The sequence below is a fragment of the Peromyscus maniculatus genome, chromosome 6 (assembly GCF_049852395.1).
Source record: "Peromyscus maniculatus bairdii isolate BWxNUB_F1_BW_parent chromosome 6, HU_Pman_BW_mat_3.1, whole genome shotgun sequence".
NCBI classification, from domain to species: Eukaryota; Metazoa; Chordata; class Mammalia; order Rodentia; family Cricetidae; genus Peromyscus; species Peromyscus maniculatus.
In genome coordinates, this window is record NC_134857.1 from 20,601,703 (window position 1) to 20,745,881 (window position 144,179).

The 144,179-nt window shown below is 38.8% G+C and overlaps 3 protein-coding genes and 1 pseudogene across 21 annotated transcripts; 3 read left to right on the forward strand and 1 right to left on the reverse strand.

Moving 5' to 3' along the window:
- Positions 1–4,088: 4,088 nt before the first annotated feature.
- Hps3 (HPS3 biogenesis of lysosomal organelles complex 2 subunit 1) lies at positions 4,089–53,290 on the forward strand. 12 transcript variants are annotated; one of them, XR_013052020.1, is made up of 17 exons: positions 4,090–4,350; positions 9,995–10,486; positions 11,351–11,522; positions 11,621–11,706; positions 15,983–16,172; positions 20,306–20,387; positions 31,796–31,950; positions 32,835–32,943; positions 34,588–34,769; positions 35,985–36,162; positions 36,975–37,208; positions 38,547–38,732; positions 39,068–39,256; positions 40,808–40,915; positions 47,364–47,570; positions 48,132–48,438; positions 52,346–53,290. XR_013052020.1 is itself a non-coding variant. In XM_006993818.4 (17 exons), the coding sequence occupies exons 1-17, from the start codon at positions 4,134–4,136 to the stop codon at positions 52,471–52,473; spliced, it is 3,006 nt and encodes a 1,001-aa protein (XP_006993880.1). In that variant the 5' UTR covers positions 4,090–4,133; the 3' UTR covers positions 52,474–53,290. The 12 variants fall into 12 exon arrangements, 6 of the variants coding, with proteins under 6 accessions (XP_042134919.2, XP_006993880.1, XP_042134917.1 ...); XR_001576227.3 differs by having other exon boundaries at positions 48,344–48,438; XM_006993818.4 differs by having other exon boundaries at positions 48,348–48,438.
- Positions 23,983–92,387, reverse strand: Cp (ceruloplasmin). Of its 7 annotated transcripts, none has more exons than XR_006073077.2 (21): positions 92,090–92,387; positions 85,398–85,645; positions 83,421–83,630; positions 82,525–82,698; positions 80,343–80,597; positions 79,369–79,540; positions 75,945–76,084; positions 74,750–74,902; positions 72,541–72,758; positions 70,298–70,448; positions 68,441–68,653; positions 67,065–67,272; positions 66,055–66,194; positions 64,554–64,682; positions 61,930–62,036; positions 60,315–60,531; positions 59,632–59,771; positions 58,330–58,504; positions 44,175–44,285; positions 34,643–34,699; positions 23,983–24,379 (listed from the first exon to the last, which is right to left on the reverse strand). XR_006073077.2 is itself a non-coding variant. In XM_042278980.2 (20 exons), the coding sequence occupies exons 1-19, from the start codon at positions 92,233–92,235 to the stop codon at positions 44,176–44,178; spliced, it is 3,306 nt and encodes a 1,101-aa protein (XP_042134914.1). In that variant the 5' UTR covers positions 92,236–92,387; the 3' UTR covers positions 23,983–24,379; position 44,175. The 7 variants fall into 7 exon arrangements, 5 of the variants coding, with proteins under 5 accessions (XP_042134914.1, XP_076430111.1, XP_076430112.1 ...); XR_013052019.1 differs by having other exon boundaries at positions 34,643–38,768; XM_042278980.2 differs by lacking the exon at positions 34,643–34,699.
- LOC143273824 (uncharacterized) lies at positions 52,827–82,350 on the forward strand. The gene is made up of 4 exons (XM_076574001.1): positions 52,827–52,965; positions 71,022–71,241; positions 73,419–73,535; positions 73,697–82,350. Exons 2-4 carry the CDS (start codon positions 71,100–71,102, stop codon positions 73,978–73,980), a joined length of 543 nt encoding a protein of 180 aa, XP_076430116.1. The 5' UTR covers positions 52,827–52,965; positions 71,022–71,099; the 3' UTR covers positions 73,981–82,350.
- A 6,682-nt stretch (positions 92,388–99,069) lies between the features above and the next one.
- Positions 99,070–103,336, forward strand: LOC102914801 (large ribosomal subunit protein eL21 pseudogene; annotated as a pseudogene). Its single transcript, XR_013052025.1, has 3 exons — positions 99,070–99,160; positions 99,925–99,964; positions 102,330–103,336. The product of XR_013052025.1 is annotated as a large ribosomal subunit protein eL21 pseudogene (transcript).
- Positions 103,337–144,179: the final 40,843 nt, after the last annotated feature.

Sequence of the window (144,179 nt, forward strand, 5' to 3'; positions counted from 1 at the left end):
TCTGTTAATCTGAGTATACCTTTATAATCTTAGGAATTTATCATCATAAAAAAACCCATCCTCATCCAAAATATTTTGAAGACCTCAGTCTAAAAAGAAGATACAGTGATAAGCAGAGAGTGTAAAGAAGAGACAGAGTGAGTAGCTCCTATGGGGAGGCAAGGAAGCTTTAGGAAGGAGTTGAAAACATGTGGGGAGATGAAAAGGATGGAAAGGGTAGGAGAGAGAAGGATAAGGTCCTGGTGAAAAGATTTTTCAATCCAGGACATTCCCAAACAGACTGAGAGACCCATCAGAGAGTAATGTCCCACAATCATGGAGGAGAGGTGTCCCTTTCCATATGATGGGGGCCAGTAGGGTGAAAGGAGCATCCTAGCATATTGGTATGGCTTTTATAGTAACAGACAAAGCAGACAGCTCTGGGGTGACCCTTACCCAGTAGAAGAAGAGAGAACAAGCGTAGGGAGAGACAGCCCTTTCTTGTAACAGGCACCCAGGAGGGTTTAGCAGACTCCAGAAGCCAGAGAGATTCAGATGCCCCAAATCAGTGACGAAACATAGTAGGTGGAGGGGAGAAGTGGCTGATGGCATGTACGCTAGATTTTATACTCAAATATCAAGGGTGGCAGAAGCCAGTAGAGACAAATGCGCCATACACAACATAGAAGAGTCAGATCAGACGCTGGGTCCCTTAGAAAGAGGTCCATTTATGTACCATCCCAGATTTCAGTGCCAGATACACAATTGCTCCAATGTATGTTTAAAAGAATATCTATATTGTAGATAAAAGTCAAGAGAAGGGAGAGAAAGTCATACACTGAACACAACCAGCAGAATAGACTTGGCCAAGGGGTTGGAGAGGAGGAAGACGAGAGAGAGAGAAAGAGAGAGAGAGAGAGAGAGAGAGAGAGAGAGAGAGAGAGAGAGAGAGAGAGAGACAGAGACAGAGAGACAGAGACAGAGAGACAGAGACAGAGCATAAAAAGTGCTTAGCAGAAATGTCAGGGTTATATTGGAATCAGAAGCTGGAGGAAGGGAAGACCATGAGCTGGAGAAGTTTAGTGTGTGATGTGGGGTGAAAAGAGCTAGGATGCCAGCATGAACTCTGTAACAGGTATTTACAATGCTGAGGGAACCTGGAGGCCAGCATGTGCTTTGGTATATTAATAGGTACCACAGTTAGCCATTTGTCCAAATTTTGTTTGTTTTTATTTTGGGACCATATAGCCTCTAAATCCATCAGGACAATAAAACTAGAAGAGTGCCCTTCCTGCGTCAATTAGCAGAGAAAAACCAAGAAAGTGGGAGAAGAGAGTATAGAAAGGAAAAGAGAGGAGATTTTTGAAGCAGTAGTTACACACCATCAATTTCCATATCCATGAATACAGGAGACTGAAAACCTCAGTGTGGGGACTTGAATTTTCCCAGGCACCTTGGGCCCTTCTCATATCCCTGTTGGTATTGTTCAGAGTTGTGGAAACTGTTTATCACTTTGAGAAATTCTTCAGGAAGATGCTTATGCTATCAACTTAGTGTTTCATTTTTGTTTTTAGGGTCTTGCTCAGTAGCTCAAGTTGGCCTTGGGTTGGTGATTCAGCTTCCTGAATGCTGGGATTATATAGATGGAATGTACCACCACACCTGCCTTTGGTACTTTTCCAGAAAGTTCTTTGAGGATAGGTAGTAATTAAAAAAATTTCTTTATTTATAATGTCATTTTGTGCCATACTTTCTCAATACATTGTGCAGCTTAGCTGTCCTGGAGTTCAGCTCACAGGGAGGAATGGAAACAGGAGATCCAAGATCCAGAGCCTGCTCTTCCCACAGAACCTGCCTTCCCTGAATAGCTTGTCTACAGAGCCTGCTCTCCATAGGTGGATGAGGAAACATGTCCCTGATTTTGGAGCTCCATCTTTACAGTAATCTACAGAAGGGCTAACACCAATGTCAGCCTGGGATACTATTTATACCTGTATAATTCACCTAAGCTTCTCCAGCAAATGCAATGTTAAGAAGTCCGAAAGCGAGGTCTCTTCAACCAGAATGTCACTCTTAGAAATCTCTATTATAGGCTAAATTGTGTCTATTGAAAATTCCCATTGAAGTCCTAAACCCTAGTACCTCAGAATGTTGCAGACAACACTTTATGGGGTTATCGAGTTTAATAGAGGTCTTATGTGAAGGCCTTAGCAGAGATAGCATCTTTATAAGAGGAAGGAGAGACACCAAGAATGAAGTTTATAGAGGCAAGATTGTGAAGACAGAAGATGGCCATCCGCAAGTCAAGTAAAGAGGCTTCAGAAGACACCAGGCGCCTGACACCTTGATCTCAGACTTCTAGCCTCCAGAACTGAGAAAAAAATTAAGAAGTCTGTTGCTAAAACCAACCAGTGTGCTGTATTTGTCATGATAGCACTGAAGAACAAATGGCCTCTCCCACTAGGAAATGATGGCAAGCCACCCTGGTCCCCACTTTTGTAACAGGAGACAAGTGAGTGGCTTCTATTCACAGATCCTCACAAACATGAAATCTAGACACACACACACACACACACACACACACACACACACACACACACACACACACTCCACCTTATCTTCGTGCAATAATTACTTTTATCAATTTTACTGGACTTAGAATCACCTGGTGACCTACTTCTGACTGTGTCTGTGGGTGTATTTCCAGGAGGAAGTGGGAGAAGGAAGACACAACTTGAATGTGGGTAGTGCCATTCAGTGTTGTGAGGTCCTTGACTGAGGGGAAAAAAAAATAAGGAGAAAGCTATTCTCCTCTCTCTGCTTTCTGATCAGATCGGATGGTACCAGTTTACTCCATGTTGGACGCTATCTCCCAAACACAAACCTAAAACAAATATTTTCTCTCTTAAGCTGATGTTGACAGCAGTGAACAAAGTGGTTATCAAAGATAAAATATCTCTTCCTAAAGGCCCTTGGGTGAGCCAGTTTCAGGGACTATATATCAAGGGAGAAGAGGCTCTCTGGAGAAGATGGTGCAATTCTACGATAGAATGAATCTCATATAAGTCAAATTGCATTAAAATAATATCCAGGCCATTCTTGAAGAGGAAAATTAATTAAAAGGACAGATACTTGTAAAAGGGGAAAAAAGTATTTATGGGTGTCGAATCTAGAACATGAATTGCAGTCTGCTTGATTCCCTCTACCACTTCTGCAGGCCAGATTTCTATGCTTTTCTCTGATAAACTTGTTGTTTCCCAAAGTGTTCCTAGCAGTAGGTGAGGAAGGCTATCACATAATTCATCTTCATCTGGAAGGTATGGGAAATGGAAACAGGTTTAACTTCAGTCCAATTGCTCCCATTTTATAAATTCTTAGAACAAAGGACTTATATGATGGTGATCGACATGGGAATTGAAGTTTGCTCTTTTCAGTTTTGTCCCAGTGTCAAAGAACATTCCTCAACCAATACATACGTGCATACATACACATTTCCTAGAATTGTTAAAAATATTATAATACCTGTTGTATTAAATTTCCAAAAGTAGAAGAATTCAGATGGCAAGTTTCTCTTTTAAAGGGTGTATTTAGGAACACTGCACTGATCATTAGGGGGATTTCCCTCCTTCCTTTCTATTATCTGTGGCTTAGAGGGATCTTTTGCCAAATGCCTACAAAATGTTCACAGATTCTTTCATGTAATACATTATCTTTTTGCTAAGCATCTTCAAGGATTTGCCTTTTCAAAAAAAAAAAAAAAAACCATTGTACAATCCACAGTATTTCAAAACAACTCTGGCATGTTTAATCCAAGTTGAGCGGTATATATCCACCTCAGGTTTTGCAGCTCCATCCTTCAGAAGCTCAAAGGCTACGGGAAGACAAGAGAGACGCCCTGAAGTCAATCCAGGCACAAACCAGCACATGATCGAGTCAAACACATTCACGGGTCAAGAATTACCCTTCTGTCCAGAAGCAGTAAAGTGAAGTCCCAAGGAAAAGATCCGAGGTCCCAGCACCCACCCAGTGCAGAGCCTGTCACTCCACCCGCAAGGTCTCTTTAAGAAGCCGAGCTCAGGGCGGGGGCACAGCGCTCACGTGACCCGGAGCAGCTTGCTAGTTTGCGGAAGCCGCTCTTCAGTCCAGTTGTCGGGATGGTGCAGCTGTACAACCTGCACCCGTTCGGGTCGCAGCAGGTGGTCCCCTGCCAGCGGGAGCCAGAGCAGTTCTGCTGCGGCGGGCAGGACGCGTTGTTCGTGGCTTCGGGCTGCAAAGTGGAGGCTTTCGCCGTCCAGGGAGCAGATCTGTGCCAGCCACGTTGTGCCTTCTCCACGCTGGGCAGAGTCCTGCGCATGGCCTACAGTGAAGCCGGTGAGGAGAGGCTTTGGGGCGGGGTTTTGTGTGGGGAAGGGGCGGGTGCTTCTACATACATGCTGCTGACAATCTGTCGGTTCCGGCAATTAAGCGCTGAAGGCGCTTTGTGCAGTTGTCATAGCAACCACAGATTTTGAGGAGCGCCTTGTTGGAGTGCTTGCCTAGCTTTCCTGAAGCCTTCGGTCTGATCTTCTGCATCGCGTTGTTCAACTAGTAATCTCAGCACCTGGGAGGTGGAGGCTGGAGGATCAGAAATTTAAGGTCAACCTCTGTTATTTAGTGAGTTCCGGAGTAGCCTAGGCTACCGGTAATCTTGTCTCGAAGCAAAGCAACACAAACACCCCACACAGGCATGGGTGGGCCTTCAGTGGGAACAGAACGCTGACTTCCACGTCTTGAATTAAAGGCTTGAGGCTGGGTTCCACTTATGCCAGACCCATAAAACAAACAAACAAACAAAAAACCAAACAAACAAAAATGTAAGAAGAAATCTCAAACCTCGCACAAAAGAAAGAGGGAGAGAGAATGATAGCCTGAAGTTCACGGACCTCAGAAGTTATTCCAAATCATAGCCAGCCCTTTAAGTCACTTCTGTGTGGTTTAAAATTCTTACATTCTGGTCTGATTTTTAAAAATTCTTAAATACGTTGTGTCTGTGCATGTGTGTAAGACAAAGACATAGGCTGTATAAAATGTCCCTCTTTCAAAGGGACATTTATTCCAAAATTTGAGGCAGCAGGCATTATAGAAGGCAGTTTTCTTGCCTGTCATTGGTGTTGATTCCTGGGATCCTTGCATGGCTACTACTTGTGTCTAAGAATCATTTAGAAAGCATTAAAAAAAAAAAAAAAAAGCCCCCATTCCTGGGCCACACATTCGGAAACACTGTTAAGTTTCCTTGGAGTGAGGCTGACATTGCAGTATATTAAATGCTTGTCTGGGTTGGATACTAATGACTTGAGCCACAATGACTGCAGGAGGCTAACACTAAACTGTGATAACCTCGTTAATGAAACCTTGAAGAACAAACATGCTTTTATAATCAAACTGGGTGCCTTAAAAAACTTGAGGAGTCATGTGGTATGGCATTAGCATCATGAACCATATAGCTCAAAGGTAGCTTTCAGTCCACAGTTGAACTTCAACGTCTGAGTGTAACTTCTTTTAATTCATGCGTGACCAAACATTAATACACTGACTCCTGGCTTTGCCTATGTCCAGAAAACCTGTCTTTGACTTTTCCTTTGGGCTCTTTTTCGTATTCTCAGTTTGTGGACCTGGGGATTTGTGTTCTCAGTGCCCAGTATCCTCTGCTGTAGCAAATCTCCCCCTTGTAAAAAAGCCAGGATAACTTGTGTATTTATATTTACTATAAATGTTTTCTAGGTCTTCTACCAAGCAGAAAGCATTTTCTTTTATTTACTGTCATATCCAACGGAAACACCGATTCTCAAACTCCAAAAGACAGTCCATATATCCAGAAATTAGCTCATCCAGTACTTTTGGGGAGGAGGGGGAGATTTCTGGTAGTTAGATAAAAGCCAGAATTCCTCAGGAACTTGTGAAGCTGGTTCCAAGCGAGTCATTATCCTTACCTCCAGCAGAAGGGATCTATGGTTCTCCAGTTAACCTGTGGTACCTATCAGCATACCAAGGTCCAGGCTAGCCTCCTTACCTGTTACATATTTCAAAGTTTATGCTAGTATTTTAGGTCCTTACCTTCTTCTCTACCCTAAACTCCTTCCAGCTTGTGGGCTTCCCTTGCCACAGCTACTTATTCCACTTATAACCTGGCTGTTCTCTGCTCTTGCTGGTCTCACTATGCTCCCTCTGTTTGCTACCCACTGCTGTTCTCTCTCTTGCAGATAGCCCTGGCCATGTCCAGTCAGCTGTGCATGTTGAGTGTGCTTCTTTCTCTTTCTGCTCTGGACTCTGCCAGATCTTCTGGCTGTTCTTTCTCTTACTCAATAAAACCTTCCCCTTAACCATACTATTACTGAGTGGTCATGTCATGTTGGCAGTTTTCCTTCAGCTCCTGCCTGCCTTGCCAGTATACATAAGGTGTTAAAACCCTCACATACACTTACTAATCAGTCAAATGTTGTTCTCCTTTTGTAAAATGTGGACACTATGTAAGTCAGCCTTGGGGTCCCTGTGTGCAAATTTCTGACATAAACAACTTGAAAGAATATAGATTTATGTTGTTTATAGTTTGAGAGGACTCAGTTCACCATGTTATGGAGGGCTTATGTCCTGGTGACCAGAAAGTAAAGCAGTAACAGGAAGGGACTAGGGCAAGATAGAGTTCTCAGATGTCCCCTCTCCAACAGCGATCTTCCTCCCAGATGTCTCCGTCTTCTAGCCAGACTCCCTTCTATAGTTCTACTCCCAGCACACTAAAGTTTTCAGGATCTAAATTTACCAGTGGACTGATGCATTGATTAGGTCAGAGCTCATGATCTAGTTATTTTTGGAAATGTTCTCACAAGAAACAATCAGAGGTGTGCTCTAAGGTGTTTCTTGGTTCAATCAAATTGAAATGATGAACTATTACAAGAACATTAAGGAGAAAGTAGGTAACAATATAGAAGGTAGGTTTTGAGCTTTTAACATCATCAGGGATAATGGAAATTGAATTTAGGCTGCATATGTGATGTGAAAAGGAGGGATAACCAACAGACAGAGAGAGACCCAGTGGCCAGTGCAGTGTTGAAGGCCCTGTTGCTGGACATGTGTTTATGAGGGTGGTGGGGCAGGAAAGTGAAGACCACACAGCTCTCCTTGTATATAATAAACCAGCACAAGTCATTCTTGAGCACTTTAGCACAAGTATACTGAACCAGTGACCGTTGTCCACCCGTCCCATCTGCCCCCATCTCTATGCCTATATTTAATGATGCACCAGGCACATACTTTCTTTTTAAAGTTAGGTCCTCTCTTAAAAGGTTATACGGAACCCTATAGAATTTTATTTCCTTTCCAACAGTTTGAAGAATGAGCATAAGACTTTGGACTAGTTAGATCCATCATTTGTTGACTGTTGCCTTAGGCAAGTTGCTGTTAATAACACTCTGAGCCCCAGAGTGCTGAACTATAAAATTGGAAGGAAGATATTTTCCTGAAGGGCTCTTATAAGGATTTACAGAGAACTTTAAAAGTGGGCTCATGAGGCTTGCTAAGTAGGCATGCTTAGCAAGTGCTATTACAGCATTTACAGAACAAGTCATCAATCTGAAATCATGCAATACAATGTGGATATTACCTATAACTTGCAGACACATCATTTCATGTGTGGACATTATATATATATATATATATATATATATATATACCCACACCCACATACATACATACATATACACATACATACATACACACATATACATACATATATACATACACACATATGTATATATATAAGTTAAAAACTTTTATTGTAACTAAAGAGATTTTCTTATTTTAAAATGTCAACTTAAAAATGCTACCAAAAGAATATGGCAACAAAAGAATAGTAGATGAATCGGACATCACCAAAATTAAAGATTTTTGTGCATATATTCTACCAATAGATGGAAGGGGCTATTCAAAGAATTTGAAAAAATATTTATAAATCATGTATTTGATAAAGGAATGGTATCTAAAATATATAATAAATTGATTTGGTGGTAGAAAAACATTAATTAATTTTTTTAATGAACAAGTGGAACTGGAACTGGGGTATACAACCAAGTGCCAGAGCACTTGCCTAGCACACGCGAGGTGCTGGGTTTGATCCCTGGCAGTACATACATAGCAAAGGACTTGAATTCTCTGAAGAAGACATGCAAATGTCCAAAAGCACACAAAAAGAGGCTCCATATCACTAATCCTCAGGGAAATGCAAATTAAACTCACAGTGATATACTCAAAACCCATAGTACAGTTCTTATTTTAAGATTATCATAAAGTAGCTAGATGTGATGGAATAAATATAAGCACTCAAGAGGCCAAGGCAGGAGGATCTTGGCAAGTTTGAGAACATCCTGGGCTATGTCATGAGTTTAAGGTGAGACAGGGATATGTAACATGCATGACTCCTGAGATGGTAGGAAACAGGCATGTATAAATAGTTTTGCTGGCAGTCTGAATTTCTGTTATCTAATTATGGTGGTAACTTTCCAGTTTCTAATAAAGTTTAAAATATTCTTGATCTGTAGCCCAACATAAATTTCCAACATAAAACAAATTATATAGGTATAGGTTTATTTGTTACAAAATAAAGTATAATAGGTAATCCCCCTACATCAATAGGAGAATTATTAAATAGCTATGGCACATGTGTATATAGGATATTTTATAGATATTAACATATCTGTATGCTCTGTTGGGATGGTGGATGGTGGATAGCCATGTATCAGCTTGGAGGAAAAGATTTATTCATTGTTCAAATAATTGCAAGTGGTTTCTATTGCATGTTTATGCTGTGTAGTTACTTGGATTTTTTTCCCCCAAGAAAGTTGCTAACCTGTATACTTGAGGTTGTTAATTCATAAGACAGGTATTGTTATAACAAAATGTGATTATTAAGTTAAACATGAATTTAAAAGTTACAGATTGTTAAATATCGAGTTAGTGTGATATAAAAAGAAGACAAAAAGCCTTTCTGCGACCCAGGTTTATATGAGAGAAAGTGTTTGGAAGGTCAACACCAGACTGTGTGAACATTAGTCCTTAAGGATGAGACTGAAGGAGGAGGTCATTATGCTTTCTTTTTGTGCTTAACCATTTTGGTTTCTACAACAAATGTTACTTTTATAGTTAAAACAATTCAATATAATCACTAGTTAAAAGAATATTAACTTGAATTTATATTTTATTTGGTATCTCTAGTTTTATCCTACTTTTCAGAGTTGTGACTTATGTAGCAAGAGAAGGAAATGTCAAATGTAAATTCTGTTAAACTCAGAGTCCCTTAGTTCTTACCTGAATTTTGTAAGTTACGTGTGGGGGCCCGTTTTCGGGTTCCTCGTGGCTTTACCCAGCAGGTCCGCATAGAGGATGATCAGGACCACGGGCCTGAGTTCAGGTGTCTGAGATGGCCTGCACTTGGCTGTGCTGGGGGAGGAGGTCTTTTGCTCCACCCCTTGGCGTCTCTATAAAAACCCTGGGCCAGAGACAGTCGGGGCCCGTTGGAATAGGTTCCAGGCCCTCTCGAGGCTATCCTTTATTTTCTATCTGTTTATCTCCCCAAGATTCTCTGCTATAAATCCTTCTATCTAATATTTCCTGCTGATTGCACTCAAGAAAACTCTGGGTAACTGTGGGGGTGGTGGGTAAACGCCCCACAGTTACACTAATGTTGCTGCTGCTTAGTTAGTAGACCTTTCAACTGTGATAAGAGTTAACAGAGGAAAATGGAAAGTTTTTTTTGTTATATGAATAGTAAAGGAGTTGTTGTAAGACACTGAGATGGGAAGAGACTGTATTTCAGAACTTCTGTGACTGATGTGACAACACACACCTCTGTCACTTAGATGGCAGCTTTGTTCCTTTGAGTCAGTTATGCATCTGAGTCATGTTATACATTCCATTTTCAGGCAGCAAAGTAAGTGGTTGGATTTCTAATTTCAAATTCTAAATGCATTTTTGTTTCCTTTTCTAGGAGACTATCTGGTAGCAATTGAAGAGAAAAACAAAACTATATTCTTGCGTGCTTACATGAACTGGAGGAGTAAGAGGAGTGAAAATTCCCGTGTGTGCATTCGAATGGTTGGGCACAATGTGGAGGCACCCTTCTGTGAAAGCTTTAAAGACCAAATGTCTATCATTGAAATGCCATTGTCTGAGGCTCCTTTATGCATTTCATGTTGTCCTGTGAAAGGAGATCTACTTGTTGGCTGCACAAATCAGTTAGTCCTATTTACTTTGAAGTACTGGATCATTAATGAAGAATTCTCAGTGTTGGACTTTGAACGTTCATTAATTATACACATAGATAATATCACTCCTGTTGAAATTTCTTTTTGTGTTGGGTATGTCGCTGTCATGTCTGATTTAGAAGTCTTAATCCTAAAACTGGAGTCAGATCCTTCAAAGGGAGAGGGAGTTAAACACCACCCACAAAAAACCAACAACCAGTTGAAACAGATGGAAGGTAAATGATGAATTTGCCTTTCTAAAGAACCCTAGTATCTATGGTTTGCCACTATTCTTATAGGTTTAGGTGTTCCTGTCACATTGGTTTGGGTTTATAACTATCCATAGCTTATTCTGTTTCTACATATATTTGTCAGTATGTGAGTAATGGAGCAACTGCCATTAGATGAGGGGTTTCTAAAGAGAAAGCAGTTGGTGTTCTTTTGTTGAGATAGGATTTCAATATGTCCCTGGCTGACCTGGAACTCACTTGGCTCAGGCTTGCCTCAAACTTGTGGTCTTCCTGTCACAGGCTCCTGAGTGTAGTCATTATAGTTGTGAGTCCCTATGCCTGGCCTACATGACTTTCTAATTTTTATTGTCATTAAATTTGATGTTTAATGACATTGGATAACATTGTCCTGGTTGCCTTTTTTTGTTCCCCAACTTGCCACAGGCTAGAGTTTTTAAAGAGTGAACTTTAATGGAAATAATGTCTCCATAAGGCTGACCTGGGGGGGGGGCATTTTCTTAATTATTGATGTGAGAGGGCCCAGCCCATTGTGGGTGGTGCCACCCCTGAGCAGGCGGTCCTGGGGTGTATAAGAAAGCAGGCTGAGCAAACCATGGGGAACAAGCCAGTAAACAGCATTCCTCCATGGTCTCTGAATCAACTGCTACCCAGAGTTCCTCGCCCTGACTCCTGCAGTGATGGAGTGAGATCTGAGAGTTGTAAACTGAAATAAAACCCTTTTCTGACCAAGTTGCTTTTGGTTATGATGTTTTATCACAGCAGAAACATAAGTCACAAGCCATGCCTAATGTTCATTCAGGCGGATGGTAGTACTTATAGTTGCTAAACTCTAAAATGTTATTTTTTAAGATATCAGTAATGACACTTCACGGCTTGAATCAGAGGATTTTGTTATCTGCCTAAAACCCATGGAGCTTTTTGGTGAGAAGTGTGAACAGTCGGGAATATCTGTTAAACTGGAGTCCACAGGATTAGCTGATGAAAAAGTAAAATATTTAAGTGTTCAGCACCTGCTATATAGGTATGAGAGCACTTTTTATTCACCAGGATTTAATATTTATGTGCCTGCTTAAAGTGTATGGAAATTAGATTTGTCCTCTTTCTCTTCTTAAACTACAGACGTTTTGCTCCTGATATTTCATTCTGTGTCTTGTCTGATAACATCAAGTTACATTCCCTTCAGCTGCTACCAATTCACCAAACAGGTAAGTATGGCTGAGCTGCCTTGCAGAGAGGTGACAAGGCCCTGGACTGGAGGGGAGACCCGTATGTAGACAGACATTAGATTTGGTTCTCCTACTCAGTCTTCTGAGGAAAGGAAAGTCATATTGGCTAGGAGAAGTGAAGCCACTAGGAGAATGTGACCAGAAAAAAACTTAATTCTTTTGTTGTTATTGTTTTTGAAGTAGTCTGTAGGCCCAATAAAAGAAATTTGTGAGCACTGTTGGAGCTGAGTAAGTGACAAAGTTTTTTAGGATGAACCTGTAATCAAGGTGGGAAAACTTGGTTTGAGCTGAAATTCATTTGAGTACTACTTTTCAACAGTGCTGCACATTACATTTTCCTGGATACTTAAAAATACTGTTAAGGAAGATTTAGCTCAGTTGGTCAGGTACTTTTCTAACATGAATAAAGTCTGGGTTTGATTCCTAGCACTGAATAAACAGGATGTGGTGATGTACACATGTAATCTCATCACTTGGGAGGTAAAGGCAGGTAGGGTCAGAAGTTCAAGGTCATCGCCTAACGAGTTCTAGGCCAGTATTGGCTACATGAGGCCCTCTATTGAAAAAATGCTAGTGATTCTGATTCAGACTTATTGGACTGTTTTGGACTCTGGCACCCGCATCTGGCACCAGAAATCTAATGAGCACCAAGATTGAGACCGGTAGGCTCTGCACTCACTCATGGCCTGTTCAGCATCTTCAGATGGTTTCTGGGAAGATGTAAATGTTGTTGTAATCCAATGTCTTAATAACGTTATTTTTTTTAAGTAAACATTCAGTAGCTACTGTTGTTGATAATTGTTGAGTACAGAACAAAAGTAGGCAGCATGCTTGCACCTATGAACTTAATTATCTGATGGTAAAAGCAGATACTCATTAAATACTGACAAAATTGTGGTGTGGACAGCATGGCAACCATTGCTGCTTGACAAACTTCCAGCATTTCGACATTGCAGACCACAATTATCCAGCACCTTTTTACTTTCATTTTTAATGATTCTCACTATGTGTTATGAGAGTTCCCTTTTCCTTTGGGAAATTTTGCATGGACTTTGAAGGATGAAAATGCATAAAATGGCAGGTCCTTTAAACAAAATAATTCTTTTGGAAAAATCCCTGTCATCGAGGAACCAGGAATCCCATTATGCCCTCCAAATTACACCAAAAACATTTACTAGATACACCTGATACACCAAGCATGAAACACCTACAATCCAAATTCAGAGCGTGAGGTCATTAAGGGCAAGAGTTCAATTTATAAGGTATAATGGGAAAAGAGTAAGATATCAGGACCTTCCTTTTTTGGAGCTATGGGGGTAACAGACCCATATAGTAAGACTAAGACACAAAGGGACACGATTAGAGAACAGCTCAGTGGTTATGCCCTTGAAGAATGAGAATTGCTCTTAAATTGTACTGGAGTGTCTGGTCCCCAGAGGAAGTCCTTTTCCCAAAATCAGGCATTTGGATAAGGGTCTCCATTCCCTCTAGGCCTTGAGGCAAATTCCTGCTTGCTAATAGCAGTCATTCTCCTTATCTCTGGCAGGAGGAACTTGTAGCCCTTCCTTGATGTAAGAAGGTTCCTAGTAGAGTTACTGAACATATGAGAACAATAGATATTTAGATACTCACTGAATTTTCTGTCACTGAATCATTGAGTCTGCTTTCAATCTTGCCTGTGACTAAACTGTTTAGTACAAAAAGTGTATGTATTCCTTTTCTAATAAATGCTTCTGGCAGCCATCCTGATTTACCCTCAGATCATGTCTCCTCTCCTCCCTTTCTCTGCTAACTCTACTAATCTTCTTTGGGACCTGAACCTCCTACCCCTCTGAAGCAGGTCACAGGCAAAATTAGACACTGAAATAGTGCTCTATAGGAAAAAAAAACCCTGGTAGCAAAAGCCTGTAGCAAAAGACCCTTACTTTCTCTGGGGTCTAGGAAGGCTGCTTCCTGAGAATGGATGACTCTTGGATTTAAATGGGTTCAGCAAAGGGAGGAGAAGAGAGTGTTCTAAATAGAGGAAGCCCCAAAGCTGAGCAGAGAATCTGTATTTGAGGAACTGAAAGAACCTAGTGGAGTAAAGGAAAGGGGGATGTGATACAAGACTGGAGACCAGACAGGGACAGTTGCCAGTCAGAGGGGCAGCTCTTTTCATTCAATGAACTTCCCATAACAGTTGGAATAAAAAGTCTCAATCGTTCCATAGCCAATGTGACCTAACTCTGGGTTCATTTTGTCTCAGCTTGACTTGCTTACTGTTTTCTATCCACAGTAGCCTTTCTGCATCCCTCAGATATGCCAACTAGTCTTTTCTGTAAAAGCTATTACTTCTTCTACGTAGACCTAGAATGTGCTTTCTTCAGATCCCTCGTGAGTGGTTTATTCATATCGTTTAGTGCACAGCTCAGATTTCACCTTATCACAGAGGACTTCCCTGGTTCTTTCAGTTTGACTTACTTTTATTTTTATTTATGTGGGTATGTGTGTATCTGAATTTGGATTTTTGCATGTGAACATGGTTCTGGCAGAGGCCAACAAAGATGTTACAGGTGGTTATGAGCCATCCAACTTCGTTGCTGGGAGCTGAACTCAGGCCCTCTGTTAGAGCATCAGTTAACTGCTGAGCTGTCACACAGGCTCTTGGCTCTTTCCATTCAATAATCTCTCTTCACTTTAGGATTTACTTGTTTTTTCCCTGTCCCAATTCCCATCACTAGAATGCAAGGCTCTGTGAAAGAAGTCACCTTGTTTTGTGTATTGCTATCTCCCTAGAACCTTGAACAGCAATACTGCAGCAGGCCATAGGAAGTATTTATTGAATAGACAAATGACTGTAGATGTGTGGTCTATATTTGAGCTGGGTCAAAGGTTGAGTGGTTGTTTTAGAAGCTGAAGAATTTGGTTAGGTATTTTATAAGAGGAACCAACATATGTAAGCTGTAACATTGTCATGTGCTTAGAGATAAGTTCTGTTCAGCTAGAGCTCAGATGTGTACCAGAAAGAAGAAATGGAAATGGTTTTGGGCTAGTTGTGGAAAATTCAGAATTGGACTTTTAGTATCATAGAAGGAGGAAGAAAACTTTAAAAAAAAACCTCTGGTTATGAAAATTTGAAACTTATTTAGATAGTGAGAAAATAGTAAAACAACCCCCCATATCTCCATTAACAGCTTACATATGACAATATCCTGATCCATTCCTAGTTATTTTGATGACTGTTTTAACATCTATACCTTTTCTCTGTCAATATTTCTCTAAACAGGATCAGGATGTTTTATTTTAAATGAATTCAAAATACTTCTCATGTAAAAATTCCAAGATGTCATCAGATATCTTTTCAGGGTTCCCATTTTCTTGATCCTCTAAAGATTTTTTCCCCCTACAATTCATTTGTTTGAATGAGGTACATAAACAAGTTATATTTATGCATCTTGGTTGATTTCTGTGTCTTATATGGGATCAGCCTTTTCTTTTTCTCTTTGCAGTTTCTGTAGCAAGAAATTGGACATTTACTGTAAAGCTCCCTATAATCTGAGTTTTGCTGATTGAGTCCTCCCAGTTGACTGAGTCATGTATCAGGTCTCTGTTGTACCCACTGTATTCTTGTGTTAGTTAGTCATTATGTCTCAGTCTGTGCTTTTTAGTACATTATTAGCTATAAGTTGCCCTCAAACATTTGAAATATAGCTAATAGAAACTGATATATACTGTAAATATAAACCACAGACTAGATTTTGAATGTTTAATACTAAAATATAAAACACTTGTTTTTTGTTTATTGCTTGTTGAAAGGCAATGTTTTAGACATGATAGATTACTGGACAATATTACTAAAAACTGTTTCCTGTTTTACTTTTTGGAAATACTAGAAAATTTAAGTTCCAGGTATGGAATGATTATGTTTTTATTGGCTGTGTTGATGTAGACTCAGGCTTGATCAGGATATTATTATTTGTTGCGCAAGTAGTTCTGTTGTCTCTTGGAAAGGCTGTGGTTCCTGGTGGACAATGCAATATTAATAGCCATCGATGAGTGTTGTGACTTATGTTGTTGCAAGATGGTGTTTTCCTAATTATGTCTTCCCTTTTACATTTCTTACTATTCACTTCCCCTTATCATCTCTGTGGTCTCTGCTACAGTCTAGTCTGATACAGTTTAGTCTGTCTAGTCTGCATAGGAAAATCATGATATTGATTCTCTCCTTTTATTTTCTGGCTTCATGGCATGTGTCTCTTGCATTTTTCCAATGCAGGTTTTGCTCCTGATGGAAATGGTTTGTCTCAAGAAAAAGAGCTGCTGAGTCTCTTCTGTTTCTTCTCATTACCTCATGTGGGCTATCTGTACATGGTTGTGAAATCTGTTGAGTTAATGTCAGTCTATTGGTATCCTGAGAAGTCTCAGCAAGCAGTGCTCACACCACAGTTTTTGCACGTCATCACAAGGTATGGGTCCAGTGTTGCTTCTTGTTCTCTGACTCACTTGTTTTCAGTACATTTTCAAGCTGCTGCTGAAATCTTTGAGAATTTTAAGCCTGTTATAGTGGTCCTGTTAATGTTAAAGGTTTAGGCTCTGGCTTTGCCATCGTGGTGCTCCCTTAGGTTGGATGGGTGGCCTTGTAAAATCTAAAGTTCTCAATGAAGCCTTTCAGAGAATTTTGACGAGTGGGGGACAGTTGCACATCTCTTTAGATTCCCTTTCTGTGCCTCATCTCATGGCCACTATCTCTTCTCAGTGTGAACTGAGTCATTTCATAATGGTTTAGAACCCAGAACAGCCAGAAATATCTGATTCTGTTCCTCAATTAATAAATCTGGTGAAGCATTCATAGGGAGGTGGAGATTTGTCATCATGTGACTAGTGGGTAGCAGGGTAGTCCTGGCCTTACATACTAGAATATAAATTGATCTCTTTCTCTCTCTCTCTTATCTTTTTTCTTTTTTTTTATAGCATAATTCTTTATAGATTCTTTGGGAATTTCACATCATGCACCCCAATCCTGATTACCTCCCCATCCCTCCATATCTGTTCCTTACCACTGCAGCATCCCTCCCCCAAAAGGAATTCCTCCCAAAATTAATTTAAAAAACACAAAAAACAAAAAACCCTCCTTGCTCTTCCATTTTTTCCCTTCTCTCCAACACCTCTTCATTTGTCCTAGTGACATTGGGAGCTGCGGTGTGTCACACAGTACACCCTTTTGTCCAGTCAGCCCCACCCACAAATGTTCCTTGCAATGAGTCATTGATCTGGTTCAAGGCCTCTGGCACACACCCTCATGGAACTCCTCCCAGATGTCCTGCTATTGACCCAAGTCATGATGGAGTCCTGAATCTGTCATTCTGCAGGACTAATCCCTTCATGTGCTCCAGCAGGTCATAGATGGGGTAGATGTTAGGGTGGGCCAACCCAAGGCCCAGGGTGTGGGTCTGATTGGTAGCTGAACTGGTCAGCCTGGGCCTCTGGGCCTCTTCCCCTCAGGCAAGGTGTGGAGCCAGCTCTTCTAGGCCCATGCCATTGGGGCTGGATCTCCCATGCCCATGATGAGGGGTAGGGCCATCTCTCCTGAGAATAGAGAGAGGGAGGGGCAGGCAGCTCTCCTGCTTCAGTGTCCAGTGAGGAGCAGGGCCAGCTATCCCAGGGCCAGCAAAGGATGGGGCTGGCCCTGCATAGCTCCTGGATTTCAATACCCAGATCATTTTGGCCCTGGCAGCATCATGGCCCTCGAATGCCAGTAACTTGGATGGCTGGTCAGACCCCAGGCATCTTAATCAGCCCTCAATGGTAACAGGAGCCATGGACATCAACTCAGACCCTGGCTGATGTAGGACCATGGGCCCTACTCTGTAGGGTGTGGGCCTGGTTCCAGCAGTTAGGGCAGTCTGGCAGTTGGAGGTCGTTGGTGAAGGGCCTTGGCCACTCATGTGGCTCAGAGGCTTAAAACTGATAGAAGGAAGATGATAAAGGCTGTAATCCAGGTTTTCAGAAATGTCCAATAGTTAACTGCCCACAACCTTGATTTTTGTTTTAATTTGGTGAATGTATCAGAATTCCCAGAGGGTGCTAAGAGTATATTTAAACAGTACAGAAACCACCTTGGGATTCTGATGTCCATTTTTAAACAGACTTCTCCCTGGCACAGTGGGAGTGTCAGAACACAGTCTAAGAATGGAGCCGTGTGAGTAGAATTCTGAATGCTTGTGAAAAAACTCCAAGAACACAAGACAAGAGGAATTTACCTACTAAATTTGTACCTGTGTTACTTCTCATGTCATTATTGTGACAGAATGCTCAACAGAAATATCTTGAAGAATTGATTAGGCTCTTGGTTTTAGAGATGTCAATGAATTTGGTGAGGAGTATGTAGCAGAGATGCCTTTTGCATCATAGCTGATGGGAATCAGAAGAAGAACTGCTGGTGTTCAGCAGGCTTTCTCACTTCCCCCTTTTATTTTCTCTGGGCCACTATTCCAGAGGATGGACAGTGATGCTCTTGTGAGCTTTGAGGTTTCAAAAGATACAGGTGATTCTCAGTACTATCTCTATGCCTCATGGTTGTGAATTAGGAGCTCCCAGGTGTTCTTTCTCTTTGTCATCATAGACTCCAGTGCTCTGAAACCATAAGCCAAATTAAACTCATTAATTAATTAAAATTTTAGTTTTTCAAGACAGGGTCTCTTTGTGCAGCCATGGCTGTTCTGGAACTTGCTTTACAGATCAGGCTGGCCTGGAACTCACAGAGATTTGTCTGCCTCTGACCCCCAAGTACTGGGATTAAAGGTGTGTGACACCACTGCCCAACTAAACTCTTTTATCAGTTGCCTTGGTCATGGTGCTTTCTCACAGAAATAGAAAATAACTAAGGTAGACATTTTGAATATTTATCTTTTATTCCTTTTGTACTTCTGCTCAGTAATCTAATAGTAACAAATAAACAGGATTACGGTAGGTGGAAACAAGTCAGAGACCCTTGCTTTTGTCTCCAGAACCTAACAATCATTGACCTTTGTGTCATAGTTGCCCACTGTCATTCTAGACCCATGCAGATGTTGTTTGTGCCTCATTCTGTCAGGCTCTCTTCACATCACAAGGTTGCTTTCTCTGGTGTACATTAGTAAATGCTAGTGCTGGTATCCTAGTTTATGTGGTAGCATCAGAGATTATTTCCTGTAACTGTGGGAATGACACTTAACAGTGGTGTGAGATGAAAATGGTAGCATTGAGAGCTGAGCAGAGGCCTGGCTGCATGCCTTGCCATATGAGGTACAGAGCACGGCTGAAAAGGTGCCACCACTTCCAGTTCAATGCTAGCTACTGTTTGGTTTGGTTTAGGTTTTTTTTTTAGACAGGGTTCTTCTTATCATGGAGCTCTGGCTATCCCAGAACTCACCATGTAGACCAGGCTGGCCTCAAACTCACAGAGATCTGTCTCTGTCTCCTGAGTGCCGAAAGGTATACAACACCCACCACACCTAGCCTTTTTCCCTAATTTTTAAGAGCTCATGTTTACTTCTCTAAGTTTCTAGTTTGTTTCCAATGTTATTCTTGCAAATCCTTTACAAGCTGAATTTGATAGTAATTTCTCAGTAAATAGCTTTTTAATCAATATTGCTATTGATTTAGATAACAGCAGATATCAGTGTGCCCTCAATCTGTCCTTTACCCTGCACAATGACCCTGGGGTTGTAGGAGATAGAGGAGTCAGGAGCCTTGTGTCTAGTTGGTTTTACTCTCTAGAAAGGTGTCAGCCAATATGAACTTTTCCAGTTTTCAAAGCAAGATGGTAGACAAGGCATTCTGAAGAGTCTTGTCTCATTTTCATTTTACCATTCATATGTTTGTGTAGTCTGAGTTGGTCATACTTCATAATCAAGGCTGAATTTTATTCTGAGATGATATGATAGGTGATAGGTATTTGAATCCCCTATAGTGGGTTTCTCTGCTGATGCAATAAGCCAGATCAAGCCAAATTAAAAGTCCACGTTTAATGAGCTAAGCACTCTCAAGCCCCCTAGAAGTGAGGTGGGGGGGGGGGAGGAGAAATCATGAGGCACATCTAGGGGCAGGGAGATTAAATAACCTGTAGGTGTGCTCTTGAGCAGTTCCAGGGGAGGAGCTGCCTCTTGGTAGGCTTTCTGAGAGGGGCAGGGTTTGGAGAGGGAGGAGGGAGGTTGAGGCAGAGCTTCCAACTGAACAGTAGGCAGCAGTCAGGAAGCAGATTCTAATTCTGGCTTCTTGTAGTCAACCATTCATACTGTGAGCTACTGTTAGGGGCATTTTGCTATTGAGAATGTTGGTTCCAGCCTGGACAGCCTGACTCTTAAATGTGGGTATACATCACAGTCAGTGCTTGAGATTTCGATTCCATGGGAATGAGGTAGTCTATAAACATACCTCAGGGATTTCGCAGCACTATCCTTTCTAAGAACCAGACTAACTCACTATCCTGTAACAGATACTAGCATCATTTTCTGCCCTCTGCCATTGCTCTGTTTGCTGGTGAAGCCCTTTCCACCACGGTGGGTACATTGGTTCTTGGCCCCCCTCTTTGCTTAGTGCCATCTCTCTTCTTCCTTAGCCAAAGCCTCCAGTGTTTCACGGTGCGGTGCAGTGCAGCAGTGGCTCATGAAGAGGACCTGTACATGGATACTACGTTGAAGGTTAGAGCTGACTTCTGATGACAGTAAAACACTGAGCTCAAGGGAGGGCATAAATGCTTCCAAACTTGTTCTTAGACCTAAGCTTGGAAAAGACTATAGGCCCAAAAAGGCCTTATTCATTGTGCTGGCTAATTTTATGTCAACTTGACACAGGCTAGAGTCATCTGAGAGGAGGGAAACACAATTGAGACTGCCTCTATAAAATCAGGGTATAGGCAAGCCTGTAGAGGAGGATTTTCTTAGTTAGTGATTGGTGTAGGAGGACCCAGCCCATCATGGTGGTGGAGGGTATCCCTGTGCTGGTGGTGGTCCTGGATTCTATAAGAAAGCAGGCTACTAATGAAGCCATAGGAGCAAGCCAGTAAGCAGCACTTCTCCATGGTCTCTGCATCAATTCCTGCCTGCAGGTTTTTGCCCCTCTTGAGTTCCTGTCCAGGCTTCCTTCAGTGATGAAAAACGTGGAAGTGTAAGCCAAATAAACTCTTTCCTCCCCATCTTGCTTTTGATCATGATGTTTCATTTTAGCAATAGTAGCCCTAATTAATACATTTATTAAAGTAGAAGTTCTGCATAGACACTAGTTAGTAAGCATTTCAGATGTGTGATTTGACAGTTTTTAAGATTGTTTCAATGTGTTTTAAAATGTTATGAGTAATAGATACAGTGTACCTTTAGAGCAGTTTCTCAACCAATGAGTCCCGACCCCTTTGACAAATTTCTATCTCCAAAAATATTTACATTATGATTCATAACAGTAGAAAAATTACAGTTATGAAGTAGCAACGAAAATAATTTTGTGGTTGAGGGTCAGCACAACATGATGAATTGTATTAAAGGATGGCGGCATTAGAAAGGTTGAGAACCACTGCTTTAGAGGCAAGTTTGTAACTATGACATATTTTTTGTCTTGTTTTGTTTTTAGTCTTTTATTCTCTCATATATCTCAACCACAGTTTCCCCTCCATCTCCTTCTCCCAGCTCCTCCCCTTCACCTCCTCTCTATAACACCAATTGCTAAAATGATCTTATTAATAAAAAACCCAGAGCCAGATATTGGGGTAAAAGCTGAGAGATCAGAGAAATAGAACAAGCCAGCCACAAGTTCTTACTGCTAGGAAATCTTCAGCCCAAGAGAGAGCTACTTCCTGTATACTCACGGCAATATACCTTTCTGTGCCCTGCCATCTTTTTCGTCGTCGTTGTTGTATTTTTTGTTTGTTTGTTTGCGAGACAAGGTTTCTCTGTGTAGCTTTGGAGCCTGTTCTGGAACTCGCTCTGTAGACCAGGCTGGCCTCAAACTCACAGAGACCCACCTGGTTTTGCCTCCCGAGTGCTGGGATTAAAGGTGTGTCCTGCCATCTTACTTCTTCTCTCTGCCCAGCTACATTACTTCCTCTTTCCACCCAGCTCTATCACTTCCTATCTGTCTGTACAGACCCCCAGACCTCTATGGTTAACTAGTGCTGGGATTAAAGGTCTGTGCCACCATGCCTGGCTCGGTTCCCAGTGTGGGCTTGAACTCATAGAGATCTGGCTGAATTCCTGCCTCTTGAATGCTAAGATTAAAGGCATGTGCTATCACTGCCTGACCTCTGTGTTTAATATAGTGGCTGGCTTTATCCTATGATCCCCAGGCAAGCTTTATTTGTTAGAGCACAAATAAAATACCACCCATTTTCCCCCTTTTTGTCTAAAATAAAAAAAAATTATAACTAATATAAGAAAAATTATATACAATAAATACAAAGCTATATACAATATATACAGGGAATAAATACATCAACAAAGTGTAGTCCATTTGCCTTTGACAAATTCAGTGAAAATATTCCATTATCTATACTATTTTGGTGAGTCCAACATGTATCTATTCATTTTCTATCCTAACTTGTGTTACCAACTGAAAACTGTCTTTTGATGTCTTTCAAACTTACACACTTTACACTCTTCAAGTTTCTCTTCGAATTTGTTAATAAGGAAAACTATAACTATCTAATCTTTAACTCTCTCCAAGATTCGAGAAGGGAATGATGTTACCTAGTTAAACAGCAAGTGCAAACAAGTGACTTCCAAAAAAGGTGAAGAGTGACAGAAATAGCTAGCTGCCTGGACAGTCACCTGAGGTTTCTCTGCAACATTGGGGCATCCATTTTAAGCCTACAGACCTAGTATATCTGACATAATCATCTGTGAAGTAGGATTTTCTAAAGAGCCTTCCTTCCTTGTTTTGGTAAGGATCAGCAGTGATTTCTTTTGTGTTCTGCTTGTCCATTTTGCCTGCAGTCCAGGCAAGCACAGTTTCTTGGCCAGTGGCTAACTTTTGCCACAATGAAAGTAATCTCCAAAGGAGTTTCTTCAGTGCCCATCATCTTCTCGGAAGTAGATTGGTGCTGCCAGGAGCAGACATATCTCATTGTATGAAAAAAGAAAAAAAAATCTTATGTTATTAAAACATCTTAAATGCCATATTGTGCAGATCTCTGAAGTGTTTGAAGATGACCTGTCTATCTAAAATATATCTCTATTTGATTGAAAACATATCTCATATGACTACAGGTTCGATTGTAATGACTAACTACTAACCTGCATTTTTTTATTATCCTAAATAGTCGGTAATATCTTTCAAGGACTAGCAAATTACATTACTTTGTTAAATGAACTGTATAGGTACAACACCTTGAATAAGATTAGAAATATATGTACAGTATTTTCCAACAAAATCAATCTCAAATTTGTATCAATATACATATTTTGTATATATTATACAGAAATCCAATCCAATGTAAAATATATAAAACTAATAGTTGCTTTTTTAAAGTGGATTCAATAAACTACCTTTTTAATCTTATATCTATATCTTCCCTTTTCTTTTCAGAGTAGATTCAATAATCTACTCCTTTATCCTATTATTTCTATATCACTTTTTTTTCTGAAATAAGAACCCTGAGTCTGATCTCCTTGTTTAGCGTTTTTTCCTGACCATTATCAATTAACAACATGTAACCAACCATCCTAAACAATTACAATTATCCATAACCCATTGAAAGACCAAAAACCACCACTCCACCTTTTGGGAATGTGGGCATCATTTTCCTAAAATTACTTCCTGCTGTCTAGGGGCAACAATATCTTTAGGGGATCCTGAAAAGAAAAAAAAAATGGGTTAATTGTCAAGTTCTGAGAGAGTTAGCTGTATCATTTGTCCAGTCTCTGAATAATGAGAAAGTGCAGGGCTTGTCTCATTCCTTGCTCAAGTAGTCTGTGAGGCTGGATCATCTCAACTAGCCATCTTAAATTTGCCCTGACTAGTTTGTAGTCCAAAACCAATCATTGGGTGGTATTTGTCAGCTTAGTGGTATTATCATCACCCTGATGGAATCATTCTTGTGGGGCCCCATTATCTTTTTGGTGACTTCAAAGTCACAGTTAGATGCGATTGTGGTTCCCTTCAGAAAACTGATAGAAACTCAAACCCAAAATCATGTACAGGAAGCTAGATAAAGCCTTTTTTTTCCCTAGGATTAGTTATTACTCTATGTGTCCGTTAATATCATGACAAAAGTTTAAAAGTTTTAAAGAGTCAAAATAGAACCAAAAATTATGAGATTAGTCGCAATTGAATAGTCCTTTAATTTTGGGTATTTTTCTGTCCCAAATAAGATGGCTCTTTGGACAGGATACAGAAATTTTTGATTTTTTTTTTAATAAGTGTGGTTGGATTTAGAGAAGGAGCAAGCCACACTCCAACTCCAGATCCAGCTTTAATTTTTTAATTGAACTGGGACTACATAAAGACCATTTGCATTCTGTGTCTCTAGAGAAAAGCAGAAACAAACATTTAGGAAGACTTATGAAATTTTATCCAGTTAGATATGTGATATTGATAGGACAATTAAGTCTTTTTTTTGGGACATTTTTTTTTCTGGATGATTTGTCCTTTTCCTTCAGATGTCTCATTTGTCCATTGTTCTTCAGATTCTTTAGCCTTCATTCTCCTGAAAGACAAAAACAAAAACCCTTCACCAACACTGACTTTGGGGAGTTTCACTTTGGGCAAGTTGTATCTGATTAAATGGAAAGCATCTGTTAGTGTTATAAGTTAGTTTAAATTTAATGGTCATGCTATCACCTCTTCTAATTAAGAGGTCTCTCTTGTTTAAATTGAACCTTTATCAATTTTGATGGTATCCATAGCTTTTCTTCTCCTGTAGAAACAAAAACAAACCTCATCCAATGTCTCTCTGCAGCTGTTGTTCCTTTTTCATTAGCATTGAGAAAATTCAGAGTTGATAGAGCATTATGTAATCTATTTCTGGGGGCTTTTGCTACCCCTTTCTGTTTATTTAGCATATCCTTTAGAGTTCAATTTGATCTCTCTATGACTGCTTGGTCCCTAGGATTGTGTGGTATACCTGTAATATGCAAAAAACTTATTACAAAAAATAAGCAGAGACATATGTTGGGACATTGTCAGTTTTAATTTGTACAGGTATATATGATGGCCATAACGTCTAGTAAATGTGTAATTATAGAATCAGCCTTTTTGGAACTTAGAGCAGTTGCCCATTGAAATCCTGAATAGTTGTCAATAGTGTGGTGTACATATTTCAATTTTCCAAATTCTACAAAATGAAACTCTTCCATCTGCCAGATTTCATTCCTCTGAGTACCCTTTGGGTTGCATCCTGCTGGTAGTGGAGTTTGATTGTAAAAGAATAAGTAGGACATTTCCTTGGCTTGTTGCAAGGTTACAGAAAAATCCATTTTAAAAGCCTTACTATTGACATGATGTTTTTAATGAAATTCTGAGACCTCCAGCACATTTCCTATCAATAGTTTATCAATCTCATCATTGTCTTGTGCTAGAGGTCCTGGTAGACCCGTATGGGATCAGATATGAATTATATATAAGGGATGATTCCTATTCCTGATTATTTCTTGTAACTGAATAAATAACAAAGTTAATTCTGACTCATCAGGGATAAATTCTGCAGTCTCAATATGTAAGACCAATTTTTCAGCATACTGAGAGTCAGTAACTATGTTGAGAGGTTCCCAAAAATCCATTAATACCATCAGAGTGGCTTATAATTCCGATTTTTGGACAGAATTATAAGGACTTTGAACCACTTTACTTAAATTTTCTGATTTGTAACCTGCCTTTCCTTGTTTGTTTGTGTCTGTATAAAATGTAGAGGCTCCAGATATTGGTGTTTCCCATGCAATGTGAGACAGGATCCAGTTAGCTCTCTTTATATTTATTTCTATCTTTTTGGGATATTTGTTGTTAATTCTATCCCAAAAAATTACTGCAAGCTTTTTGCCAAAGTTCACTTTCTGCCCATAATTTGTCAATTTCATCATTCGTTACAGGTACTACAATTTCTGCTGGGTCTATTCCTGGTAATTGATTCACCAAATTTGCCGACAACAAGCCTTCAGATGGGAGGCTGACTGTTTCTGTGTAGAGCAGTAGTGGCCTGAGCAAGTTTCAAGGCAGCTACCTAGTGTGGTAGCAGCCCAAGATAGGGATCCAGAGAGAGCCTACAACGCACCAGGAGAAAAGAAGCCAAGGAGACTCCAGCACACGTGAGTGGAGACTCCAGCCACATGCAGCTTGGGCCTGAGCCAGAGGCCTGCAAGGCTACAGGCAAGCAGCTTTTTAGTGAATTCATGCCACAAACGTTGGTCACCACCAGATGTAACACAAATTGCTAAACAGTCTTATAAATAAAAAAACCCAAAGCCAGATATTGGGGTAAAAGCTGAAAGATAAGAGAGGCAGAGCAGCAGCCACTAGTTCTTACCCCTAGAAAATCCTACACTGAAAGAGAGTAAACTCTCTCTGCCCTGCCTTGTCACTTCCTCTCTCCACCAAGCTCTATCACTTCCTGTCTGTCTGTACAGACCTCCAGGCCTCTATGGTTAACTAGTGGCTAGCTCCTCCTTCTAATTTTCATGCAAGCTTTATTCATTAGAACACAAAGTATCACCACAGTTAGCAAGTAGGTGAAGTGATTGCGGGATTACTCAGTAGCATCTAGGGTTTTAGAACTGGTGAGGCAGTGGGGAAAGGGAGCCAGGTGTGAACTACCGCCTGCCTCTCATATCTCCACTGATGCTGTGCACATCACAAAAAAGTACAGAAAAATCTACAAATCGTAGTTTTCCCAGCAGATGACAGCAAAAAGTAAGCCAAGACAGCAACAGAAAACTACAGCACTACAGTCGAGCAGGTAAAAAATGAACCCACTCTGTTGGACACAGTCACTCTCCAATACCTGTTGATAGTACTGTGGTACCCATACTTCAGGCTCACTAGGCAGGACAAAACAGCTAGTTACTAACTAATATAATCATCACTAAGTAACAGCACCACCATTACCACCAAAAAAAAAAAAGGCACTCAAGGTAGATATAAAGTAACCTGTGAAAACCAGAACAGAATAATTTGGGGGCTACTTGCAGCAAGCATAATTGTTATGAATATTCATTCAATTAGCTTATACCTTAGAAGTGAAATAGCACATACTGTTATGCAGATGATGACTATATTATAGAGAAAAGAAATTCAAGGTCAGATGATCATCAAAAACTTGCCTACATTCAGTTGTATTCAAAGATTTTCTGATATTAAGGATATTCTCACTAAAAGCAAAAATGAAATTATTGATCTAACATATTAAGCTTTAAAGTATAGAAAATTGTCAAAGCCTTGGAAAATAAAGAATTGTATTCTGATGATAGTAAAAGAAACCACTTTTATGCACTACCTTCAATTGAACAAATTGCACAATACTGTTTTAATTTAATAGTTCTGTACAGTTGCTACAAATATGTCTGTTAAAAGCAAAACTATAGAACCAGGAATGGTAGTTCACACCTGTGAAACCAGCACTTGGAAGACTGACACAGGAGGACTGATCCATGTTGGAGGCCAGCCTGAAAAATAAGCATCTTCAGCAAATGATGCTGGTCTAGCTGGATGCTGGTATGTAGAAGGCTGCAAATAGATCCATATCTATCACCTTGCACAAACTCAAGTCCAAGTGGATCAAAGACCTCAAAATAAATCCAGATATACCGACCTTAATAGAAGAGAAAGTGGGAAATAGCCTTGAACACATTGTCATGGGAGACAATTTCATGAACAGAATACCAATAGTGCAGGCACTAACATAAATAATAAATAAATGAGACTTCATGAAACTGAAAAGACTAGAAAGACAAATATGGTATGTACTCACAAGAAGATATTAGCTATAAAGTAAAATATAATCAAGCTACAGTCACAAACCAGAGAGCATATGAAGCATGAAGGGCTCAAGGGAGGACATAAGGATCTCCCTGGGAAGGGAAAAGCAAACAGATTTTGTGGCTGGACTAGGAGAGAGGTGATAGAGCTGGGTAGAAAGAGGAAGTGATGTAGCTAGGTGGACAGAGGATATAGAAAAGTTTATAAGGCGTGAGTATACAAAAAGTAGCTTTCGTGGGCTGAGGATTTCCTAGCTGTAAGAACTTGTGAATAGCTTGTTATATTCCTCTCAGCTTTCACCCCAATATCTGGCTCCAGGTTGTTTTTTTTTTTTTTTTTTTTTTTGGTTTTTCGAGACAGGGTTTCTCCGTGTAGCTTTGCGCCTTTCCTGGAGCTCACTTGGTAGCCCAGGCTGGCCTCGAACTCACAGCGATCCGCCTGGCTCTGCCTCCCGAGTGCTGGGATTAAAGGCGTGCGCCACCACCGCCCGGCTGTTTTTTTTTTTTTTTTTTATTATTATTAATAAGACTGCTTAGCAATTGTGTAACATCTGGTGAACCAACTTTTGTAGCACAAATTCACAAAAAAGCCTCTTGCCTAGGGCTCAGGCCCAAGCTGGAAGTGGATGGAGGCTCTACCCCATGTGGGCCGGAGTCTCTTTGGTTTCTTCTCTCCTGGTGGGTTATGGGCTCTCTATGAATCCCCATCTCAGACTGCTACCACACTAGATACCTGCCTTGAAACTCTCTCAGGCTTCTCCTGTTCTATGCGGTCGGCAGACTTGGTGAGTCAATTAAGATATCTTAAAAGGAGAAATTAGTTAAAAGAGAAATTTTTCTCCCACATTAAAAATGTGGGAAACATTTTTACGATGGAGGGAATTTGTTCTCTGTCTAATAACATATTAGGTGTTGTGAAAATAGAGCAATGAAATGGAAGGATAATTAATGTTGATGGTATTTGTATAATGTCAATTATGAATATTATTTGTTTGATTATTTTGTTTGATCATTAGAAAGGTTGGATAATTTGAGTGCCAAGATAAAAGTTTTAGAAAACGTTGTTAAAACAGATCATAGACATATTCAGACCCAGACAGAAGAATTTAAAGATGAACCTATCTCAGCATTACATTATATGGTTATAGAGAAACAGCCTAAGGCTTTCAAACAGCCAACCTTAATTTATCCAGTAACCTTACAGGAACTGCCAAATGCTCAAGGCTGTGTATGAGCTGATTGCACTGCTGTGCAAATGTTAGATTTGAGAATTTTCAAGGAAGCTATAGTCTCATATGGTATGCATTCTCCATTTGCAAAGCAGATGTTAAAATCATGATTAACTTGTAATAGAATTATCCCTCAAGACTGGAAAAATGGATACAGCTGATTTAGAGACTGGAACCTGGTTATAATGGAAGACATGATGGAAAGAGGAGGCTAAGACTATACAACAACAATGTAGGATTAGAGGTATAGAAATGTTCCAAGATCAAATTCTTGGAGAAGACAATTATGCTAATATACAAAGACAATCTTTACATGATGACCACTCCCTAGTTATATGCCACTTAGCAGCCTTGAATGCTCAGAACAGACCTGAAGAAGTAGGAAAGAAAACTGAGTCATTTACAAAGTTATACAAGGCCCAAAAGAAACCTTCACGGATTTCTTACAAAGGCTGTCTTCAGCAGTAAATAGAATAATATCAAATTCAGAAGCTACACAGATAATAATTGAATCTCTGACTTTTGAAAATGCTAATGCACAATGCAAAAGGGTACTTAGGCCATAAAAGGCAAGATCAGCACCCTTCAAGGAATGGATCCAAGATACAATTAATATTGAATCTCATGACCATGATGACACTTGGATAGGAGAGGTGATTTCCAGAGGTGTGAAGAAAAATAATAATGTCAGATGCTTTAACTGCAGTAAACAAGATCACCTACAAAGGGATTGTAAACAAGGTGTTTCTAGAAACAACATTTTTTCAGAAAACAATGGCAACAGAACACCACTCCCTTCTGGAATATGCAGAAGATGTGGTAAAGGCAAACATTGGACTAATGAATGTAGATCAACAAGGCACAAACAGGTAATCCTTTTTCTTTGCCATTAGGAAACTCCTTGAGGGGCCTCTTGCAGACCACCATGGCAAATTCAGTTCAATCCTTTCCTGCCATCACAGTAGAAATCCCTTTTCAGAGCAATTAAATAACCAAATGCCTATTGTAAAAAACCATACTGCTCAGGGTGATAGAACAGCTATAGGAGAGAGAACAAAAAGTTCAAGAGAAACCATAAAGTGAATATTTTGGCAAACTTCTATAAATGGACAAAGACCAAAATTAAAAATATGAATAAATGGCATTCTCATTAAAGGTCTTGTTGACACAGGTGAAGGCATAACAATAATTGCATCAGAATCTTGGCATCCAAATTGGCCTCTTCAGGAGGTAAATGTTCAACTGTTACGTATCTGAATATTATCTCAAGTGAAACACAGCGCAAGATGGGTCGAATGTATAGGGCCAGAAGGACAGAGAGGAAAATTAAAGTCATACGTGACTAATATAGCTATGAATCTATGGGAATGTGATTTATTACAACAATGGAATACCCAGATTAACATTCCTCCAACTTCAGAAACAAACCAGAAACTCACATATGTTTCTGAGAAGAATATAAGAAGGTATTATAAAGAACAGTTACTGACCATCTTGACTGTACAAGAACAGGGCACAATAGCTTCTGATTTTTCAAAGACACAAACATCTCTACCTTTAAAATGGTTAACAGACAATCCTGTATGGGTTCAGCAATGGCCTTTAACAACACAGAAAATACAGGCCTTAGAACTGCTGGTACAAGAGCAGTTAAATGAGCATATTAAAAAATCAACCAGCCCTTGGAATTCTCCTGTATTTGTTATTAAAAAGAAATCTGGTAAGTGGAGAATGGTAAAAGACATGATAGCAATTAACAAGGTAACTCAGCCAATGGGCTCTCTACAAACTGCAATTTCTTTGCCTATTCTATTGCCTAAAGGTTGGCTTCTTATAGTTATCAATTTAAAAAACCGTTTCTTATCAGTACCCTTACAAGAAAAAGACAGAGAAAGATTTGCCTGTACAGTGCCTACTAATAATTTTTGGCCAGTTAAGAGATATCAAATGGAAGGTTCACCCACAGGGAATGTTAAATAGCACAACCTTGGGCCAATATTTTGTATGACAGCTGTTGGAAGTAATATGTAAACAATTTCCCAAATTTATAATTTATCATTACATGGCCAATCTTTTACTAGGTGATTCAAATGTAGATACTTTAGAAAGAATGCTTGAAGAAGTAAAGAAAATTTTGTCTTGTTGGGGATTACAAATTGGTCTTGAAAAGATACAAAGAAGAGATTCTATTAATTATTTAGGATATAAAATATATAAGTCTACAAGAAATTATATAAAATATATAAGTCTACAAGAAATTAGTTTGCAAAAGGTGCAAATTAGGAAAGATAGACTACAGACTCTTAATGACTTTCAAAGTTTATCAAGAGACATTTCCTATCTACAGACCACTGTTGGAGTAAAAGGATGAACTGAGTAATTTGGTCAAATTCTTAGAGGGTGACAAAGACTTAAATAGTCCAAGAGAATTATCAGGTGAAGCCGAGAGAGAATTGGCTTTGGTGGAAAAGAAAGTACAAGGTCTTCAAAGACTATTTTTGCAATAGTTCCCCCAGCTCTCAGACTCTCTTTCTGTATTTATAGTTAGCAGTTCAAAAAAGATCTATAAAGTAGGTAGTGGGTGACATGTATAGATTAGTATTGTAAAGAACAAGAACTGGGTGGAGAATTTTTATCAAATGAACAGACTGACTTTGTGGGTTTGTTTTTAAATACAGGGTTTCATGTATCTCAGGTTGGCCTCTAAGTCACTTTGTACCTGACTATAACCTTGAATTTCTGATCATCCTGTATCCACCTCTTGAGTGAGGTGTGAGCCACTGTGCCTGGTACTATGCCATGCTGGTGAATGAACTCAGGACTTCATGTACTCTGCTAGTTGAGCTACATCCCCAGCCCTGATGTTTGAAGATGAGATTCACATACCTTCATTCCTTGGTTAAATTTGTAATTTTTTTTCTTTATTAGGCTTGCCCACCTGTCACTATGGATGTGTGTGCTTTAAGAATACAGCTTTTCATAGGCCTGAAAGCCATCTGTCATTTTAAAAACCACATCATACTTCTGACCAAGGCAGACCCTGAATCCATTCCAGAGAGAAAAGAGTCACCCAAGAGGCTTCTGTAAGTATTCCCCGAGCTCCACACATTTCTTTCCGTTTCTGGAATGAAGTGTACCTGGTATATTGTATATGTGTCTTACTTTTATTTTTTTAATTAAAACTCAGAATGATCAGATAGGTGGCTTTTCCAGAGAAAATAAGGAAGGTGTAATGATGTCTATAATATTGTTTGTAATTTACCATGGAACTTTTACAAGAAATGAATTACAAAATAGTTTCAGTAGCTATTGCCTGTACTGTGGATAAGAATATAAAAGATACGGCTTCTCTGTGGAATTATGGGCATAGACAGTACCTATAATGTTAATCCTGGCCACAAAGCTTTTTCCTGTTTCTCCTCTTGGGCATTTCAATACTACACTTTTTATCCAAAGGTCATTTTTATGTTATAAAAGAGCTTATTATATTTTTATATTAAAGAATGATCCATTTTATATTAAAGAAAATACATCACAGTAAAAGAGATAACACTTTAAGCCAACTCACAGGCTTATGTATCTTCAACATTTTTCCAGTGATATGAACATTTTACATGTTGTTTCTGTTAAGATTTTGTGGTCCATGGCATGCTGGACTCAAGGAAGCCACAATGAAGAGGGCCTGGACATGAGGATTTTCAAAACTGATAGGTCTGCATGCCTCTTTGGGGACCTTAGTCTTGGAGAATTGGAGGCAAGTTGGCTTACCAGTATATGACAGAATAGTAAATGCTATATACTTGTGAAGTGATGTGAACTTTGGAAAGTGACTATGTGTATAGCTAATTACCAAGGAAAAATTAAATGAAAGTGATGTAATACTTGTATTATTTTTACTGTACCCAATGTTTACAGGTGAGAACGGTAATTTATTAATAACATGTCTTGTCATTCTGATCCTTTTCAGTTCTAGAAAAGATGCCAGTGTTAGGAGCAGAATCCCTCCCATAGCCGAGGCTGGATGGAATCTGTATGTTGTGAATACAATTGCACCAGTTCAGCTATACAAAGAAATGGTACTGTTTCAGACATCATTTAGAGTGAAATTGAATGTGAAAGAGTGGTTCTAGACAGATGTTGCTCTTGTTATTGCCCAGCCTCTGCCCCTTGTATTTCACTAAGGAAACCTCAAAAGAGAAAAGCAAAATGGATTAAATCAATTATGCATTCCAGTTTGCTGCATCCAGACAGCTTCCAGGCTCCATCACAACAGTCAAGCATGTATCTTTCTTCACTTTGTTTTCACAGCTTCTGGCATTTAAGAGGCCACTTACACTCATCCTCCAGAGAGGACTACTGAACTAATTTAATCCATTGACTTTGAGTCCTAGTGTGCTGGTTGTTTTTTGTCAACATACTACAAACATTTACATAATCTGGGAAGAGGAAATCTTAATTGATTCCTTATCAGATTTCCTTATAGCTCTGTCTTAATTAATCATTGAGGTAAGAGGGCCACTGTCACTGTTAATGCCATTTTCTAGCCAGGTGGTCCAGGGTGATATAAGTAAGCATGTTGAGCAAGCCATGGGAGCAAGCCCAGAAGCAATGTTTCCCCATGGCTTCTGCTCCAGTTCCTGTTTCCATGCCTTGGCTTCCCTCAATATAGATTTTAAGCTTTATGCCAAATAAACCCTTTCCTCCTCCCAAGTTGTTTTTGATCAGTGTTTCATCATAGCAACAGTAGCCAAATTAAAGCACCTAACAAAGAACCAGGAAATGGAGGTGAAAAAACAAAAATCTCAGGTAATTATCTTCTGTCACACTCTTTCTTCCAAGTATAATAGGTTGTCCAGGTACAGTAGCTCCAGCAGCAGCCTGGTGAGGGGCCTAGAGTGGAATTCCTGTCGTTTTAAAATTCACAGCTCCCTATTCATCTCTGGCACTTAAAACACTTTTCTTTTAAATAATGTCAAGCTTAGATAAATTGAAGGAATGAGAAATATACAAAGAAAACCTTACAGCTAACACACAGATTGTAGTCTGCACACCTCCCAGTTTGCCCTCATATACTCCTGTACTTTCCCAACACAGTTATTTTCCTTGGTCCATTGAAAAGTAACTGTATACATCATAGCTTTTAACTTTAAATAATAAGATACACCTATATAACCACAGTAATCCATATGCTTCAAAAAATTTAATCTTGACACAATAGTTTATATAGTTTATAGTTTATATCCCACCCAGTTTAGTCAGTGGAGTCAGCCATGGCTTGATGGCTTTCCCACCAGTTCATTCTAGGATTGGGCAATATGCTTAATTATTGTGTCTTAGCTTACTTTAATCAGGAGGAGGAGAAGGAGAAGAATGCAGGCTGAGCAAGCCTAAGCAGTGATCCTTTCTGGTCCCTGTTTCTGTTCCTACCTCCTGGTTCCTTCCTCCAGGTTCCTTCCTTGTCTTTTGTTAGTGATGAACTGTGACCTGTAAGCCAAATAAACCCTTTCTTCCCCAAGTTGCCTTTGATGGTGGTGTTTTATCACAGTAATAAAAAGCAAACTAAGACAATATGCAACCACTTATTTACTTACTTTTAGTGTTTTATATACCTATATATTAATTTTATTAACAAAATGTAATGAAGTTCTTCAGCATGGAGACGGGGTAGGGAACTGTTGATCTTTCTTCAGCAACACTAGCTGTTTGTCTTTTTGTTTCAGGTAGACTACAGTAACACCTACAAGACTGTGAAAACCCAGAGCTGTATCCACTTACTCAGTGAGGCTCATCTGCTGGTAAGAGCTGCCCTGATGGATGGCAGTCAGCTGGAGCCTGCAGAGAAAGCAGAGCTCTTAGAAGCATTTAAAGAAAGCTGTGGGCACCTTGGAGACTGTTACAGCAGGTTGGTGAGACCTCTTAAGCTTTGTTACAGAATTTTACATGTAATTACCAGTTTTGTTTTGTTTTGTTTTGTTTTGTTTTGCTTTTTTTAATCTTTGGGAGTTGGTTCACTTTTTTCATTTATTTTACAAGCATTTGTTGAATGCATGCTATGTGTCAGGTACTGTGGTAGGCTTAAAGATACAAAATGAATATGACCTACCCAGTGTCTTGAAAGTGTCAAAGTTTGTTAGAGAAATAGTAAATCTACTACCAAACTTTTGAATATGGAAGGGTGGTTTTATTTATTTATTTACTTTTTATTTATTTTTTTACTTTATTTTTGTTTTCAGGACTTGAGGGGCATATAACCAGGAAAAAAGACCTGAGATAGCTTTGGTACTTGCTTCTTGTCTGTTAGCTTGAGGGAGAGGTGCCACTGGAACAGTCTGAGATCTTACTATTAGTAATCAGTGGTTTCTTGATGTCACAAAGAAATACTAAGGTCAATAGAGATTTTTGTTTCTGAGAATCATGTTTATAAAAGTTTTTGTAGACAGTTGTTTTACGGGCTTACTTAGCTCCTGTAAATGATTATAAGTAGACTATGCTGAACCATAAATGCCATTATTTTAGAGGCATATTAAATATTAAAATTCATGCTGGGTTGTCATGGTGCACACCTTTAATCCCAGGACTCAGGAGGCAGAGGTAGGTGAATCTCTGAGTTTGAGGCCAACCTGGTCTACCAAGTGAGTTACAGGACAGCCAGGGATACACAGAGAAACCCTGTCTTGAAAAACCAAAAATGAAAAACTAAAATTCACTTAATGAATGATTGCTATTCCACCTTTGTTGTGTTCAGGAAAAAAGAAACTGCAAATTGAAGTGAAATTATGAAATCAAACTATATGGTTACTAGTGGCAGGAGAAAAGCATTATGAGGCTTATTTCCTTGAAAGCATTATCTGTTTTATTATTAACTATGTTAAGTAGCTGGTTTAGAAATGAACATTTGCTTTTTTTTTTGAGTCTACCAGGTTGATCTCAGTCCTCGGGGGCGGCTTTGCCCTGGAGGAGGTGGGAATGGGGAGTGGACTGGGGGGAGGGGGAGGGGGGCAGGAGGGAGAAAACAAGAGAACACGTGGCTGATATATAGAACTGAATGGTATTGTAAAATAAAATAAAAGGAAAAAAAATAAACATTTGAAGCCCTTTAAAATTTCTCTCTCTTTAGGCTTGACACTGAGCAATCCCACCTCGCCTTACCATACTATAAGATGTCCGGTTTGTCTCTGTCTGAAGTTTTGGCCCGTGTGGACTGGACAGGAGAGAGTTCACAGAAATATGAGAGAGGATTAATATTTTATATTAATCATTCACTTTATGAAAACCTGGATGAAGAATTAAGTGAAGTGAATATAATTTCCTATACAGTTTCTGTTTTTAACTTTTCATTTTAATAATTTTTTAGTAAATAGTATTTAGAACTTAAGTTCCAAATATTTTCTTCTTTTTTTTTACACTAAAAAGAAATCAGTGTGCTCTTTTCTCCTTTAATGATTTTAGGATTATAGCTGGGAAAAGAGTTTAGGGGTCACCTTCTCATATTTCCTCAATATTCACCATGGAGATGTTATCTGTTGTGGTTGAGAACCTGCCCAATCATAGTGACATCTATTCTTGAAGTGAAGGACAGAACCAGGACCCTGCCTTCCTTTGCAGTATGATTTTTTTCACAACTCCATTTGACTTATTTTTCAAGTGTCCAAATGTCAAATGAGCCAGTGACCTGTTAAGACATTATTAAAGTTTATTTTTGTATTTTGTATTTTAAGCACAGTTGGAAATTGCAATACTGTCTACTTGGAGATTTCATGGGAAGTAAAATTTCTCTTGAGTTATATTATTGTATATATTTTGAACTAAGTTGTAGTTTTTAAATTGTAGATTTTTAAGTATAATAATATTTTCTCCTATGTGATTAAAATTAGAAATGTTGGTCACAAATTGGTATATATTTTTCAATGATTTTTTTTTCTTATTGCACCTCTGTAGACAGATCATGCCATCTCATTTCTAGTCTCCCAAATATTCTTATGAACACTGTTTCTCAATCATAACATTATATTGTTTATATACTGGCTTTACATGCATACATTCCTTTTGTTCTGATTATATTCTTCCTATTGGTTAACCTTTTATACTTTGTTCATATTCATCAAAGGAATTAGCAGCAAAAGTGGCTCAGATATTTCATGTGGCTGAGCCGAAGCAACTGCCTCATGTCCTCTGTAGTCCTTCTATGAAGAATATCAGTCCTTTAACTGCCTTGCATTATTTAAAGAATCTGGATACTTGTGAATTTTCACCAGTCTTAGTGACCTTGACCAAGGCAGCAGTGGCCTTGAAAATGGGAGATCTTGACATGTACAGAAATGAAATGAAGAGCCATTCAGAGGTATAGTACCATGCCTGGTGTTGAGCACAGTCTGAAAGAGGATTGAAGGTGGTCCCGAGGCATTTGGCTTTCTTCTGGCCTTGTACCTCAGGGCTTCTACTTTTTTTTTTTTTTAACTATTTTTTTTTTTTCTGAGATAAGATTTCTCTGTGTAACTGCCCAGGCTGTCCTGGAACATGCTCTGTATACCAGGTTGGGCTTAAACTCAGAGAGCTGCATGCCTCTGCCTCCCGAGTGCTGAGATTAAATGTGTGTGCCACCTGGCCTAGCTCATGGTTTCCTAGTAACAGATAACGGACAGTATTAGATGGGAACTAATCTAAGTGGGACTTTAGATCTGGCAAATGGAACAAAAAAATAAGATTGATAAATACCAAAAGTGGCTATTCAAAGATCTTTCATCATCTTAGTACCACATATATTCAGAATATTATGTTTGATACAGAAGAATATAAAAGCTGTGCCCAGAGTTGGCGATTAGAGTAGGTATAAGACACAGTGTGTTCCCTGAAAGCATAATAGGATAATGAGTTTTTTCAAGTATAGAAAGAAGGATATTAACTGCAAACCATATGAGTCTAAAGGTGCAAAAATGCTGTCCACTCAGAAAAAACCACAAGTGATGCCATGGAGTAGTGAATATTTAAATGGTACACCAAAGGAGGAAACAGAGGCCAAAGATGCTATTCATTTAAGGTGGGGGTGAGGGGATTATTTGTGTGCTTATGTCCCAGGCCTATTCTAAACTGCTTTCATGTATTACTTCATTTCATTCTTGTTTAGTGCTGAGATCAGTGTTGTCATAACTGTTACACACATGAGACCCCCTAAGACACAGAGCCGAAATAACTTGTCTGTGATTGCACAGTTGGTCAGCTTGAACAGGCAAGGTGACTTTAGAGCCTGGGCCGCCTTCTTATTGTTGCCTGCTTGGTCAAATGCTCACAGCATAAACAAGTTTTCTAAAACAGGAAAGATTATACCAGGAGACAATTTGCTATGAGAAGAAGTCAGCATTAGGGCATCTGCTTAAAAGAGCAGAGTTCTAAAAATCAGAGTTTTCTTTCCATAATTTTGAGAAGACTTAGGACATATATTCCGAATCTAAAACTCTTTACAAAAATGGAACATCTCTAAATTTAGTTATCTATTAGTAATTTATATAATACAGCTAATGGTATCCTTCTTGGGATAAGAGTTAGTTTTTGTGGCTAAAAAATAGAAATAAAATGTTAATAACTTTCCCCTAAATCATGAATGCATTAGGATGTATTATGAGATGAGTAAAGTTGATTTGTAATATATACTGCATTTTAACATTTCTTTTTTAATCTGAAGATGAAGCTGGTATATGGCTTCATTCTGGAACCTCGGCTGTTAATTCAACAGTGGAAAGGCCAGATTGCTCCTACTGAACTTGCAATTCACTTGAAGGAAACTCAGCCTGGATTGCTTGTGGCTTCAGTCCTGGGCTTACAGAAAAATGGTAAAATTGGAATTGAAGAAGCAGATTCTTTCTTTAAGGTTTGTCCAGTTGAAAATATAACTTTTCTGAACAACCTGATAGAAAACAAAGGAGAGTAGGAACTGAAGTGAATTTTCATTCATTATTGAAAAGACAGACTTCTGTATAATCAGTTTATAATGTAAACATACAGATTAAAAAGAATGTTTCTGCAGAAACTTCATGCACGCAACCTACAACCTGTTTCTTATTTTTAAAAAATATGTAACTTTGCTCTTGCCATGGCTGTCAAGCCATGACCACATGACCACATAAACTATATGACCACATGGTGGAGCAATAGCTCTGTTGTCCCATCTGGCTCAGCATTTATGTGGGGTACCCTGTTTTCAAGGTGCTGTGTGGAAAAGATGAAGACACAATTCCTCAGCTTTTGGTAGACTTCTGGGAAGCTCAGCTGGTAGCTTGTCTCCCAAACATGGTACTTCAGGAACTCTTCTTCAAGCTTACATCTCAGTACATCTGGAGGTTATCTAAGAGGCAGTGTCCTGATACCATACCATTGAGAACATCAGAGGATTTGGTAAGATAATGAAATAGTACCTTAAATGCATACATTACATGCTGCAATAATCTGTTCTTAGTTGTGTTTTATTTTTGAGAGAGAGAGAGAGAGAGAGAGAGAGAGAGAGAGCGCTAGCGCGCAAGCGAGCGCTGTGCATATGCACAGATGTGCAGATCCTAAAGGTCACTCTTGGGTGTTAGTCTCAGGAACTCTGTCCATTTCTTTTGCAACAGGGTCTCTAATTAGCCTGCAGGATATCAGTTAGGCTGTACTAACTAGCCAAAGAGCCCCAGGTATCTTCTGTTCTGCCTCCTCAACATTGAGTTTACAAATATGTACAGCCATACCTGACATTTTTCTAGGTTCTGGAAATCAAATTCAGGTTTTTATTCTTGTGAGGTAAACACATTACATACTGAGGCTCTCTTTCCAGCCCCTACCTTAATGTTTAATGCATAGAACGTACCTGAAGTTACCCATATCTTATGTATTTTCCCATTCTAAAGAACACCACCTGGGGCTGCTAACATGGCTTATCAGGTAAATGCTCTTTCTGCCAAGTCTTAGGACCTAAGTTCCATCCCTGAGATTCTCAGTGGAAGGAGAGAACTGACTCCTGAAAGTTGTTTTCTGATCCCTACATGTGCTTCATGGCACACACAAACATACACAAACATAAATAAATGAAAATTTAAAGACTACCGCCTAGAAGCCAGGTGTCATGGCTCATGCCTTTAGTCCTACCACTTGGGAGGCAGAGGCAGGTGAATCTCTGAGTTTCTGGCCAGCCTGGTGTACAAAGGGATTTCCAGGCCAGCCAGGGCTACACATGAGACCCTACCTGTCTCAGATTCTATACCCTCAAAATAAAGAATACTCCTGTTCCCTTTGCAGTGTACAGCATGTGAAGGGCTTTTCTTAGAACACTGCCACAGCTGTACTCGTCAGTGGAGGACTGAGTAAGAAAGGGGCCTCTGAGGAATTTTGGAAGGCCTGAGACCAGGGGCAGTAGCAATGTGCTTCCATCTCCTGTCAGAGCACACTTGGTTTCAATGTGTTGAAGGCAGCCATAGCAGTCCTTGTTTCCTATCCTTCTCTGCTTCCCTTTTTCAGCCCGGCTGTCATGACTGTGTGGCTACTGTGCAGTGACTGAAAAGGTCACCACTGTAATTTCTTGGATAAAGGATATCTGTGGGGATCATCCTGAGAACTTACAAGGATGTTTTGCCACCCCCAAAATAATGTAAATAAAAATTATTTCCACTCTAACAATTATCTTAATTATTAATTAATTATCTTAAGAACAGTGTTATTCTTTTTTTCTAGAAAGCATTTCTGTAGAATATTTTTAAATTTCAGAATATTAGAAAATGGTTATTGCAGGTTTTTGGTATGGAAGCAATGAAACTGCAGCCTTTTCCAGGGAAATACATTCTAAAAATCTTCCTTTTCCTAGGAGAGTTTGTAACTGAGTCTGAGATGTAGCAGAGGATTAATGAATGGGTGAAGAAATTATTTGTTTGTTTTGCTATTATGTTTGGCTTGTGATGCATTTCTGTAATGTTTCAGATAAATGCCTGCAGTCATTATGGCTTAGTCTATCCATGGGTTCATGTCTTAATGTCATCCGATTCCTTAGCTGATAAAAATTACACAGAAGACCTTTTGAAACTACAGGTAAATAAAAATGTCTCTTTTACTCTTTAAATATGTAATATGTTACAATATAATATGCAATTTAAATATGATGTGATATCACATGGCTTGCTAATTTAGAATATAGCTTTTGGTGGCAAAAAATCTATAGTTGATCACATTCAGCAGCTTTGGAATCCTGGCTTCTGTTTGTAGCTGCTGCTGGATGGGGCATCTGAGCTGAGAAGCTGGTAAATGGGTAAGCTGTGCAACTGTCCTCATTTTTAGGGTGTGCTTGAAAACAGCTGTGAGAAATAAAAGTGTACAAATATATAGGGATGTTTTGTGAGCATGAATTTTGTTTAATAATGGCTTAACACAAGTTAGACTTCTTACCCAAGCCACCACTACCATCTGTCTTATGAAAACTGTGTCAAAGAAGCAAGTTTATCTGACCCCAGAAGAGAATATTTCAAAAGAATTGTGGGACACAATTTATAGTATAGGAATTCATTCTATAACTATTTCTGCATGTGCTGTGGTAGGTCAGGCTGGGCTAAATGTGCATATCTTTTAATATTTTCTTTGGCCCAAAGACGGAATATAATTTTTGGCTTTCTTTTATTCGGTTTACTTGCTGTAGCTGGCCACATATAAAAATTAATATTTCATATTAGGAATTCTGAGTTTACAGATACTCTTGAAAAATGCAGGAATACTGACCACCTGTGCCTTCACTGCTCCTGAGGCCTGTTCTGACAGATGAAAGTAGCTCCTGTCTGAGCAGTGCACAGCCTGTCCGGTCTGCACCACCCTCATCTCCATGGCTTCCCATCTGGATGCTGAGGGCCTCATTGTATGTTTCCTTAAACCCAAACGGCCTTTATGCATTTTTGTTCTGCTTGATCCCTTTAAGCTTTTGGGTGTGAAATTCCTGATATAAAATTTGGGAATTGGTGTAAATGTGGTTATTATTGATTATAGAGCCTGCTGGTCAGTTGGGGATGGGCTAGAGAAGGAAAGCCAAGAGGCTAGATTGTTAGATTCAGACTCCAGACTGTGTGGCCTACATTCTTCTATTAAAATCATCAGAGTTGGGCATGGTGGTACATGCCTGTAATCCTAGCACCAAGGGGGTTGAGGCAGAAGGACCATGAATTCAAGTCTAGCCTTAGTTATTTAGTAGTTAACCACACAACAATACATCACCAAAGAAGAGTCTTTCACTGCCTCTTATCTCTAGTATCTGTGTGACACGGAAACTCCTGTGTTGGGTGCTTTATTTGTTCATTTTATAGCTACTGTCTGACGATGAGTTGTAAATGTGGTAGATAGCACTGGGTCTTGTCCTCCCAGAGCACACAGAATAGTGATATAGTTAAAATTGTAATTGTAATATGCTATGAAATTTCTACTGATAAAACTTCAAAACACATTCATAATCACAATCAAACAGTATAATTCAGTGATCATTTAAAATCCCTGTAAGCAACAAAAAATAGTTTTTGTTACTTAATCCATTCAATTAACCTCTATCTTTTGATTGAGAAATCGAAGCCAATACTTAAAGTTAGTAATTGAAAAGGATTTGGTGAGTGCTGTCATTTTGTTGTGTTTTTGTTTCATTTGTGTTTTTTGTCCTATTTGGTGTTTCTGTAGTAATGTCTTTGTTTGTTTTCTTTATGTGGCTTCTTGTATTTGCTTATCCTCTCTTCAGTCCAAAGTATTGCTTCCAGTATTCTTTGTGGGTCAGGCTTGGTGGGTAATAATTTTTTCACCTATTTATATCACGAAAGGTTTTTCTTTCTCCTTCATTATGGCAGATAGTTTTGTGGGGTAAAGTAGTCTGGTTTGGCAACTGTGGTATTTTGGAGAACATTGCACCAGGCTCTTTAGGCTTTCAAAGTCCCCATCAGCAATTATTTTTGCCTTTATATGTGACATGTGCTTTTTCCCCTGCAGCTTTGAGTGTCCTCTTTGTTCTGTATATTTAGTGTTTTAATTTGATGTTCCATGGGGAATTTCTTTTCTGGCCTTGGTTTGTGTTCTTTGTGCTTCTTATATCTGTATGGTTGTGTCTTTCCTTAGTTTGTTGAAAATCTGTTCTGTGGCATTAACTTAGGATTCTTCTCTCTTATCTATACCTGTGCTTCATAGATTTGGTCTTCTCACAATGCCCTCCAGTTTCTGCACATTCCTTTTACCCCTTTTTGGAAATTTTTATTGCTAAAAATGAAAATAAACTGACTAAACATTTCTAAATCTTTCCCCTAGTTATTCTTCTTTCTAGATTATCCATAGATCAGTCAATCTCAGTCACTAAGAAAAAGGACCATTGGAGCTTACAAAGGGTTTTTTATTTTTATTTTTATTTTTTGACTCTCATTTAGAAGTAGGATGCTCAGAATCACCTAAGAGTGTTTCCAAAATTGTGGCTCGCTCCCCATCCCTTGGTGGATTGATATGTTGGTCTGTTGTCCTCAGTTACTATAGGGGCATATTTGTATAAAAGTTAGTATAAAATCTACAAGTCCTTGATAGGTTAGAAGGCTATTATTTGAGAGAACACTGTGACTAGTAAATATCTTGCTCTCTGTGTCCTTGCCTGTAAAAGTAGAGAATCAGAAATTTGCCAAATCAGAGCTGAGGCAGAGGGATCTTGCAGGGAGAAAGCAATAAATAGTATGTACTAAGGGTGGAAAGAATTGATTTCCAGTAATTAAAAAAAAAAAAAAAATGAAGATGTCTAAGAAACCATCCCCAACAGTCTTTTACAGACTAACAGTAATCTTTGGGCCATTTTCAGTCAAGTGATAGAAGTTTTGTTGAGTACTTATCTATTTATTTGAGACAGTATCTCATTCTATAACCTGGCTGACCTGGAATTCACTGTGTCGCCCACATTGCCACCAAATTCTGGGCTCCTCAAGACTTCATCTCTCAGTGCTGGTTTTATAGGGTATGATGTGATATCTGGATAAGTGTTGTTTTGTGTTTCTTATTATACTGATTTTTAAATTCTTAACAATATAGCTAAAATGAAGCAAAATTTTACAAATAATCAATTTTTTGCTGTTTTGACTAGTTTCATTTCAGCTCTGGTTTGGTATCCATGCTTTTGCCTTTTCCTGCCACACCCATTATCCCATTTAATCAGGGGTCAGTAGAGAAGTAATCTGTGCCTCCTTCTGTGTTGGAAGATACTGTGTGTGGGAAAGTCTCACTTTATTTCATCTTTGCTATCTTACTGTCAGGAAATTATTCAGATAAATTATTTAGCTTGGTAAGAAAAGATACCAACCTTATTTTCTTGGCCAGTCCTTGGTGGAATAAAATATGTGGAATAAAATAATCATGCTGATTAAGAGTGTATAGTGGATGTTCCAGGTCATCCTGTAACTCTGAGAGTATGCTGTAGCAAAAGAACATACAGTGAAAGAAATTAAGCCATAAGTATATCTCTTAATAGGAAAAGGGAAATTTTTGATGGTAGAATAAAAAATGCTATAGAGTTATTCTTAAGAGTAACTAAGCTCATGCCTCTCAATAGTAGACTGGCATTTAATAGAGGGATGTGGAGAAGAAGGGGATGCTGAGATGAAGCCATATATACACAGCCAAGAAGAATGGATAGCTGAATTAAAAAACCATCAACAATTTCCAGAATTTAAAATCCTGAATCATGACAGGACACTAGTGGAATTCAGGTGTTTCTGGTACATGGACTGCTTTCACCCAATGTGAGGTTGAACTGTTGACCTTGTATACATCCTACTTCACAAATGAGTCTGTCAGATACGCTAAGCCTATAGGCTGAAGATGATGCCCCAACACTGCGGAGAAACCTCAGGTGACTGTACAGGCAGCTGGCTATTTCTGTCAACTCACAAATTTTTTGGAAGTTGCTTGCATGCACTTCCTGTTTTTATTTTTGTTAGCTAATATTACTTCCTTCTTGGGTCTCTGAGGGAGTTGAAGATTAGTTAGTTATAGTTGAAGTTTAATTAGGATAGAAAGTGAATTAGATACATTTTGGACTTACCAAAATAGGATAGATAATGGAATTATTTTCTCTGAATTTGTCAAATACAAATGGACTAGACATTGTTTAGGTATTATTACTTGTATATATTATTTATATTTATTAGTATTTATTACTTGTATATATTTTTATAGTTATTATACTTTTGTATATAGTTTTTCTTATGTTAGTCATAACCTTTTATAAAGTAAAAGTTTATTTTATAAAAAAAGTTAGTTATAAAGTAAAAACTAGTAAAGTTGCCTAAAAGGAAATACTAGTAAATTTATGAATATTAAAGTAATGCCTATGCCTGTCATTCAGTATGTGGTAGGTGGTATGTACAAATGACTAGGTTCTAAACAGTCACTTTAAAAGGAAAAAATACTATTTATTTGGGGGAGCAGTGAAATCACTGCCATGGTATATGTGTAACTCAGAGGAAAACTTGAGGTACTCACTTCTCTTCTTCTATCATCTGGTTCCCAGGGAATAAACTCAGTTCATCAAGCTTTGATGGCATGTTTGCTTACCTGTAGAGCCTTCTCCCCATCCTGCAATCACTTTAAAAATATATTCAGTTTTCTTTGTGGTTACTATTCTAGTTTGATCCTGTTGCTGTGACAAACATCATGACCAAAAGCAACTTGGAGAGGAGAGGAGAGGGGAGGGGAGGGGAGGGGAGGGGAGGGGAGGGGGGGAGAGGGGGGAGGGGAGGGGAGGGGAGGGGGGAGGGGGGAGGGGAGGCAAGGGGAGAGGAGAGGAGAGGGGAGGAGGGGGAGGGGGGAGGGGAGGGAAGGGGAGAGGAGAGGAGAGGGGGGGAGGGGAGGGAAGGGGAGAGGAGAGGAGAGGGGAGGAGAGGGGAGGAGGGGGAGGGGGGAGGGGAGGGAAGGGGAGAGGAGAGGAGAGGAGAGGAGAGGGGAGGAGAAGGGAGGAGGGGGAGGGGGGAGGGGAGGGAAGGGGAGAGGAGAGGAGAGGAGAGGAGAGGAGAGGAGAGAGAAGGAGAGGGGAGGAGAGGGGAGGGTTTATTTGGTTTATACTTCCAGGTCATAGTGCATCACTATGCAGGAGCTCAGCAGGAGCCTGAAGGCAGGACCGCCTGCTGTCCTATGCAGCATTACCTCCAACCAGGATACTCACAGCCAAGGAAGCATAGCAGAAACCATGATGGATTTTGCTCACTAATTTATCCTACACTGTCAATGTTTAGCTGGCTTTCTTATACAGCCCAGGATCGATTGCCTAGGGAATAGTGTTGCTCACAGTGAACTAGAACCTTCCCCATCAATTAACAATAAAGACATTACCTCATAGGCATATTACAGATCAAACTAATAAAAGCAGTTAATCCATTGAGACTTGTGTGTGGCACAATGACAGGTGACAGTTACACCCCCACCCCTGTACCCCCATACATTTTACATGCTCGTCATTGAAATTTTGGAAAAGACAAGGAAGTGTTAAAAGAAAACAAAACAAACAGGGCTTTGTCCCACCCCGTCATTTGCTGAGCTAATCTCTGCTTCAAACTGCAGTACTCTTCCAGAGATCTTCCTATAAAGTTTTGTACACTGTGTGGATTTTACAACATTGGTCATGCTCTGTGAACAATTTTACCTTAAGACATTTTGGCTCAGTTTGGTCATAATTATTTTCCTCCTTAACTGTCTTTTGGAAATATAATTTTGGCAATTCTATCATGTTCTGTGAAATATGTGTCATAGTTTATTGATCTTGTTCCTTCTTTGCTGGGGGATGTCTTTCTGTACACTGTGAATATATGTTGTTTCCATTGATTAATAAATAAGCTTCTTTGGCCTATGGCAAGGCAGCTTAGAGGTTGCCAGGAAACCCAAGGAGAAAGACAGGAAAGAGAAAGGTGGAGTCTAGAGGGATGCCAGCCTGCTGCCCAATGAACAACATGCTAGCAAAGTGGTAAAGCCATGGAACACGTGGCAAAACACAGATTAATAGAAATGGGTTAATTTAAAATATAAGAGCTAGCTAGCAAGAGGCCTGTCATAGGCCATACGATTTGTAAATAATATTAAGCCTTGAGTGATTATTTTATATGTGGCTGCATGACCGGGGGCTGGGCAGGACCAGAGAAAACTTTTGACTATACTTCTTGTTGGACCGTGGTTACCCATGGTCTTTCAGTGTTATGAATACTCATGCCAAACATTATGCAGCATGAATCTCTGACAACATGTTGGACATATCCTCAGGTTAGAGTCCTAATTAAAGACGATTGCTTTGTATTAAACAGATTTCTTTAAATGAGAGCTGAACTTAAGATTATTTAGTTCTTCAGTACAAGTATTTCAGGGCCAAATTCATGTTCTCTAAAGTTGCATTTTCTTTCCATTTTTGGCAAAGTGTGATTTTATCATTTTGAAAAATTATGCTATACATTGTGTTTTAATTTCGGATGCTCCATTCCATAATATTTCACTTTTCTGTTCATAGTCTCTCATATGTGGCCCTTCATTTGACGTAGCTTCCATTATTTCACTTCTGGAGCCACTTTCAGAAGACACTGTTGCCGGCCTCAGTGCTCATGTTCTATGTCGTACACGATTACAAGAGTATGAACAGTGCATAGACACATTGCTAGAGAGATGTCCGGAGGCAGTCATTGCATATGCTAATCAGGAACTGAAAGAAGAACACTGGGTATGCATTTCAGATTGTTCTTCTAGTCTTGATCACTGGTGATAAGATTTGGTAATTTTGTTGGTTTATCAGCAGAATGGGGACTATTTATGTTAGTCTAGCTTTACAGAGCTGTATGACCAAAGAGCATGTATGTTTAATGTTAGACATTTTGAGTACTTTTAGATGCTATTAAAATGCATGGGGATGATATATCTCATTTTTAAAGGGCCCTTGTTTTCAGATGAGATCTGTGATTACTTGAAGGTCTGAGTAATATATGTGTGGTAGAGGAAATACCTTCCCTGTATTTGGTCTTTAACAATTACACGAGTTAGATTTAGCATTTCTTTTTTCTTTTCTTCTTGCCAACCAAGATAAAAGAACATATTTCTGTTTCTCCTTGAAAATAAATGTGTACAAGAACCTCAAGTTGCGAGCCTTCCCTTCTGTTTGAGGTTCCCTTCGGCAGAAACCTAGCTGCTGATAAAACGTTTTTTGGAGCAGAGGTGATGGATGCCTTAGCCAAAGCATACATTTTTCTGTTTGCTTTCTCCTGCACGGCTTTCTTACTCTCATTAGAAATCTGAGGATAAATCTCATTGGCTACGATACTGCCAGCACTCGGGAGGCAGAGCCAGGTGGATCTCTGTGAGTTCGAGGCCAGCCTGGGCTACCAAGTGAGTTCCAGAAAAGGCGCAAAGCTACACAGAAAAACCCTGTCTCGAAAGAAAAAAAAAAAAGAAATCTGAAGATAAGATGCATCAAACTACAATGTATCCGTTTTTCTTAAGATAGATTCTGTGGTGGAAAAAACTGCTGCCTGAACTTTGTCAGAAAGTCAAGCGTGGTGGAGAGAAACATCAACTTTATCTGTCATCGTTAAAAGGTAAAATTCTCTTTTTTGGATGATTGTTAATTTCACTCTCAGTTTTAAGTTGGACAAGTTCTTGATTTCTCTGGTGTTGTTTGTCTTCATGATGTTAAGTGAGGTGCAGAAGTTACAGAAGTCATCTGGAGTGTTTTCAGCTGTCATGTTGCCTGCCCCCTCTTACTTGATTCTCATCCAGCATCTGTATTCACAGAGCTGATGTTCTTAGTATTTCCAGACTCTAGGCAGATTATTGCAGTGGAAACTGTCATAATTCTAATATTTAAAAAATTATGAAAGTTTAGAGCACTCTAGCTTTTTAAATTACTTCATATAGGAAATTAACGTTAGTAAACATAATTGTAAGTATTGAAGAACAGTAAGTTCTTCAAGGACTTACATCTTGAACATGTAAATTCCAGTTTTATGCAGTTTTGGAATTATTTGTGTTTTTGTAATTCATAAACTGTTAGAATACGGAGTGCTCTGGTGATTTTCAGTTTTAGACCACTGTAGCTGAAGGTGTGGCATAGTTTTATTCATTTTTGTGGTACACTCCTTATCAGCATTGAGCTCCTGTAGGGAAGACCTGTACCTGTTTATTGATGGGGTCTCATTTATTTGAGATCTTTCTGTTGGCAGCTGCAGCACACTAAGAAGAACTCAGGAGTAGAGTCTTAGGAATTGGAACTGCATTCTGGGTCTGCCACTACAATCCAGTTTTTTTAGTATTGTCAGATTAATGAGAAGTTCTTAGCTGATCTGAGTAAACTTATAAGAAGATCAGGTTGAAGATGGTGGACAGGGAACTACACGACACATTTAGGAACCTGAAGATTTCTTATCTTTCTACTCGAACCTGTCACATTGCTTTGGAAAACTATCTGTGTTGGGAAGGCTTTCTCCCCATCCTACTAAGGGTGTTAGTCAGTATCGTTGGCTTCTGCCTGTAGCACCACCACCCTAGTTATAACAAATACAAATATCTCCAGATGTTGTCAGTTGTCACCAAGGACAGAATTATCCTAGTTGAGAACCAGTTCATTAATGCAGAGGTATTGAAATGAGGGTGAATAGGTGGATATTTAAGGAAGAATTTGTTACTGATTTTGAAGTAATGAGCTATCATTTTTAAAATTATTTTTATTTTATTATTTTATTTATGTATTTTAAGTGTTTTGTCTGAGTATATGTATGGGCATCATGTGTATGTCTGCTGCCCTCAGAGACCAATAAAAGTGTATCAGATCCCCTGGACCTGGAGTTACAAACAATTGGGAGTTACCATGTGGGTACTGAGAACCAAGCCCAGGTCCTCTATAAGATCAGACAGCACTTATAACCACTGAGCCATTTCTCCAGCTCACTACTTTCATTCTTTTAAAAAATCTAACATTGTGATATATTGTAAAAATAAAGTTGTAAAAGTCATTTAAAATCTTAACAGTGGAGTTAACTATTAACAGCACACATTTTTACATTTATTTATTCATTTATTTATTTATTTAATTCATTGTGTGTGTTCATACATATATTCATGTGTTATGATGCACATGTGGTGGCCAGAAATCAACTTTGCAGTTGGTTCTCTCTTTCTACTTTTTTTTTGGTTCTGGGGATTGAACTCAGGTCATCAAGTTTGTGTGGCACATACCACACAACTGGCTGAGATATCTCACTACACCCTTCTGTCCCCTATTTTAATCTTTTCTTATCTTCAGTTTCTCCAACTGAACCGCAAATCATAGCTATTAATATATTCTCTTTAGAATGAGGCCTAGATTAAATAAATACAAATTTTAAGGGATTCAGGAAGGAAAGCAAATGAGAGGTTAGGAGGAGCTTTTAAAATACTGTACAGATTTAAGATATTGACTTTATTTCTTAGAGTTATCGTTTATATTAGGGCCTTCTAGTGGGAGAAGAGAATTGAACAGTGGTGATAATTTTACTGACTTTGTAACTGCTCAGTACTTACCTCAAGTAAAAGTTCTTGTATCCAGGCTACTACTTATAGGCTCCACATTTAGGCAAGTAAGTGTGTTTGATATGAAAACATTAATAATATATGTGCTTCATATGAATTTTGCAAACTAGTTAGTGTTTGCTGTTTATTAAGATCATCGTATATGTTAGAAAAGTATCCTATTGTAATTCTCAGAGAGCTATGAAAGCTAGAAATTGGTAGCAAGGATATTGTAGATGAAGAAACCCACTTGGAAGGCTCAGTAATTTTTTGTAAGTTTTATTTTTATTATTTTAAATCATATGTAGTTTTGTGTGTGTCTGCACGTGTATGTATGCACATGAGTGTAGGTGACTTCAGAATATGTGGATGTGTGTGTGTTCGCATGTGGGTGTGTGCACATGAATGCAGGTGACCTCAGAAGGTGTGTGTGTGTGTGTGTGTGTGTGTGTGTGTGTGTGTGTGTGTGTGTGTATGTTTGTTTATGTATGTGTGCACATGGTGACCTCAAATACCAGAGGTGTCAAATCTGGAACTGGGGTTACAGGATGTTGTGACACCTGACATGGGTGCTGGCAACCCAAACTAAGGTCCTCTGGAAGAGCAGCAATTGCTCTTAGCCGCTGAATCATAGTTCAAGCCCCAAGTACCATTCTTAAAGTCATACAGCATGTAGGTTGAAGAGTATCCAACCATTCCCAGATGTATCTGATTGGAAAGGTAAAAGTCCTTCCCCTGTGTCACTTCTGCAGAGTTCTTTAACTTTTTAGTGACGGGGCAGGCCCATCCCATTGTGTGAAGGATGATTTAGATTGACAGATGAGTGAGTGGGTTGTACAGTAGCCCTGCAAATGGGTAAGGAGCATACAGGAGATGATGCTGGAGTATGGGTAAAAATGGAAGAAAACAGTGTTTTCCCAGGAACACTATTCATTCTTAGGAGAACAAGGTCTTGAAGACATTCTTGTTATTTATTCATTTTTGTGGAGTGAGGGAATGTGTGCATCTATGTGTACATGTCAGAGGTCAGTTTTGGTCATCGTTCCTCAAGAACCTTCAGCTTTTTTTTTTTTGAGACAGGGTTTCTCACTGGAACCTGAGGCTAACCAATCAGGCTGAGCTGGCTGGCCAGCGAGCTGCAGGGATCTGCCTATCTTTGACTTCCTAGGATTGTAGGCATGCAACAATGCCTGGTTTTCTTTTACCTGGGTACTGGGAATTGAATTTAAGTCCTCAGGCTTGTGTGACAAGCACTATACCAACTGAGCTATCTACTCAGCACTCTGAAGTCTTTGTTAGTAGGGTAGGGCAGCACCAACTAAGAATAGAAACAAAATTTGCATAATTATCTTTTTGAAAATGTTTGGCAACCCCCTGCACATGCTTTTTTATTGGTACTGAGGTGAATCCAGGAAATTGTATACACTAGGCAAGGGCTCTATAGCTGAATGTATCCCCAACCCCATTAAATTCCTTAATATTGAAAATGTTTACTAGAGTACTTTACTATTTAGAAGAAAAGATATGTGGTCATGACAAGATTTATGCTTATTAACAGCATGAAAAGCTCATAGAGAGGAACCTATTTAGGAAAATGTTTTCTGGTAGATAATGGTATTCACATCCTAGCAAACAATCTTTGTACAGTAGCAGCATTCCTAACATTAAAGTAGCAACTACATGATTATATTTTTCATTAGAAAATGGTAGGAATTGATTAAAAGGCAATGTAGCAATCCACCAGTGAATTAGTAACTCATTCCAGGGGCTAACTGCATAAAATTTGAAGGGCTATAGAAGGGATAAATTAAGAAGTATGAACTTATGTTATGTGGATTAAAGAGTTTTATTTATAATTCTAGCATTTTGTTACTTGAAGGAACTTTGAATCATTAAGAGCAAATTTGTAAAAAATAGATTTGTAGTTGTAACTCATGCATTCTTCTTTTCCACAAACAGAAGCCTTGTCAGTTACTGCTATGGGATTGGACCTGAAGGATTTCTTGAATGTTCTCCCAGAAGATGGTGCTGCAGCATTTTTCCTGCCCTACCTCCTTTTTTGCAGTAGGAAGACATCACTGACTTGAACTTATCCTCTGCAACGCATAAGCAACTGCACTTTAAATGTTCAGTCCCAGATAAAATGAGCCCAAAGGGTTCTGTGTTAATGTGTATTGCAGCTGCTTTATGGTGCTTGTTTACCTTACCATGTAATGATGGCTGTTCGCTTAATCTATAACCTGAACCCATTTATTATCCAGAATGTAAAAAACAAACAAACAAAGAAAGAAAAACCTTCAAGATGTAAGATCTCTTCACATGTATTTCCTTTTATATATTTATTTTTTATTTTTATTTTTATTTTTTTTACTGTCTATCCTATGTGGGCCTGGAACTCATTATGAATCTTGTGCTGACCTCAATCTATGTAAACCTCCCAAGCCTTACAGGTGTGAAGTATTATGCAGGTATTTTCAAAACTGGACACAGACTTCTTTTGTGAGAAATATCATGGATTCAGTTCTGGGGGCATGACAGTCCTATCCACCCCAGAGTCATTGGAAGAAAATACATTGCAAGTATGTACAAATGCCCCTCTTGCTGGTCAAACAATATCTTCATTGTTACAGATTTTTCTATTTGGGTTACTATTTTGTTTTTTCATATAAGTATGAGAAAGATGTAATGTTTCTCTCCAGTGAAAGACTGAATACTTAGCTTTTGAGCTACTTTTGAAACTCATGGTGTACTTCTCTCAGAATTAGATGAATGTACTCATCTGGCTGTTAACATGACTTGTTGAGTTCACATATTTTCAGCCAAAGTCTTATTTCTATTCTTTATATGTATATACTCTTATTCTTTCAAACACAGTATATGAGAAAATTAAAAAAAAAACTATCATATCTGTCTTTTTAATAACTTCCTGGTTGGTTGGTTGGTTGGTTGGTTGGTTGGTTGGTTGGTTGATTGGTTTTTTGAGACAAGGTTTTACTGTATAACAGCCTTGGCTATCCTGGAACTAGCTGTATAGACCAGGCTGACCTCTAACTCACAGAGATCCACCTGCCTCTGCCTCCTGAGTGCTGGCATTAGACTTGTTTGGTGTGTTTCAAAGATGTTATTTTTTGTATGTGTATGTGTGTATGTATGTGTACTGTGTGCATCTAGGTACCCAAAGAGGCCAGAAGATGACATTGTGTCCTATAGAACTGGAGCCACTTATTGTGGGTGCTGGGACCTGAACCTGGGTCTGCTATAAGAGCAGCAAGTACCCTTAGCCATTGAGCCCTTTTAGTAACCTTTTGTTGCATATTATAGTGTTCAAGTCCAGCTCATTGCTAGAACCCATAAACCTCGTAAGGCTTTGCAAAATGTCTGCTCAACCATTTCTTTGGAACCCTAACTTAGTCCTCTTACTGGCATTTTTTTATTATCTGAATTTTAATTTTTTAAATTTAATACTCTTGGACTCTACCTTTCTCTAGTTCCAGATAGCATCTTTTGACTCTCTTTTCAGGTTTCTATAAAACACAGCTTGCTGTCTTCATGTTTCCTTTCTTTTCGGTGCTCTTAGCCCCACCACTACACCCCATGGCTTATTAGAGCAATTGATGGGAAGGCAATAGTTGGAGACAGTTCAGTGAACTTTGTAGTGATCCTGTGAGGACCTTCAAGGACAGAATCTGGTCATATGTTTTTGTTTATTTGGTACTGTTTTACAAAGTCCTAACGATGAAGATATAAGTGGACTATGTGAAGCAATTGTTACCCAGTGAACAAATACATGTCATGATACAGTCTGTTGTTCTGCACATCTGAAGTAATACCAGTTCCCACACAAATGAACAGTTGTGTGGCTTCGATTTTTTTAAACTGTTGATAACCAATCCAGCGTAAGTGTTCTATTCAGTGACACATACATTGTTATGAATCATTGCTCTCTTTTTTCCATTTTATCACCGATTTATTTCTTTCAGCCAGACTTAGTCTCTATAGAAAAAGAAATTTTAAGATGGTTACTTAAAATAGTGTGTTTTATATGGTTAAATGTCTGTACATGGATGTTTTACATTTTTCTATTTTTAAAATACTAGTTAACTTCATTCTAATTCAATTATTCTTAATTCACTTATTTTTCATATGTTTAAAAATATCTTGCCGGGCGGTGGTGGCGCATACCTTTAATCCCAGCACTTGGGAGGCAGAGCCAGGCGGATCTCTGTGAGTTCGAGGCCAGCCTAGGCTACCAAGTGAGCTCCAGGAAAGGCGCAAAGCTACGCAGAGAAACCCTGTCTCGAAAAACCCAAAAAAAAAAAAAAAAAATATCTCATTCTAGTACTGCTTTAATTAAGGAAAATTTGTTTTCTTCGTTGCAAAAGATCCTAATCAATCATAAAGGAGAAAAGTAGTAAATTTACCGTGGAAAATCTTGGCAGATACCACATTCACCCAAAGCTCAAAGTTCAGCAATGATAGGCACATTAGGATGTAGGTACTAGAAGGGGGATGAGCACATCTAGTGCCAGTGTGTAGCCTGAGTCAGATGAGGAAACACGGACTGAACTGACATGGCAGAGTCTACAAGATGACAACTGCTCTGTATTACAGAATGTTGCTGGGGGGACTGGACCTGGGTTTGATTCCCAGCACCCTCATGTTGACTCACAACCATCTGTAACTCCAGTTCCAGGGGATCTGATGCCCTTTTCAGGACTCTGTGGGTACCAGGTCCACAGATACACATGCAGACAAAACATCCTTGAACATAGAATTAACTTTAAAACAAAAAGAAGTCAGCGATATCAAAGAAAAAAGTGAGTTGTCCCTCAGGATCTTTGTATGGGCTGGAATTTTCTTTTTTTTATTTTTATTTTTTATTTTTTTTCCTTTTATTTTATTTTACAATACCATTCAGTTCTATATATCAGCCATGGATACCCTTGTTCTCCCCCATCCTGCCCCCCTCCCCTTCCCCCCAGCCCACCCCCCATTCCCACCTCCTCCAGGGCAAAGCCTCCCCCAAGGACTGAGATCAACCTGGTAGACTCAGTCCAGGCAGGTCCAGTCCCCTCCTCCCAGACTGAGCCAAGCATCCCTGCATAAGCCCCAGGTTTCAAACAGCCAACTCATGCAATGAGCAAAGGACCCTCTACCACTGCCTAGATGCCTCCCAAACAGATCAAGCCAATCAACTGTCTCAACTATTCAGAGGGCCTGATTCAGTTGGGGGCCCCTCAGCCTTTGGTTCATAGTTCATGTGTTTCCATTCATTTGGCTATTTGTCCCTGTGCTTTATTCAACCTTGGTTTCAACAATTTTTGCACAAATAAACCCTCCTCTTTCTTGCTAATTAGACTCCCGGAGCTCCACCTGGGGCCTAGCCGTGGATCTTTGTATGGGCTGGGATTTTCTTTTTGTGTAAAGAATATTAGGGGATAGTTGTTGAAAGCTGAAAAGGAGCTATAGTTTTTTGGGGTTTTTTTTTTATCATTTTTTAAACCGTTCTTGACATTGATGATGGTATTAGGTTATACATAAAATATAATTAGGAAATAAAAATATATATGTACACATAGACATGTTCAAGCGTAGGATGGGGAGATGAGAGAACAAGAAGGCAACTGTAACTTCGTAAATATGGAAGGAAGGTCTGTGGTAATTCTTTTGCAGCCTTTTTTAAAATTATGTTCTGGATTATGATCAAAGAAAGTTTCAAATATTCTACTTTATCAAGTGAAAGTTTTTAGATATTCATCAGAGTATTGTAATAGATTTGCCTATTTAGCTAGAGTTGCAGGTGTGTATAGTCCAACTATGAGGAATTTAAAATTAAGCCAGCTTTCCCACTATAGTCTGTATCCTAAATATTATCTGACAGAGTAGTCATAGTTCAACAAAAGCACTTTTTACATATGTCAAAGGAGGTCTTTATGTGTTTCTTCTCATAGGGAAAAGAAACATGGAAATGACAGTGGTAGGAAAGTCACCATTTTTAATTAACTTTTTCCTTGAAGAGACAACTGTCACCTGATACGTGATATCAGAAGATTTGTTTTTATTTCTGTATGCTCTTGCCTGTATAATGAAAGGCAATCATTTTCTGAGATGTAGAATTGATGTAGATTTCCCCAAAGCTTTATCAAACTTATTAATAGATAATATAAATTGATAAGCATGGCTCCCTATTTTTCTGTGTTTAATTCAGACTTTTTTCTGTCACTCTTCAAGTTCTATATAATATCTTTTCTTTTTGTAAAAGTCAAATTTCTCTAAAATATTTTCCATGTACTTTCATATTGGTATTTGCTCTCTAATTTCCTCTGCTATTTTAAACACTCTCTTCTTTAATAGCAGTTACCACTCCCTCTTCTCCCAGGTTTGTTAGACACAGAAGTCTCTAGTGTTTCTATGTGCAGGACCAGCCTGTGGCAGCATCCTCTGTGCCAAACATTTGCATACATAAGTTTTCAAGTGCCCCGTGTTCGTTCGTTCATTCATTCATTTGTTCGTTCGTTCCTTCCTTCCTTTGTTCCTTCGTTCATTCCTTCCTTCCTTTCTTTCATTTTTCATATGGGTATTTTGCCTACATGACATGTATATCTTTATATGATTTGTGTGCCTTGTACCCACAGAAACTAGAGGGGACTAGATTCCTTAAAACTGTGGTTACAGTTGCACAACTGGAGTTACGGAGGGTTATGGGCATGTGGGTGCTAGGAATTGAACTCTGGTCTCCTGGAGGAGCAGCCGGTGCTGCTAACTGCTGATCCATCTCACTAGCCCTGCAAGCTTGTTTATTTAGAGCAGTGGTTTTCAACTTTCCAAATGCTGCAACACTTTTCACACAGTTCCTCATGTTGTGATGACCCCCCCCAACCATAAAATTATTTTATTGCTATATCATAACTGTAACCTTGCTACTGTTGTGGTTGTGCATTACCAGTAACTACATTTTTTACTTTAGTGAAAGTTTTTGTTTTGTTTGTCAGAAAAGATGGTGTAAAAGCAAAAATGAAAAGTTTATTTACAATAAGGTGTAATCTTGGGTGACTTATAGATTTGTAATACATTGACTTGGACTAGGAACATAGCTCAGTAGTAAAATGCTTTCCTAACATTTGCAAAACCATGGGCTCTGTTGCTAGGACCACAACACACACACACACACACACACACACACACACACACACACACACACACACACACACACATGCATACTCTTGCATGGACACTCATACAAATGCATATGTGCATGCACGTGCACACTCATACAAACATGCACTCACATGCCTATTCCTTTTTATTATTTTTAAGGAAGAAGCATATTCTGTATGTAACTTCCTCCAGTTACATTTGCTGTTTCTATTCCTACAGTTCTCAACTACAGTGCTGTAATTTTACTTTTTGTACATTTTGTTGTTGGTATGTAGTCACAAAAAGATTAGTTTTTCCCAGTTCCTTTAGTAACAGTCCTTCTCTGGCAGCCCAAAAAGAACTGTTCTGGGTGGTGAATGAAATTATATTGGGCTGGTTCATGCTTCTCTTATGTGGGAAGTACTACAGAGAAAAAAATGCTAATGCTTTCTCTTAAGAAAGAAGTTAAATCCTAAGTATTTATTTATAAGTCCTGGTTGCTTCTTGTTAAAACAAACAAACAACAACAACAACAAAAAAAAACCTAATGTGATTGTTCCCTTGCACCAGTTTTTGGTGTGATTACACTGCAAAGTTAGTGTCCATTTGTACACTTAGACAATCAGTTCCATCCTAACTGTCACCAAGTAAGTGATATCCCACTGGCCTAGCACTAAAACATTCTATTTGGAGGTAGAGAAGGAAGATATCAGGGCTGCCAGTTAACAAGTAATTCATACTGGAAGATATATTTAGACAAGACAGGAATCTTAGTTGCATGCATAATATATATCTAGAGGTATTACCTGTATATTCACCTTGATTTGGTAAGACAGTGTAGGTAGTTTCCATTCCAGCATGAACATGGTCAGTCACGTGGCAGTGGAGTAACCAGGTTCCAGGTGTTTGGGGGAACATTTCTAGGGTTTGGTATGTTCCGGGGAAAAGGTCAAAGACATCAGAACTGTAAATTCCCCTGTGCTTTATTAGAAAAAATGACAAATATTAGAGTTTATTCAGTAGCCTTTCATTGGCCAGCTCCAGTGAAAAAGCAGAAACATTTTTTAAAAAAATGAATCCCTCTATATTTTATGTAGTGAAATCTGTAATCCTTGTCTAAAACCTCAGCTCTCTGGGCCATCAAGGAAAAAGTGAAGTAGGCATTTATTAGTCAGGACGGCTATGTCTAACACCACGATTCTGGCTTGCCTCTTTTTCAGAGACTTGAGCTACACAAAACAACCAAGCTGTGGTGTCACCAGTGCTTGGATCAATTATAGTCTCTCTTGCTTGTGAAACTGTCAGGCAAAGAGAGTATAAAAGAAGCAGAAAAGGATGCTGATAGAATTTAAATAATATTGACAATTCAAGTATTCTTGACTCCCATCACTGGCATATTTCTATGAAAATAATACTGAAAGCTCATTAATGATATATGTGCAGAAAACTACAGATTATACAGTGGACATTCTGCAATGTGTCCCCCCCTTTTTTTTTTTTTTTTTGGTTTGTTGAGACAGGGGTTCTCTGTGTAACAGTCCTGGCTGTCCTGGAACTTGCTTTGTAGACCAGGCTGGCCTTGAAATCACATAGATCCACCTGCCTCTGCCTCCCAAGTGTTGGGATTAAAAGTGTGCACCACCACTGCTTGGCAGCCTATGCATTTTCTACATTAGTTTAAAAATGGAAAAATGCATCTTCAAGAGGACCGTTGTTTTCACTAGATAAAGGGTAGTAGTTCTAGGGATGTTAGTTGCTTGACACCTAAGTGTTAATTCACCTCACACAGTTTAAGAGTGAACTTGGAATGATCAGGGCTACAGTGAAAGACTTCTGATCTCTGCTGCCTGGTCCACCCTTATGTGAACACTCCTGCCAGCTCTGACTGTCAGCCATTCCATTCAGATGCCTTAGAATTGTGTGAGCAGAACTAAGAAAGACAGAAAAACCTGCAAGTGTAAGGATGAGCCCAAGATGTGAGCAGGCTGGTGTAGCAGTGAGACTGCAATGTTGTTTCTTTTTCATAGGTATCTCTGATGAAATGTATTCTTGGCTTAAATTAAAAGGTATTAAGCAGAACAAAAATGACTACTGTGTGTGTCTCTTACCTTGTATTGGAAGCTGTGGCCATGAAAGTGTACGGTGTGCAAGTCTATTTCATTGCCCATTCCCATCACATACCAATTGACTTCATCTCCTACGTGCATTGTGAGGCCTTGTAGGTTTCCAAACATTTTTCCATTAATAGCTGAGGAAAATTTGATACATTTCAGAATAGTTTAAACCTATAATGGCTTCATAGGAATTATTACTAGGTCCATATAACAGAGCTTACCTCACTATAGATGGGGAAGACAGATCTTTCAAGTTCACCAATATCACTGCTATTTCTCAAGTTACTTTATATGAAGAGCCTTAATCTTTTTTTTTTTTTTTTTTTTTTTTTTGGTTTTTTTTCGAGACAGGGTTTCTCTGTGTAGCTTTGCGCCTTTCCTGGAGCTCACTTGGTAGCCCAGGCTGGCCTCGAACTCACAGAGATCCGCCTGGCTCTGCCTCCCGAGTGCTGGGATTAAAGGCGTGCGCCACCACGCCCGGCAAAGAGCCTTAATCTTAATTGTGAACTTATTTAAAAGGGAATGAGGGTTTAGAATTGGGGGAGGAATTAAACATAGTCTTATTTTGGTTTTGAGCAAAATTTTACATTATAATATATTTAAATAAAACAGCCCTACAACATGATTTTCTTAGAAGAAAGGGGTAAAAAAAAGTGGTTTAGAATCGTTTCTCATACCATGCATTTTATTGCTTTCTATGAATTCCTCATCATCTTTGTTTACTTTCTCAGGATGATCAGAGTATATTTTGATGTTGTCATCTAAGTACCAAGATTCATTCTCATCAAATATTAGAAACAAAAGGAAAAACTCCATTTTTTTTATAGGATTGAATACTTTCATGTAAGATTTCCGACAAACAACCAGTGGGCCTATTAGTCCGCTATAGAGATCCTGAAAACAAGAAGAAAGTGCAGTTATCTTGGAAGTGTTGGTCAGGATTTCAGAGAGCTGGGACCTTATCACTCACAATTCCAGCAGTTTTGGAGGGACTGGTTTTAGTGGGATACCTAAGGCAAAGGGAAGCCACCACTGTAGTATCCTCATACTTGACATGGTTAAGTGGAAGCAATGACAAATAGTAGGTAGGTTATGTAGCTGATGTGGAACTTAGAGAGATTAAAAAAAAATGGCTTAACTCACGAGCTACCTGAATGAACAGTGTTGGTTGTTAATTGTATTAAGCTTGTGGACTTATCAGGATGAGCCAAGCATTATGCCAGTCACTATAAACCCACGACTGAATGAAACAAAACCTTTTGCTGTAGGAGCTCATATAGGAATAAAAGAAATGAGTAGAAGCTAAGGAAATTGTCCATTGTCATGAAGAAACAGAATGCTAATGAATACCCCTGTGAAATACCACAATTAACAACTCTTAAACATCTGAGAAGTTTGGTGTGGCCAGGTGCTAGTGATGGCAGATTTTGTCTTACATCATATTAGTGAAATTCAGGCAGTGTCATAAGTAACCCCTGAAACATTGGACAGAGAACAACAGCAAATCTACATCTTAGTCCAGTTATATTGGTTGATTGAAAGAAGACTGGGGCCTGGGAGGCAGCAGTTGAGACAAATTACACGTACGGAAGTGTGAAAATGGAGAGGAGTGGGCTGAGTAATTGTAGGGGCACATAATCTGTGTAAGAAGAGTGTTCAAAGTTCCTACTTGAGAATGGATAGAGCAGCACTTACGCTGCTGGTTTTTGTTTGTTTGTTTGCTTGTTTTTATAACAGGAAACGAAGGAGGAAGAAGACCCCTTTAGTAGTGTCCCTTTTAGAAGGTGCTAGGTTTTAAGTCTGGGAATTTCTGGTAGAGCAGCCCAACATGCATCTGCATTGACATATTGGGAACTCAGAAGGGATTCTGATGAAGATTTTGTTCTGCAGAATGATGTACCATCTCACTTGAGAGGGCTGTTGGAAGATTTTTGGCTTTGTGATATTTTATCAGACAATACCTACTGTTCTGATTGCCTGTTGGGATTGCTCATCAACAAAGAATTCTGAAGCCACACATCTTAGTTTTTGCATTTAATATGTTTTCAGATCAAAAGAAAAATAAAATACACTGGCTTGCAATTTTTATTAAGTATTATCAATAATCAGCAGGAATAAGATAATTATAACTATATGTTTAAAAGTACACAAACTGAAAATGTAAAAGAAATAGATTACAGAGCAACTTATTTTCCTGGTATTTTGACATAGGTTTGAGGACAGGAAAACTCTATGTTCTTGCAATTGTCTCTCTATCTAGAGAATTCTGAAGAACAAATGGTTAACATTTACCTTAACTCGATCCACAGTTGAGTAGTAAGCCCATGGTATACAAGGGGCATCCTCTGCTCCAGCGCCTGATCTCTCTGGGATTTGCCATATATAAATGCGAATTTCACCTAAATTAAGCAAGGGTTACATGTCTGGTTATATTTGGCTTATATCTGACACGCATATGTGTTTCATGTGCATATACATTTTATATACACATATCTTTGATAACTAGTGATCCAGAAAGTAAAAATATTAACATGTTAAAAAATAATAGTACTCAAAATTCTTCCATGAATTTAGTTTTTTTTAATTTTATAGTGAGTGTTTGTGTGGGGGGGGGGCATGTATGTGCATGCAAGGGAGCACATACACCATAACACACATGAGAGTTGGGATAGTTTGTGACAGTGGGTTATGGAGATGGAGCTTGAGTTATCAGGCTAAGCATCTTTACACACTGAACCACATTGATGACCCTGGAGTTTAGTTCTAAGACACACTAAGATATTTTTATGTCATCATATATTTACTATGAATTAAGCAGCTCTCATTCACTTGTCATAACAAAGCCAGAGAGGATCATTCTAATGCCATATTTTGAAGAAACTGAGTGGATCCATCTTTTCTTACTCTAAAGTAGGTTTTATTAATATCTTTCTTTTTTACAGATACCATGTGGTACCTCAGCACCTCACTCATGGTGTTTCTGTACAGATGTTGCCCTGTAGAATGAGCTTCACTTTCCCTTTCTTTCCTACTTCCTTCTCACTATCCTACTCAGTGAGCTGATGATTCCTGCAAGGAGCCATGAGAGCACTTGATCTTAAAGATCCCCGATTTCTCTCATCTGTCGACTTCTTATGTTGTTATCTGATTCTGTCATACCATGTGCTTCTTTGTCACTCTTCTGTCACATGCAAGACATATACTTGTCCTTGATGCTTTGAAGATAGTTACTACATCCTCTTACTTTGTCATGTACTCTCTTCCCATGAGCTCCTGGCTCTTCTCCAATCTAACCTTTTCCATTTGCCTCAGAACTTCCTATATATCTATCCACAGACCTTGACTTACTGATCCTGACAACCCTCTGTCCGATTTGTTTAGATTCACCTTGCCGTTTCCTGCAAAGATAGTGCTATCAAATTAATACTCTGGAGTCTGGAATCCTTTACTGGGGAATCAAGCAAGAATTGAGTTCTGATCTTAAGGGAAGTGTGGGCTTCCCCCCTTTTCTCAAGTCATCACTTTTAGTCCCAGTGTCCTCATACCTTAACTAAGCAGACATTTTCACCAAGAACATAAAATGTAAATGCAGCAGCTCATTGTCTCACTTCTGCCAACCACTCTTATTTCCATAAGCTGTTCTTCCAGCCTGCTCTGTCAACAGGGATTGATTCCCAAAGCTTTAGAGTCACCCTTGACTCCTTCCATAAGACTCTAGTGCTCAATTTTCAGCAGGCCCTTTTGGTATCATGTTAAAGTAGAATTGCAGTATGAGAACTTCTTACCTCTTCCTCTGCTTAGTCCCATGCCAAATCTTGCTAATTCTAATTCTGGTAATTTTGTTTCACCTGTTTAGTGCAGAATTTCCCTAACTGATCTTTAATGTTGCCATTTTTCTCCCTTACTCATATGTCATCCAGAAGAGCCTCTTATTGATAATCAGATAAATCCCATTTAGCTCAGATCCTCAGTTGAGTGTTCAGTTTAAAATCTTGAGTCCTAATCATAGCCTTCCAGGCCCTTACTCCATCCAGTTCCTTTATCTCTGGTTCCCATCTGTTAACATTCTGTTCCCTCTTCACTTTGCTTTCATGTCTGGACTCCTTACCATCTATACAAGACACAAAGCATGCTCCCACATGAAGCCCTAGAATCTTACCCCACAATTAGCCTGAGCTGCACCTCCCTTATCATTTGTCTTCACCAATGTCCAGCCCTACTGACTCTCCTACCTAAAATAACCATTTATTCTCTGATGAGTCTTTTTCATAGCCTTGTTTATGACTCAATATTATCTATGTTTTTCTCTCTTAGAAGATCAAGAGAGAAGTTTTGCTCTATTTTCTCTTAAATTTATAAAAGTAATTCTACAGAACACTACCTTTTTTGTTTGCTTGTTTGATATATTTGGAAACTGCTAAGTTTTTAAAACAAATCCTTTTTCCTGTAAAATTTTAATTTCTACTTGAGTGTACATAATCTATCTCAATTTTTATCTTAATTGAACATCTGTTAAGCTCTTGGGACATGCCAGATACTAAAGCAAATACCCAGGCTTTGAATTCCAAACCACAGACATCATTTGACAGGCTGACACATGAACATTCTACCCCACAGTGTAGCAGATGCCACTTCAAATATGTTCTAGTTGAGTGGAGGAAGAATCTTTCTAGTCCACTCTTCCACCTTTGTAAATGTCTGGTACTTCCATGTTTGTTTTCACATCCCTTCTGTAAACTGTGTTTGGTGCAAACGTGCTTACACTCCATCACCCACACAGAGCTGGTCCCTGCATCCTCTGTCCCACCCTTGCTATTCCTTACAACATAGGCATTTAGAAAGACTATTCTTTACGGTAGCTGGCATTTGTGGAGTGGCTACAAAATCTGTATGAAGCATCCCTTTGCTCACAATACCTGGCAGTGTTGGAACAACTGTAGAATTCTCTGTTTTCACCCCATGGGCATGTATTGAATATGGCCTGGTTGCCATGTTTTTAAAGACAATTTTAACTTTGTCTCCAATATCTGCATGAATTTGTGGACCTGGTAAAAGTAAAAAGGAAAATCAATTTATTGTCTTGTGTTTTGAAATTTCTGTGTTAGTGATAAAGGCAAAATTCAGGTAACTTTTCAGTGTGAAGGATGGAGTCTTCTTTTACTCACATGTCTTTGAGCTGTTACAGTGATTTATTTCTGGTTCCAGAGGATGTGCATAACAACACTAGACAGAACTTCTCTAAATATGGGGACCATAGTGTATCTCTTAATCAGAGTTCCAGGAGACACTGTAGCCTGAAAACCCTCTGAGGGTCAGAGGTCTAACGGGGAGAGCTGGTGGCAGGCCAGGAGCTACTGTGCACTGCTTACTCTCTGGGTTCAGTGCTTGGACTTCTAGGCAAAGGGTTGTGCTGGGAATGACGAAGCTGGCCCTCTAGCTTCTGCCATTCAGCCAGCTGCAGCTGTTTCTTGTCACATGTGTTTCTGTTATTCTCAACAATGTCATTAGCTCTAGAGCAACAGTTCTCAATCTATGAGTCAGAACCTCTTTAGGGGTTAAATGACCCTTTTATGGGGGTCACACAAGACTAACAGAAAACACAAATATTTACTTTATGATTCATAAGAGTAGCAAGATTACAGTTATGAAGTAGCAATGAAATAATTTTATGGTTGGGAATCACAATGAGGGACTTTATGAAAGGGACGCAGTGTTAGGAAGGTTGAGAACCAACTGCTCTATCTCACTAGGGAAATTCTGATCCTGTGGAAGTACTGAAAGGCTAAGGAGTTCAGCATCTCAAGGGTTGCAGGTTACACATTCTGCCTGAGTGTGGTTCCTGAAAACTTGTAAGGAAGCACATTTTTTCAACCCCCATATATATCTTTATTTTGTGATTAATTATATCTTATTTTTTCAAGTAAAGAGTTGTACTTCTTTTTGGAGGGGGGTGTGTGATAACAAGGAGAATTTGGTTAAGGTTTTCATTAGAAAGTAATTTCTAAGAACTTCACCAAAGCTATAGGCATCATGTTAAAAAAATATTTTTGAGACAGGGTTTCTCTATGTAGCCTTGGCTGTCCTGGAACTCACTCTGTAGACTAGGTTAGCCTCAAACTCAGAGATCTGCCTGCCTCAGCCTCCAGACTACTGGAATTAAAGGCTTACACCACCACTGCCTGGCTCATTATAAGTAATTTAATTAGTGTATGGAATAATAAATTATTCCTGACAGAAATAAGTGATATTATCTGTATTCTTCAGCAAGCACAAACTTCTCCTTTTTTATTGGATGATTTAATGAAAGTAACTTTGATACATGAACTAGAAAATTACAATCTATATACATGGATGCATGTGCCACAGGCAGCTCTTGTTGCTAACCAAAGACTGGCAGGATGGGGCTGTTCACCTTACCTAGGATGCCCAAGTGCTCATCTTCAGCTTTTCTCTTCACCTGTTCTCTGAACGTGCTGTCAGTAAATTGCCGATACACAACTTTCTTGTACTTTGAGCCTATGTAAAATTCTTCCTTATCCAAAAATGCATTTGAAATACTAGAAAAGAAAATCGATGCAGGTTACTATTTGTTTTCATGAAAGAAAAGAAATTGTTTTAATTTTTGAGTAAAAATTCTTGTGAATAGTTATGCTCATTTAAAATTATTTTCCATCCTGGTAGGAAAAAATAGACTTTAAAGATATTGAGGTGTCATATAAAGAGAACTGTCTAGTGAGCTGCTTCAGTCCTGGCCCTGACTCTTGTCTAGCTAAGCTGACCTCTCAATCCATGTTGTCTGAAGAAGCCTTAGTTCCTATGCCCCTAAAGAGAGGCATTGATCAAATCACCTATCGCCATCACATTTTTTCACTCTAACATGTTATGAAATCCAGATACAATTATTTAGGAATTAATGCAGTATTTCTAGTCAATAGGAACTGAAGTAGCATATTTTTTTCAAGTCATTTTCTTTTTCTAAAGTTTTCGTTAACTCATGATTCCTTTTAACTACCTTATCCAAATCACAAAAGCAGCCTTTTAGTCCCTTTCTATGTCAGACCACACTCATCACTGAAACCAAACTGTCCAGCTAGCCACTGCCAGCCAGATCGTTAGTTTTCCTGGGCATCTTGGGCCTACCTGTCCCACAGCTCACCCTAGTCCTTCAGATCTTGTGCACATGAGGTCACATGTTGAAATGACATGATAGAGCAGGTGTGCCTGGGAAATTTTTTTAAAAATTGACACCTATAAGTATCAGGTGATGCCCCATGATGCTGAGACATGCTCTTGATGTTCTTGTGGCCATTCTTTACTTGGATTTACTCTTACTGATTTTTTTTTTAATTTTCACAGTGTGTCATAATGGCTTTGAACTACAAAAAACTACAGTTGAACACTTTGGGAATCTGAGACTGGAAAGTTACTTTTGTTCTTGCAAATGATGCAGTTCCTTTTCCCAGTCCCTGCTTGGTGAATAGTCCCATTCCACCTCCACTGCTGCGACATAGTAGGTCCTTTCTCCCAGGTAGACGGTGGACTCTTCAGATTGCTGCTTGCATTGGTTCACAGTATATTTTTGCTTCATGCCACCTGTGTAGTGATCTGTTGTAAGACACTCTACATCAAAAGTCCCTGGAGTAGCAAAATAGAAAACTTGTCAATTTTAACAGAAGTCTCTTTACTGCTCTAAGAACTATCGAGGGGCGTATATATCTCAGAGCATCTGCTATTCCCCCTGCCTGTAACTTAGCAGATGTGTACATAGCTTATGCTCTTATTTCATTCTGTCTCAAGAGAGAATATCTGTCACCTTTTTCTCTAGCTTTGGTTTTATTCATGGGCTTACAGTTACGTGATCTTGAGTGTCACACAGTGAATCAAGTGAGACCAGAAAGTGTTTTTCATGATATGATTAAATTTATTTCCTATTTGTTTTAATTTGATTTACCCATTGAGAACCAGGCCCACATATGTGTCTAAGCATACATGACTACAGTTTTTATATAGAATACCCAGTTACAAACAGTTAGTAAGCCAACTCCACAACAAAGCTGTAGCGACGTGATGAAAGCTTACATGTAGAGCACATGCAGGAGTAATTTCTTCTAGACTGTTTTTTTTAATCACAGTTATCTTTAAAAGGATAAAAAAGTAACCATCTCATAGATTCTGCTGTTTGAAACAAGGAAACACACACGCACACCACAGACTTTTTACTTATAGCCTCTTATTCCACCCATAAATAGGAAGGAGATCCACCTGATGTGTGCTTTAACATTAGTAACCCAGACACCCTCTTAAGGGAAGGTCTATCTTGGAGGCATTGAAAGAGTTCATCACTCGATATGTTTTTCAACAGGATTTTCAACCAAAGCCATATACATAAATTTATTGTCATGGCTAATTTTATGTCAGTTTGACACAGCTAGAGTCATCTGAAAGGAAGGAACCTCAATTGATGAACTGCCTCCATAGGATCCAGCTATAGGGTATTTTCTTAATTAGTGAGGGATGAGAGTGGTCCCAGCCCATTGTGGGTGGTGCCACGCCTGGGCTGGTGATATTAGGTTCTCTTAGAAAACAGGCTGAACAAGCCATGAGGAGCAAACTAGTAAGCAGCACTCCTCCATGCCCTCTGCATCAGCTCTTGTCCTGTTTGAGTTCCTGTGCTGACTTCCTTCAATAATGAACAGTGATACAGAAGTGTAAACCAATTAAACCCTTCCTTTGCTTTAGTCATGGTAGTCCATCACAGCAATCATAACCCTAACTAAGACATTGACCAATAAAAGAAGTGTACCTTCTGTGTCAGGCTGCATGAGAAGGGTCAGACTTGTATGAGGGAAGAGGTTTGCAGTGTCTCGTCTTTCTCCTTTAGACAGATAAGTGTTTCCTGAAAAGTATATTCCATGTACATCAGCTTCATTTCCAGCACTGAACAAATACCACACAATGGAATCTCCTAGACACATGTTGAGGCCAGGCTGATTGCCATACATGAATCCATTCATAGCTGCAAAATTTGGAGAAGGGAGAGAAGAAAAGGGGTTGAAGATAACATATCCTATTAAATGAAATGAAAATTCATTCCTAATGTAACTTCCTAATGTAAAGACACATTTCAAGCCTGCCCATTGTTTATGTGTCGGAAATGTCTTTGCTGTCTCCAGAGCAGCCTCTGGCTACAATGAGCAGGTCAGAGTTTGCAGAGCATGGAGTTCTGTGTCCCTACCACACTGGGGAGTTCGGTGTTTTCAGCTGGACTGAGATCCCAGGCGATTTTTTCTCACTTTTTTCAAATGTCATGTTTGTCAGCAACTATTTCTGTGAATTATAACAGCTTAGCCTGGGTGTCACACACTGGGAATGTATTTGTTGTTTTACATGAAAAATTTCCTGACTCGTCTTGGAAAATGGGGACAATCTTGTATAAGAAAATTTTTCTCACTACCATTTCCAAAAGATGATATTCTTGACATGTCCAAAATGTTAAATGTAGAATTTAAAGTAATATTATAAGGATTGTGGGTAATGTGAGTAGTATCATTCTATCTTCAAACAAACAAACAAATAAACAAGCAAACAAAAACAAAACCCAAATAACAAAAACTATTAATTTGTACTGCAACTTTACAATTTTTACTTTTACCACCTACACTAAATGTTTATGTTCTCTCTGAATGGTGTGGGTCTTTGGAACAATTAGTCCACCATGTCTCAAAACTAAACACATATAAATTAGCTAAAATATAAAAAATATCTGATGCTCCTCAAGTTTTAAATTTTGTCAGTTGATTCGGATGAGCAATCAAGTATGAAATCATGATGGCAGAGTTCATATTGTTAAATCATAATGGAAAAGTTCATATTTTTTAATAATTGAAAAAATAAAGGAGCCTGTTATTACTGTGCTACAAATGAGAACAGCATTTAACTCATTATTCTCAAAATGATCATGTCATCAATTAAAGGATTTGTGAAAAACAAATTCCTAGGACTTATTGCAGTGTTTATAATTTAGTAACTCAAAAGTGGGTCCAAGAATTTGTAGTTCTAACAAGGTCTTGGGCAAAGCCAAGGGACCACAAAGACACATTCAGGGGCCAGCAAGATGACTCAGCTGATAAAGGCACTTGCTGGGAATCCCACCAAAACCCAAATTCTGGGAAGAGAAAAGTGATATGTATGTTGTCCTGTGACCTTCACAGGCACCATGGCATGTGCCCTGCCTCCTTCCCCTCTAAATAAATAAACTTTTTTTTTTTTTTTTTTTTTTTTTTTGGTTTTTCGAGACAGGGTTTCTCTGCGTAGCTTTGCGCCTTTCCTGGAGCTCACTTGGTAGCCCAGGCTGGCCTCGAACTCACAGAGATCCGCCTGGCTCTGCCTCCCGAGTGCTGGGATTAAAGGCGTGTGCCACCACCGCCCGGCTAATAAACATTTTTTTAAAAGGCACCTTCATCACATTGGCATGTCTGCTACATTTGGTTATTTTGAGGTGGGTTTTTTTGTTGTTTATAACCTAAGATTTTGCCTTCAGAACATTATTAAGTTGTTTATTGAAAAGTAATCAAAAAAAGCTGCTCACTTTGGGTTTATTTGGTACTGTTACATATACCACTGATATAGCCTGGGCAGGTGGAAAAGGTGCAGTACTCACAGTGCATCTTATTAGACTCCTGGAAGTCTTCGTCTTTCTTATCCACATGATCAGGTGCAGCTGTGAACATCCTGATATTATCATCCAAGAGTAAACTCTCATTCTCATCAAACACTGTGGGAAATAAGTAGAACTCCTTGTCTACATCCTTCTGCAAATCAAAATAACAATGAAGTGAAGATAAAGTGAGAAAAGCAAAAGATTTCTATACAAATAATACTCTGTGCACAAACCACTTTAAGGAATGTCAACAGAAGTTTCTGTGTCCCTTTAAAATTTGGTTCATGACTATTCCACTTGGCCACCAAAGTTTTCACTGGTATCTGTTGAGGACTTAGGGTTTAGTAAGGTAACCTGAGCCTCTTACATCTAAAATTTCTAATTTCCTTCTTCCTTCATGCTACATTGTCCATACAGATTGAAACCATTAAAACAATTTATTCAGATAGAGATGTGATTTAGATTTGAAATGTGCCCAAAGCTATGTGCCTAAAGGATTAATTCCCAGCTGATGGCATTATTGGGTGGTAATGAAGACTTTAGGTCGGGCCCAGTTGAAAGGACAATGTCACTTGGATTGTGCCATTGAATATGGTAGAATATCTCTCCTCCCTCCTTCCCCCACCTCTTCCCTTCTCCCTCCCTCTTTCCCTTGTCTCATGATATTGGATATCCTGAGAAAAAACAGGTTTTCTCAACCATATGCATGTCTGTTTCTCTACAGCCCCAAATGGAATGGAACTAGCTGACTGACAACCCTCTAAAATCAAGAGCCAAAATAGATCTGCAGTGATAAAAACTAATGTGGGAATATATGTGTGCTGGAATTGGGAAAGAAGCCTTCCATGTTCCTGAAACCAGTAAGAATTATAACCCACACAGATCATCTTTAGTGAGGAAATGGCATGGCAATGAGCTGGAAGAAGGATCCACACAATCTTCAGGTAGATTAAAACAAAAACAAATAAGGAAGTAGAAATATTATTGTTTTGGGGAATGGTCTAGTCATTCAGAAGACAATCAGTCCATGGAATCAAAGCAAATGAGCCATCAAGGAAGAGAATACTGAAGTCCTGCTTGTCTTTCTCTCATGATTCATTCAAGTGAACAATATGTTTATTAAAATAAAAAAGGCCAACTAAGATGCAAACTTGAAGGTTAGATCCTACAGAAAATTGCATCAGTGATGAAGGTTGTCTAGGGTGAATTTCTTGGTGATGTAACTACATTTATGCTACTCATACTTCTGTAAGTAACTCCAGTAAAGCTACTTGATTCCCGGAGCTAGACTTGTGTAGGATTACTTCTTTGGTCCATCAATGGCCTATCTGGGATGAACAGATACTTGTTCTTATTTCCATGGTAAAGTTCATAGTACAGTAGCCTAGACTACCCTCACATGTGGTCCTTGTTTGTTTGTTTGTTTTTTGTTTGTTTGTTTTATTGAGACAGGATTTCTGTGTAGCCTTGGCTATTCTGGAAGTCATTCTGTAGACCAAGCTGGCCTGGAACTCACAGAGATCCACCTGCCTCTGCTTCCCAAATTCTAGGATTAAAGGCACGTGCCATGATACCTGGCTAAATGTGGTCCTTTTCTTTCTCAAATACTGGGACTGCAGGTATGTGTCTCCATGCCAAGCTTAGGAGACCCTATCTTTATAATTCTGTTTGTTTGTTAGTTGGAAACAGGGTCTCATGTAGCTCAGAATTGCCTCATACTCTAAGTATCTGAGGATAGGCTTAAGCTCTTTATTTTCCTGCCTCTACTTCCCAAAGGCTGGGATTACAGGTTTGTAGGATCACATGGCAAGGGTCCCTTAGGTACAACATAAAATATTTTTCAGATTAAAAAACATTATGGGATGATAATGGTGAGTCAGGAGGTTATTTCTTATTGCTAATTTTATCACAGAAGACTATGCATTCCATTTATAATACAATTTCAGATCAACTTGCATTATTTCTACCAGAAAGAAAATGCATAATACATTTTTAGTGCATGATCTTACTGCAAAATCCAGAATAGTTTCATACTTTTGATACTCCTGCCTCATCTTGGTCTAGTGTTGAGATTACAAGTATGTACCACTATGGCCAACCATAATATAAATTTTATAAATCTGAGGAAAATTTAAAATAACACATATGCAAAATCTTCAGTGCCTTAAAGACCAGAATTCTCTTTACAGTGATAATTCAAAACAGATTGGGAGTCATTTTCAGTTTCCCCTGCCTGGGCTTACCTGTCTTCCATTTGTAAGTAAGCTACCTTTCTTGCATATTTTCATTGGCCCAATAAGCCCAGTAAATATATCTTTGGTGGGATCTACAGCAGAATAATACATCCTAGATAAGCACACAGGATCTGCATAAGTGGGTCCCATTTCTTTGGGAACAGTCCATTCATATGTAAAGGTTTCTTTGGGTGCTACATGGGAAGCTGCTTGAGGATGAGGCACACCTACAAGAAAGGTCACAGCAGAGAGGTTACATTTGTGTTTTCTAATGTGACTATTGAGCCACAGAGTAGGTTAAGTTTAGAAATACACTTCTAAGTTACTTGATCCCGATTAGAATAGAATCCCCCTTGTGCTGCCCTGTCAGGGTTGACACACTGGTGTGATAAACTTTTTTTTATATATATATTTTTTATTTTATTTTTTATTTTACAGTACTATTCAGTTCTACATAATAGCCACAGATTCCCTTGTTCTCTCCCTTCCTGCCCACCTCCCCTTCCTCCCAGCCCACCCCCAATTCCCACCTCCTCCAGATCAAGGTCTCCCCTGAGGACTGGGATCAACCTGATAGACTCAGTCCAGGCAGGTCCAGTCCCCTCCTCCCAGATTGAGCCAAGCGTCCCTGCATAAGTCCCAGGTTTCAAACAGCCAACTCATGCAACGAGCCCAGGACCTGGTACCACTGCCTAGATGCCTCCCAAACTGATCAAGCCAATTGACTGTCTCACCTATTCAGAGGGCCTGATCCAGTTGGGGGCCCCTCAGCCTTTGGTTCATAGTTTATGTGTTTCCATTCATTTGGTTATTTGTCCCTGTGCTTTATCCAACCTTGGTTTCAACAATTCTCGCTCATATAAACCCTCCTCTTTCTCACTAATTAGACTCCCAGCGCTCCACCCGGGGCCTAGCCGTGGATGTCTGCATCCAGATTCCTCAGACCTTGGATGGGGTTTATGGCACAACTATTAGGGTGTTTGTCCATCCCATCACCAGAGTAGGTCAGTCCCAGCTGTCTCTCGACCATTACCAGCAGTCTTTTGTGGGGGTATTTTGTGGATTTCTGTGGGCCTCTTTAGCTCTTTGTTTCTTTCTTTTCTCATGTGGTCTTCATTTACCATGGTCGCCCACTCCTTGTTCTCCCTCTCTTTTCTTGATCCAGCTAGGATCTCCCGCTCTCTTTCCCTCGACCCTCGCCCTTCATCGCTCCCACTCATGTCCAGGCTGTTCATGTGGACGGCAGCGGCGGCGGCGGCGGTGGCGGCCACGGGGAGTATCTGCAGCAGCAGCAGCAGCAGCAGCAGCAGCAGCAGCAGCAGCAGCAGCAGCAGCAGCAGCAGCAGCAGCAGGGAACCAGCACGGCAGCCCAGGACACTCAGCCGTCACCGCTCTCTCTGGTGTGATAAACTTAGGAAGCTCCCAACCCTGCCCCAAACCGCTATTTAGGGTTGATACCCCTTTTTGTGCTCAAAGAGCGAATATGTGCATTTTCCCCAGAGAAGGACTAATGTTGAAGGCAAATATCGTCTCCTCTCTCCTACCAGCTAGAACACTGCCTGGCAGTAGGAGGTAATCAGTCCATTTTCTGTTGACCAAACTGATCAGAAGGTAATTGCAGAATTGAAAGGAACTTAGCCTGTGATACCTTGCAAATTATCTAGATTTTTCACTTGAAACTAAAGCCAGAAAATTTCAATAAGCTGCCTATAGTCAAATTGTAATTAGTGGCAAAATCAGGAGATTTCATTGGTAATCCTCAACAAAAAATATTAGAATATATCCACATTATTGAATATTTTATATCACTAAAATCATATTAGTAAGTGCTTATAATGTTAAGAGTGCAAACATCACAAAACTATAATGCCAGTATATTTATTATACTATGAACTCAACCATAATTTTAAAGTATGGTATATATACACAGATAAAAGCAGGAGGATTACATATTCATATGTGTGTGTGTTTGTCTATGGAATTATAGATTACTAATATTTTTGGTTATGGTTTTCTGTACTTTTCAAATATCAAAAAAATGAGCCTCTAAGCTAAACATTTCAGGAACTTAAAAAAGAGACCCATCCAATAGTATTTCAGAAATGTAAAATTGATACAGCCCAACTAAATATTTATTGAATTGTCAGTAGTTATCCAATTAAGGCAAAGCAAGATTCTATTGACATTCAGCTTTCTCAGGACTGAATTTTCTACTCACCTCCCTTCAGGGAGTGGGCAGGTGGAGCATAATATGTTCCCTCATTTTCAACAGTGAATCTCACCCCCGTTGGCTGAATGCTGAGAGGATATGGTCCTTTGTTATGAAAGGTGACTTTAATGATGTCTCCTACTTCTGCCCAAATGACAGGACCTAGGAACAAAAAGAGCATTTGTTAACTTTTTTTGTTGTTGTTGTGTGACATACAGAATGTACAAAAACAGTTACTGGCTTTAGCTGTGTCCCCTGACAAGCATCCCAGGATCAAACTACATATGTGTAGCAAGTTGGAAAGCTTGGTATTTAAAAAGTCCATTATTGCTACAATGTGGCAAATTTGGAGAAATTCAAGAATTCTTTTTACTACAACTGGAGGGAAATTAATTTGTTTATTATCTTTCTTCAAGTCAGTAAATTTTGTACATCACAAAAAAATTAATCCAGAGTGTCTACACATCTACAAAAAAAACATCTGGAGCATCTATACATTCTTTAACCTAGTCTGGGCTGTGTGACTTTCGTCCTCAGCATTGTTTTGGGTATGAGTTTTTTAGAATGTAAAACTTTAAAATTAGTATTGTGGCCAATTATAGAGTAAAGATATAGCTATATAGTATACAAATGTTTTATGTAATATCCATGATGACATTTATTGAGGGCATCTTATCCCTACTTCTAAGTGTTTATTTATGTCTAATATCTTATCTAACCCTTACTAAAGTTTGATGTATTTATAATCATTTTCATCTCCACTTTATAGAAAAAAGCAGGCCCAGAAAATTAAGTCACTTTCAAAAGTCACCCAGCTTATAGATAAAGAGGAAGACTGTCTCATGAGTCTAGACTGTGTTTTTTATGAGAGAACTCAGAGCTCACTGGGAGCAGCCTCTAGAATAGATACAGCCTGGGTCATCAGTAAGCCCACATTTGGTTTTTGAGAAAGTACACTTTTGGATAAGTCAGTTATTTAAACTGTCACACAGTTTCCTTTATCTCTTCACGATGTAGTGAAGATTTATGGCTGATAATTTGTTTTTGGGAAAGTAGCCAGCTGCTATGTGTCAAGTGGCACCTGATTTTCTGTCTGCCTGGCTTCTAACTAGAATTCATGCTGCAGGTCCTGACACTTTTCTTCCTGAGGTTAGGAGAATCAAGAAGAAAACGTTCCAACCATGAGTACTCTGGTTGGACTCACCAAGGATTCCAAGATGTTCCTCATCAGGGCCTCTCTGTTTTCGTTTCATGAAGGAGTCATCTGTGTACTCACGATAAACCATTTTTTTATAAGAGCCACCAATTCTCATAGCACCTTGTTCAAAAAATACCCTTGAATCACTGCCAGAAAGAAAAAAGGGGTTAATTCTGGTTTGGAGGTAGAACAAGGTGGCTATTTACATAGGATCTTAATTGAAGAAAAAGAGTCTGTCTAGTGCTTAGTGCTACATTACACCCTTGATTTACAGTCCACACTAATTTTACTGAAGAGGCACACAGACCTAGGCCACTCTTGAGGTTTGATGAAGGAATACAAAATCATTTTAAAGTGAAGTGAAGACAAATTTCAGCATAGCTATGTCACCCCTGTTCTACAGTAGACTCTTTCTACCCCATTGTACAGCAACTGTCCTTTGTTGGGTATGAGCATCAGCTTAGTGCTTGCCTTTACTTGCTAGAAGTCACATGATAATGTAGTGGAGTTGCTAGTTTTCTCCCATTTACAAAGAAATTCAGTTTCAGAAAGTGATATGATTTTCACAAAGTTGCCCTATTTATCTTTTCTTTTTTTGATAAATGGGTTAGCACCAGAGTTTTGCCAGGATCCTTGTACTATGTTGGTGAGACAGTGACAAGAAAGCAGAACTCCTCATCCAGATGGATCACACATCTATCAGAGGAGACCAAGCTCCGATTACACAAGCTGATTGCATACAGTCCAAGAAGTATGTTGTGGTACATTTCTCCTAAGAAAAGCAGCTTGGGTCTCTCGACAGAAGCTGTTAGAAATGATGTTCTAAATGTGATGTGTGAATAGTGGGGAGAATGGGCCAGAAGACTGCAAACAAGCAACAACCTGTGGGGGGTACAAAGGAACAAGTGTAAGTATGTCATGAGTATGTCATGCTCCACAGCAAGGCTCCTTAAGCCTTCCCACTCTAAGCTACCTTTTGCCTGAGACATTTTTACAAGACCCTGGGTACAGAGATACATAAAATAGGTTTACAAATCGAATATTGCAAATAAGAAACCATAAATTTACTTTAAGACAATTTTTGATGTATATAATTTTGCCATTTATTTAAAATGACAGCAAATTTGCATACTTATGACATGCATGTGCTTGTTTATCCTTACAAAAAGAATGAAGTATTGGCTGAACATAGCATCTTCAACATTTTTCAGAGCAGATTAATATTTTGGTTTTATAATTGTTAGTGTGGAAAGTATATAGTACAACATGGTACAAATATGTTTAAGGTCATTTCAGGAATTGTTGGACATTCTGCTTTAATCCCAAGCAAGAACTCATTTAACGTGTGTGTGTGTGTGTGTGTGTGTGTGTGTGTGTGTGTGTGTAAGTCAAGTCAGCAACTCAAGTAGCAACTTGTTTTGTTTTGTTTATTTTTTGAGGTGAGGTTTCTCGGGAACACCCTTTGTAGATGAGACTGTCCTCAAACTCAAACTCACAGAGGTCTGCCTGCCTCTGCCTCCCGAGTACTGGGAATAAATGCTGTGCCACCACCACCTAGCTCAAACAACAATTTTTAAAATCAAACATTGTAACAAATACAGTCCAAAGATATGCCAGTTTGTCCTTGATTGCTGGGTGACAGAAAAACAGTTAGCTTTTGTTTGCTGTAAGTAAGCCATGATGTTTGTATAAGAATAGAGAATTCTGTACATACAATAACAGCACTGTAATTCATAACATACTGTATGTAGCCTTGAATCTGAGCTAAGGTGTTTCAGGCAGGTAAGATGACTGTGTGGCATAGTAGCATGTACAATGCAAGTGTGCATGTTGTGCATTCAGGCCCAAGGCTGCAGAGAAATCATGTAGTAGAATACAGGAAAACACTGCCCAGAACACCTCATATTCACAATATACTAGATTTTAAATTAATTTTTGGTTGTTGTGCATTCAAAACCTTTTACTGTTGACAAAATGTTTGTGATCCTCACACTCATTTGTACAGTCCCATATGGAATAGCAGTCCACATTTGAAGAGCTGCGTCTGGAGATCACAGTAAAAGCAGAGAATTTAGGGCAGAAGAGTAAGGAATAAGGCCTGGAGAGGTAGAATTGGGCAAGAGGACTTGGTTAAGGTTTGGGTACTCCATTCCATGGCAATAATGAAGGATTTAAGACTTCAGGATGAGTGTTTTAGGAGGATCCCTTCAATAGCTGCTTAGAGAAAAGTTAGGAAATAAAATACTATAGTAGGAAGGCCAGATAGAAACAGCTTTTATAATTTCAGTGAAAGATAATGAGGAGTTTAGTAGTATTAGCAAAGAAGATGAAGAGAAGAAAGCAGCTTTCAGAGAACGGTACCTGATGAGGAGAGTAGGAGGAGTTGGTGAAGGAGAGGGAGATAGGACAGTTCTCAGATTCTGGGTCAGATGGTGAAGCTGTTCATTGAGTGAAGAGGAAACTGTTTTGCACAGGAGACAGTGAATTCAGGTTGAACATGCCTCATCCAGTGAATTCAGGTTGAACATGCCTCATCCAAGTGGAGGTGTTGTTAAGAAAACAAAAATACAAATCTGAAATTTGTAAGTCTCTTGTAGGCTGGAGATACAGTTTGGAGAGTTGTCATGTGAATGTTAGTATAGCTTGGGACTTAAGTCTGTGCTTTAGGAGTCACAAACCTGGGCATAGCCAGGCCCAACTCTCCAACACCGAGTAACACAGAGTAAATTTCTTAAACATTCTAAAAGGGGATTTTTTTAAAAGATGAGTCGCAGACATAGATTCTGTGAAAGTGTTGTCACATGTGTAGATGTGGATTAGTGGAATAATTTTTTAGACGTTAAAAAATTAACACACACACACACACACACACACACGTGTGTGTGTGTGTGTCCGTCTGTCCACAAATGCCGTGGTGTGTATGTAAAGGTCAGAGAACAACTTTCAAGAATCAGTTGTCTCTTTCCATCTTTATGAGTCCTCAGGATGGAACTCAGTTTATCAGGCTTGGCAGCAAGCTTTGTTCCCCACTGAGTCATTGCCATGGTGGCCTGTGACTTTTAAAATATCACCTTCTGTGCTTTGTGGAAAGTTGCAGACAGGAAAGGAAGGCCAAGAAAGGAAGAATGCATCAGCTTATGAAAGTCACCCACACACATACAAAGAGTAACCTGTGTGCATCAGAGGACATATTCAGAAGGTGAAAGACTGACTACATAATAGCAGAAAAAGCTCTGTTGAGTATCTGGTGAAGGACTAATATTCAGGCTATATAAAGCACTCCTAAAGAAACTACCAACAGAAACAAATTCCCCAAGTCAAAACTGGGCAAAGGACATGGATAGGCATTTCCCTGAAGAAAATATATATATGGCCGGTAAGCCCCGCATGGACATTAATATCATTACTCATAAAGGAAATGGGCAGCTACCTTTCCAGGGCTGTTAAATTGTCTCCAGTGAAGACATCTGTCCCAGAAGGAGCATAATCCCAGATGATCTCTTCAGCAGCAATGTAATAGTGTCTCACATGTCTCTCTTGGGTATCAGCCTCTGGTGAAGGCTTGTTACAGTTTCGAACTTGGAAAAAGGCCTGCAAACCGGCTGAAACATCACAGAAAAGGCTCTGATGAGCAGTGACAATTGCTGATGAGATGACAGATGGAAATTGAATCCAATGACAGAGATAATACAATAAAACATGGTAAACAGCTGTGAACAGACTACTGATGAAAAATTCAAGTTTTTAAACAGACATGTATCTTTTAATGTATTCATGACAGAAAAGAGACATTGAGCATATGAGTTTTCAAAGTAAGATACCAGGCTTTGTGGGATTACTCTTGATAATCCAGTGAGATCTGAAAAAATACTAATTTCTAAAATATAGCAATGACTTCTGCCATGAAAATACAGTATCACTTGTAGTTTCTCAATGTAAAAATGGAGGACTATAAAAACAGATTTATACATAATGCTGGAAAGTAGCTTGTTTTTTTGACTTGTGTCAAGTATAACCAACTTTTTTATTTATCTGTGATGTATTTGTTCTTTGTCTTAACTTGCAAATGTCATTTTTGTCTCTGTAACACAAGATATAAGAAAGTTTTAGTTCTTAAAACCTATTTGTAAAGTTTATCTCCCAAGGAAATTAGACTTTGAAAAACTTACCTCCTGAACAGTAATTTCCCTAAAGACTATTATTTTAAAACAGCCAACCTCCTCAAAGCAAAAGGCTAGCTCGATTAGTTTTCATGGATATGGAGATAGAACTAAAGTAATAATTCAATATTCAGATTACTTATTTGGCTGTTTGGTTCTGCTTCTCTTCAAACATCTCCTACTAGAGTAACTAATACACAGCTGTTTTTACAACTGACAGATGACTAAAGGTGAAGATGCTTACCTTTCAAGTGGTTTAGGTTCTGGCAACTGAGCATCCAGACTCCAGGATTCTGGGCCACCATAAAAGCATCAAATAAGGTGGCAGGGAACAGGTTGATTGTATCAGTACGGTAGTTCTTGCTGGTCAGTGCTTGACCATGAAAGAAAGCTGCATGCACATCAATTTCGTTACCCATACCAAAAAGATACCATTTCACTCTGTCTTCTGCACACATGGAGAGTCCTGGAAGGCTTCCAAATGTGTATCCATTCAAAGCTGCAAGACAGAGTTATTGCCTTATAGACATTGGTGCTTGGAATAGTGAAAATTACCTCTACAGAAACAGAATCAATTTGGTATAGAAAATATATGCCACACTTGCATTTACCCAACCCCTTATTTATGCCAGACATTGCTAATCAACCACAAACTCTTCCATTCTGGCTAAGGCTCATTGCTAATACAATACTGAAGATGAATAAAGTAAAACTTATTTGGTTTCTGATGTTTATAAACTATTTACATTGTGTGTATATAAATATAAATGTATCCATATACATATATAGAGAGTACTCAGCTAAAGATAAAATATTGAAGGTTATTTAATAATCAATTATTAACTGAGCTTGTAGGCAAAAGGCATATGATTTAAATTTATTCTTTTTGCTTAGGACTTTTTGGACTTACATGAATTTCTTTTGTAATAATAGTATCAAGTAGAAATGTTTCTAAGATTGAAAGACACACTTCAAAGAGATTTGAAGAAAAAAGAAATTCAGGAATGGGCAGCAGGGACCAAAGCCAGGAAGATCTGAAAGTTCAAAAGCAGTCAGGCCCAAGAACCTTGGAAGAAACTGAGGGTCATTGTTCAAATTGTGCCATCCTAGGAAATTCATGGGTAGAAACATTAATGTTAAGGACCATTAATATAGGAGATGTGACAGTATTACCAAACTGTGTCCATCCAGACTAGAAATTTGAGATATTTTTCAAATGTCTGTTTTTGTTAGCAGGATAACAGAGAGAAGGTAAAATGTGTAGAAAGGAGATACTCATGTTAGATGAAAACAAAACAAAACCTTTCAGATAGAATTCTGGAAATAATTTCAATTTCTAATTTAGAAGTGCAGTTATTATTTTCTTGGTTTTCAAGTGAAGATCATTTTAAAGAAGCTAAATGAAAAACAAATCTATACTTTTTGATCTAATTAATGTTAAGGTACTTAATTTACCATGTAAATTCTGAGGGATAGATAACTTAATTTCATTATTTTTGTCCCTGGAAATTAAGGGAAAGCTTGGGTTCTCAAGAAGGCATTTTGGCATTTCTAGGAGACACAAAGTAAACTAAAATATTTAATTAATACATAATGGGGGACCTGATGAGGACAATGTAGTATATAAAAGGGATAATTTTTGGAATTAGTAGTCTGAGTTATTTTATTAAACATAGGTGGGTGATTTATAGTGTAAATCTAATTTTAAACATGTACTTCAATATTCCTAATAGGCTCCTTCAAATAACTTCTAGAATGAACTTGGAGGATAAATAAAGATGTATGTATAACATGTGTGCATTAAATTTCAACTGATGATTTTTCTTATAAATTAAGGAACATGTTTGGTGTTTCTGCCTTTTACCTTGCCTAGTATTTAAACAGTGTGCTGGCTAGTTTTGTGTCAACTTGGTGCAAGCTAGAGTTATCTGAGATGAGGGATCCTCAGTTAAGATATTGCCTCCATAAGCTAGGGCCATAGGCAATCCTATAGGTCATTTTCTTAGTTTGCAATTAATGTGGGAAGGCTCAGCCCATTGTGGTTGATACCTCCTCTGAGCTGGTGGTCCCAAGTACTGTAAGAAAGCTGGCTGAGGAAGCCATGAGGAGCAAATCAGTAAGCAGCACCCTCCATGGCATCTGCATCAGCTCCTGCCTCCTTGTTCCTTTCCTGTTTGAGATCCTGCCCTGACTTTCTTCAGTGGTGGACTATTATGTGAAAGTGTAAGCAAAATAAACCCTGTCTTCTCAAATCTTGCCTTTAGTCCTGGTGTTTTATCACAGCATTAGTAACTCTAACTAGAACAGACAAATATCAAATTGCGTGTCCATTGCTTTTGTTATTACGGCCTCAGGTTAGGATTATTCATGTGAGAGAATAATCTTATAATTATTAAAACAAAAATGATATATCTTTTTAATCTTACAGTACATCCTGTTGCTCTCCTGAAAATCTTCATTGTCTTTGTCAACTTTCTTTGGTTCAGAGCAGAAGGTGTTGATGTTATCTTCTAGATACCAGCTGAGATTTTCATCCACCACAGAGAACATTACTACAAATTCTTGGTCAATATTTTTTTCTTTTTCCTTATCTAGAGAACCTGAAGTAGAAATTTATGATTTAGTAGATCTGAATTTTTATTATGTGATTCAACATCTTTTTAGGTGATTAGAATATTTTTTAAATTTAGTGTTCATCTTCTTAGTAAACCACAGATCTGGACCAGCTACTCCACTTTGTTCATGTCCTGTGCACTGCATATGCATATGTATCCATATATCTACTGACAAAACAATTAAATGTTTTTTGGTAACTGAAAAAGTTATAATTCAAGTGTTTCCATATCATCTAGTACACACCACAAAAAGGCTTTGCAGGTAACTATTGGTCCAATTAACATTACATTTCAATCTTTTGAGTTATGCTGTCTTCATAAGGTGAGGAATAAATGTACTATCATACCTACTAACATAATACAGGTAACTATAGCCATTGCTAGGGAGTGCCACTGAGGGAGTCACACATAGTAAAGTCATGTATCTTCATATAACACCATTGTTGGAAGTTGCACCCAGCAAACCTATCCCACAGAGACTGATTTCAAGCATCTTAGCTTCATTGGCATTTTCCTCTAAAGGTGTGTTCCATTTTTTCACGCCATCAAGGCCTTTCCTGTACCTTACTTCCTTCTTTTTACTCTTACCATTTTTATCTATTCAACTGAATTACAGAATAACTTATAGTTTAAAAAACTAATTGAAAAAAAAGAAAACAAACTGCTTTGTACCTGTCTCCCATATTGTGAGCAATGAGAAAATATACCTTTTTTACAGAGTATTAAAGGTCCTATGAGTCCTGATGCAATATCTTTGGGCGCATCAACATGGGAATGGTAAATCCTGGTCACACAATTGCTGTCTCCTTCACCAGGACTTTGCTCACTGGCATGCAGCACATACAAATATTGCTCTCCAGGAAACACTTTATCATCTGCTTTTTGAAAATCAGTGGTGTTGTCAGGATAGATAGCCCCTGGAAAACAGCATGTAATAGAGTTAGAAAGTGAGTACATATGAATATAGTTGAAGGAATAATCAGTCCTCATCATCTCAACATGTGCCCTCTGGACATTCATTTGAACACACAGAAAAACAAACACAAAGCTAATGTCTAGGGAGTCCATAAGCCTCACAGAAATGATTATTATTAGTTTGGTAATTGATTGAGTATAGATATTTCAGGATGGTTGTAATTATTTTAATGTAAGGGAAAGCTTTCACCTGGGGGTCATGGTTTAAAGAATAAGCAAAATAACCACCCTCTCAAATAATTTAAAACTTCTTATATAATATCTGATTTGTGTGTGTATGTGTAGTAATTACAGAACTAAAAAATATCTACATTTAATTTAAAAAATTTTCAAACATGCACAAGTTGAAATGAACTTCTATCTTCCTCTAAGTGTTAGTAGATTTCCAGAGTACCTATTAATGCAGCATTAACAATGGTAAACTGAAAGCTATTTTTTTCATAATCCCACTCAATTTTGTCTTCAGACATATGAAATTATTTTAAAGCAAAGCCTGGGCATATTTAATTTATAAATATCTGAGCATGTATCTTTAAAAAATAAGAACTTTTCCTTTTAACAAAATCACAAGCCTACTGTTGTCTCTTGAAAGTTAATATTAACCGTATTATACCATGGTGATGTAAAAAAAGAAAAAGCATGATAGCTAATTGTTATATTATTAGTAGAACTTGGCTAAGAAAAAGAGAAAAGAGATGGTGTAACGTGGAACTCTGTCCTCTGATCATGACATGGCCATTATAGTTTTGCAATCAGAGCAGCTGTGGTTACCCATAGGAGACTCTCACAAAATTGGGTCGAGAGAGTGAAGGCTTATGAGGTGCCTCAGGAAGAATGCTCCATGGTAGCCCTGCCTTCCTCTAGGATATACATGATACTCTTCTTTAGTATCACTGCCTGTGTGTTGCCATGCTCCTGCAAGTAAACCCAATTCAACTCACTGGTTCATCATTCAAGGCTTATGTAGCATCATTTCTTTAGTGCCTTATCTGTGGTAGATACTCAGAAGTCCATGTCTCTTCAGTAAAGACACACAACATAAAAAATTTACTTTCTAAAAAATTACCTCCTTTAAATTTATTTTACATTTATTCATTTACCATGTGTATGTGTTTGCATGTTTGTATGCAAGTACATGTTGTGGTGCATGTGTGGAGGTAAGTTGACAACTTAGGGGAATCATTGTTCTCCTTTCACCATGTGAGTTTCAGGGACTGAACACAAGTCCTCAAGATGTGTGGCTGGTGTATGAGATTATTCAGGCCACCTTAGCTGGGCTGGAGTTTATGAGAAGTCAGGATGGAAGGTGATAGCAGCTACAATATGATCACTGGAAGATTTCCAGAGATAAGAGAGCCTCCACTCTGAATCCTTCTCTTCCCTCTGGCTTCATGCCTCTTCTAAGCTGTCAGGCACATTATCCACTTCTCATATTCTTCCTCTATTAGATAAGGAATTAAGTACTCATGGTCCAGCTGTGGCTCTCACTATCAGCACCTAGTCCATTTAGGGATGTATGGCATTCCCACTACAGGAAGTCACATAACTTGAAGAAACAAAGCACTTATTGTGATGAGTTCAAATTCCATTATAAAATAGATAGGTGTTAAAGGATGTGGTTACAGGTTCTATCTAAAGGCATCAATTTAGAAGTTAAAAGGCTTTCCTACTGAAGATGAAATTGCAACCACAATATACACTGAACTTACCCTCATGCTCCTTGTAGTAAGTTACCCCATGTGAATGAAAAGTATAGGGCCTAGAGGCAAAGTTCTTTAAGTGAACATATACTTTATCTCCCACTTCTGCTTTGATGATAGGGCCTAAAAACCCTAGCCACACTGGTTTGTCTATAGTCATCCTAAAGGTGCCATCTGTATACTGAACATAAAGGGCCTTCTTGTATGTTCTTCCAATATGATCTGGGCCATTTTGAAGATAGAGATTAGACTGTTCCCTGCAAAGAAAAAGACACTTTCATCAGAGCCATCATTTCTGGAAATATCATTAGAATTTAGAAGAATCAATAATCACATCAACATTTAGTATTTGCCTATTGTATAAACAGCTTCAAGGATGAAGGGGAGAGCTGTCAATTGGCTGTTATTTTAATATATGGGGTGTTTTGTATCAGACACATGGTAGAGAACCACCTGTGAGGACCTCCCAACACCATGGTGCCAAAAATGAAACAAAATAAAAATGAATGGAACTAAATTACCCCCCCCCCCGTGCATGTGCACAGGTGTGTGTGTGTGTGTGTGTGTGTGTGTGTGTGTGTGAGAGAGAGAGAGAGAGAGAGAGAGAGAGAGAGAGAGAGAGAGAGAGAGAGAGAGAGAGAGAGAGAACAGTTACCTGTGGATTTGGAGGCCATATTAGGACCTTCCTCTATCACTTTCCACTTTAGTTTCTGGGACAAATTCTATCCCTGAAGTGGAGCTCCCCATTTCAGTTGGCCAGTGAGCTTCCCGATGCCCACTTCCAGAGGCTGTCTGTCTTCAGTGATGTGATTCGTTTTACCCAGCTCTGCCCCGCTTTTCCTGATGCTGGGCATCAGAAGGCTAGTACAGCAAGTATACAATACCCATTGAACTTTCCCCCACCACCCCAGTCTAGAACTGATATATATATATATATATAAATAACTAGGAAGAACTAGAAATAGAACTAGGAAGGGAGAAAAAAGTGGGGGGAGTACATTTGATAGTTACACCTAAATTGGTTCTTACATACTGAATTTATATTAGTTTTCAGTGGGATCTGTTTATGAACAGTGCCATGCAGTCATTTAGAAGGCTAAATCATGGTTTTGGTAAGGTCCTCCATAACCAAGGCCTTGCATTTGTACTGTGTACGGGTGCTCTTATAGCCCATCAGTTTTCAACACTTTATTGTGTTCCACGTAACCACCACAGAACAGGTTAACCTGACTGGAAAGTAAACTTTGCCATGTTTCCTGGGCTGAGAGCTCCTCAGCAAAGGCTCAGAGACATTTTTCTTTTCATGTTTTAAGTCAAAAACTGGGGTTAGTTAGGAGCTCTGGAGTTGCTACAGAAGTTGAAGATGTGATTTTCAAAAGTCTAGGGCTCTAACCTCATGTTTTCTAAATGTTAACCTGCATAATTATCTACTAATGCACTACATGATGTGCAAATAAACTCCTGGCTTCAGTTTGATGATTCTGACTGGGGGCAGAGGGGAGTGCAGCACAGGCACTGCCAGTTTTTAACCAGCAGGCAGCCACTTTGGGCTTGTGGGAATCTGTAAAGTTGAAGGTAAAATGCAGAGGCAGTGGGGTATTGATATTATGAGACAGAAATATGGAAAATTCTGTTTTCAGCTGATACCATGGTGGTGCCAGATCTCTGCATTTGGTAGCTGTATAGATGAAACTTGGGTACTGTGATCAGAGAGCACCACCACTTGGCAGTGATCCTGGGGCTGGATTTGGGCAGAGGGAGCAAGAAATAGGTAGTAAAAGAGCCACATTTCTCTGGATTGACTAAGGACTTCTAGGGTGACAGTCTCATAGACAACCATATACTGACAACCGATTGTATAAACACCAGGACTCAAAGGAAGCAGAATTGTACACTGAAAATGATGGAGATGGTATTTCTTGCTCCTTTAAACCCATTCTGGTGTGATGGTCACACTGGAAGTAAGAAAAATAAAGCAGCTAAAAAACACTAATTGTGGAACAGCAAAATCCTACTGAAAATACTTGCCATGGGGTGTCCTGCCTGTGTTACCTTATAATTGTTATGTGCTTCCCTTTGTGTTAAAGCAAATCAGAAGAAAATGGAGATGGCTTGGAGACTTCAAGAAATCCATGAATGAAGATCAGAGCACTGGGGTGACCTCTGCCATAAACTCACAGAATTAGTGTAGACAGGAGGAATCTTAATAAATATGTGCTCAAACAGCAGCTAGGCTGTATAGCACTGAAAACCCCTGAGGTCAAAGGTATGCAATTGACTGTGTTAAGAGGGCCCTCCAGGGAACGGGAACAAGGTCAGTCAGAGCCAGCTGTCTGGCTTTCCTACCCAGCCAAAAGAACTCTGAGCTACTCTCAAACATATGTCTAAACCCCAGAATAAATTTTCTTCGGGATTTGACACTATTTCTAGGAGTCTAGCCTGATAATATTTAGCAGAGATCCTAATCTACCATGCCCTTTGATATACATCTTGTGGAGAACCAGGTTTTAGGGCAGCCCTGTAGTCACTAAGGCTTTATTGAAACACTGTGACACTGTGTGCATCTGATTTCTGTAAGGTGACTCTACAGCACCCAGAAATCCATGCCATCCCATATACTGTAATAGATGTCCATTTGTCAAAATGTTTCTACTGTTCTGGTGTTTTATTACTTATCTCTTAAAATAAGATGTGCTCTGTCTTAGTTTTGTGACTTATTTTTTCTGAACAAAGTTTATGAGGGGATGGAGTATTTATGAAAATGACCTTTAAAATAAAAGTTGATCTGAAGCTAAAATATACTAAAAGATTTTACATATATATGTATATATGAATGTATATATCTCAAACTGGTTCTACCATTTGACCTGGTCATTGTGACAAATTTCCCTTACCAAATTGAGAAATATCTAACTTTGGGAGGTCTGTTTGCTTATGACACTGTCCTGCAAAGGAACATCGGGGCCACTCATGGCTTGGGGACAAAGGGTCAGTCATCTACTGGAAGCTTGCTGGAACTTTGCCAGTCACATATTCAGCCACAGGAATCTATTATACTTGGTCTTTGAACCAAATTATCCACATTTATTTTCAGTCCTTCCTTTTGGCAACTGTAATTCTTTCTACTCAGTACAGAAAATGGGTGTTCTTCCCAGCAGTCACAATTCCTATTTTAGGCCCCATTTTTATTTTTATTTTATTTTTTTCCATTTTTATTTTTAAAGAAAAGAAAAAGCCTATTCCTATCATTTCTGGTAAATTCAGAATCAGAACTGAGTTTTTAGTGGTAGATAATTTGTCATTAATGCTACTATAATTATTTAATAATACTGTTCCACTGGTAAGTTCAGAATTCTCTGAAGTGGTTTTGGTCTATTCTTAGCTTGGGTACTAAAGTTTCTAGATTACAGAAGAATTTTGACTTCACTTGTTGAGGCACTTCTTTAGATTTTCATTACTGCATAACAAATCATCACATAGCAGCATGAAGTAATACCTGCTTATAACTCTCAGTTGGATGAGTCATAAGCCAGACACCTCATGACTGTGTTTCCTGCCCTGGGCACCACAGCACTGAAATCAAGTGGATGCACTCCCCTGAAGACTTGTGGAAAAATCCACTTCATGAATCAGTCAGATTGTAGGCACAATTCAGTGTCTTTAGTCTGTAGGATTCAAATTACTGTTTGCTTGTGGCTGATGTCTGGGGCCCTCTCTCAGGTCTTTAAGGCTGCCCATATGTTTATCAAGTAATCTTTCCAACTTCCAATCAGCAACACTACACAGAATTTCCCTTAAGCTGCAGAGGCAGCTTCCAATGTTCTCTCCAGCCATGGGAGGACTCTTTGTTCCTCCAACCCCACACCAGCTAGTCTTCTCCAACCCCACCCAGGCTAGCTATGTTGGTGACTAAAACACTGTTTTTGTACATGATGTCTCATCCTACCCACAGATTCTAGAGACTAGGACAGGAAATCTTTTGCAGGACATTTCAGAAATATTGCCTTTAACATACAGAAATCACAGAAAAATGGTCTAGTTACAGGCAGCTCACGCCCCCCTCGCCCCCTCCCACACACCAGGGGTATATAGCACAAGTCTTAGTGAATTATAAATCAAAAATAGCTAAGTTTTGCAAGTATAGCAGGAATACAATGCTAATCAACCTTCTTAGTCAGGAGAAATGGTAATGGTTATAGCAAAGTGTGGAAAGCATGAAATGTTAAGGTTAAGTACATCCAGAGAGGCTGTCCTGTATGAGGTATTGTCCCTTACAAACCACTGTATGTTATTTTTATTTAGCAGCCTCAGAGAGTGGGACATTATAAGTGGATTTACCCAATAATGTTAGCCAAATGTTGTACCTCTTTGGAAAATTTAAAAAGAAAAATTTGAGGCAGAGTCTCACATACCTCAGGTTAGACTCAAACTCACTGAATGAGCTTGATGACGTGACTACTCCTAGGTAGTGGTGAGAAGAGTCTTAGTGTAGATATGAGGGAGAGTACAGTCAGAGGCATCTGAAAGAGTCCAGACTGAACCTGGCCATGGGGGAGGGAAGGCGACAGAGGAAGAGAGCTAAGAGGGCAAAGAGTCCAAGAGTGAGCCAAGAGAACCAACAGACATAGCTGAAAGGGCAGGCTTTTATATGAAATAGAAGTTAGGGGAAGGGAAGTGAAGTCTCTGGGCTGGAGAAGTTTAGGGTAGGAGGCAGAGATGAGAAGAACAGAGAGAAACCATGGTACTGAGAGAGCCTGTAAGCCAGCTGTGTGCTTTGGTATGCTAATAGGCAGCAGAGTTAGCCATTTGTCCTGGGTTTTTGTGATTTTTTTTAGGACCTAACACTCACCATGTAGTCCTTTAATATTTTTAAATTATTTTTTTGAGGGAGTGTTACAATAATTAATTGGGAAGCCATTCAGTTAAGCCAGGCCTAGCAATGTGGGTGCCTATATAAGCCAACCAAAAAAATAATTTAATGTAAAAGGAGTATCCAAGCTCTTAACATTACAATATGACATTGCCATCTACAAATGTGTTGGACCACTTTCATAGCTGTTCTATGAAGGTGTATGTGGCCTGTAGAGTGCAAGTTGAACATACCCAACAGTAAATCATGGACTTAACCAATCAAAAACTGCTAAGTAATATCTATTAGAAATTTTCCACTTTAATCAAATGTATTCTCTTAACATTGCTTCTGAAAACATAAAAGTCTTTGGTAAACAGTGAACTGCTTAGGTGTGAAGTACCTCAATCCATGATTGACAGAATGGTCAGGTAAACTTGTTATAATGTAAACGTGTGTTTTTTGTTTGTTTGCTTATTTTGTTCTTGTTTTTTGAGACAGGGTCTCTCTTTGTAGAACAATGGTAAATAGAAAGCTGAATGATTATAAACAGGGACATGGGTTAATGGACTATTGAGTAGAACAGTATTTTTCTTTGTTTAATTAATTAATTTGTGTGTGTGTGTGTGTGTGTGTGTGTGTGTGTGTGTGTGTGTGTGTGTTTTGCTGATAAATGGACCCATGACTTTGAACCCATACTTGCTAGGTAAGTACTCTACCACTGAGTTATACTCACAGTCCAGTTCTTTTGTGTGTTTGACCCCTTTCCTTGGAAATAAACACTAGATAATTTACATTGTACTTAATCAGGAAAACAATGAACCACACAAAACTAGGCTGCTAGTGAAACTGGAAAAATCTGTCCGACTCTTGAGAATACTATCTCAAAACCAGGTTTAAAAAGACGTAAGTTCTATTTATTGTCTTTTTAGCCAGTTATTGACTTAGAACTTTTTCTTACTAAACATTACTAGGTTAATAAAATAACAATTTGATATTATCATTAGCAATGCATTTTTTCTTACCATGAAAAATTCAACCATACATAAAATTAAATAATAATCTTAATTGCTGCTGTTCATTTGAGCTCTCTTGCCATTCTAATGGCAAAAAAATATATATTTGTTTGAATCCCAAGTTTCCATTTGGTGGTAAATGTTTAGATAATATTAAAAGTGGTGGTGTTAAACTTCAAAGAGACTCTACTATTCTTCTGTATAGAGAAAAGTGCTTGATATAAAGTAACTGAAACATGAAGAATTTTAAGCTACATGGCATTTTATCAGGACCTCACAATAAGAAAATAACATTTCTTGCACATGTTATGTGTGGAGCTGTGCTAAGTGCTTTGCAGACACTTTAAAAATAAGTAAAGATAAGGACTGTGAGAAACTGTGAGAGAGATTAGTATCATTCATTCACTGTCCTGAATCACCGAACAAGAATTAAGCAGCATCATATTTCTTTAAGTTGTATTTCATTTTTATGTTTGATATTTTGAAGGATTAAAAATACTGTACTTTCACCATTAGGGACATTCTATTAGGGACATTTTTTAAAGTAAAGAACTTCTGCATCCAGAAGAAGAGCACATTTGGAATATAGATAAAGGAGTGAATAACCGCAGGTAGCAGTGAAAAAACAGCACAGCTCCCTTGGAGTAACAGGAAAGGAGCAGGACAGCTGCATAGGAACAAATTTTGGGAATATAAAGGAAACCAGTAAAAGTATTGGTTTTCAAGTTAACATTTTGCATTTTCTATGTTTAACAAATTAAAGAAATACTTTTCTTGTTGGCTTAATTTTTTAAGTTACAAATTTGGCCCATAAACAACAAAGACTATTGACTTACGTGTCAACTGAAATAAGTTTCTTTTCTCCATTTTCAGAGGCATAGTTCCAAACTGCTTCAATAATTCCAATGTAATAATGTCTATCTCTTGTCCAGGCTATAGGAGTATACAAAAACAGAAAAGTACCAAGCAGCAAAAGGTTCATTTTTTCGCCTGTCTTGGAGACTGAAATGCAATACAGAGAAAACAGAAGCAAGCAATTTTATAAATAAGGCTTTCCTTCTTTACTTGCTTGATTGACACAACTTAATGTTGCACAAGAGTAAATAATTTCATTAAAGCAAATAACATTTTTCCAACTCAATTTGGCTCTGGTAAACCAGGAAGGGGGGAAAAACAGTTCTCAGTTGCCAGGCTTCTCTAAATACAAATGAAATGTCAACAGTTAGTGTTGGACTCACCGAGTGTTCATAACTCTGAGCTTTCTTCCATTCATTATGTGAATTCCAGGAAGGCCGAGAACATCTCTTAATGCTTCCTTTGTTCTTCTAGCAATTCCAGGCACTACAGCATCCTGCCCAAAGCCAGTTCTTAACAAGTCAAGATAAAATGAATCAAAACATGCTGTTAACTGTTAACTATTCTAGAAGACTAACAAAAACTTACTTGTAGTTTTAAAGATATGAAACATGATATTTAGCACGTCATAAAAGAAGCCAATGAGAATTTCATTTTGAAATTTTACCTACTCTGTGAGATCTGGTCACTTCTATGTAGAAACTTAAGCAAATTGTCCTGGATTTCCATGTAGAAATTAATAGCAGAACATACCATATATGTGTGTATGTGTGTGTGTGTGTGTGTGTGTGTGTGTGTGTGTGTGTATGTGTGTGTGTGTGTGTGTGTGTGAGAGAGAGAGAGAGAGAGAGAGAGAGAGAGAGAGAGAGAGAGAGAGAAAGAGAGAGAAAGAGAGAGAATGGTATGAAGGAAGAAGGAAGAAGAAGAAAAGAAAAAGCAGAAGCAACAGTAGCAGCATCAAGGAAGGGAAAGAGGTAGGAAAGAGAAAAAAAGGAAAAGGAGAAACCAGCCACAAATAAGCCTCTTTTCAAAGGCAAAGAATGACTTTACTCAATTGAAAAAAACAAACAAATAAACAAAAAAAAACCCTTGTTTATTAGCCTGGAAATTCTCTTCTTGTACTGTGTGTGAGCTTCAAGATAAAATATGTTTGATAAAAACCCGCCCTTTACTTGTGGCATGTATCTAAATGTATAAAATATTTTTTAAAGCCAAAGACAATCTTGATGAGAGCAGTTAATGTTTTGTGTTGATACAGCTGTTACTGTTATTGTTGTTTTCTTATTGGATACTGTTTAGCATTAAAGACTATTTCCTGAAATAGACTGGTATGGGAACAGGTGACCTTCCATGTTAATAGATCATTCACTTAGTAAATATTGAGTGAGTTCCATTGTAGGCACATAGCAGTGGATAAAACTCCACCAAGTTTACATTCCATTAAGGAGGAACTAATAATAAACACATAAAAATGAAGAACATAATGTCAGTAAGAAGGGCTATGGGGAGAAATAAATCAGGGAGAAAAAATAATGAACACCAGGGAAAATGTTGGGATAAAGTTAAAATCTGATGCTGTCAAGATTCTTACCCTCAGCTATTATTTCCTCCTCAAAGGGCAATCATCCAGATTAATTTAAATGACTTTGTAAGCTGGTAATAACAGTGTGTGTGTGTGTGTGTGTGTGTGTGTGTGTGTGTGTGTATTAATGGAGTTGAACACAGGCATCTTTATGCATCAGGCAAGTGCTCTACCACTAAGCCTAGTTCTAGCTAGTAATAATCTTGGATAAATGACTTGATACAGAAAACTGAGTCATAGAACCTAGGGTGTCCTAAGCCTCCTTCTAGGCTTTCCTTGAACAATTCTCCTCTCACATTCACAGAGCAGACAGGAGAAGGTCTGAAATCATGTGCAGAATTCACTGGTCAAGCTTTATGCCTTATATGAAACTTCTTCCCAAAGGCTCTTTTCCCCATAGATGGGCCATATAGGGGGCATCTCTTAGCAGTTCATTCTCTAGTGAAAGAAGTGTGCTTTTTTCTTTTTGTTTTTTTTGAGACAGGGTTTCTCTGTGTAGCTTTGGAGCCTGTCCCAGAAGTTACTCTGTAGGCCAGACTGGCCTTGAACTCACAGAGGCTTGCCTGGCTCTGCCTCCTAAGTGCTGGGATTAAAGATATGCACCACCACCACCACCCGGCCAAGGGGTATGCTTTTAATTGGCAAGAAATCATTGCATGATCCTGCAGCTATCTTATTTGTCTCAATGTTTAAATTTACTGTGGGATTCCCAAAAATTCTACCAACCAGTAAGTAAACAGGATCAAATAAATTAAGGGTTCCAGAGGTATGCCTATAGGACCCTTCACAGTGATGGTGGAATTAAATGGTTAAACATTAACCCCAGCTGGTGTCAGTGAGTCCTTTATATATAGTATAAGAGGAATCATTGAGTGTGCAGGTTATTTTTCCCATTGAAAAGCATGTGGCTGCTGTGTGGCAAGAAGTGGGGACAAGCTACACTTGAGGAACTACTTACATAAGAGGGAGAAGTTATAAGCAACCAGATGTGTGCAGGGCATGGAACACCACACATCTCTCCCCAGAGTTGATATGTAAAAGGAAACTTTGGATAATTGTGTAGTTGAGGATTCTCTGCACTCAAAAAGTACAACACAACAATACAAATTGAGTTGACAAGAAATGTGAGCAGGAGTATAAGAAGAAACTCAGCAAATGTAGAGTAAAACAAGAAATGCCTCCCAAGCCTCAAGCAGCATGTCTCTTAGCTGTGCCTGTCAGAAGGTCTTCACTTCAGAACCTCAGGGTATGCTTTTGCTGTTATAAACAAGCATCATGTGTCTAAGCTAACTGTTTGGTGATGTCAGTGAAGTTATACAACACATGTTTCAATCATTTTCCACAGCTTCTTTTTCATTGTCTTAATAATTTATGGACTGAGGGAGTCTCTTTTACATTTAGCATCAAGATTCTGAAGTTGATGATAATTGAAATCAAGGGGGCAGGCCCTCCTACTAATCCAACTTTGATTTATTTCTGTCAGCCAGGATGAAATCTCTCTGAACCGCTAGTATTTTTGTTCATAATTTTTTATGGATCCAGTGAGACCTGTTAATCTGTATGCTAATGGAATTACTAAAGATGAGTCGCCACTAAGGGTTGCCCTTTATTCTGACAGCAGGAGATTTAGTATAAAATAGGAGGGCATTCTTCCTAGAGCAGTCAGACCACCACCTTGCTTGCTTTTACAGGGGAAGTTGTGCAACTCTGGAACTTTATCAGTGGTGTGGACACACCTACAGGACTTTCTTTATGTGTACACTGACTTAGCCCCACACAATGTGAATGCTGCCAAGCTTTTCTGTACTATTGATTATTTCATGGCTGCTTAGGGATGGAGTTCTCAGAAGACTGATTGCTTCATGCTCCTTTGGCTGCCCAGTCATAGGTCATGACCCAGCTCATCTGTTCTGGCACACAAAGCACTCACAGGTGAGAGAAAGAAAGCCCAGGCTTGCTGCTTCAAGAAAGCCTTGTTGCTGTCAAAACTGACAGCACACTGTAAAACAAAAGGATCCTTTTAATTTTTAAATGGTAGAAAGTTTTAAATTAATTTTTTATTTTTATTCACTTACTACCTTGAGTGATATAGACACAAAGCATGTGGCTTATCAACAGTGAACAAAACCTTAAAGACTGAGGTGGGTTAATTTGGATCGTTGTTTGGTTTCTGTTTCTGTTTTGTTATTGGGTTATTTTTTTTTGTTTGTTTGTTTGGTTTTGAAACAAGATCTTACTCTGTAATTCAGGATGATCTGGAACTTACTAGACTTGAACTCATGTTGAGCCTTCTATATCAGCCTCCCAAGTGCTCGGATTATAGGCAGGAGCAACTGTGTCTGACTAAAGACTTTTTTCTTGGGGTTAGGGAAGGTGAGGCAAGGTCTCACTATGTATCCTTGGTTGGCCTGAAACTTGCTGTATAGGGTAGGTTGGCCTCAAACTCACAGAGTTCTGCTTGTCTCTTCCCCTGTCTTCCAATGGATGGGATTACAGGCAGGACCCACCACTAACTGAAAGAATTATTTATAATAATAGAAACGTATCCTTTAGACTTGATTACCTCAAACTTCAAAGGGCAACTGTTGAAATACTGTAGCTCTTAACATATCTGACTTTTTGCTTCTGCTCTATGATGAGGTGATAGACACTTCAAAGTTCTTAATTATTGTTTTGTGCCAGGACTTACTTTGTACAAAGTAATTGAATGATGACATAAACCAGTGCACCTCAAGTTTTAAGAAATTTATTGATGCTCACAGTTCCTCTTGAAGCAAGAGAGCAGCATGCTGCATAGGGATATGCAAGGAAACCATGAAGCTGATCAGGAGAAAGCAACAAAGGTAAAGAGAAACATAGACAACTGGACTGGCCTTTACTGGGAGTGCAGGATAAACAGTTTCAGATTGACTAATTTGAAAAAGCCCAATTTGCTTAAGAGCATGTGGGAGCTCATTTTCAGCTTCCTCGTGGCTTTACCCAGCAGGTCCGCATAGAGAGGATGATTAGGACCATGGGCCTGAGTGCAGGTGTCTGAGATAGTCTGCACTTGGCTGTGCTGGGGGAAGTTTTTTGCTCCACCCCTTGGCGTCTCTATAAACACCCTGGGGCAGAGACAGGGCTCGTTGATATAGGTTTCAGGCCTTCTCAAGGCTAACCTTTATTTTCTATCTGATTATCGCCACAATCTAAATCCTTCTATTTAATATTTCCTGCTGCTTGCACTCAAGAAAACTCTGAGGAACTGTGGGGTTGGTGGGTAAATGCCCCGCAAGGGCAGAAGTGCTGTCCCTATGTCTAGTATCTGTGCTGAGTTTGGATGGAGAAAACAGTGGCTTGGTACATGAGAATAAAATAAAGCAGGTTTGGGGGAGTATGTGAAAGACCTGTTCACCAAGAAGTTCTTTACTACCCTTGTGAATTAACTTGCTTTAGAAAGTCTTTCTCTAGTCAGAGAAGTTTCCCTTCCCAAAAAATGTTATAGCACCATGAAATATGAAGAAATTATATAAAACAGTATATACTTCCTATTAGAAGTAATGTGTATGTAGATGTCTCCTTCATTAGGCAAAGCCTGTTGTATAATAAATCCCAATACACAAATTAAATCCTACTTGAAAGAGTTTTAGACATATAATTTAATCAACGTTGAAAGAAAAAAAAACAAATGTAAATCACTATAATAGTCAGATTTCTTGGATGATCACTCTATGTGAAGCTCTGTGCCAAGAATCATATAATTCTCTTATTTACCCCCTACACAACTGATTAGGTAAATAAATTGTTTCTAAGGCTACTTTGGCAAATTGTCATACACTTAGTGTCTAGTATGACACAAATTTGCCTTATAGTCCCATATGTCTGAAATATATATCACTGGGCTAAAATCAAGGCTCAAGGAGGCTGTATACCTTCTAGAAGGCTATGGTGAGAATCTGTCACTTTTTTGGTAGTCATGAACTCTAATCCTCTGAAAATGTAAGACCAAAATAAACCCCTTCTTCTATAAGTTGCCATGGCCATGGTGTCTTATCACAGTAATCAAAGAGTAACTAAGACACCCATAAACTTTAATTTGTACTATCCTTAAACTTCTGGGCATTGGGCCATCCCCTGAGATATAGTTGTTCCAACAGGAGCAATACCCTTAAAGAAAAACTGACTTTCCCTCCTCTGAAGACATCAACTATCCACAGTTCCTCAGTGTCTTAGTTACTGTTCTATTGCTGTGTAGTGACACCATAACCAAGACAACTTATAAAAAAATTTAATTGGTGACTTGCTTATAAATTTAGAGGGCTAGTAGTCCATTTCCATCATGGAGGGGATCACTGTGGTAGGGAGGCAGGTATAGTACTGAGTGGCTGAGAGCTCACATCTGACCCATAATTTGCAGGCAGAGAAAGAGAATGAGAGATACTGGGCCTGGCATGGTCTTTTGAAACCTCAAAATCCACCCCTAGTGCTACACCTCCTCCAACAAAGCCACAATCCATAATGCTTCCTAAACAGCCCACCAACTAGGGACTATGCATTCAAATTTATGAGCCTATGGCAGTCATTCACATTCAAATTACCATACTCAGTAGTTCATGAATCCTTCCTACTCCATGATAGAATGTTGACTAGCTTGGTCTTGTGCAGATAGCCATAGATGTTGTGAGTTTATGAGTACAGTGGTCTTGTCATATCCAGAAGACACCATTTCATCCTGGTCCCTCCTGACCTCTGGCTTTTAAAACCTTTCCACCTCCTCTTCTGCAATGATCTTTGAGCCTTGGTTATAGTGGTTTAGATGTCTCATTTGTGGCTGAGCAGACCACAGTTACTTATTATATACACTTTGACCAATTGTGAGTTTCTCTGCATTAACCATCATCCACTGCAAAAAGAAACTTCTCTGATAATGCCTGAAAGCTTCACTAATCTATGGGTAGACAGACATGTATAGTATGTCAATTTAGTAGAATAATAGAAATAGGTTCACTCCTGGGTTCTTTGAGTTCCCAAGCCCTGATTTCATAATCATATTGTAGTAGTTCTTCTGTAGAGAGGGCATTAAATTCAATCAGAAAGTAGCTAGTTATCTCTATAATATTTATGCCACTGTACACTAATATCCATGGACATATCTTTCCATGGTATTCACTATTGAAGTTCATGGGATTCACAGCTGAGTAAGACTGTGTTTTCTCCCCATGCCCAACAATCTGGATAATACCTCCCTGTGAAAACTACCCAACAGGGTGGAACTTCCTGATGAGTATGGATTTGATTTCTTCATGCCTCGTGACCAAGACTTACTATCTTACTTGTATTAGGGTCTCACTATCAATTTTTGGTGGTAACCTAGAGAAAAAATAGCCTTTATTATTTTGCAGGTGTCTAGGATACCTCTGAATAACAACTTGAGAGGAGGTATCTCTTACCAGAAACTGGGCTTTTTATTTGGCAACTTCTGACTTCTGAGGTGAGTGCAATTTCTTTTTATTTTATTTTATTTTATTTTATTTTATTTTATTTTATTTTATTTTATTTTATTTTATTTTATTTTACAACACCATTCAGTTCAACATAATAGCCAGATTCCCCTGTTCTCCCCCTCTCGCCCCCTCCCCCTCCCCGTGAGTGCAATTTCTTGTGTAAGGTAATTCTAATTAAATTTTTTATGTGAGGTGTGTGTGTGTGTGTGTGTGTGTGTGTGTGTGTGTGTGTGTGTATTTAGGTTTCCATATGACCTTTACAGCCAGTGCTCAGTGTAAGTTATCTTCCCCCACCCTTCTTCTTTATCCTCTCCTCCCATCCTTCTTCTCAAGCTGATTAACAGTTTTCTTTGAAACACAGAAGATTTTTAATTTAATTAAGTCCCACTTGTTTATTGTTTGATTTATTACCTGGACAATTGAAAGCAAGGAACTCTTATGTGAGACTATGTCCAGAAGTGTACTCCCTATTCTTGTTTCTTTAAAATATTTTAGACTTTGATGTCTAACTTTGAAGATCAATTTCCATGATCTGAAAGATCAATTTTCATTCTTTTATATGAAGATATATAGTTTTCCCAATAATATTGTTAAAAATCATTTGTAATCCCCACTTTTTCCTTTGAAAATCTTCCCTTGCCTTGGCCTCTTTGAATATGTTCCTGTCATAACTATTTATTCCTTTTGCAATGTTGTACTCTCCCCAATTAAATCTCACTTCTTTGAAAATCTCTGTTTTCCTGTTACTTAGGTTGACAACAATTTTCAAGACACCAGCAAATGCTCATTCAGTAAGTACTGAGACACTTACCCACAGGGAGAAGGTGCCTTTAGGCAATTAGCTGTGACTCATTTCCAAACCAGGTTAGAAGCATCAAAGGACTGTTCCACTCTGTCCAGGAAATGCAGAGAGAAAAGCCCAGGGTAACATCACACTAAAGCAGTTAAATTAGACCTCAAGGTTAAGAGACTGATGAGTGACTACAATGAGAGCTCTGTGATACACAGAGGTCATTCTTAATTGGGGTTTGTGAAAAGCACTTGAGTATAGAATCTGCAATAAGAGCCAGTGGGTCACTGTTGAAATCTAACTTTTGCTACTTTCCATTTACAAATACTAAGGGAGATACTTAGTCCTGTTAATATTATATTCCATTTCCCTTTAAGTTCCTTATAGCACATAATATTGTTCTAGGAATATTAGAGGCATTTGCCAAACTGAGCTGTCCAAATACACTATAACCAGATTTTAACTGTATTCTCATTTGTCTCAAGTTTTAAGGACATTATACAAAGTTATGAACATATTAATATTCCCAGTGTCTATCTTTTTGCTTGGGATCACTATGGGCAGCAGAGAAGGATTTGAAGAAGGTCATGGAAGGTAGAGCTAGGTCAGACATAATTAGAATTTATTATGTTATTCTGCCTACTTTATTACATAATATTCTACACAATGAAACCTCTTATGCTAGAAAATAAAGTTTAAAAGGAATTAAGTCTGTTCATTGAGGATAGGAAGGAAAATAGGCTATGTGCAAATCAAATCTTGCATGTTTTTTTTAAAATTTATCTCTATAATAGACCCTGTGCATTAGTAAACTATGAGCATAACACATCTGGAGTTCAGGAAAAGTTTGCTTCAACTTTTAACAATATTATAAAAGACAGACTATACTAATATCAAGTAGTCACATTAAATATCTGAGGCATTTGTGGCAAAGACTATAATTGATGTTAAATTATATATTAATGTTTATGTAAAAGATTAAAGTAAAAAAGAAATGCCTTATAAATAAATAAATTATACTTATTTGAAACCCTAGAAGCATAAAATTTCAAATGCTCATAATAACTCAGTTAAATTTTGAGTAGAATATGCTAATGAAAAAGAACTGTGGGGTGAGAGGAAAGAGTTCATGCTGAATATATAAAGTGACTAAAAATATGGAAAAAGAGATACCACAACTGTGCAAGGTACTGCAAAGCTAGCCTGCTCCCACATGGCTATTTTATAAGAAATAGTAAAGGTACATTAGACCCGTATAATGAGCATTGTTTACCTTGAACCTGCTTCCTTAGTTAATTCATACAACCTATCTTTATGGAAGCTGTCACTTGTACTTTACAAGGGTTTTTTTTTTTTTTTTTTTTTTTTTTTTTTTTTTTTTTTTTGGTTTTTCGAGACAGGGTTTCTCCGTGTAGCTTTGCGCCTTTCCTGGGACTCACTTGGTAGCCCAGGCTGGCCTCGAACTCACAGAGATCCGCCTGCCTCTGCCTCCCGAGTGCTGGGATTAAAGGCGTGCGCCACCACCGCCCGGCTTACAAGGGTTTTGATGTAATCATGTTTTTAACTTTCTTGTACACACAGAATTGAGATAGTTATCACCAGGAAACTTTCTTCCAAATTGTGTTATGCTTAAATGTGCCTAAAGTAAACTACCCTGTATCAGACTTTCATAATTTGAGTCAATATTGGCTCCTGAGTTGTGCTGAACAAGACTTCCTTTTTGCCTCCTCTGTATCAGCATTCTGCTGGCCAGTGTTTTCAGAAACCCCTCTATCTCTCCATAAAAAATAACAAAACAAAACAAAAAACCCAGTATATCTAAAAGCTTGTTTCCTAGGTGATTATTGATCCATTCGAATTGACAATCAATATTAAACATCATAAGTATCAGAAGCAAAACCAGAGCCTAACCTTCAGCATATATAGTTTCTCCCCTAGGGCATCCTCACTTCTACTTTGGTACTGGTCCATCTGCTTCATCTGTCCAAATTCAGTGCCTCATTTTGGAAGTAAATTTTATTTGCAAACTCTTTCTCCAGGTCATTTTTGTAGTCCAGTGGTCACTCCTCTGGAACAATAACCACATTTAAGAAAGATTGCCTATGTCCCAGGATACTAACTAAAGTTCTCAAGTTTTGTACCAGGACAAAGAATTGGATGAGTTAGAAATAGAAATATAGACAACTTATTGAAAAATGGAAAGCACTTCTGAGAATTGGAGTGGGCTGGTGAGTTAGGGAAAGCACTGGGCTTTTCTCAGTCACCCTCATTTTATTATGCTAGCCCAGAAGGAGAAGGGTTTCCATCCTTCTAACTATTAGTTTCTTCTTTTTTTTTTTTTTTTTAAAAAAAATTCATTTAAAAAGGGCTGCAGCAGCCAGCTTCCAGTAACTCACCAAAATGACAAACATAAAGGGAAAGAGGAGGGGCACCTGCTATATGTTCTCCAGGCCTTTTAGGAAACATGGAGTTGTTCTTTTGGCCACTTACATGTAAATCTACAAGAAAGGTAATATTGTAGACATCAAAGGAATGGGCACTGTTCAAAAAGAAATGCCTCGTAAGTGTTACCATGGCAAAACTGAAAGAGTCTACAATGTCACCCAGCATGCTGTGGGCATCATTGTAAAAGAGCAAGTTAAGGGCAAGATTCTTGCCAAGAGAATTAACTTGCGGATTGAGCACATCAAGCACTCGAAGAGCCGAGACAGCTTCCTGAAGCGGGTGAAGGAGAATGACCAGAAGAAAAAGGAAGCCAAAGAGAAGGACACCTGGGTTCAGTTGAAGCGCCAGCCTGCGCCACCCAGAGAAGCACACTTTGTGAGGACTAATGGGAAGGAGCCTAAGCTGCCGGAGCCCATTCCATAAGAATTCATGGCCTAATGTAAAACAAGAAATGAAAGACCTGGACTGTAAAGGGAAAAAAAATTCATTTAAAAATTTTATTTTTTATGGGTGGATGTTTTACCTGCATGTATGTCTGTACACCATGTGCATACAATATCCATAGAGGTCGGAAGAGGATGTTGGATCCTTTGGAAATGAACTTATAGATAGCTGTGAGCTTCTCTATGTAGGTGCTGGGAGTCAACCACCCTCTCACATCTTCTGGAAGAGCAACTAATCTTAACCACTGAGTAACACAACTGGCTTCTTTTAGATGTTAACCTTGATTTATTTAGCTTTCTTTAGTCCTTGCTCACCATCACTGCATCAAAGCCTTAATGTTCTTTCTCCCAAAATTTAGCTGGATTGGAATAACAGAGGAATAGTTTATCACATGAACTGAATCACATGATTTGGTGGCTTTGTTTTTAGAGATAATCTGGAGTATTAAATCAGGATTGAGAAACTTTGATTAACCTAGTAACCTAAGAAGGAATACATAAGGAATTGTTTATTTTAAATTGAGTCATTGCCCTCTTAAATATGTATATTGTCTTATCTTTTTACTTAAATTCAGCTGAATAGAACAAAGACAGAGTCAATAAGTAGATCTTTGCTAATTTATAGAACATTATTTTTGCTTCAGAAAAATTAAGTCTTATACATTTTTTAAGTTTCTCTCTGGAAAATCGACTTCAGAGAACATGAGATAATGCCTACCAGAACACAAAATTTGGATTCTGTAGTTGTTTTGAAAGAGTTTACTGATGTCCAGGTGGGCCTTGATCTGGCTATGTCTGAGAATAAGCCTGAAGTCCTGATCCCCAAGTGTCCACCTCTGCAAAGGCTAGGATTAAATGTGCTCCACTACTATGGTCTAGAAGGTGCTGAGGATGCAACCCAGGGCCTATGGTGTGGTAGGTAGGCACTCTACCCACTGACTAAATCCTCAACATTTAAACAGCTTAAGAAGAGCATAGTGATGGTTAATGCTGAGTGTCAGTTTGAAGAAATCTAAAGTCACCCAAGGGACAAATATTTGAGCCCTCTGCTAACTCACAGACTACTCCTGCTATGAAAGCAGATACACTGTCTACAGATATTCTCCTCTCTTTCCTGTAGATCCTACCCCCGTAAAAAATCCAGGAAAGACAAGTAAACAATCATAGGGAATGAATAAACACCTTAAAAGAAACCAAGAAAAAAACCCACACATTTGAAGTAAACTCTTCAAGACTTGGGGGCTGGAGAGCTGGTTCAGCCATTAAGAACACTAGCAGTCCTTTCAGAGAACCTGGGTTCACTACCCAGCATTCCCATGGCAGCTCACACCTTTTTGTAACTCCATCTCCAGGGGACCCAATACCCTCACAGCACATATATGCAGGCAAAACAACAATGCACATAAAAAGATCATTTTTTAAAGTTAAAAAAGTATACACTAAAAAAAAAATATTTTAAGACCTGAAAATGGAAAATAGAAGCAATAAAAATAACCCAAACTGAGGGAATTCTAGAAATGAAAAATTTAGGAATTCAAACACGATCTACAGAGAAAAGCTTCACCAACAGAATACAAGAAAAGAAAGAAAGACTCTCAGGCATTGAAGATATGATAGAAGAAATAGACACATCAGTGAAAGAAGATTCCAAGTTTAAAAAATCCTGATATAAAACATCTAAAAAATCAGGGACCTGATGAAAAGACCAGACCTAAGAAAAATAGAAATAGACAAAAGAGAAGAATCCCAGCTCAAAGGCCCAGAAAATATTTTTAACAAAATTATATAAGGAAAATTTCCTAACCTGAAGGAGATTCCTTTAAAAATACAAGACACATAGAGAACATAAAATAGATTGACTAAAAAAAAAAAAAGTCACCTTGCCACATAATAATCAAAACACTAAACGCTGCAGGGTAAAATATCAAATAACATATAAAGACAAACTTAGAACTTCACCTGACTACTCTTAAAGCCAGAAGGACCAGGGCAGATGTATTACAGACTATGAGACCACAGATTCCAGCCCAGAATATTATATCCAGTGAAACTTTTACACACCATATATGGAGAATATATTCACAATAAAGTCAAATTTATATAGTATCTATCTACAAATCCAGCCCCACAGAAGATACCAGAAGAAAACTTCAAACCAAGGAAGCTAACAATACCCATAAAAACACAGGAAATAAATAATCTCACACCAGCAATATGAAAAAGAAAGGAAACGTATACATACCACCATCAACAACAACAACAAAATAACAGGAATTAACAATCATTGGTCATTGATTTCTCAATGTACTACCAAACATACTCAGTTCCCCAAGAAAAAGACAAGGGCTAATAGAATCAATGTGAAAACAGAATTCATGATTTGGCTGTTTCATGATGTTGAAATACTCCTCAACATCAAGGATAGACATTACCTCATGGTAAAGGGTTGGAAAAAGGTATTCAAAGCAAACGGACCTAAACAATAAGGTGGTGTAGCCATTTTAATATACAACAATATATAATTGGAAAGACACTTCAAACTCATCAAAGGAAAAATACACCAAGAGGACATTGCATTTTTTTATTTTCCAACAAAATATTTCTATTGGTTATTTGGGAATTTTCACATAATACACCCCAATCACAATCAATTCCCAGTCTGCCCCAGGCTGCATCCCACTTTTGTGACCTCCTCCCCACAACCCAAAAACAAACAAACAAAACAATAAAATCACAAGTCCAATTTGTAATGTTCATGTATTCACTGAAGTATAGTCAACTCCCTTGAAGAAAACTGATTCCCTTCCCACCCACGTCCCTGCAAGAAGTCATCAGTTGTGGAGAGCTACATTTCAGCATTCTTATCACAGTTTTAAGGATTTTTTTCTTGGATGGCTTCCTGTCTAGGCTTTTAATTTTTGGGTGGGGGTAGGGGATATCACAGGAGCCTTCTATGACTCTCAACTGTGAGCCTGCAGTTATCAATACCACTGGAAAAATAGCTTCCTTGCCACTTACAGTTAGCAGGGGCATGGATCTTGGTTTCTGCCAAATGATTTCTGGCTACAGCATTTACCACAGACATCCACATGGTCTCTGGCATCAGCATGTGCCATGGATATCAGCATGTTCTCTGGTAGCAGAACAGACTACGAATATCAAAACGGCCCTTTACTGCAACATGGGCCATGAACAGCATCCTGGCCCTCAGCCACAGCACAGGCCACAGATATTAAGATGCCTCTGGGGCATGGTCTACAGACACTAATATGGTTCTTGGCAGCACTGCAGCCCATGGATATCAACATGGCTTCAAAAGGGCAGCACAGACCAGATACATACACATGGCATTCTGTGGTAACACAGATGATGCATATCAACATGGCTTTCTGTGGGAACACAGATGATGGACATCTGTATGGTTTTTAGTGGTAACACAGGCCATGAACACTCCTGGCTACAGGAGAGCCACAGACCCCTGCCCATGGCCATTTACATGGTTTCATAATGGTGACAAAAATCATGGATCTCCACATGGCCTTGGGTGGTAACACAGGCCATGGACATTAGCACAGCTGCCAGCTCCAACAGGATCACAGGACACAACATTGCTCTAAGTGGTAACACAGACAACAGGCATCAACATGGCCTCTGGAGGCAGTATAGGCTATGCACATCAACATGGCCTCTGGTGGCAACCCAGACGATGAACACTAATATGGCCTTCTGCAGTAGCACAATCTGCAGAAGTCCACTTTGCCTTCAGTGGTAGCATGGGCCTCAGACATCAGCATGGCCTCTGGCTGTGGCCTAGACCACAGACATCCACATGAATGATAGGCTTCAACATGGCTGGAGGCCATAGCATGGACAATGGAGGTCTTTCAAGGATGTCCAATCCAGATAATGAACCACTCTCCATATTAGATATCCCATTTTTGCTCAAAGCCAGATCAATTGTGCATCTGGGCAGTGTGTTTGGGGGCTGAGTCTGCTTAAGCTCCATGCTGCTGCACACCACCCTGCTGACCCTACTTGGCAACATGTTTCCTTGTCAAATTCAACCTTCTCTCATATCCGTCACTGCAGTTGTGTCTCTAGTTCCACCTCTCTCCACTGCTCATACACTGCTCCATTCCTCCATCTCATTCACCTCTCCATCACATTCATTGAAGTGACATTGGTCTCTGCAGTGTGTCACACAGTATGTATTTTTTTTTTGCCCAAACAGATTTACATGCAGATGTTCATTGCAGCTAGTCATTGGTCTGCTTCAAAGTTTCTGGATTCTTATACACCATAAATACTGGACCATTTCCCTGATAACCTGTTGTTGCCCAGAGTCAGGGTGATCTTTTGGCTATGCAGGGTGTTCTGTTGCAAGCTCTAGGCTGATATATACCTTCTCACACTTGATGTTGGACACTAAGAGGCTTTCCAGGCTCAACCTTTGTGCTTGTAGCCTGCTGGCAGCACCACTATCTCATGCTCTCCTTCTACCAGCCACAGTAGCTCCATTTAGGGGCCAGCAAGTAGGCTTAGAACTGGCTCTATTCAGCAATGACATCTGATTCTGAAGGACTGGTCCCCATTCATGGACTCAGGCAGCTCATAGATAAAGTAGATATTGGAGTAAACAGACTCAAAGTGCTGGATGTGGGACTGGGTGGCAGCTGAGTTGGTTTGCCCAGACCTGCTGTCTTCCCAGTGTTTAACCAATCTCAGGCATTTGTCCAGCCCCCAACATTGTGTTCTTAGCATCTATGTACAAAACACAAGGCCACTACATTTTGTAAAAGAAACACTACTACAGCTTGAATCAAATATTGACCCTCTCACACTAACAGTGGGAGATTTCAATACTCCACTCTCACCAAAGGATAAGTCATCCAGATAAAAACTAAATAGAGAAATACTAGAGCTAATGGAAATTATAAACCAGATGGGCATAATATATTTACAGAAACACATTTTACCAAAACACGAAAGAATCAAGAACATAACTTCTTCTCTGCACCTCATGAAACTCTTTAAAAATTTACCACATACTCAGACACAAAGCAAACCTCAACAGACACAAGAAAATTGAAATACCTCCCTGTATCCTATCAGACTAGCATGGACTAAAGCTGGATATCAACAACAACAACAACAGAAAGCTTACAAACTCATGGAAACTGTATAATTCTCTACTGAATGAAAATGGATCAAGACAGAAAATAAGAAAAAAAATTAAAGGCTGTCTAGAGACAAATGAAAATGAATTTTACACAACATACTGAAACTTATGAGTCACAATGAAAGTGGTTCTAAGAGGCAAATCCATAGCTAAGTGCCTACATAATAAAACTGAAGAGATCTCATACTAGCAATTTAACAGGACACTTGAAAGCTCTAAAACAAAAAGAAGTAATGACACCCAAAAGGACATATATAGCAAGAAATAATCAAACTCAGGGATAAAATCAATAAAATAGAAACAAAGAGAACAATACAAAAAATGAAAAAAGAGTTGGTTCTTTAAGAAAAATAGCAAGACAGACAAACTGTTATCCAAATTAAAAGGGAGACAAAATTTCCAAATTAACAAAATTGGAAACTAAGAGTGGGATATAAAAGACACTGAGAAAATCCAGAGAATCATAAAGACAGGTTTTTTTTTTTAAACTTGTACTCCACTAAATGGGAAAATAAAAAAGAGATAATTTTCTCAATAGCTACCACCTGTGAAAGTTAAATTAAGATCAGATATGCAATTTAAATAGACTTAGATTCCATAGTGAAATAAAAGCAATTGTTAAAATATCCCAATCAATAGTAGTCCAGGGTCAGATGGTTTTAGGGCATAATTCTACCATACTTTCAGAAAACAGTTAATGCCAATAACTCTCAACTCTCAAATTATTCTACAAAGTAAAAAATAGGAGGAATACTACCCAATTCATTTTATGAGGTCACAGTTGCCCTGATATCCAAACCACATAAAGACTCAAAAAAGAAAGAAAATTATGGACCAATTTTCCTTATGAACATAGATGTAAAAATACTCAGTAAAATACTTTTAAATACTTCAAATTGAATCCAAAAAAACATAAAAATGATCATCCACTGTAGCCAGAGGCTTTTCTGCATCCTGCCTGGTCCCACAGTCACTTATAAAATAATCACTTAGAGGCTTAATATTAATTACAAACTGTTTGGCCTATTGTTCAGGCTTGTTACTAACTAGCCCTTACAACTTAAACTATTTCTATTAATCTATATTTTTCAACATGACTGAGGCATTACCAGTCTGCTGGCATCTTGCTCCTTGGGCAGCTGGATGACTTCTATCCCTAACTCTACCCTTCTTCTCCCTGTATCTCTGCTTGATATCCCACTTGTCTCTTATCCTGTCTTGCCAGAGGCCAAAGCAGCTTTATTAATTTATTTATAAATTAATTTATTTATTATTTTTATTTATTTATTAACCAATGGGAGCAACACATATTCACAGTATAAAGAAAGATATCCCACATCAATCCACCATGATTAAACAGGTTTCATACAAGAGATGTAGGGAAGGTTTATTTATTGATATAATAAATCAATAAATTGAGTTCACCATGCAAACCAACTGAAAGACAAAAACCACATGATCATCTTATTAGATGCAGAAAATGCCTTTGACAAAGTCCAACACCGCTTCATGACAAAAGTCCTGGTGTAATTAGGAACACAAGGGATATATCTCAACAAAATAAAGATATTCTAAAGCAAACCCCTATCCAACACCAAATTAAGTGGGGAGAAACTCAAAGCAAGTCTATTGAAATCAGGAACAAGACAAGGTTGTTTACACTCTCCATAGCTATTCAATATAGTACTTGAAATCTCAAAGCAATAAGACAACTGAAGGAGATCAAAGGAATACAAATTAGAAAGCAAAAGTCAAAGTATATTTATTTGTAGATGTTATTAGAGAATACATAAATGATTCTAAAAATTTCACTGGGGAAATCTTCCAGCTCATAAACACTTTCAGCAATGTAACTAGATACAAAATTAACTCACAAAAAATCAGAAGCCATCTAATATACAAATAACAAACAGGCTGAGAAAGAATTAAGAAAACAACACCTTTCACAATAGCCCCAAAATTATATAAACTATGTTGGGGTAGCTATATCCAACCACCAGCTAGTGAAAGACTTGTATGATAAAACTTCAATTTTTTTTTCAAGACAGGGTTTCTCTGTGTAGCTTTGCACCTTTCCTGAAATTCACTCTGTAGCCCAGGCTGGTCTTGAACTCACAGAGATCCACCTGGCTCTGCATCCCAAGTGCTGGGATTAAAGGCATGCACCACCACTGCCCAGCTAAAGCTTCAATGAAGACAGCAAGATCTCCCATGATCATGGATGATTAAATAGCAAAAATGGCCACCCTACCAAAAGCAATCTACAGATTCAATCTAAAATTCAAACACAAATCTTCACTCACTTTGAAAAGACAATTTTCAACTTCATATGAAAAACCAAAAATCTCAGGATAGCTAAACAACCCTGAACAATAAACAAACTTCTGGAGGTCTCCCTATTCCTGATTTCAAATTGTACTACAGAGTTATAGTAACAAAAACCACATGGTATTGGCATAAAACCAGACACACTGCTCAATGGAATCAAACTGAAGACCCAGGCATAAATCCACATACCTATGGACATGCAATTTTTTATAAAGAAGCCAGAAATACATAAAGGAAAAAATCTTCTTCAACAAATGTTGGGCAGTGGTGGTACATGCCTTTAATCCCAGCAGAAGCAGAGGCAGGGGCAGGTGGATCTCTATGAGTTCGAGGCCAGCTTGGACTACAGAGTGAGTTCCAGGAAAGGCATAAATTTACACAGAGAAACCCTGTCTCAAAAAAAAATGTCCTGGTAAAACTGGGTGTCTGCAGGCAGAATAATTCAAATAGTTCCATACTTATCACCCCCCTCAAAACTCAATTCCAAATGGATTAAAGACCTCAACACAAAACCATATGCAATAAACTTAATAGAAGAGGAAGTGGGGAATAATCTTGAACTCTTGATACAGGAGACTTCCTGAACTGATAGCACAGACACTAAGACCAACAATTAATAAATGAGACCTCATGCAGCATGAATCTTAAAAAGCCTTATTAATAAAAACAAATCTGGGAGCCAGATATTGGGGTGAATGCTGAAAGATCAGAGATACAGAACAGGCCCTATATAACCTCACCTCGCCAACTTCTCAGGCTATTCTGTTTCCTCAAACTCGAAGCCTCTGTGTCCTCATCCAAATGGATGTCATCTGAACTGCTGCTAGAAGCCTAAAAGCTTAACCAGGCTCTAGGTCCTGATCCTCATGCCTTATATACCTTTCTGCTTTCTGCCATCACTTCCTGGGATTAAAGGCATGTATCACCATGCCTGGCTGTTTCCAGTGTGACTTTGAACTCACAGAGATCCATATGGATCTCTGCCTTTGGAATGCTAGAATTAAAGGTGTGTGTACCATCATTTTCTGGCCTCTATATCTATCTAGCAGCTGTTCTGTTCTCTGACCCCAGATTAGTTTATTAAGGTGCATAATACATTGGGGGACATAATATCACCACACCTCATGAAAGTTAAAGGCTTCTGTAAGGCAAAGGACACCATCAATAGTGGAAGCCTATAGAATAAAAAAAGGTTTTTACTAATGCCACATCTGATAGAGGGGTAATATCTAAAATATATAAAGAACTCAAGATAACAAAAGCCCAAATAATCTAATTTAAAAATGGGGTACCCATTTAAACAGAGAATTTCCAATAGAGTAAACTCAAATAGCTGAGAAACACTTAAAGAAATATTTGACATCATTAGTCATCCAGGAAATGCAAGTCATAAGGACTTTGAGATTTCATCATACACTTTTCAGAATAGCTAAGATCAATAACACAAGTGACACTTCATGTTAGCTAGGATGTGAACTAACAGGAAAACTTATCCATTGCTGGTAGAAGTACAAACACTTAGAGCCGCTATGGAAACCATTGTATCAGTTACTAAGAAAGTTGGGAATTAATGTAACTTGAGATCCCTCTATACCACTCTTAAGCATATACCCAAAGGATGTTCCATCCTATCACAAGGACACTTGATCAACTGTGTTTATTGCTGTTCTATTCATAATATCTAGGAATTAGAAACAACAAAGATGTCCCTCAAACAAAACATAAAGAAAATATGGAACATTTACACAATGGAATACTACTCAGCTATTTAAAAAGTAACATCATGAAATTTGTATGCAAGTGAATGGAACTGGAAAAAATCATCCTGAGTGAGATAACCCAAATCCAGAAAGATAAATATGATATATATTCACTTATATGTGAATATTAGCCATGAAATAAATTATAGCCAACCCACAATCCATAGACCCAGAGAAGTTAGGTATAGAGGATCTGTATATGGGGAATATACAGATCTCTTGGGTAGGGGGAAATAGAATAAATTTTATGGGTGAACTGAGGATGGCTGTGCATAGGAGCAGGTGGATTATGTGGGGAAGCACATAGTAGACAGAGTTGAGGGAGGGAATGCAAACAGAAAGAGCTGGAATTGAGAACATGGAACCATAGTGCCGTGAAAACTTCTTAAATATATGACTGTGATCTAATAATGTAGTATACAACATTCCAACTTGCCATCTCTTGTAGCAGGACTAATTTCCATTCAATTGAGTTGTTGGCCAAGGTAGTCCCCTGGAAAATTAAAAAAAAAAACCTAGGTTATTGTCAAGACAATAGTTTGCTCTGCACAAACTGACAGCGAATCCCCACTGATGAAGACCATGCCTACATAAGAAGTTGAGATGATGCCTACATAAAACCTTCAACCCCATCTTCTAATGTCTATGACATGGAGAGGTACTCTACAGGCTACCAAAGGAGAAGTCTAAACACTAACCTAGCAACAAAATCTTTGACCTCCCTTCAAGATATGCTAGAGCAACTTTGGTACAGAACAGAAACCAATATCTAATTTGTCTTAAGGCCTACTCCACAAGATGGAATCTATACCTGACCAAGAACCAGAGACTAAATAGCCCAGAAATCTAGCATGAAAAACAAAAAAAGTTCCTATAAAATGATTCATAATGATATCCTACTATACTTATAGATCAATGCTTTATTTCAATCATCATCACAGAAGTTTCCTCCTGCAGCAGAGGGGAACAGATACAGAGACCCACAAACACACACTTCAAGGGTAGAGAGTCATTGGAAGATATAGATCCAGATAGGATATCTCTATACCATGGAAGAGGAGGTAGGTAGGAAGAGTGTGAGAACCAGAGGGGATTGAGGACAGCAGGAGAACAAGACCCTCTGAAACAAGTTAGGCTCATATGAACTCACAGAGACTGAAGCAGCCAGGACACAGACTACGTGAGTCTGCAACAGGTTATCTGTGTATATATTATAGTTTCTAGCTTAATATTTTGATGTGGGGGACTCCTGAGTGTGTGAACAAATGGGTCTCTGATTCTTGTTCCTGCTCTTAGAGCTCTTTTCCTTTTGTTGTGTTGCCTTGTTCTGCCTTGATGTGATGTTTTTTGCTTTCTCTTATTTTGTCACATTTGGTTGTTATCTCTTAGAAGCCTGTCATTTTATTATGAGAGATGGAAAGAGAGTAGACTTGGAGGAGAGAGGAAGTGGGAAGTAACTGGGAGAAGTAGATGGAGGGAAAACTGTAATCAGGATATATTATATGAGAAAAAAATTATTTTTAATGAAAGCAAAAAATAAAAATAAAAAAGTAAGAAAGAACAAAAGAACACTAGAGTGGCAACAGTCATAGTCTCAAAGTGGGGATGGTTCTCCTGAGTCCTCACTTCCCATTCAATCTCTAGTAAAACTCTCTCTCTCTCTCTCTCTCTCTCTCTCTCTCTCTCTCTCTCTCTCTCTCTCTCTCTCTGTGTGTGTGTACAGCATAGGATACATGCAATTATAAATTACTTCAAGACTTTGGTGGGTGTGCAAATTTGTATTTATTATATAAATGGGTGTAGGTTTTTAGTGTTTGATGTGGGGTACATATGAAAGGTTGTAGATGAATTTCTAAATGGTCCTATTGAATAAAAAACACAGAGCCAGATATAGGGGTTAAAGCCTGAGAGAGAAATCATAGAAACAGCCAAGGTAACCTGACCTCAACAATACCTCAGTTTCTAAATGTAAGTGACTTCCTGTCTACCCATGAATATATGCCTTGCTGTTCTGCCATCTGATTTGCACTCTCTGTCTAAAATATGTCTCTGCTTGACCTTGAAAACATAACTAATATAACTACAAGTTTGATTGTAATGTCTAAGTACTGCAATCACATCCTCTTCCTGCCCCAATCTGTCACTTCCTATCTGTCTGTATAGACCTCCAGTTAACTAGTGTTGGAATTTAAGGCGTGGTTAACTAGTGTTAGAATTTAAGGCATGTGCCTCCACACCTGACTGTTTCCAGTGTGGCCTTGAACTCACAGAGATCCAGATAGATCCCTGCCTGCCAAGTGATAGAATTAATGGTGTGTACCACCATTGCCTGACTTCTTTGTTTACTCATAATGGCTTGCTTTTTCATCTGATCTTCAGTCAAGCTTTATTTATTAAAGCACAAATAAAATATCACCACATTTCCCCTTTTTTGTCTAATAAAAAATAAAAATAATAAATAAAAATTTTTTATAACTAATACAAGAAAAACTATATGCGATAAGTACATTAACTATATACAACATATATGAGCGATAAATACACCAACAATGTCTAGTCCATTTGCATTTGACAAATTCAGAGAAAATATTCCATTATCCTATTTTGATGAGTCCAAAATGTACCTAATTCACTTTCTATCCTATCTTGTATTACCAACAGAAAACTATCTTATGATGTCTTTCAAACTTATATACTCAACACCTCTTAGTGAGTTTCTTTTCTGAATTTCTTAATAAGGAAAACTGTAACTATAACTATCTAATTTCCAACTCCCTCAGAAACTCAAAAAGGAAATAATATTGTAGATGTAACCAACTGTTACACAGAACCAATGCAAAGAAGAAAGCCAAGAGATCATAGTTAAGAGCCTTAACCTGCAGCTAGCCTTTTCAGTCAAGAGACCTCTCTGAAAGAGACCTACTTCCTGTGTGTTTGTCTTTATATAGTCTTTCTGTTCTGCCTTCTCATTGGTTGTAAACCAAAACACACGACTGCCTCGTCACTGCCTGTCTGTAGAGACTTCCAGTTCTTCTATGGTATTGAGATTAAAGGCATGTGTCTCCAATGCTGGCTCTATCCTTGAACACACAGAGGTCTACCTAGCTCTGCCTTCCAAGTGCTGGGATTAAAGACATGCGCCACAAAGTCCAGCTCTGCTATAGCTTGCTATTAGCTCTGACCCCCAGGCAACTTTATTAACATACAAATAAAATCTCATTTCAGTACAAACAAAACACCACCATATTTCCCCTTTTCTATTTTAATAAAAAGAAAAAAGGAAAAAGGTTATAACATAAGAAAAACTATATACAAAAGTACAATAACTATATACAATATATACAAGTATATATGGGTTTTTCCCGTACAATTCGAGGCAAGATCCAACCAGCTCTCTTTATAAGATCAATTCCATTGCCTTTGGGATATTTTCTGTTAATTTCTCCCAAAAATTACTTCAAGCTATTTGCCAAGTTTCACTTTATGTCCATAATTTTTCAATGTCCTCCTTAGTTAAAGATACAACAATTTCTGCTGGGTCTATTCCTGCTAATTGACAAAGTCTTAATTTTCCTTTCCAAATCAAGTCAGAGATTTTTTTTCTCCATAAGTTTTTAATTTTTTATTTGTTTTTTTTTTTGGTAAAAATATCCATTCCAATATAATATCTTCCCTCTGCATTAGTATTCCAGGAGGAGAATGCCTAGAAGGTAAAATAACCAAAATGCAATCCAGCTTTGGATCAATATGATCCATGTACCCTTCATGTACTTTCTTTTCTACCAAGACAATTTTTTCTCAGCTCCAGGTGATAATTCTCTTAGACTATTTAAGTCCTTATCACCTTCTAAGGTTTTGAACAAATTAATCAGTTCATCATTTTCTTACCCCAACAATAGTTCATAGATGAGAAATGTCTCTGAATAATCTTTGAAAGTCATTAAGAGTCTGTAGTCTATCTCTCCGAATTTGCACCTTTTGGGGTCTAATTTTTTGTAGTTCTATTTTATATCCTAAATAATTAATAGAATTTCCTCTTTGATTCTTTTCAGGAGCAATTTGTAATCCCCAGCAAAGCAAATTTTTTTTACTTCTTCAAACATTCTTTCTAAAGTATCTGCATTTGAGTCAGCTAATAAAATATCATCCATATAATGATAAATTATAGATTTAGGAAATTTTTCACATATCACTTCCAATGGCTGTTGTACAAAATATTGGCACAGAGTTGGCTATTCAACATTCCCTGTGGGAGGACCCTCCATTGAAATTTTTTAACCGGTTGAGAATTATTATAAGTAGGCACTGTGAAAGCAAATCTTTCTCTGTATTTTTCTTGTAAGGATATTAAAAAGAAACAGTCTTTTAAATCAATAACTATGAGAGGCCATCCTTTTGGTAACAGAGTAGGCAAAGGAATTCCAGATTGCAGAGAGCCCACTGGCTGAATTACTTTGTTAATTGCTCTAAGGTTGGTTACCATTCTCCATTTACCAGATTTCATTTTAATGACAAATATAGGAGAATGCCAAGGGCTGGTTGATTCTTCAATATGCTGAGCATTTAACTGTTCTTCTACCAGCTCCTCTAAAGCCTGGAGTTTCTGTGTTGTTAAAGGCCATTGCTGAACCCATACAGGCTTGTCTGTTAACCATTTTAAAGGTAGAGCTGTTGGTGTCTTTGGGAGATCATCAGTTGTTGTGCCCTGTTCTTGTATAATATGGATGACTGGTGACCACTCAGAATAATACCTTCTAATATTTCTGTCAGAAACATGTGCTAGTTTATGATTTGTTTCTGAGATTGGAGGGATGTTAATCTGAATATTCTATTGTTGCAACAAGTCTTGACCCCACAGGTTCATAGCTATGTTAGCCACATATGGTTTTAATTTTCCTCTCTGTCCTTCTGGACCCATACATTCGAGCCATCTTGCACTCTATTTCACCTGAGATAATGTCCCAATTCCTAACAGTTAAATGTTTACCTCCTGAAGAGGCCAAGTTGGATGCCAAAATTCTGGTGCAATTATGGTAACGTCCACACCTGTGTCTACCAGACCAGACAACAAAACACCATTTATTTTTATCATTAATTTTGGTCTTTGTTCATTAATAGAATTTTGCCAAAATTTTTTCTTTATGTTTTCTCCTGAATTTTCTATTCTCTCTGTTTCATAATCCTGACCAGCTTGATTTATTCCAATAGGCATTGATTATTTAATTTCTCTGAGTAGGGGTTTCCTCTATGACTGCAGGAAAGGTTTGAACTGGATTTGCTATGGGGGCCTGCATGAGACCCCTCTGGGATTTTCCCAAAGACTGAGGCAAAGGATTACCTTGCCTGTCCCTTGTTGATCTACATTCATTAGTCCAATGCTTTCCCTTACCATACCTTCTGCATACTACAGAAGGAAGGGACATTCTGTTGCCATTGTTCCTTGAAGAAACATTGTTTCTAGGAATGACCTGTTTACAGTCCTTTTTCAAATATCTTTGCTTTCCACATCCAAAACATTCAACATTCCTCAAACCTTTTGAAATTGCTTCTCCTACCCACATATCGTCATGGTCATGAGCCTCAACCATATCTCTAATCCAATCTTCCAAAGGTGCAGATCTTTCCTTTAATGGCCTGATTATTCTTTTGCATGCTGCATTCGCATTCTCAAAGGCCAAAGATTCAATTATTATCTGACTAGCTTCTGAATCCGGGACCATTCTCTTTACTGCTGAAGTCAGTCTTTGTAAAAAAAAAAAAATCTGTGAAAGATTCTTTTGGGCCTTGTATAACCTTTATAAATGACTCAGTATTTTTCCTGGTTCCTCAACCCTGTCCCATGCATTCAAGCCTCCCGTTCGACATAAAATTAGGGTTTGGACATCATATAAACATTGTGTTTGTACTGAAGCACATTGGCCTTCTCCAATAAACTGATCCTGGCAGACTTGTATTACTTTAGCCCTCCATTGTTTTTCTATGTTTTAGCTTTATCCTTGAACCAAGTTAGCCACTGAAGCCTTTGACTGGGTTCAAGAACAGCCTGTGCCAGCTCCCACCAGTCCTGCGGTATAATGCTATTATATGTTGACCAAAAGTTTAACATTTGTTTTACATGTGGGGAATGCATGCCATATGAAACTATTGCTTCCTTAAACCTTCGTAAATCCAACATTTCAATTGGAGCCCAAATATTTTGTGTAGTCATTTGATTAGGCAACGGCTGTACAGTTACAGGATAAATTAAGGGTGACTGTGTGAAAACAAGCTTTCTTTCTGTAACCTTATGATCCAATCTTGAAACAACTTCATTGTTAATTTCTTCTGTCTGAATTTTTACAGGTTTAATAAGTTTTTCTAAAGCTGTCATCCTGGCACTTAAATTGACTATCTTTTTAAATAGTAAAATAAGGATAAGCATGGTAATAAACTGCATAATTCGATCAACATTAATCTCATATAGTTGTTCCATTGTCAGACTGCCTAAAATTTCAAACAAAGCCCAATTTTCTTCCAATGTACACATAAAACCCATTTTTTTTAATGTGGAAAAAATTTCTCTTTTTAATAGTTTCCTTTAAAATATCTGATATGTTAAGTGATCTACCAAGTCTGCGTAGAACAGTAGAAATCTGAGGGAATTTCAAAATAGCCACCTAGTGTCCGAGGTGTGAATCCAGAGATAGAAAGAGAGAGAGAGAGAGAGAGAGAGAGAGAGAGAGAGAGAGAGAGAGAGAGAAAGAGAGAGAGAGAGAGAAGGATGGCAGGAGGAAGGGAGGGAGGGAGGGAGGGAGGGAGGGAGGGAGGGAGGGAGGGAGGGAGGGAGGGAGAGAATGCAAGAAAGCATAGCTGGATAGAGCTTAAATCCAGCCACATGTTCCCTCTTGAGCCTAGTCAAGGCTTGGCTCTGGCTTCCTTAAGTTCCGACCATGTGTGTTGGCTTTACAGGCAGGGGCCATGTTTGGCAGGGCTGGCCTGAGTTGTTTGTAGCACTGGCTTCAAGCAAGTAGCTCATGGTTAGTCCTGCCTGAGGCCAAGCCGACCTGGGCCCAGTCTGGGGATCCAACCGCCTGGGCTAGGGAGCCAACCGCCCGGGAAACCGGACCTGCAGCCAAGCCAAGTCAAGCAGTTTTTAATGGATTCTTTTCACGTTGGGTGCCAAATGTAGATGTAACAACCATCTTATTAAATAAGAAACACAGAACCAATGCAAAGAAAGCCAAGTGATCAGAGCTAAGAGCCTTAACCTGCAGCTAGCCATTTCAGCCAAGAGACCTCTCTGAAAGAGACCTACTTCCTGTGTGTTTGTCTTTATATAGTCTTTCTGTTCTGCCTTCTCATTGGTTGTAAACCAAAACACACGACTGCCTCGTCACTGCCTGTCTGTAGAGACTTCCAGGTCTTCTATGGTATTGAGATTAAAGGCATGTGTCTCCAATGCTGGCTGTATCCTTGAACACACAGAGGTCTACCTAGCTCTGCCTTCCAAGTGCTGGGATTAAAGGCATGCACCACGAATGCCCAGCTCTGCTATAGCTTGCTATTAGCTCTGACACCCAAGCAACTTTATTTATTAATATACAAATAAAATCACATTTCAGTACAAATAAAATACCACCATATAATATTACCTAGTAAAACAGGAAGTGCAAACAAGCAACTTCCAAAAAATGAGTTATGACAGAAACAGCCAGCTTCCTGGACAGTCACCCAAGATTTCTCTGCAACATTGGGGCATCATCTTTGACCTCCAGGTTTAGCAAATCTGACAGACTCATTTGTGAAGCAGAATGTACTCAAGGCCTACACCTCAATCCCACATTCAGTGCGAGTATTCCATGTATCCCTTAAACTTGGATTCCACCAGTGTCATGTCATAATTCATGATTTTAAATTCTGGAAATTGCTGGCAATTTTGGAATTCAGCTTCCCATTCTTCTCGGCTTGTGGGTGGCTTCATGTCCTTTATTAAATGCCAGTCTACCATTGAGAGACCAGACTCTGTCAACTTAGTTACTCCTCCAAGAATAACTAACTGATCCAGCTGGTGTTTCACTGCACACCAGGAGCCATTGGCCCACTGCCTGCTCAGCTGCCTTTGAAGGAAGGGGCACTGTGCCTTTTTCTGGATTGCAAAGCCATTTCAGTGATGGTGCCATATTGCCCTGGCCCCAGGATGCCTGTTGCCAAAGCTGCAACCACACTTTTCTTGGCAAGGATCAGTAGTTCTTTATCTTTTTTTGTCCTGCTTGTCCATTTTGAACAGCATACCATCAGCAGTCAGTGCAAGGGTGCTTTCTTGCCCAGTTGCTAACTTTCTTCACAATGTAAGTTAACTCCATATGCAGTTTCTTCAATGCCCATATCTTTTCTGAAGTAGATTGGTGCTGCCAGGAGCAGACATATCTCATAGTCATAAAAAAGAAACAAATCTGTTATTAAAACATTTTAAATGTCATATTCTGTAGATTTCTGAAGGGTTTGAAGGTGACCTGTCTACCTAAAATATATCTCTGCTTGACCTTGAAAACATAACTAATATGACTATAAGTTTGATTGTAATGTCTAAGTACTAACTTTCATTTCTTTATTCCTAATAGTTGGTAATAATAACATTCAAGGATTAGCAAATTGCATTACATTGTTAAATGAACTGGATAGGTGCAATATCCTGAGCAAGATCAGAAATATATGTACAGTATTTTCTAACAAAATCAATCTCCAATTTGTAGGAATATACATAATTTGTATATAATATACAAAAATTCAATACATTGTAAAATATTTAAAACTAGTAGTTGTCTTTTAAAAGCACACCCAATAATCTACCTTTTTATCTATATCATATCTATATCCTCCCTTTTTTCTTTTCAGAGTAGATTCAATTATCTACCTCTTATCTATATCCTCTTTTTTCTTTCCTTTTTTTTCCAAACAAGGACCTTAAATCTAATCTCCTTGTTTAGCATTTTTCCTGATGATTAACAATAACAACTTGTAACCAACCATCTAAATAATGACAATTATCTCCAACCCCAAACCCAATGAAAGACCAAAAACCACCTGCCCCACTTCTTGAGAATGTGAGCATCATGTTCTGGAAATTATCTCCTGATGTTTGGGGGTGAAAGCATTTTTAGGAGATCCTGAAAAGAAAAATTTTGGGTTAATAGTCAAGTCCCAGGAAAGGTAGCTGTACCATTTGTTGTCCAGTCTCTGTATAATGTGAAACTTATCTCAAGTCCTTGTTCCAGTAGTCTGTGAAGCTGGATCATCTCAGCTAGCCATCTCAAAATTGTCCTGAGCAGTTTGTTGTATAAAGCTGATTTTTGGGTGATGTTTGTCATCTTAGTGATATTATTATTTTTCATGTGGAATCATCATTGTGGGGCCCCATAGTCTTTCTGAAAACTTCAAATTCACTATTAGGCCTGGTCATGATTCCTGGCAGAAAACTGATAGACTCCAACACAAAACATGTATAGGCAGCTAAATGAAGCCTTTTTTTCTAGAATTAGTTATATATATATATATATATATATATATATATATATATATGCATTAATATCATAACAAGTTTAAAATATATTTATCTTATCCAATTTGATATAAAATTCACACTTTAAGAAAAGTTTAAAGAATCAAACTAGAACCATAGAACTGAGATTAGTGGCAATAGAATAGTCTCTTAATTTTGGTTTTCTTCTGTGCCATATCAGATGGCTCTTCTGACATGACACAGATATTTTGCATTTTCCTTTTAACAGAAGGAGAGAGCCATTCTCTAACTCCAAAGCCAACTTTAATTTTTAATTGAACTGGGACTACATAATGTAGTCAGAAGTTTTCCTTGTTCTGCCTGGTCCATGGTCGGGACAAAGGAAAACTTCTGACTATAAAAGGTGTAAATGGGTATAGTGAAAAACCTGTTAGGATTCAAGACTGAGGTATGTAATGAACTGCAGTTAGTTTACTGTCCACACAATGTTTTCTGCTCTTATTGAAACATAATGGCTTGATTATGGAAAATATTGTAATATTTCTCTATTATTATTACTGTGCAGGAATCAAATTAGTGTCTTTGGCTTTCCCCAGGCATGAACAAAACAGATAAAAATTCTGTACTTGGAAATTTTTTTCTTCTATCTTTGAATCAGAGTTGTCTTAGGGTTTTTATTGCTGTAAAGAGAAACCATGACCATGAAAACTCTTATAAATGAAAACATTTAATTGAGGTGGCTTGCTTACAGTTCCAGAGGTTCAATCCATCATCATATTGGAGGGGAGCATGGTGGCATGCAGGCAGACATGTCAATGGACCTGAGAGTGCTACATCTTGCAGGCAACAGGAAATCAGGTGAGACACTGGGTGGTATCCTGAGCATAGGAAACCTCAAAGCCCACCCCTACAAGGACACACTGCTTCCTTGAAGCTATACCCACTCCAACAAAGCCACACCTCCTAATAGGGCCACTCTCTATGAGATTATGGAGGCCAATTGCATTCAAACTACCACAAGGGTCTTGTGTAGCTCCAGTTTTCTGTAATTCTGTATAGTTATGGCTGACCTTGAATGCACAATCATTTTGCCTCAGCCTCTGGGATTAGTGTTTAGGATTATCTTAGAGTGAATTTTGTAGGTGGTTGTAGAGATGGGAAAGAAGCATACATATTTTATGTATGTTAGAGAGTGACCAGGGCTATGGGTTAAAGAAGAAAGAACAACAAAAAGTGCTTGAGAGTTTGTTGTGTGTGAGTACATAAGAGAGCAGGGAGCAGCAGTGTAAGGGGTACACAAAGTAAATCTTGATGGGAGAGTGACCTTTGGCAAAGTGTTATAAGGGATGAGGTGGATGAGAAGGAACATTCATAGACATGGAAAACAGGTGCCAGAATATCCATGTCAGGGCTTGTTTGGTTTATCTGAAGACCATCTGAGAGGCCTAGGTGTATCAGTGGAGTAAAAGGCAAGGGTTCTAGGAAACAAGATGAGTGGGTAGGCAGAGCCAGGTGCTACAGAACCTTGTGGACCACTGAATAGCCTTTACTGAATAAAAGGGTAAAGCCACTGTGAGCTTTCATGTGGATAGAAGATACCAGATACCTTTCAAGGCTTCTAAGAATAGACTGCATGCAAGGAAGTGAGACCTTTGGGAGGCTGTTAAAATGACTGATGAGAAGTGGTGGCTTATATCAGGGGAGTGCAAGCCTCAAACTCACAGAGATCCACCTGTCTTTGCCTCCCAAGTGCTTGGATTAAAGGTATTCACTACTACCATTGGCCTTAAATGTGTAGTCTAGGCTGGCCTTGAACTCATGATCCTCCTGCCTCCAAGATGGCATTTTCTAAGTCCCATAAAATGTCAACTAAGGGAAAGGAATGGAAGAATGAGAGCTTGAGAAGAAATACTTTGCCCCTTAATGAGAGCAGAAATACCCTCCCCAAGCAAGGGAAAATAAATACCACTGAAAAGTCACTATAACAATTCATCAAATTATTTTGTTGTATTAATCACTGTTTTGTTGTATTAACCAGATTCACTGTTTTTATCATATTAAAATAGTTAATTTGTTTCCAATAGATTTTTATATGGGGAGACAAGGAGAATAAGGTGAATCTGAAGGGTTTAAAGAAGGAACTAACATTTTATTGACAGTCTATCATACCAGGGATTTTACAGTATTTCCATCATTCAAACAATGTCTATTCCTTTTTGGGTACTTTTACTAATTTTTTACAAATGAGAGATCTAAATTCAAAAGGAGAGCCAATCCTCTTGGTCCATGTTCAATTCTCCAAAATGTGGTACCTTCTTGAAAATACTTTTTAAGAAAAGCTACTCTGTTTGTCTCATTCTAGTTTCTAAGCTAGATCTCAGAATATGCACAGGTAGAAGACATCTTTTGAAATATTCCATGTATAGACAAATGTTATGCTTTACATGAGGAGGAGATTTTATGTGATGAGTAGCACCTAGCATGAAACATTTATAAAATGAATCTAAAAACCTAAAAAAACCCAGTCTACACTGATGTCTTTGAGAACATCATAATACAGTCAAAGAGTGACTGCTGAGTAAGTACAGCAAGCTGCTACTGAATAAAATTTGGCTGCTCAGCAATTTTAGGAGGAGTTTTATTATATGACAGTATAGCTCTCCTGGACTTTCCCAGAACTCTATCTCACTCTTTTAAATGATTTACAGAATAAGTCTTTATTCTGCATTGCTTTTATTGTACTGCAGTTCATGACGCTGGATGCTAAGTACCAGAGAAGTGTCATTATAGAAAGTGACCTTGATGAGCTCTCCTATCCCTGTCTAAATTGGGCTGAGAAATCAACAGAGCTAGTAGTAGTGAGGTTCTGTTACTTATGTAAGATTCTTTTAGGAAAACAACAAAAAAAATTATACAGATGCCATGACTAAGAATAAGATCCAAGTTCAAGAGCTTGGGTAACTCTGGGTTTCATTAAGCCCTTTGGAATATATAAGTATATTATTCTTATTAGGTTTATTTGATAAAAGAATATAGTTAAAATCATCAGGTGAATTGATGTATTATTTTTAAAAGATTATACTTGAAACCTTTAATCTTTAGGGATTACATCTCCAAAAGTGAGAGTTGGTGAGTACTCTTTTGACTATATAGAATTATATGAATTATGTTGATAATCTCCCAACAATTTCCAAGGTGTTTCAAGATGTTCTTCTCATGTCTTTCATATTTGTAAGGAAGCATCTGTGTATTCTCAGGCTTTTGTAAATTTATTTAATTCTGGCTGGACTTTATTCAAAATTTAGATGGAATTCACTATATGGGAGAAGTAGATATGTTTAGCAGGAACATAGGAAAAATAAGCAGTTATCTATAAATAGCTGTTTCAAAATACTTGAAATTTATTTCTAACTTTAAAAATTATATAGAAAATTTGGAAAATAGGGAAAAATGCAACAAAAAATTAAAATTGCTACAATTCTACCACCTAAAAGCACAGCACTCTCAGGATTTCGCATAGACAATCTTCCAGTCCATTCTCAGATTGTTTATCTTCATAGTCCTTGATCTGAAAATATTCTTTGTAATAAAAATTTTAACACTGATTTTTTAAACAAGTACAAACAAATATTGCTTTTTAAAGAACTATTGGCTAAGGAGCTATAAGTCTAGCATGTGTTTTGGAGGCTACATGGTAATAATTCTTTGTTTTCCTATTTAGTATAAACAATTTAAAAGTCAACACTGTTCTCACAGATAATCTATGAGAGTCAATTTGTGTTCCATAGAAAAACAGACCATACACTGCATATGAACACAGAAGTGCAGTATCACAGATGTTTAGAAGAAAAGTTAGAAACAGAAAGCTGTAGAAATGAGAAAATATAAAAGTGACTAAAATCACAGCACCATGTGTTCTAAAAAAAATTATGCTGGATAAATATACATTTCAACAAAATGTTGGTTTGGTTATATATTTAGTCTTCCATAATATTTTCCTACTTTGAAACACAATGCACTGTCTTTTTAGCCATCTATTACAATCAGAGAAAATATGTACAAGAGTCAAGATTTACTGTTTGTGCAACAGGACATAAAATAAATGGAATAAATATAATATATAACCTCAATAGGAAGTTTGTTATAGGAAATTGTGGTGGTAAAATGCATATAACAAATAATTAGTGGTTTCCTCAACATTTTAAACTTTGTCATACAGAATGAAATTTGCTCACCAGTTCCACAATTATCTGGTGCTGTTACCTGATGGATGTTGAGATAACAAACCAATTCAGATATGAAAAATTCATAATCATGTAGAAGATGAATACATAAAGATAAATTTCCCTTTTGTAAGAATTATCTTTACTATAAAATAAATATGATTTCATCATTAATTGATAAGTGACTTCAGCTGACTCACCTTAAAGCCCAAACTGAAAAAAATCCTGGAGCTCCACAGGCACAAAGCCTTGGAGCCTCCTTCATCTGCAGCATCCTCCCTTCTATGTAGGAAGAAAAAGACAGCAGCCATTTTCTTAAGGATAGCTAAGGTAACTGTCTTGTGTTCCCTGGCAGCTATTGGCCCTTCTGGGTTATTGATTGGATTGAAAGCTGGATTTAGGAAAATTACCTAGTACTCCGCCTTCAGGATGGGAAGTTTACACTGCTAACTTGAGAACCAAAGTCAAGGCAACAAAACAGATCATTTCACAGAGATGTTCCTCTAGAGAACAGAAGAAAGTCTGATCCGCTCTAATAAAGTGGGACTTTTTAAAAAACAATTTATTTTATGTACATGGGTGTTTTGCTTGTATGCTAATCTGTACACCATGTACATACAGTACCCTCAGAGGCCAGAAGAAAGTGTGTGATCCCCTGGGACTAAAGTTACAGATGCTTGTGAACTACCATGTGGGTGCTGGGAATGAAACCTGGGTCCTATTGGAGTGCTGTTAGTATGCTACCAACCATTTAGTTTTTATTCCATCCCCCAGAGTGAGCCTTTTAAAATGTGTCTCAAATGGTCCCTCAAAGCTCCATTTTTCAATGGAAGACATGCCATTTTTCTTTATAGGCAGTGTAATGAGTTCCGTGGGCCTGTGGGTGATAGTACAGCCACAAATATGGCAGGAGAATAATATATCTTGTTTCTTATATGTACCTTCATGTATAATGCACAGTTTGATTTTTTTATAGCACTGTAACAACAAATCTCAACTTTACTAGATGAATATTTGTTACATTGAAAAACAAAATCTTAATTAAGGTTTCCACTTCTGTGATAAAATGTGAGAAGTGGAGAAATCCCTGAATATATGAAGTTTCAAGTATATGTGTGTTGTTGACATGGGGACAGCCTCAGGATCAGAAAAATTGCAAAGACTTCCTTGGGGGGCGTGTCCTGATGTGGATGTTAATAGTGTGTGCAGAAAATGTCCACCAAAGCTGTCTCTACCTTAATTATTTATGGCCTGAAGATTGAACCATTACAGAGAGTGTCCCTACTGAGAATAGCTCAACCTGTTCCAATGATCCAGCTCTGTACCAAAAACACTGCCTTCTTATTTATCTGTACTGTGTATAATAGACCTCCATTTCTGTCCAACACTATGTAATAAACACACAGAACCCAGCCTGCCTGACTGCAACTTTTCTGTGCCCTCTTTTTTTTTCTCTCTCTCTCTTTATTTTTTTCATTTCCTTGGTGCCCCAGTCAGGGTTATCCCCAAGCCTGCGCTGGTCTCAGCAATAAAGCACTATGACCAAAGCAATTTGGGAGGAAAGGGTTTATTAAGCTTATACTTCCATATCATACTCCATCATCTAAGGGAGTCAGGGCAGGAACTCAATACAAGGCAGGAACCTGGAAGGAGCTCCATCTCAGTGATGCTGACCAATTCCTCAAGGTGAGGCAGTATTTGTTCTTAGAGATTCCCTCCAGTGTCAGAACCAGTCTTGAGACTGTCTGAGATCCCATCCTTTCCTCTGGGGTATAATGCCTACGTCCTGTTCATCCCCCAGGTCCTATATCTCTAGGTTCTTTTTTCTGCATCTTTCATGAATTATTGAATGCTGGAAGGCCAAGAGAGCTCAGTAGAACCCATTTAGCAGGGTTTTAGGTTTGATCTGAAGAGGAGATTCCCTTAGTTCTAGCCGAGGGATGCCCATGCTAGCTCCAAACACAATGAGTTCTCTTTGTTATATTCCTCCTGAGCATGGTGGTTCTAGAATTAGAGAATTAGAATTGTGCTGAATATAAAGAAAGGAGGGCATATCTAAATTCTGTACAAATACTTCTTTGTAAAGAGTATCTATGGTGATATTTTATTGGTGCTGAAATGTGATTTTATTTTTATGTTAATAAATAAAGTTGCCTGGGGATCAGAGCTAAGAGCAAGCCATTTAGCAGAAGTCTGGTGGTGGGGGCACCTGCCCTTAATCCAATCACGTGGCAGGCAGAATCTCTGTGTGTTCAAGGACACAGCCAATCGATGACCTGAACCTTTAATCTCATTATGAACCATAGAGACCTGGAGGTCTGTATAGATAGGCATTGATGAGGAACTTATGTGGTTGGGTTTAGAACCAATGAGAAGGAAAAACAGAAAGGCAATAAAAAGACAGAACACAGGAAGGTCTTTCTCTCAGGGGAAGAACAGCAGCAAGTGGTAAGGGAAGGTGGTCTTAGCTCTTGGCTACTGCTCGATCTCTGGGCTTTTAACCCTTTATTTGGCTCTGTGTTTCTTATTTAACAAGATTATTTAAAATTACATCTACAAGTATCTGAATTCATCTTGGAACAGAGGTAGAAATATTGTAAGAATCAGAGGATTAGGGCACCTGATTTGAGATAGTGTCTTCTATATGTAACAGGGAAACTATACCCATAAAATCTCAATAGTTTAGTGGCATAAACAAGACCTAAAAAATGATAGCATCAATTGCCAATGTGGATGGAAGAAATTTGATAAGACCCCACCCCAATATTAATAATTACAGCTAATTAGTGACTCCTGAGAATCAGGGAATTAGTATGTTCCAGGGAAGAGCTCTCTGATAGGTGATTCAAAACAAGGTGGTCAGTCCTAAACACATATACATATAAGCAACACTAAATGAACCCAGCAGTATGTGTGTGTGTGTTTGTGTGTATGTATGTATGTCTCTGTGTGTAACAATAACAAAGAATAAGAGAATATGAATTTGTGAAAGGGGCACAAAGTTTGAGATAAAGGGAACAAGGGGAGAAAATTATGTAAATATAAAAAATTATATTTTTATATAACTCATAAAAAATCTCAAAAATAAATAAAATATAAAAAGAATCCTTGTCTCTTAAATTTTGTGCTGACTAGTTTTATGTCAACTTGACACAAGCTAGAACTATTTGAAAGGAGGAAATCTTAATTGAGAAAATGCCTCAATAAGATTTATTTGTAGGACATTTTCTTAATCAGTGATTGTTGGGGAAGGGCCCAACCCATTATGGGTGATGCCACACCTGGGCTGGTGGTTCTGGGGTCTATGAGAAAGTAGGCTGAGTAAGCCATTAAGAAAAAGACAGTAAACAGAACCACTCCATGGCCTGTGCACCAGTTCTTGCCTCTAGGTTCCAGAATTGTTTGAGTTCCAGCCCTGACTTCCTCCATGGATAGACAATAGTCTAGAAGTATAAGTAAAATAAACCCTTTTCTCCTTGACTTGATTTTGGTCATGGTGTTTTATCACATCAACAGTAATTCTAACTAAGACAAATTGTTTATAGATTCAGATAAATTTCCTTCACATGTCTAGAGTCACTTAACTGTAGTATCCCTACTAGAGTAATGATATGAAATCTATCACAGCTAGACTTCCTAAACATGCTCAAATTCTAAGTACAGAAGGGACACACAGGACCAGACCTGGCTATACAGAAGTTATTTACAAACTTAGGAGGTTGGAATTAAGGCACCAAGTGCCTGGGAGCAGGCATAGCTTCTGGGTCTTCTATGAACTGGCATTGTTTGAGAGTTTTCCCATAAGGCCTTCTGTATAAAAGCCAGCATAGACTAGAGACTCAGAAACAGTGAGCATGACACTGACATCTACCTTGGTAAATTCCTCTTCTGCATCAATTTTATCTCTGTATTTCTTACCCTAAAGGATACATTATTCATTTTTGAAGAATAAAATAAAGGGTTTGTGCCTGATTCGCTATATTCAAAGCCAGCATATAGCAACTTCTCTTTTCTCTGAATCTAATATTCTTGTTTTCCTTCACAAAGAGGTTTATGATGAAGGACTGCTCAAGAGGAATAATCCTCCCATTAAAAATTATTGACTTAATTACATCTACAAATCCCATCTCAAGAAAGCATGTTCATGTTTGGGTGATCCAGACAACATTTGGAAAAATACGTAGTAAGTCTACCTATGATAGCCAATATCTAAATTTGTCCTCCTCCATGGCCAGAGAGCCTAGACAATTTAGCTGTGAAGGTAATGCTCTTGCTGGGATGTGAGCCTGAAAGAAGTAAAAGAGCTAGAGGTCATCTTTGAAGCTTGGATGGGGGCAGTGTCTCAGCATCTAGCACTCAGGATGTGCCAGTCACCCAGTCCTCCCGACTTGGTACAATGTTCACATTGTTTTTTTTTATTTAATTTTTTATTTTATAATTTAATTTAATTTTACATATCAGCCACAGAATCCCCTGTCCTCCCCCATCCTGCCCCCCCCACACAACCCCCAAGCCCACGCCCCATTCTCATCTACTCCAGGGGAAAGACTCCCCTGGGGATTCAGTTCAACCTGGTAGATCCAGACCAGGCAGGTCCAGTCCCCTTCTCCCAGGCTGAGCGAAGTGTCCCTGAATAGGCCCCAGGTTCCAAACAGCCAGCTCGTGCACTATGGACCAGTCCCGGTCCCCCTGCCTGGGTGCCTCCCAAACAGTTTAAGCTAATCAACTGTCTCACTTATCCAGAAGGCCTGATCCAGTTGGGGGTTCTTCAGCTATTGGTTCATATTTCATGTGTTTCCATTCGTTTCACTATTTGTCCCTGTGCTTTTCCAATCTTGGTCGCAACAATTCTTGTTCATACAATCCCTCCTCTTGCTCACCAATTGGACTCCTGGAGCTCCACCTGGAGCCTGGCTGTGGATCTTTGCATCCACTTCCCTCAGTCATTGGATGAGATTTCTAGCATGACAGTTAGGGTGTTTGGCAATCTTATCACCAGATAGGTCAGTTCGGCTTTCTCTCACCTATTGCCATTAGTCTATTGTGGAGGTATCTTTGTGGATTTCTGGGGACCTCTCTAGCACTTTGCTTCTTCCTATTCCCATGTGGTCTTCATTTATAATGGTCTCTTATTCCTTGTTCTCCCTCTCTGTTCTTGATACAGCTGGAATCTCCCACTCCCCTAAGCTCTCTTTCCCTTAAACCTTAACCTTATTTACCCCCACTCATGTCCATGTTGTTCATATAGATTCTCATCTATTTCTCTGTCATTGGGGGATCCCTTTTTCTTTCTTAGGGTCCTGTTTCCTAGGTAGCCTCCCTGGAGTTGTGAGTAGCAGTCTAGTCATCTTTGTTTTACATCTAGTATCCTCCTATGAGGGAGTACATACCATGCTTGTCTTTCTGAGTCTGGGTTACCTCACTCAGGATGATATTTGTAGATCCATCCATTTGCCTGGAAACCTCATGATATTGTTTTTCTCTGCTGAGTAATACTCCATTGTGTCTTTGTACCACATTTCATTTATCCATTCCTCAGATGAAGGGCATCTAGGTGGTTTCTAGGTTCTGGCTATTATAAAGAATGCTGCTATGAACATAGCTGAGCAAGTGCTCTTGTGGTATGGTTGAGCATTCCTTGAGTATATGCCCAAGAGTGGTATAGCTGCGTCTTGGGGGAGATTGATTCCCAATTTTCTAAGAAAGCACCATATTGATTTCCAAATTGGCTGAACAAGCTCGCATTCCCACCAGCAGTGGAGGAGAGTTCCCCTTGCTCCACATCCTCTCCAGCATTAGCTGTCTTCAGTGTTTTTGATCTTAGCCATTCTGACAGGTATGAGTCATTTTGATTGGCATTTCCCTGATAATTAGGGATGTGGAGCTATTCCTTAAATGTCTTTCACCCATTTGAGCTTCCTCTGTTGAGAATTCTCTGTCTAGTTCTATAGCCCACTTCTTAATTGGACTGTTGGGCATTTTGATGTCTAATTTCTTGAGTTCTTTATAAATTCTAGATATCAGTCCTCTGTGAGATGTGGGGTTGGTGAAGACCTTTTCCCATTCTGTAGGCTGTCGCTTTGTCTTGTTGACCGTGTCCTTTGCTCTACAAAAGCTTCTCAGTTTCAAGAGGTCCCATTGATTGATTGATTCTCTCGGTGTTTTGCTACCGGTATTATATTTAGGAAGTGATCTCCAGTGCCAATGCATTCAAGACTACTTCCTACTTTCTCTTCTAGCAGGTTCAGAGTAACTGGATTTATGTTGAGGTCTCTGATCCACTTTGACTTAAGTTTTGTACACGGTGACAGATATGGATCTATTTGCAGCCTTCTACATGTTGACATCCAATTATGCCAGCACCATTTGTTGAAGATGCTTTCTTTTTTCCATTGTACAGTTTTGGCTTCTTTATCAAAAATTATGTTCATAGGTGTGCAGATTAATGTCAGGGTCTTCAATTCAATTCCATTGATCCACATGTCAGTTTTTATGCCAGTACCAAGCTGTTTTTGTTACTGTAGCTTTATAGTAGAGCTTGATGTCAGCGATTGTGATGACTCAAGACATTGTTTTATTGTACAGGATTCTTTTGGCTATCCTGGATTTTTTTGTTTTTCCATCTGAAGTTGAGTATTGTTCTTTCCAGGTCTGTGAAGAATTGTGTTGGTATTTTGATGGTGATTGTATTGAAACTGTGGATTGCTTTTGGTAAGATTGCCATTTTTACTATATTAGTCCTACTTATTCATGAGCATGGGAGATCTTTCCATTTTCTGACATCTTCAATTTCTTTTTTTCAGAGACTTAAAGTTCTTGTCATATAGGTCCTTCACTTGCTTAGTTAGAGTTACCACAAGGTACTTTATATCATTTGTGGCTATTGTAAAGGGTGATGTATCTCTGATTTCCTTCTCAACCTGTTTGTCAATTGCATATAGGAGGGCTACTGATTTTTTGAGTTGATCTTGTATCCTGCTATGTTGCTGAAGGTGTTTATTTAGCTATATCAATTCCTTGGTGGAATCTTTGGGGTCACTCAAGTATACTATCATGTCATCTGCAAATAGGGAAAGCTTGACTTCTTCCTTTCCAATTTGTATCCCCTTAATCTCCTTATGTTTTCCTATTGCTCTGGCTAGAACTTCAAGTACTATATTGAATAAGTATGTGGAGAATGGACAGCCTTGCCTTGTTCCTGACTTTAGTGGAATCACGTTGAGTTTCTCTCCATTTAATTTGATGTTGGCTGTTGGCTTACTGTATATTGCCTTTATTATGTTTAGGTATGTTCCCTGTATTCCTGATTACTCCAAGACCTTTATCATGAAGGGGTGTTGGATTTTGTCAAATGCCTTTTCTGCATCTAGTGAGGTGATTATGTGGTTTCTATTTTTGAGTTTGTTTATACGGTGTATTATGTTGACGGACTTTCATATGTTGGACCACCCTTGCATCCCTGGGATGAAGCCTACTTGATCATGGGGGATAATTGTTTTGATGTATTCTTGGAATCCGTTTGCCAGTATTTCATTGAGTATTTTGCATCAATGTTCATGAGAGAGATCAATCTGTAGTTCCCTTTCTTTGTTGCATCTTTGTTTGGTTTAGGAATCAGGGTAATTGTAGCCTCATAGAAGGAGTTTGATAATTTTCCTTCTGCTTCTATTGTGTGGAACAATTTAAAGAGTATTGGTATTAACTCTTCTTTGAAGATGTAGTAGAATTCTGTGTTGAAAACATCTTGTCCTGGGCTTTTTTTGGGAGACTTTTAATGAGTGGTTCTGTTCCTTAGGGGTTATTGGTCTATTTAAATAGTTTATTTGGTCTTGCTTTAACTTAGATATTTGGTACCTATCAAGATAACTATCCATTTCTTTTAGATTTTCCAGTTTTGTGGAGTAGAGGTTTTTGAAGTATGACCTAATGATTCTCTGGATTTCCTCATTGTCTGTTGTTATGTCCCCATTTTCATTTCTGATTTTGTTAATTTGGATGCTCTCTCTCTGTCTTGGTTAGTTTGGATAAGGGCTTGTCTCTCTTATTGACTTTCTCAAAGAACCAACCCTTTGTTTCATTAATTTTTTTGTATTGTTCTCTTTGTTTCTATTTTATTGATTTCAGTTCTCAATTTGATAATTTCCTGGCATCTATTCTTCCTGGGAGACTTTGCTTCTTCCTATTCTAGAGCTTTCTGGTGTGCTGTTAAGTCACTAGTTTGAGATTTCTCCATCTTCTTTATGTGGGCATTTAGTGCTATGAATTTCCCTCTTAGCACTGCTTTCATAGTGTTCTGTAAGTTTGGGTATGTGGTGTCTTCATTTTCATTGATCTCTAGGAAGTCTTTAATTTCTTTCTTTATTTCTTCCTTAACTCATTAATGATTCAGTTGAGCATTATTAAGTTTTCATGAGATTGTAGGTTTTCTGTAGTTTTAGTTGTTGTTGAAATCTAACTTTAAACCATGGTGGTCTGATAGAACACAGGAGGTTATTCCACTTGTTTTGTATCTGTTGAGATATGCTTTGTGGCCAAGTATGTGGTCGATTTTAGAGAAGGTTCCATTGGGTGCTGAGAAGAAGGTACATTCTTTTTTGTTAGGACAGAATGTTCTGTAGCTATCAATTAAGTCCATTTCAGTCATAACATCAGTTAAGTCCTTTATTTCTCTGTTAAGTTTCGATTTGGGAGATCTTTCCAGTGGTGAAAGTTGGATGTTGAAGTCTTCTACTATTAATGTGTTGGGTTTTATATGTGATTTAAGCCTTAGTAATTTTTTTACATATGTGGGTGCCCTTGTATTTGTGGCATAAATGTTTAGAATTGAAACTTCATCTTTGTGGATCTTTCCTGTGATGATTATGTAGTGCCCTTCTTGATCTCTTTTGATTGATTTTAGTTTAAAGTCTATTTTGCTGGATATAAGGATGGCTACACCCGCTTGTTTCTTAAGACCATTTGATTGGAAAGTCTTTTCTCTGCCTTTTATTCTTAGGTAGTGTCTATCTTTGAATTTGAGGTGTGTTTCTTGTATGCAGCAGAAAGATGGGTCCTGCTTTTGTATCCATTCTGTTAGCCCGTGTCTTTTTATAGGTGAATTAAGTCCATTGATATTAAAGAATATCAGTGATTGTTCGTTCCTGTTATTTTTTGTTGTTGTTGGTAGTGTGTGTATACTTCTTTTCTTTTGGGTTTACTGTTGTGGGGTTATATATTGTCTGTGTTTTTGAGGCTGTATCTGACTTCTTTAGGTTGGAGTTTTCCTTCTAGTGCTTTCTGTAGGGCTGGATTTGTGGATAGGTATTGTTTAAAACTGGCTTTGTCTTGGAATGTCCTGTTCACTCTGTCTATGGTGATTGAAAGTTTTGCTGGGTATTTTATTCTAGGCTGGCATCCCTGGTCTCTTAGTGTCTGCATTACATCTTTCCAGGTTCTTCTGGCTTTCAAAGTCTCCATTGAGAAATTGGGTGTTATTCTGATGGGTTTTCCTTTATAAGTCACTTAGCCTTTTTCCTTTGCTTCTCTCAATATTCTTTCTTTATTCTGTATATTTAGTTGTTTAATTATTACATGGCAATGGGACTTTTTTTGGGGGGTCTAGTCTGTTTAGTATTCAATAGGTTTCTTGTATTCTCATAGGCATTTCCTTCTTTAAGTTGGAAAAGTTTTCTTCTATGAACTTGTTGAATATATTTTCTGTGCCTTTGAGTTGGTACTCTTCTCCTTCCTCTATCCCTATTATTCTTAGGTTTGGTCTTTTCATGGTGTCCCAAATTTCTTGGACATTTTGGGTCATGATTTTCTTGGCTTTAGTGTTTTCTTTGACTGATGAATCTATTTCTTCTACCATATCATCAATGCCAGAGATCCTCTGTTCCATCTCTTGCATTCTGTTGGTTTTACTTGCATCTGAAGTTCCTGTTCATTTACTCAGATTTTCTGTTTCCAGAATTCCCTCTGTTTGTGTCTTCTTCATATTTTCTATTTCCCCTTTCAGGTCTTGGACTGTTTCCCTCATCTGTTTCATTGCTTTTCATGATTTTTTTTCAGGGATTTATTGTTTTCTTCTGATTTATTTGTCCTTTCCTCTAGTTTTCTATAGTGTTCTTCCCATTTTTTGTTTGTCTGTTCCTCCATTTCATTTTTGATTTCTTCTTTATAAGCCTCTAGCATCATGATGTTATTCATAAGGTTGCTTGCAGAGAGCTGCATGGAGCCGCACCCTTAAGATGGCGCTGGCTTCCACTCTCCACCCTCCCAAAGGCGAGTGCTCTTCGTGATAAACAACTCCTTATTAGGCTTGGCTGGAATTGTGTGTTGTTTGTGTATGCGTGGACCTATGGACAGTGCCCACGTGGCTGTCCAGGGTTGGTAGCTCAGGCCTACTTAAGGGCTGGGAGAGGCTTGTCTAGGGAGAGACATCGCTGTTAATAAGGTCCTGAATAAACTGATTAAAGAAGAGCTTTGGTGTTGCATCATCCTGGCTGGTCGAGGGCGTCTCGACAAGTGGTGGCCCGAAAGGGGAATTCCTTCCACATCTCTCCATGGAGCTTAGAACTTTCTGCAGTCAGGGGGTATACCAGCAAGTCAACAGGGAAATTGGGGATCCACAATAAAAGCAGGTTTTTCCACTCTCACCTGTAGATAAAGGGAGAGTGATACAGCAGAGCCACGACCACAGCGGATGGTACAACCGAAACTGAAAGGCTGGGGCTGTTTGGTAAAGGCTCTGAGAAACCTCTAAAATTGAGGAAGAAAGGATATAGTAAGATGGGTGCTTCTTCATCGCACCCAATTTTTCTGGCTCTTAATGAGCTTCTTCTTTCTAAAAAATTAAAAATAAAAAGAAGTACTTTAAAAAGATTTTTAGAGGAATGTGACATAGTGGCTCCGTGGTTTGCTGTCTCGGGGAGCCTTACAGTGTCATCCTGGGAGAAGTTAGGGTGTGATCTGGACTTTGCTGTGGAACAGGGTACACTTAAACATGGAGTCATACCAGTCTGGAAGTTAGTAAGAGGATGCCTAGAAGATCAAAGGTGTAGCGAGGCCATTGAGAACGGCCAAGCTGTGCTTGAAATGTTACAGGAGGAAAAATCAGAGAAGGCTGCTTCAGAAATACAGGAGCGGGCAAGAAAGGAGACAAAGGGGACAAGAAAAACCACACAAGCTTGTATCCCTGCTTATCCGACCTAGAGGATACTGGTGCCTCAGATCCTTCCGATTCCATCTTGGATGACGAAGATGTAGAATCCATCTGTGAGTCACTCCAACGACTAAAAGTAAGGAAGAAAAGAAAAGAGAGGGAGCGGAAGGATGACAGAACACTAGAAGGGAAGTACGATAGACCGTTTCCTTCGGCTCCCCCTCCATATCCTGGGGCAATGGGAGCTGAAGGAGGGGTATCATTTAATCCCAGGGTATTGAGAAAGGTTAGGACAGAAATGCAGGTCGCTTTTCCAGTATTCAATAATGCCCAGAATCAGAGATACCATGAACCCCTCGATTTCAAAACTATTAAGCAGTTAGCTGAATCTGTTAGAACATATGGCATCACAGCTTCCTTTACGGTAGCTCAGCTGGAAGCTCTACATAGATATGCTATGACACCATCAGATTGGATGAATCTTGCCAGAGCTTGTTTAACCTCTGGACAGTACCTGGATTGGAAAGCCTTTTTAATAGAATTTGCTAATGAACAAGCTGCGATTAATAGAGCCGCAGGTGGAGCTCAAACTGCATGGGATTTGGATATGCTTCTAGGTCAAGGTAGATTTGCAAATCAACAAAATGGGTACCCTGTTCAGGTGTATGAGCAAATTAACAATATTGCTACCAGAGCTTGGAAGGCGTTACCCAATAGAGGAGAGGTTAGTGGCAATCTCACTAAAATTGTCCAAGGACTCATGGAAACTTTCTCAGACTTTGTAGCTCACCTAGTGGATGCAGCTGGAAAGATATTTGGTGATCCTGATGCAGCCATGCCACTAATTAAGCAATTGGTTTATGAGCAGTGCACTAAGGAATTTAGAGCTGCCATTACACCTTACAAAACTAAAGGAGTGGAGGTTAGGATGAAAGTATGTAGGGAATTAGGGGGACCATTAACTAATGCTGGAACTGGCTGCTGCAGTTTTACAAACTAGTCAGAAAGAGAGCAGGGGGCACTGGGACCTGCTTCCAATGTGGTAAATTGGGGCATATGAGACATAATTGCCCCCAAGGAGGAAGTAATGAAGGGGGAAGTAACCAGAGACCAGGAAGTGGCCAACGCCCTGTCCCAGGACTGTGTCCTAAATGTAAGAAAGGAAAACACTGGGCAAACGAATGCAGGTCAGTTAAGACATTAATGGACAACCTCTGGGTAATAATACTCTTCCAAAAAACGGACAGTGCCCCCCCAGCCTCAGGGCCCACAAATATATGGGGCAATGGAGGATCAGAGACAGGAAAGGAACCAAGAGCAGTGGCCGACCCTCAGACATCCCAAACACCGTGGCGAGCCACTGCAGGTTCAGCAGGATTGGACCTCCGTGCCACCACCAGACTCGTATTGACCCCGCAAATGGGGGTGCAAATAGTGGAGTCTGATTTCCAAGGCCCCCTTGACCCTGGGACAGTGGGATTACTAATAGGGAGATCATCTACTACATTAAGGGGATTGCGAATCCATCCTGGGATAATTGACCCAGATTATACCGGTGTAGTTAAAATCATGGTTGAATCACCAAAAGGAATTACTGCCATTTCCCCAGGAGACAGAATTGCACAGCTTATCCTGTTACCCAGCTTACATGATTCTCACCCAGCCTATGACAAGGAAATTGGAAGCAAGGGATTTGGATCTTCAGGAACAGATTTAACATTTTTATCTTTAGATTTAGATCAGAGACCCACATTACAGTTAACCATTAATGGCACTAAGATCATGGGACTTCTGGATACTGGAGCGGATCATAGTATCATAGCTAGCAAAGATTGGCCTCAAGGTTGGCCTATACAGGTTTCCTCACAAACACTGCAAGGATTGGGTTATGCTAGTGCTCCTAATATTAGTGCAAATTTGTTAAATTGGCAAGATGCAAAAGGTCATTCTGGTGTTATGCAACCCTATGTTCTTGAACTTCCAGTGTCCCTTTGGGGGAGGGATCTTATGAAATCTATGGGCTTTAAATTGAGTAATGAGTATTCCAAGGAATCTCAAAATATCATGAAAAGTATGGGGTGTCATCCTAATTTTGGCTTAGGCAAATATTTACAAGGCAGAAAGGAGCCGATACAAGCAGTACCGAGGAAGCCCAAACAAGGATTGGGTTTTTCCTAGGGGCTGCTGAGGAGGGTATTCCCATATCCTGGATAATGGAGGAGCCAGTGTAGGTTCCTCAGTGGCCACTCTCCTCCGAGAAATCACTTGCTGCACGCCAATTAGTAAAAGACCAATTGGAGGAAGGGCACATTAAACCTTCCCTTTCTCCCTGGAATACACCCATATTTGTCATCAAAAAGAAATCAGGAAAATGGAGATTGTTACATGATCTTAGAGCTATAAATGAGCAAATGAGAATTAAGGGCCCTGTAAAATGTGGTCTTCCATTGCTGTCAGCCTTACCTGAAAATTGGCCTATTATTGTGGTAGATATTAAGCACTGCTTCTTTTCCATTCTGCTGAATAGTAAAGATAGTGAGAGATTCGCTTTCACTTTACCATCCACTAATCATGACGAACCTGATAAAAGATATCAGTGGGTTCTTTTGCCACAAGGCATGGCCAATCGTCCTACCATGTGTCAACTGTTCATAGCTACTGCTTTAGAACCCTTGAGAGCACGTTTTCCTGGCCTAAGATGCCTCCATTATATGGATGACATACTGTTAGCAGCTAAAGAGGAGAGCATTTTGCAAGCAGCATATAGCTCACTTGTGGAACTGCTGAAACAAAAGGGACCTTATCGCCGCTGAGAAGGTGCAACAGAGCAAAGCTGTCACTTATCTTGGCTCTAAAATAACTAATTGTCATATCATGCCACAGAAAGTAGAATTGAGGAAGGATCATCTTTGCACATTGAATGAGTTTCAGAAATTATTAAAAGATATAAATTGGATAAGAGGGAGTTTGGGAATGACCAACTATGAATTAAAACCATTATATGATGTTCTGATTAGAGATGCAGCTTTGGATTCACTGAGGCAGCTAACTAATGAAGCCCGAGAAGCCTTAATGAAAGTAGAGGACAGGCTACAAAGGGCTTTTCTTAAAAGAGTACAAAATAATGATGATATTACCCTATGCATTCTGCCTACCCTGTTACAACCTACAGGGATTTTATCCTTATTATGGATTTATGCTAAAATTTCACCTGCAAAATCAATTGAATATTATCCTACTGCTGTAGCATTACTTGCCCAGCAGGATATTCAGCAGTGTTTACAATATTTTGGCACATCACCACGAACTTAATTGTTCCTTATGATTCTACTCAGGTCAGGATACTATGTGCTACCATAGATGATTGGGCAATATTACGTTGTATCTACCCATAGATTGCCATTATCCTAAACATCCACTGTTAAATTTCTTTAAAGAACATCCAGTAGTTTTTCCTAAGTAACTGCTTCCCAGCCCATCCCAGGAGCCAGTGTTATATTTACGGATGGGTCTAAGACAGGCTGTGATGATTATATGGTGGATACTACTGAACCTGTAAAGCATCAATTCTTATCAAGTGCACCTCAACAGGTAGAAATTTCAATAGTTCTTGAAGTCTTTAAGGCTTGTCCATTCGCATTTAAATTAGTGACAGATTCTAGTTATGTTGTTAATGCCTTAAAAAGCCTTGAATGTGCGGGACCCCTCAAATCTTCTAGTCCTGTTAGCTCATTGTTTGACCAATTACAGAAACTGATCTGGCAGCGTAGGAATCCCTTTTTTTGTGCAGCACATCCATGCACATACCGGTCTGCCAGGCCCATTGGCTAAAGGCAGGAGTGGATGTTTGTGGCTTCTGCCATACAATGAGCACATGCTTTCCATAAAGAATTTCATGTTAATGCAAGGACATTACAACAAAAGTTTTCTATCTCACGTGCTGATGCATGAAAGGTGGTACTAGATTGTCCTCAATGTGTTATTTTTCATCTTCCTCCTGGATTAGGAGTTAACCCTTGTGGCTTGCTCCCCCTAAAAATATGGCAAATGGATGTTACACACATCTCTGAATTTGGACGTGTCAAATACATACATGTATCTGTTGATACCTGCTCTGGAATCATTCACGCCACCCCAATGGCGGGAGAGAAAGCATCTCATGTTATTGCTCATTGCTTAGAAGCTTGGGCAGCATGGGGCAAGCCTCAACAGTTGAAAACAGACAATGGTCCTGCATATACCGGAAAGAAGTTCGCCTCCTTTTGTCAACAGATGAATGTGTAACTTGTACATGGCCTACCATATAATCCACAGGGCCAAGGCATTGTGGAGCATGCTCATCACTCCTTGAAGGAATTACTTCAAAAACAAAAAGGGGGACTAGGCTATGGCCGTACCCCTAAGGACAGACTCTCGCATTATTTACCCTGAATTTTTTGAACTTGGATGCCTCAAATTGTTCAGCTGCGGAGAGACATCATTGTCAGCACAGTCCTTCTAAAGGAATGGTAAAATGGAAAGATGCCTTGACGGGTGTTTGGCATGGACCCGATCCCATGCTGACATGGACACGAGGTTCTGTTTGTGTTTTCCCCCAGGAACAGCAAGACCCGGTGTGGGTTCCTGAGTGCCTTGTGAGAAGAATCCATTGCCAAGAAGAACATGTCTGCGCAGACAATGATCAGCCTATTGGTGCTACTGATGATTCGGCTAGGAACGACGCACCTGAGATGGGGGATCCTATCAGCTTTTCCGAAGCTAATGCCAGTCAGTCATGATGCCCTAGTGTTTCCCCATCTTTTTACCACCAACAAGAGGTTGTATTTGCCATTCCTCCTGCTAGATGCAGAGCTAGCCCCTATAAGGGAGAATAGATCCTTAGGAGAAGAAGGAATGCTATGCTTTACCCTTAAGCTAGATTTAAATAGTTCCAGGTTTTCTGATGGATGGTTTGATGGTCAACGAATTTATGGGAAGCAGACACAGAAGCAGATAAATAATATTACCACTGTAACTCAAAATTTTACGACAAATGCAGTGTGGTTTAATGGATCTTGGCCATGGACCAATTATTTCAATTCCTCAAATTCAACTCCACCTACTCAACCCAAGTGGGCCCCTTCATGTTGGGGGACCTACAAGGGTGAATCCTGGCCTTGGACTGGATGTCAATCCAGAAGAGTTAGATGGGCTGATAGGATTATAAAGTTTACCTTTTCTCCTGATGTGGTAGGACCTGATAGGTATGTACAGGGATTTTTCCAGCAAGAAGATATAGTTAACTCTTTTAATACATGGTTGCTTTGCGGTGTTAATGGTAGCTGTTTAGATACTTCTCCCTTAATTATGATTAGTGATGGTAGTTTTGGAGAAGGAAATTTTAGTTGTGTGAGTATACATTCTCAATCAGGTTTTGGAGAGGATGCTTTCCCCCTTTTAACGTAAGTAAATATTGTTATGAAATGCTAGATGAGAGAAGTGAGACCACTCATTATTCTCCTACCCCTGTGTGTGTGTATCCCCCTTTTATGTTTATAGTTAGTAAGGTAAGTTTGAGGAGCTGTAGTAATGAAACTTGCTTTTATACTCAATGTTGGAATGCTTCTCAATATGATTTTGCCCTTGTGCCCCATGTTCCTCGCTGGGTCCCAATGCTGGTGGATGCTCCCAATACCATGAGCCTTCTGAGGCATAAGAGAGATTTTAGCATTACTGCAGCTGTTATTACTGCTGTTGCCTTAGCTGCCACAGGAGCTACTGTTGCAGCTGTGGCTATGAGCCATACCGTTCAAACTGCTCAGACCTTAAATAACTTGTCTGCCTCAGTTGCGCAAGCGCTGGAAGCACAAACAGGTATTGATGGACAGTTAAAAGGAGGTTTAATGGTGGTCAATCAACGAATAGATCTGGTACAAGAGCAGCTTGATGTTCTGTGGCAATTAGCCTAATTGGGTTGTGAATGGAAGTATCCAAGATTGTGTGTGACAAGTGTTCAGTATGAAGACTTCACCTATGCTGCCAATTTATCTAAACTATTGTCCAGTCATCTTGTAGGAAATTGGTCTTGTGAATTTGATGGCCTTCTGGAGCGGCTGTGGGTAGCAGTTGTAACTGTTAACTCAACGAGGATGGATGCAGGATTGGCAGAGGGGTTGGCATCCTGGATTACTACAGACATGAATCATCTGAAGGATTGGGCGGGAATGGGAGCCCTAGCAGGCTTACTGGTGCTCACCTCCCTGGTATGCTTGTGGTGCATTTATCGCATTAGGATTTCACAGCATCGCAATGCAGCCATGATTATCCAAGCCTTCACAGCCATTGAAGCAGGACAGTCTCCCCAAGCCTGGCTGGCTACTTTAAAAGATATTTAGGCACAGGATGCGAGGCTTGTGCACTGCACTTGAGGCTAAGATATGCTGACCTCAAGAAGAGCAGGTCTGATTGCATGTGGGTTGGTACCCTAACTCCCACCTCTGTGAAAAGGGTATTGGACGGGTCTAGTGTTCTCTGGGTGAACGACGCCTAGACAAACATTAGTACATGTTCCATTTTAGCAGAGATCAGACCTCTACTCCTGCCTGTTGCTTTGCAAAACAAAAAGGGGGAACTGTAGAGAGTTGCGTGGAGCCGCACCCATAAGATGGTGCTGGCTTCTGCCCTCCGCCCTCCCGAAGGCGAGCGCTCTTCGTGATAAACAACTCCTTATTAGGCTTGGCTGGAATTGTGTGTTGCTTGTGTACATGTGGGCCTATGAACAGTGCCCACATGGCTGTCCAGGATTGGTAGCCCAGGCCTACTTAAGGGCTGGGAGAGGCTTGCCCAGGGAGAGATATTGCTGTTAATAAGGTCCTGAATAAACTGCTTAAAGAAGAGCTTCGGTGTTGCATCATCCTTGCTGGTCCAGGCGGTCGCGACAGTTGCTTTCTTCCTCTTCTTCCATTTTTTTGATGTTCAGGTATAGCTGTTGGAGGAGGGCTAGGTTCTGGCGATGCTATATTCCTCCTTATTTTGTTGTATGTACCTTGACATCTGCCCATCTCCTCATGGGTTCATTCTTGGTCTTATCAGCACTCTTGGTTGAGACAGAACTGACAGATTCAGGAAGCCTCTCTCTGGTCCAGATGGAAGCTCTGGGCCAGATGGGAGCTGGGGGCTGGTCTCTGAGTCTCAAGCAGTGGCTGGGGTCTCTGGCA

Bases quoted from the DNA above. Each gene is read 5' to 3' on its own strand.
- Hps3 (XM_006993818.4), top strand. From the start codon at position 4,134: ATGGTGCAGCTGTACAACCTGCACCCGTTCGGGTCGCAGCAGGTGGTC. The intron at 11,707-15,982 runs GTAAGTATGGCT...TTTCCAATGCAG, and splicing joins GCTACCAATTCACCAAACAG to GTTTTGCTCCTGATGGAAAT. The intron at 37,209-38,546 runs GTATAGTACCAT...TTTAATCTGAAG, and splicing joins AAATGAAGAGCCATTCAGAG to ATGAAGCTGGTATATGGCTT.
- LOC143273824 (XM_076574001.1), top strand. From the start codon at position 71,100: ATGTGGGAATATATGTGTGCTGGAATTGGGAAAGAAGCCTTCCATGTT. The intron at 71,242-73,418 runs GTAGATTAAAAC...CTCACTAATTAG, and splicing joins AGGATCCACACAATCTTCAG to ACTCCCAGCGCTCCACCCGG. The intron at 73,536-73,696 runs GTCAGTCCCAGC...TTCTTGATCCAG, and splicing joins CCATCCCATCACCAGAGTAG to CTAGGATCTCCCGCTCTCTT.
- Cp (XM_042278980.2), bottom strand. From the start codon at position 92,235: ATGAACCTTTTGCTGCTTGGTACTTTTCTGTTTTTGTATACTCCTATA. The intron at 85,646-92,089 runs GTAAGTCAATAG...TTTTCTTTGCAG, and splicing joins AAACTTATTTCAGTTGACAC to GGAACAGTCTAATCTCTATC. The intron at 70,449-72,540 runs GTAAGCCCAGGC...TTTGATTTGCAG, and splicing joins TACTTACAAATGGAAGACAG to AAGGATGTAGACAAGGAGTT.